General features: G+C 39.8%; 2 protein-coding genes across 3 annotated transcripts; one reads left to right on the top strand and one right to left on the bottom strand.

The window, feature by feature from the left end:
- Positions 1-15,687: 15,687 nt before the first annotated feature.
- vamp8 (vesicle-associated membrane protein 8 (endobrevin)) lies at positions 15,688-46,885 on the bottom strand. Of its 2 annotated transcripts, none has more exons than XM_039768413.1 (3): positions 46,725-46,885; positions 31,056-31,214; positions 15,688-16,896 (listed from the first exon to the last, which is right to left on the bottom strand). In XM_039768413.1, exons 1-3 carry the CDS (start codon positions 46,737-46,739, stop codon positions 16,753-16,755), a joined length of 318 nt encoding a protein of 105 aa, XP_039624347.1. In that variant the 5' UTR covers positions 46,740-46,885; the 3' UTR covers positions 15,688-16,752. The 2 variants fall into 2 exon arrangements, with proteins under 2 accessions (XP_039624347.1, XP_039624346.1); XM_039768412.1 differs by lacking the exon at positions 15,688-16,896 and adding an exon at positions 25,491-27,824 and having other exon boundaries at positions 46,725-46,853.
- A 21,629-nt stretch (positions 46,886-68,514) lies between these two features.
- On the top strand, positions 68,515-95,150 carry vamp5 (vesicle-associated membrane protein 5). Its single transcript, XM_039768411.1, has 3 exons — positions 68,515-68,816; positions 77,565-77,711; positions 94,145-95,150. Exons 1-3 carry the CDS (start codon positions 68,814-68,816, stop codon positions 94,340-94,342), a joined length of 348 nt encoding a protein of 115 aa, XP_039624345.1. The 5' UTR covers positions 68,515-68,813; the 3' UTR covers positions 94,343-95,150.
- Positions 95,151-120,700: the final 25,550 nt, after the last annotated feature.

Here is a 120,700-nt window from a genome sequence, read left to right as displayed (position 1 = left end):
ATGTCACCTGACAGCATAGCCATGCTAGCAGAATTTTGGCATGCAGGTGTAGAAATGCAGCCACTAGGGGGCAACAAATCCTCTCATTTGTGAAGCACCCTCCACAAAGTCTTCATGATAGTACCGGAATCCTTGGCAAGTGATGTTGTACCCCATCAAGGGTGTCTGATCTTATGGCTAAAGAAAGGGGGAGATGTACCCTGCAGACTACTTCAAGGTAGCAGCTAGAATTCATTTTATGAAAGGTGGGCAGGGTAAAACTTTGTTAATTACTAAATTTCCTTTTAAACGAGTAGTTCTCAAGTTCAGTCCTGACGCTGTTAGTTTTGAAATAATATTGCATTAGTGCAAATATGTTTTCTGATTGGTACTATTCAGGTCTTACAATGATTTCTTCAAAATGTCACAATTATTTGTCTCTTTCGTTTTTGCCCGGTGCTGCGTTGACACATTGCACCAGAAGGAGTGAGCTTACTCAGTGCGAGTAGGAGCACGTGGGTGGCCAGTTGCTGTGTGCTACATGCTTGGCCTGGCAGCAATCCACGCACATGTACTGTGCAAGGCATGCACGGGTCCACTCAAGAAAGAAGAGTGTTCTTTGCTCACCTTGCAGAGGAACTTCGTAGTCGTTTCTTACTAGAAAAGGTGATGGGAAAAAGAAAAGGAGGATGCAACATTGACAAGCTTCTATGCCAAGACAGCCAAGTTCCCAGGAAAGTAAATGGAGTCAGTGTCAGGTTCCCTTTCAATGTAATAGAAACCACAGCATAGAGAGAAGTGTGTGCATTGTAACAGGTACACACGTCGTAAATGTAGGAAGGACGGTCATTGGGTGTATGGGAACTGTTAATATTTGAATCTGATGATTGCATATAGTGCTGAACTGACCTCTCTGTACTATTCTTTCCTCTGCATGCCCTGGAGAACAAAAGAAACACCACCATGCACTAAAATGTGGAGACTGGGAAAGATCAGGGGGGGAAAAAAAAAAGCGGTTACTGATTACAACTGCAAGAAGGCATGTGAATGAATATAAATTTGAATACTGTAGCATCAGTGCCACAATGTTTTCCAAAATGTACTATACAGGTCATAAAATGAATAATTCCAAATATCATATATACCTACAGTATGTCTCTGTTCTTTGTCAGTGCAGCTTTGACATCATGGACCATAAGGTGCACACTAATTCAGCATGAACAGAAACACTCGATAAAACTGAATAAAAAAAAATAAAAAAAATGCCAAGTGACAATGTCAGCTTTAATTCCCCCAAATCAGAGAAGTAACAGTTCCATTGTCTCAAAACACCACTCCCATCTACAGTTATTCACAGTTTCAGATCATCAGTCATTATTGTAACCGAGAGAATAAAAGTAACAAAAAAAAAAAAAGCTAACTTTTACAAGTACTATAAATTTACACCGGCTGTTACAGACTCAAATCAAATGTATGTTTTTATTGTACAATATAATATTAACAATAAGAGCAGCTAACTACGGTAAACTTGTGAGGCACTCAAGATCAAACGTGTGGCCTCTCTTTTTGATTACAAGTCAGCAGTTCTTACCGCTGCACCATGGAAGCTATCGTATTGTATTTGCACCTTTTTATGAAAGTGTTTATTTGATATTTGGACTTCAGTCTTCACACATTATATAGTTCATGTCGACATTTTTTCATTTATTACCAAAACATCAAAAATGTTTCTGTATTAATGTATTTACATAGATTGTTGTAGACACTGAACACACATGAAATGTATGTATTCCAAATAACGATCTATTATTTCCCCTCTAAAACCCTAGCACTTCACTCCTAGATAATCAAGGCTTGAGCTGGGAGAACGTTTTTCGCTTACTGCAGCGGTGGGGGAGATGGTATAGCTGGCTGCTTGTGTTGATTGTCACATTTACAAGACAAAAGACGCTGAAGGAGAGGTGCGAATGGATTACGGTGGGCCAGATTTAGGACTTTTATCGTAGGCTTTGGTAATTCTAGTGTTAAAAGAAGTGGTGAGGTAGCCTTCTGCTGTTATGCACCTAAAATCTGGAATAGTTTACTGATAGGAATTTGCCAGGCTAATATGGTGGAGCGCTTTTAAAAAAAAACCTGCTAAAAACCCATTACTTTAACATGGCTTTCTCATAGCTTCATTTTAGTGTAACTGTGATATTCTGTATATGCATTTAATTACCATCTTTTTAATGGCTCCAAAATCCGTACTAACCCCTACTTTCGTTTTTTCTGGTTTTCTGTGCAGGTGATCTGTGCCACCACCACCTGATCAAAGCACCGTACAGTCCCTACATTGATGGATTGAAGGCCAAAATCCACATGACCATCATTGTCTGATTTTTCCATGTGAAACCTGAAAATCACAAGGACTGATTGAGATAATTTATGTTAGGTAGAATGCCCATTGTGGGCTGGGCAGGTTCATGCTCTTGGAACCCCTGCAGATTTTTTTTTCTCTCTCTAGCCCTCTGGAGTTTTTTTGTTTTTTCTGTCGTCCCTGGCCATCAGACCTTACTGTATTCTTTGTTAATTAGTATTGCCTAATTTTTTATTTATTCCTCTTATAAAGCACTTTGAGCTACATCATTTGTATGAAAACGTGCTATATAAATAAATGTCTCTTGTGGCAGAATGAGTTCACTGACAAGCTATAGAATTAAATAATGTGCTTCATTAACAGCAAGGATTGGCTTCTAAGTAAGAAATTGGCTGGAGCACAAATGGTAACCCTCCAGGAATGGAGTTTAAGTCCCCCAAGTTAGTTGGCTGCTAGTTAAAGAAAAAAAGTATTCTGAATCATATAGAGCACACTAATTTAATATTAAAGAAGTAGATTTCACTAACAGAAGTAATTATTTTATTAATTGAGAAAGTGGCTGGAATGAATACATGCAGTTACTGTGGCCTTCCATGATCAGAGTTTGACACCCCTGCTCTTGTGCTACCATAATGACTGCATTTAGCAAATCACAGAAAGTGATTAAATGGCAAAGAATAAGATGAGAAGATGCTGAACCACATTGACAAGCAGTAAGCAATCCTGAATGTAGAACAATTGAACAAAGATGATGAATTTTATAGGCATGCATGACAAACTCCAAGATACTGAATGGTAGAACAGCTCGGAGACAAAAATGCAAGAAGCTTCTCACATGAAAGCACTGCTTTTACACCAATGTATTGCCAAAGATCACTTCTTAGCAAAGTTACATCATCAGTGTGATCTCAGGTAGTATTTTTTATGTTGAAAACAAAAGACTCTGTTTCCAAAATACAAAAGTCCTGCTTGCTCTTGATGAGCCAGCAGAGGAGATAAACTACATTTTGACTTGTAGAGGAACTAAAAGAAGTAACTATTTAGAAAACATAAGAAGTATCAGCAGCTCCTTATCTTTAACTTGGTTTTTATTTGTATTTTATTGTATGAGCATAGGTCCATGTTTCTCTTTATTTAACTTTAATAGTGACAATTCTCAAATAACAGACTAGATATTATGGCAGTGCTGAAAAAAGGAAGCTCCTTCAATGTTCTCCACTAGTGGGCTCTGCTAGTAAAAGCAGAAACATTTGCAAAGATGGAATGAAAATTAATGATGAAGGTGATGAAAATCTTAAAAACATACATAGATATTTCCTATTGTTATATATTTACTCCCATTAAAATATAGAAATCTCAGTTGTGGGATGACACTATAATATAGAAACTGGGAAATAAGAGCTTGCTTAATGTAGGAGTTTAATAAAAAGCAGTAAGTGGTTTGGTATAAAAATATGCAGCCAGAACTAAAGGTGCATTACACAGCAAAGCGACCCTGAACGGTAGCAATAAAAAGGTGGTGCCACTTCAAAATGTGAGGCTCCCAGAAATCTTCCTGATTGCCTGTCTTAAAAAGCAAAGCAATGCCCGAGGACACTAGAGACCATTTATGTGAAATCCATTCTGTTGTCTGTGTAGTCAAGATGGACAGCTGCCACACCAGAAGTGACCCCAGGAAAGGACTTTCAATCATTTAACACTTTACTGAGATTGTAAAAGAGTTTGAGATAAAGGCCTGCCTAGAGGTGGCCATTGTCTATGCTCGCAGCACAGTAGGAGAGTCAGTGCACCAGACAGGCAGACACTCCACATCACCTAGTAAGGCCTAGCTGGAAAGCAACTTCTAATTTGGTCTTATTCCTTTTGGTAAAACACTTTGTTGTCTTTACCTTGTTCTGGGTGTGGAATGCCTCTAGGTGGAGGTTTTCTATATGTTCCAGTTTTACATTAATCTTTGTTTAAATTCTTGTCACCAGATACGTGTTTCTTTTACCCTGAGCTTAATTTTTATCCTTTTGAAAAGAAATACAAATGTTCTCCTGTTTCTTTTTAAATATGAATATAGGGTCAGCTCAAGTTGGACAGTTGGGAGACAAAGTCAGAGAGGCGAGATTGCGTTGGTTTGGACATGTGCAGAGGAGAGATGCTGAGTATACTGGGAGAAGGATGCTAAGGATAGAGCTGCCAGGCAAGAGAAAAAGAGGAAGGCCTAAGAGAAGGTTTGTGGATGTGATGAGAGAGGACATGCAGGTGATGGGTGTAACAGAACAAGATGGAGAGGACAGAAAGATATGGAAGAAGATGATCCGCTGTGGTGACCCCTAATGGGAGCAGCTGAAAGATAGATAGATAGATACTTTATTAATCCCAAGGGGAAATTCACATAATCCAGCAGCAGTATACTGATACAAAAAACAATATTAAATTAAATATTAATAAAAATGCATGTAAAAGCAGACAATAACTTTGAGTAATGTTAGCATTTACTCCCCCGGGTGGAATTGAAGAGTCGCATGGTGTGGGGGAGGAACGAACTCCTCAGTCTGTCAGTGGAGCAGGACAGTGATAGCAGTCTGTCGCTGAAGCTGCTCCTCTGTCTGGAGATGACACTGTTCAGTGGATGCAGTGGATTCTCCATGATTGACAGGAGTTTGCTTAGTGCCCGTCGCTCTGCCACAGATGTTAAACTGTCCAACTTTACTCCTACAATAGAGCCTGCCTTCTTAACAAGTTTGTCCAGGCGTGAGGCGTCTTTCATCTTTATGCTGCCTCCCCAGCACACCACCGCGTAGAAGAGGGCACTCGCCACAACTGTCTGGTAGAACATCTGCAACATCTTATTGCAGATGTTGAAGGATGCCGACCTTCTCAGAAAGTATAGTCTGCTCTGAGCTTTCTTACATAGAGCATCAGTATTGGCAGTCCAGTCCAATTTGTCATCCAGCTGCACTCCCAGATATTTATAGGTCTGCACCCTCTGCACACAGTCACCTCTGATGATCACGGGGTCCATGAGGGGCCTGGGCCTCCTAAAATCCACCACCAGCTCCTAGGTCTTGCTGGTGTTAAGGTGTAAGTGGTTTGAGTCTCACCATTTAACAAAGTCTTTGATTAGCTTCCTGTACTCCTCCTCCTGCCCACTCCTGATGCAGCCCACAATAGCAGTGTCATCAGCGAACTTTTGCACGTGGCAGGACTCCGAGTCATACTGGAAGTCTGATGTATATAGATTGAGCAGGACCGGAGAAAGTACAGTCCCCTGCAGAGCCCCTGTATTGCTGAACACAATGTCAGACCTGCAGTTCCCAAGATGCACATATTGAGGTCTGTCTGTAAGATAGTCCATGATCTATGCCACCAGGTATGAATCTACTCCCATCTCAGTCAGCTTGTCCCTAAGGAGCAGAGGTTGGATGGTGATGAAGGCACTAGAGAAGTCCAAAAACATAATTCTTACAGCACCACTGCCTCTGTCCAGGTGGGAGAGGGATCGGTGTAGCATATAGATGATGGCATCCTCCGCTCCCACCTTCTTCTGGTATGTGAACTGCAGAGGGTCGAGGGCGTGGCGGACCTGTGGCCTCAGTTGGTGAAGCAGCAGCCGCTCCATGGTCTTCATCACATGTGACGTCAAAGCAACAGGCCGGAAGTCATTCAGCTCACTAGGACGGGGGACAGGGGTGAAACAAGATGTTTTCCAAGAAAGAAGAAGAAGATATACACTCCACTCATATTCTTTTGAAGATCAAGTGACAAGCATACACCTGCCACTGGATGAGTACTTTCATCATTGGGAAATTTCTAAACATTAGCAGTGAAGGACAAGCAAGTTAATGAAGCATCATTAAGTAGGAAGGAAGGGCCACACGTCAACAGTTGTGGCACAAAAACATTTCTTAAGTTTACGAGAAATACAGGGTGGGCTGTAAGTTTCCATACATAGGAAAATAAACTTTTTTTATGAAAAAAACATTTTTATTTACATAATATAGCCAACCCGCGGCATACCATACGCCGCATAATCAGGCCGGTTTTTTAATGATTTTTAAGCACAGGGAGAAAATTAACATTTGAAAAATCGGTAATAAATCAGCAAGAAAAGCAACATTGTAACAATGCACGGAACAAACCAAAACACAATCGTCCGTGACTGAAAACTGGCGGACCGACATCATGCCTTCTCCTCCCAGATGGAGGGATGGGTGTGGACGGCGCTCAGGCACGGAGGGTGGAACGGGAGGAGAGGAGAAGGACGTCCATTCCGCTCCCTCCGTCATGCTAGTCTGCTGATTTCTCGCTCAGTATGCACTTGCCTGCTCATGTGCGCACCTCCACCTCGTCACTTGAGTCGTTGTCGTCTTTGCACAGTCCAGAAGCACCTGTGACTCACGTAGACCTTTCATTGCTCTGTGCGGTTTTGGCTGCTTTTCTATATATAATCCAATAAGACACCCGACCACGGTAGTAGCGAAGTGGGAGGGGGGTGTGCACAAAGGGTAGGAGCGTATGAGTCGCACTTAGCGGGAAATCCACGGTTTGCAGCCCGAATGGGGTTCAACGGCTTACCCACGCCTTTCTGCACCGGGTAGAAACACGTAACCAAAAACTCGGTTTTTAAAGACTGCTTACTTCATTGTATTTTAACCTCAGTTGTAAAGGATTGTTTTAAGGATTTCATGGGATATCCCTCGCAAACCGTTTAACACGCTGCATATGGCGATTCACCTCCGCGAGAAACATGCCTCTATGAACAGTCAACGTGGCTCAGAGGTGCATGTGGCCTCTACGACAGATGAATATAAATGACCCCATTTTTTCTGAGTCGTCGCATCCAAGTTGGTGGCCATGGCTCTGCGAGTTGTCGTCGTATCCAATGGTCTTGGAGTTGGTGGCCGTGGCTCCTTCCTGCATGCGCCATAGATGTCTTACTTGTTGGCGGCTTAGTGAATCCACGCCCATTCCGGCGGTTTTCTATGGGTGTCTTGCCTTAGTGAATTATATATATAGATGCTCTACATGACTGCCATTGTTTTGAAAACACATTTCAATACGTGTACGCCACAGCTGATGAACACGTATTAGCACAGCTAGAGTTATGCTTGTAATGGGGTTGGTGATACGTTCCCTAAGATGATTTATGTTTCGCATGTTTTCCTGATACACCATGGCCTTCAAATGCCCCCAAAGATAAAAATCAAGTGGGGTGAGATCTGGGGACCTGGAAGGCCACTGAGTATGATTTCAATTTGTTGCTCTTTATTCAAATGCATTTTTAAATATAAAAAATAAAATGTTAAAAACTATATGTATGAAAACTTATTGCAAACCCTGTACATGAATCTATGATATAAGCAGAACATACATACTGTATTTCACAGAGACAGCAATTAGGACTGTATCTGCAAGGCTGTGCAGTGCAGGCCGCTTACATTTTAAATCCTTAAAAGCTCTAAATGGCCAGATTCAGGGAACAAAAAATTAGTGCTTCTTAAGACTATGTCAAATTAAATGACATTTCCAGCAATTTCCAGTTGTAGCTGTTACAGCGGGGGTCTCCAGCCTTTTTTCCCCTGAGAGCTACTTTTACAAAATGAAAATGGCCGAGAGCTACTCATGTTTTCTAACGTTTATTCTCATAGCTTATTTCAACCCAAACAAACTCAATAAGCTTGTTTTGCCTGAACATTTACAAAATGTCGGTGTCCACAACTCATACTAAAACATGACAAAAAATATTTAGTTCATCTGCAAGTGCATTTTGTATGTCTGTATGCATTTTCTAGTGTATCTCACACTATTGAATTAAGACATGAATGCTGTCAAAAGAAAACAATGCAATTACAAATCCACAGATATTCCTTATTCATTTGTCATTTTGTCACATGTCACTGTGTCACTTTATTCACATGTCCAGTTGCATGTGTGTTGTGTTTTTTAGTTAGTCAGATGACTGGCACTGCACGGAGTCAACAAGAGAGGCAGGTGTGTGGTGGAGTGGAGCCACTCAGGTTCACTCTTATGGAGTCATTTAAATGTTCGTCTGTTAGTCTTGTTTTGAACTTTGATTTCATGACATTCATGTCAGACTCACAGAGGTAAGGAGACCCAAACAAAGCAGATATTTTCAGAGCTGCTTGGTGAAGATTCTTATAGTTATCTGGCTCTACTAAGCTCCAGAAATGCTGAGAATGCTGTTGAGACTTTAACTGCACATTATTTTGAAGGTTTACTAACATATAATATATAAAATCCAATGTCTGTATGTCTGTCCGCTTTTCACAAGAGAACTGCTTAACCGATTTAGATCGGCTTTTTTTCTATAATTTGCTTGAACATTCCAGTTGATTTTGCGACTTCTTCTCTCATTTCGCTATGTATCATAGTTCGCTTGCATTATCAATTTATTTGCGCGAATCCGAGATCCTCACAATGGGTCAGGGGCAGGGCCTTCCTCACTCACTCTCCAGCTTCGGGGCGTATTCCTTAACTCTGTTTAGCTAGCGAATGAGAGAACAATTGAATTCAACTTTGTTTGATATTTAAAATTAAGTATTACTTAGGTCTTGATGAGTTTGAGTCCAGATAGTCTCTTAAGTGTATGCCACATTGAAAATCAATTCAGATTATGGATCGTGATATCATTTTTTGGAAAGATCGCCCACACCCAATTTGACTAATCAAGTTTTCAAATTTATGTAGGATTCATTACCTCTTTGGTGAGCTACTGGTAGCTCGAGAGCGACGTGTTGGAGACCCCTGCTTTAAAGCCTTTATAGTCTTAAAGAGTCAGAGACAGTTGGTGGTGTTCTATCTTAAAGTCAGTCATGTAATGTGACATTCCCAGCGACAATCAGGTGTGATTTTTGTCTTTTGTTGTAGGGTCAGGCTCCATGCACAGCTTTGAGAGCTGACAGTCATTGAATACTCATCCAAAGGTACAATACATAGAATGTAGAGTAGACGAATAAGAAACAAGGGTGTTTGGGATCTTGCAAAAATAAAGAAGCTTATCTGTCTGATGCGTTGTGCTTCATTTACCACTGCAGCATGGAAAAAAGGCAGAGATTACAGCTGAACTCCCTGTACCTGTTAACCCTTCGTACAGCACCAGCTCTGCACTGGAAATTGTCACACATGCTTGGTGATTTTGTGTTTGTGTAAAATAACATGTTTTCGCTATAAGAGCAGCAACTGGAGTTGATAACTCTGACATAACCTGTAGCTGGAAGGCACATAATGTGACATCAGGTTTTCTGTTGTCCCTGAATAAAAGGATCTGGAAGACAAAGCCCAGTCTTTGTAGGACTCATCCATGACACGTTCCATGCTGCTGGTTTTTATACCTTCAAATTCCTGTCCAGTTTATTTAGTTTGTGATTTTATTAAAAGGCTTATTTCACTTCTGCCAAAATAAGCAAGAGGCATGTGTGTCTCATATCTATAGGGAGACATGCCCGAAAGCACAAGAAAAAAACATGTACTTTATTTTTCATTATTTTTTCTTCTTTTCCAGTATTGGTGTTTTCTCACTAACGGATGTACATGTGGATTTTCTGGCAGTGACAGAAGGAACTCTTTTGGGCCCTTGAGCAAGACTCTTAACCTACAGTTGCTCCAGAGGTGCTGTATAAATAGCTGACCCTGATACCCACTAATTCCATTCTACCTGTTAGCACTTAACTCTACGTCAGGGTTTCTTAAGCTGTGTGATTTTATATAAAATATGCGCCGTTCTCCAACAGGCCAGTCCTGCTAGTCGATTACAGTTAGAGATCTAACATGGATTGGCGGGTTCCAGTTCGTTCAACTGGAGCGGCACGTTGGCGCAGTGGGTAGTGCTGCTGCCTTGCAGTTCGCTTCCCGGGTCCTCCCTGCGTGGAGTTTGCATGTTCTCCCCGCGTATGCGTGGGTTTCCTTCCAGGGTCCAAAGATATGCAGGTTTGGTGAATTGGCGATTCTAAATTGTCCCTAGTGTGTTCTTGGTGTGTGTGTACACGCCCTGCCCGGGGTTGGCTGGGATTGGCTCCAGTAGACCCCCGTGATATAGCGGGTTGGATAATGGATGGATGGTTCGTTGAGCTCCCTTTAAGATATCTTGCTTGCAATCCACCTAGGAGGTCCAATACACTCTTGGGCCGGCCATGGCCAGTGATGTACAGTAGATTCAAGAGGTATTCAGATTCCTTCACTTTCAGCACACTTTATTGTGCTGTAGATTTAATTTTAAATGGATACATTTGGCATTTTTGTCTGTCTGTCTATACTAATATATATATATATTATTATTATTATTTTTTATATATATATACAGTGGTGTGAAAAACTATTTGCCCCCTTCCTGATTTCTTATTCTTTTGCATGTTTGTCACACAAAATGTTTCTGATCATCAAACACATTTAACCATTAGTCAAATATAACACAAATAAACACAAAATGCAGTTTTTAAATGATGGTTTTTATTATTTAGGGAGAAAAAAAATCCAAACCTACATGGCCCTGTGTGAAAAAGTGATTGCCCCCTGAACCTAATAACTGGTTGGGCCACCCTTAGCAGCAATAACTGCAATCAAGTGTTTGCGATAACTTGCAGTGAGTCTTTTACGGCGCTCTGGAGGAATTTTGGCCCACTCATCTTTGCTGAATTGTTGGAATTCAGCTTTATTTGAGGGTTTTCTAGCATGAACCTCCTTTTTAAGGTCATGCCATAGCATCTCAATTGGATTCAGGTCAGGACTTTGACTAGGCCACTCCAAAGTCTTCATTTTGTTTTTCTTCAGCCATTCAGAGGTGGATTTGCTGGTGTGTTTTGGGTCATTGTCCTGTTGCAGCACCCAAGATCGCTTCAGCTTCAGTTGACGAACAGATGGCGGACATTCTCCTTCAGGATTTTTTGGTAGGCAGTAGAATTCATGGTTCCATCTATCACAACAAGCCTTCCAGGTACTGAAGCAGCAAAACAACCCCAGACCATCACACTACCACCACCATATTTTACTGTTGGTATGATGTTCTTTTCTGAAATGCTGTGTTCCTTTTACGCCAGATGTAACGGACATTTGCCTTCCAAAAGTTCAACTTTTGTCTCATCAGTCCACAAGGTATTTTCCCAAAAGTCTTGGCAATCATTGAGATGTTTCTTAGCAAAATTGAGACGAGCCCTAATGTTCTTTTTGCTTAACAGTGGTTTGCGTCTTGGAAATCTGCCATGCAGGCCGTTTTTGCCCAGTCTCTTTCTTATGGTGGAGTCGTGAACACTGACCTTAATTGAGGCAAGTGAGGCCTGCAGTTCTTTAGACGTTGTCCTGGGGTCTTTGTGACCTCTCGATGAGTCGTCTCTCTGCTCTTGGGGTAATTTTGGGTCAGCCGGCCACTCCTGGGAAGGTTCACCACTGTTCCATGTTTTTGCCATTTGTGGATAATGGCTCTCACTGTGGTTCGCTGGAGTCCCAAAGCTTTAGAAATGGCTTTATAACCTTTACCAGACTGATAGATCTCAATTACTTCTGTTCTCATTTGTTCCTGAATTTCTTTGGATCTTGGCATGATGTCTAGCTTTTGAGGTGCTTTTGGTCTGCTTCTCTGTGTCAGGCAGCTCCTATTTAAGTGATTTCTTCATTGAAACAGGTGGGGCAGTAATCAGGCCTGGGGTGGCTACGGAAATTGAACTCAGGTGTGATACACCACAGTTAGGTTATTTTTAACAAGGGGCAATTACTTTTTCACACAGGGTCATGTAGGTTTGGATTTTTTCTCCCTAAATAATAAAACCATCATTTAAAAACTGCATTTTGTGTTTACTTGTGTTATATTTGACTAATGGTTAAATGTGTTTGATGATCAGAAACATTTTGTGTGACAAACATGCAAAAGAATAAGAAATCAGGAAGGGGGCAAATAGTTTTTCACACCACTGTATATGTATATATATATATATATATATATATATATATATATATATATATATATATATATATATATATATATATTATTATATATAAAGTCTTAGTTCTGAATTGCAATCAGATTAATCGGGTGGTTACCTATCAGGTAACAGTTGTGGTTGCCTCGTCCTCTCAGTTGCAAAAAGCAGCTCATAGATATGTTATACAGTATCTGCCTAATAATACAAAGAGTACACAACACGTGTTTCGCTCTTATTGGGGCTCATCAGGTGAACGCAGTTTTGGATCCCCTCACAGGGATTGAGCATCGGACGTCGGCACCGGAAGCTAAGACTCTGATGTTGCACCACAGCTGCTGGTTTGCTTATTTGATAGGGTGAAGATCGGAATATTACATTCTTAGTGGGTAGTTACCTACTAGGTAACACTTGTAGTTAGTCGGCCAGTTGTAAGGAGATGCAAAAAATGCGTACACCCGATGAGCGTCAAAAAGGGCAAAACATGTGTGGCCTGTCCCATTCTATGCTGTTTTTTTAGGGTTACTCCATATGATCCATCTGGAATACAAAAGCTAAGATTCAAAAAACAACTTCATACTCCCATCACCATAAATGCCACTTTTTGACTTTACACTCAGAAACATTTGTGCTCCTCAATTCAGTTTCTTAAAGGGAACAAAGAACATAATGCAAACTACAGATTCATTGTATTGGTCACAGTATCCACAAAATCCTATACACAAGCAACAGATAATAACTTGTATGCTCCCACTTATTTTCTTGTGTATAAACCAAATAAGAAATATTAATGCCTACCCACCACAAAACTGAATAGTTCTTCACATCTGTATTTGATTTGGCATTCCTGCTTCACTCCTAAACAGAACACCTCCTGATTCCACTTGTTCCTCTGCTCTCATTCTACCTTTCTACACTCTGCCCACATGGCTGTATACAGAATGTTTTCTTGTATTCTGTCTTAACAATATCCTTTGTCATTTTTATTTTGTGGAGAACACAATTACCAATAGAAATCCCAAAGTACTGAATGGCAGATCAACAGTTAGCACTACTGTCTTACAGTTTCCAGTACCCAGGGTCAATTCCTGGCCTGCTCACCATATACAGTATGTGGAATTTGTACATTTTACAAATGGCCTCCTGCAGACCTCTAAACTGGCCTGGTGTTCATACATACCCCATGATGTGATCGCACGCTTAGCATTTCCAGCCTGGAAGGGGTTCCATTCCCAATGACTTTATATTCGAAAATAGAAACTCAAAAAACAATGGATGACTAGGTGTGTCAATGTTTAGCATCAGGTAGTGCAAAATCTGAAAAATGAACAATAAAAATCAGAATGACCTGAGATGGTAGAACAAAGGAGTACAACATCATTAGTTGTTTGCAGTAGAAACCAGGGCACCATCAGCTGTAAAGAAAATATTACATGTCCTGAGTAAGGCGATTGTCAAAAGGCTGTCTGTCCACGTATGGAAGCAGCTCTTAGATAGATGTGACAAAGATTCTTGTCTTCTTACCAAACAGGAATCCAGTTCAAGTTCTTTCAGTGTTCTGCTTATGTCCAGTCTGCATTATGGGATGAACAGTAACAATTCCCCACCATCCCAAAAGATGTTGATGGATACTAGGTCAATAAGACAGCAGTGGTTCAATAATAACTCACACAATTTGATAATTCTGTTGTTTTATTTACTTTAAACAAACTACAGTAAAGTTTAAGTGAACCACATAATTTAATGCAGAAACAGTCCAGGAGGAGTAGGAAGAGGAAGTATACAAAATGTCACACTGTCAGGACATCAGCTTTGTAGTCCCATGACAGACTGGCCATCAAGATCTCAGCAACACAAAGTAAAGTTTGATCACAGCTGTGAGTGCTGCTTTGTATCATCCAAAACTGGACAAACAGTGGAGGAAGCAGTGGCTTAATAACACGATACAATACACAATAAACACTCCCATTATTTCCAAGAAAAAATCAACCAAAGCATAATGAAAAGTACCAGTTAGCTTCCAAACATTTACTGAACAGTCATTTAGGCCAATATAAACATCAATTAGGAAAAAAAAAAAAGCATTTAAGTGACACCCTGCTTTAACTGGGAGGCCACCAAATGGTTCAAATGAACACCAACTGTAATAAAGTGCACCAGTTGTGTTATTGTGATGAACACTTGCCACAATGACACCAGGCTGGTTTGTTTGCCTGTATTGTAATGGCTTATGCAGTTAGCACGTTGGAGACAAATATATTTTCTCCATCCATCCATCCATTATCCAACCAGCTATATCCTAACTACAGGGTCACGGGCGTCTGCTGGAGCCAATCGGGCCAACACAGGGCACAAAGCAGGAAACAAACTCTGGGCAGGGTGCCAGCCCACCGCAGGGCACACACACACACACACACACCAAGCACACACTAGGGACAATTTAGGATTGCCAATGCACCTAACCTGCATGTCTTTGGACTGTGGGAGGAAACCCACGCAGACACGGGGAGAAAGTGCAAACTCCATGCAGGGAGGACCTGGGAACTGTGCCACCGTGCTGCCCATATATTTTCTCATCTTACGTAATTTAAGCTAATGACATAATGTATAATCTATAACGTTTAAATGTATATTAATAAGTAACATTGGTAAAAATATACAACATTCCCAATACAAATAAAAAAGACAAAAGATGAATATTAGATGGGTGGAGTGGTGCAAGGCACTATAGTTTCAGTTGATTGACTTTACCCCATTTTGATCTTTAAATCAGTGATAATTAACAAAAGAATAATCCCAGATGCAGGGAGCACCCTTGTGCAAGCTCCCCTGAATCAGGTCAAAAACACAGAGCAGCACAGTAAACATTTTTTGAAAACGTTGACATAAAAACATACAGTGCATGTATGCAATAATAAATGTACATTTACAGCTGCCCTTCATTGGAGTTTTCACAAAAACTGTCCCACACAGATTTATGTGAAAGAAAAAACAGCTGCAAATCTGGCAAAAGCACAAGTGCGGTTATATCTTTTTTTCTCACACAAACTGATGGTTGCTCTTAATGCTCATGCTGGAGAATTTGTTTATGTTTCTTCATCTTCATTTTACATTTATATCATACAATATTAAGGTAGTGGTTCTCAAACTGTGAGGCAGACCCCCCTAGGGGGGCACGAAGTAACAAAAAGATGTGAAAAAAAGAAAACAAGAATCGAAAATATGAAAAATACATCTATTGAAACCAAAACAAATTAACTTAAACTACATTCTGATACTAGAAAAATAAATATAGAGTTAGATAAATGTCGCTAAAAGTTAAGTAGGTATAATAAAATACGCATCTACTGTATGATATATCATTAATTAAAAAAGAACAAATTGGTATTAGTGGGCTCCTTTCAAAAAAACGTTAGGGGGTCGCGATTAAAATTGTTATGAAAACTCGGGTCGCAAATAATTAAAGGTTGAGAAACGCTGTATTAAGGTATGATGTGTATTTATACATACATGTGGTTATGTTAACAAAAAAAGCCAATCAGAAAGAAATCTGACCACGTGTAAACCTGGAAAGTATTGGCGATTGCCCAGATTAAAAAAATAAGTCTAAAGATGTGCCAGAAAAGGGTGCTCTCTGAAAAACTGGAGAAGTGAAGCAAAAGTAAATTACTAAGCTCTACACTCCTGCTGAGCCAGCAGATTAAAAGGCTGTTAAGGCAAACATGCATGCTAAGACATAACTAAAGAAATGAAACCCACCGATGACAGTTCTCGTTTAACTTTCTTCTGAAAAAGAATACGATTAACATGGCCTAGAGCTGCACTGGCACATCTTTTGGCTAACATGGCTAAGTAAGCCAACTGGCTACTCAGTTAAAGCCTCTCCTATCAGACCAATAGGAAGTGAACACCATGGAATCACCCACGATAGTCATACGACTTCACTGTTGACGTGTGTCATTTTGAAAGTGTCGACTCTACTAGACTTAGGGCGTCTCAGTGTACTAACTGCAGTTTAATATTGGGGTACACACATTACAAATGGATGAGAGGGGAATAAGAAACAGAGCAACCTTTATTTAAATTAAAAATATTTAAAACAAGCGAAAATTAAGTTTGTGAAACCCTGCAGATGGAAATCTAACAATAGGAAGAAGAGCTGTTTAAATAAGGTAGCATTCATTTCAAGGCTGTTGAGCCCCATGTCCATGTAGTACACAACTCAAGCAAAAGCACCAAAATCGAATATCAATCAAGTGATGTACCTTAATGACGGAATAAAAGTCAAAGCCTCTAAATGTACAGCAGAGAGCAGCTAAGCATTTTGTGTGAAAGTGAGCCACCAACTTGGGACACATGGGGAAAACAGTAGATAGCCAGAGTTACAAATGGAGGAGAGCATAGTACAAGGAGATGGACCATCAGGTTCAAAGAGGTAGAAGTTCGCATACACAAGCCTCTGGAATGGAGTCCAGATCTGACCTGCTCTCTGGATTTCTAAGTGTGGATGACACCCGTTGCGAAGAGGATGATCAATATGAGGATGATGGCCACAATTACACAGATCAGCACAATCATCTTGACGTTCTTCCACCAGTATTTGCGTGATACTTTCTCAGCCGATTTTCTGAAGGTATTAGACTGCAGCAACAAAGAGAGATACATGAAAATAGGAGATGAGTTAGAGAAATGTTAAATATTTGAAATAGTACAGATACAGAAATGAAGAAGTAAACATTACCACCCTGGTAGAACTTGTGGAGCAATGCCTTATACTTGGAGAGTCATCTTTAAAGTGGGTTATGCTCACTAAAAGTATGTAAGTTACTAGACATTATTTGGTCAACCATGTTATTTTAATTGCCCTGTAGGAAGAAAAGATTGACGTGTTCAGCAACATTCACTAGGACAAGTCAGCCAGATTAAAGCACAAAAATCAGCACCTCACAATGCTGGGAAGAAACCCCAAAATTGGATAATTTTACAAATCCCACACTCATGGAGGCAGCAATTGAGGCTGGTATCACTTATCTCTACTAAACTGTTAAACACTTAGTGTAATAAACAATGAATGCCAGTGAAAGAGCTACAGCAGTCTACAACTCTGCATGTTACAAGTTAGCCAGCATTTCTCGTGCTGGTTGAAACAACTTGAGGAATTAGTAACTCACACTGACCATATTGAGCTATCAGCATTCAATTCTCACTCATTATTTGAATTAAGCACAATGTTGGAAAATGTTGAACTTACACAGCGGTGGCATTCGTGTGCATTGTACACACACATACACACAAGTATGTAAGTAAGGAAGATGGGGCTGCATTAGGCCTCCTGAACTTGTTTAACATTTTTTTCTCTCCTTTCTGTCAGTAGAGACAAATTCTAGAGATGAATTGAAGATGGGGTTGAAAATGTGGCTATTAGTATTTATTTTAGGAGTAGTGCGTTTGCATTTTTAAAAGTTGAACTCTCACACACACACAGGTATTGTGTGAAGATGGGGCTGCTTTAGGCCTCCTGAACTTAACTTTTTACTACAATTTACTACAAATAGTGTGACACTTACCAGAAATGAGCTGAAAATACATTTTTTCGAAGTTCATTTCTAGATATTATCCATAGGCAGCAAAATCAACAAAATTAAACATGAGTTCTCTCTATAAGAAGTTTACATCTGGGGTCACTCATTATCAATCAGCATTAAGAGGTGAGGCAGGAGGCGAGGTAGCAGTCTGCATCTGTGTGATCCATGAGCAGATAAATCAGCATGGTTGATAAACACTGAACTGAAATTTTAAAATATGTTCTGGAGTTTTATGTTTTTGTATTTAGAATCCAAGGTGGATGCCACATTTTTATCTATAATTTCTTCTGGTTCCCAATACATACACAACTATTTGAGCATACATCACCTTTGGCTCACTTTTGAGCACTTATATAGTTCTTAAAAAAGGGAAACAGTCAACTACAGTTTGCTACAACTAATCCCAGTTACTAACATTTCGGAAATTTGCTCAAATCATGCACTGATTAAAAAAAGTTCAAAGTTTTACATTGTACTGACATTTAATGACATTTTCACTTGTTAGTGACTGTGAACAATGTATACAACACCATAAAACAGACAGTATATCATTTACATTGCATCACAACAAAACACACATGGTGTCGACGGTGTGTACAGCTACCAAGAACCCTCATAACATGTGAATAAAAAATCTGCTGGGGTGAGTGCTAATCAACAGTCCTGAATGGAAAAGGGAAAAAAAATGTAAACATGTAGGGTGGCCAGTATGTGACTCCTTAGTGTTATGTTTACCCCAGAAAAATTTGTCAAAAACATTACTTTGTTTTTCAACAATAAAAAATGTTATGTGTGATAGAAACATAAATATCAAAATACCTGTACCAGCATAAATACTTAGGAAGGCTGAGTGTCCAGTGCAGTCCTGATGCAGATTTAGTAGCTGTCCTTCATGTGACATGTTTTATAACAGTCACCAACACACAGCCTGGTGTTGTATTTGGGATGATAGAAGTGTGTCTCCATAAGCCCATTTCTTATATACTCAGCAAAAAAAGAAACGTCCCTTTTTCAGGACTGTGTATTTCAACAATAATGTTTTAAAAATCCAAATAACTTTACAGATCTTCATTGTAAATTGTTTAAACAATGTTTTCCATGCATGTTCAATTAACCATAATCAATTAATTAACATGCACCTGTGGAATGGTCGTTAAGACCTTAACAGCTTACAGAAAGTAGGCATTTAAGGTCACAGTTATAAAAACGCAGGACACTAAAGAGACTTGTCTACCAACTGTGAAAAACACCCAAAGAAAGATGCCCAGGGTCCCTGCTCATCTGCGTGAACGTGCATTAGGCATGCTGCAGGGAGGCATGAGGACTGCTGATGTGGCTAGGGCAATAAATTGCCATGTCCGCACTGTGAGACGCCTAAGACAGCACTACAGGGAGACAGGAAGGACAGCTGATCATCCTCGCAGTGGAAGACCACGTGTAACAACACCTGCACAGGATCGGTACATCCGAATATCACACCTGCGTGACAGGTACAGGATGGCCACAACAACTGCCCGAGTCACACCAGGAACACACAATCCCTCCATCAGTGCTCAGACTGTCCGCAATAGGCTGAGAGAGGCTGGACTGAGGGCTTGTAGGCCTGTTGTAAGGCAGGTCCTTACCAGACATCACCAGCAACAACGCCGCCTATGGGCACAAACCCACCTTCACTGGACCAGACAGGAGTGGCAAAAAGTGCTCTTCACTGATGAGTCACGGTTTTGTCTCACCAGGGGTGATGGACGGATTTGTGTTTATCGTCGAAGGAATTGAGCACGTCTGGGACCTGTTGGATCACAGGGTGAGGGCTAGGGTCATTCCCCCCAGAAATGTCCAGGAACTTGCAGGTGCCTTGGTGGAAGAGTGGGGTAACATCTCACAGCAAGAACTGACAAATCTGGTCCAGTCCATGAGGAGGAGATGCACTGCAGTACTTCAAGCAGCTGGTGGCCACACCACATACTGACTGGTACTTTTGATTTTGAGCCTCCCTTCATTCAGGGACACATTGTGAATCATTTTTAGTTTATGTCTTATGGTGTTGACTCTTTTACTGTTCATACAAATATTTACACATTAAGTTTACTAAAAGTAAAAACAGTTGAAAGTCGGAGGACGTTTCTTTTTTTACTGAGTATATATTTTTTTTGTTGCTTGTGCTTAACAGGGTAGAAAGTCAGTGCCCGATCCACACTATTGATGGTCCCCTTGTGTTATTGTTGGCTACCGCCGCACAAGGCTTAGTGACCTCTACATTTTCCCTGACATGAATGACAGTTGCTACATTGTGAACAGTACTTACACGTTTCTTGTCCGTACATCCGATTGCATTTGTTTTGCGTTTTTGCCACGCGCTTGCTTGCACCACGGTGAACCTTCTGGCGACCAGAGTCAACAAGCATATCATGGCTGCTCAGCAATACAGTGCTGCATGCATCAGTTTTACTATCTGTGTTAACCTCTGATGACCGATTCACATTGTTATTACTATTGCTTGTGTCAGCTAATGGCATTACAGCTTCTTGTTTACAAGATATTGTGTTTTAGTTGAAGGTTCCACCCCACTCGTGAATGTTCATGAGTTACCTAAGTGTGGGAAAATACATAGAAGTGTTTCTGATTTTTTGCAGCATAATGTAATTTTATTCACTAGATAGCAGCAGAGTACGTTCATGAGAGTCACTCTGGTTTAACACTGTAAGGCGGATCACTGAACGTCACACTCAGTGTGACTCAGGCTTAACCATTATTACGTAGCATTCAGTCACATTAATAGTCTGCCTTTGTAAAGAGGTTTGTAGTGTGTGAACCTGTGGGAGATGTGTGTCAGTAATAGCCTGTGTGGACGTAAAAATAAAACTATGAACTCGATTTTAAAGTTGATTAAATGAATTATGTTGTATTAATTATATGTTAATTATAATTGGCCCAGGTGATAATAAAAAACTCAGTCTTTGATGGTCCAGCCTATCCTACACTGTTTTTCACCTTAATAAAAGGATAAGTGTCTGTGTATCCATCTGGTTGCTATGTCTCTGTCATTCCAAAAGATGGCATATCACAAACATTTTTAGTAATAAAATGCATTCATTTGTCATTCCAACAGATGGCACATCACAAACACTAACATTGTTTTTACAAATTCCATACCAAATGGCATATAACAGAGACATATGCACTGCACGGTGCTCTACTTAACCCTGTGGTCTATGTTGAACACAGATTTAAACCTGTCTTAGACAGATAGCACAGCTAGTTTTTATATAAAGCATTGCTCCATCTCTGCGGTGGGCTGGCGCCCTTTCCGAGGTTTGTTTCCTGCCTTGCGCCCTGTGTTGGCTGGGACTGGCTCCAGCAGGCCCCTGTGACCCTGTAGGTAGGATATAGCATGTTGGATAATGGATGGATGGCATTGCTCCATCTGTTCTTCCTGAAATACAAAAACTAAAATAAAAAAGCCTGCTTCCATTCATGTTACACCCATTGATACCTGAACTGCTAACCCTTAATTAAAATAAAGAACATAAAGCAAACCCCAATGGCTACAAGAAAATGATGGCCATTGTCCTGATCACTGGTATCAATAAAAGCCTAAAAAGCAAGTTTCTCACAACTTCAATGTTTCGATTTATTGAACTTGCCTACAAACCAAATAAGAAATGTTGAGGTTTTTAACCACTCGCCTCCCACACCTCCCAAACATGAACTGCCCTGTACATTTTTTTTTGTAGTTCAGTGTCATGAACAGCTACAGAATTGTAATTGTTGGACTGCTCTCTGTTTGTGTCCAGGCAGTCACAAATTATTTTTGCTCCACTACATACTGCCCATGTTCTGTAGTGGCAAGATAAAAGAATGTGAACCTCTAGGAATTATCTGTTTTTCTGTATTAATTAGTCATAAAATGTGATCTGATCTACATCTAAGTCACAAGTATTGACAAACACAATATGCTTATGCTAATAACACACAGTTGTAGTCTTTAATGTCTTTATTGAACACATCCATCAAATATTTAGTGTGTTGTGTAAAAAGTAAGTGAACCCTTGAATTTAATAACTGTTCGAACCTCTCAGCAAAAATAACCTCTAACAAGTGCTTCTCTTAGCTGTGGATCAGACCTGTGCAGTGTTTAGGAGGAATTTTGGACCATTCTTCCTTACAGAGCTGCTTTAGCTCAGTCATATTCTTAGGATGTCTGGTGTAAGTGACTCTCTTGAGGTCATTTCACAGCTTGTCTTTTAGGTTAAGGCCTGGGCTCTGACTCTGCCACTTCAAAAGGCAGACATTGTTTTTAAGTAATTGTAGATGTGCTTGTATGTTTAGGGCCATTATCATGCTACAGCACCCAACATCTACTGAGCTTCAGCTGGTGGACAGCCATTCTGACATTATCCTGTCAGATACCTTGATCAGTTTGCAAATTCACTTTCCTCTAGATGACGGCAAGGTGTCCAGGACTTCAGTCACCAAAGTAGCCCTCATGATGCTCCTTCCACTATACTTCAGCATTGGGATGATGTTTTCATATTGCCAGGCAGAGTCCTTTCTATGTTATATGTATAGCTAGCGCTACTGCTACTTCCCAAACGATTTAATATTAGTTTCATCAGTACACAAAACATTTTACCAATGTTATCCCAACTACATTATGAAGTATCAGGATAATCACTGTATAACGGCGTGCGTAGAACTCGCACTATAACATGGCATAAGCACAAAAGCCGAAATGTGCTTACGCACAGAAAAATCCAGATGCAGGAATCTGTGCGTACTCCAACTTCCACGTTCTTCCGCTACATAAATCCCGATCGGCAGGAAAACTAATGCTCGTGCACGCGCTTTATGTAATGCCCCAAATCCTCCCAGAATTACGCCTCTTTGAATATGCAAATGAATATAAATCATCCTGTAAGCTCAGCATTCTGTGAAAAGACAATGAGAAAAGCACGGGGGAAAATATAAGAATTTCAGTGAATACCAAGTGGAGGCAAAGGAAAAACATACTATTTGTTCAAATAAACCGTGGTATAATCAACAAAAGGAAGTTGATCGAGTGACATAGCGTGTTGGAGAAACTTGAAAGCTCACATTCACAAATCGCACAGTGCCGGAAATAAAAAAGAAGTCACATATCAAAGTCGCCGTGAAAAGCCGAGTTGTAGCCCACTGTCCGAGTGTCATATGAAAGCTTATTAGGGTACAGCGAAAAAAAAAAAGGCACACAGTGGGGAAAAAGCACGAAATGTAAACTTCAATCTCGACATTTCCACTTTAATCACGTAGTTTATTTTGTCATTAAAGTAGATCATCATAAACTTCATCTTAAAATCGTTTAATTAACCAGTTTCTCAAATCACATCGTAATTAAAGTAGTACGTTAAATGCTTTGTTTTGTATTTGATCTTCTACTCGTATGTGATCTATGTGTGTGAATCACTACTTGCTTCTTAAACTGGCTCTCTTGCTCCAACTGGACACAGAGTCCATTACATTCGTGATATTACAGCTCTCTGAATAACTAAAATACTGAGATGTATACGCGATTTTCATGATAGGAGTTAAAGCACGTTATTAAACATGGGAAAACGTTCATGGAACACTGAAATATCTTCGTAGTACATGTTTAATTATTCTATCCCTGATGACCCTCCCAGTAAAGAATATAGATTTAAATGAAGTTAAAGTTTTATCTGTATAATATTATAAACATATTTTGCTGTATTTCACCCTAAAAATGATATCGTCATCATATGTAAATACGCGTCCGTACAGGAAAGGCTTTGAAACGTTTTGCCGTGGCTGAGGCAGCGTGTGCTTGAAGCTGTATACCGATAATTCTCTTTCCGATCAGCTGCTGCTGTGATTCACACTCGGATACAATGATATAAATACTCCGAGTGGTGCAGTGAGAGTAATATGGAAAAAGATGATCCGCTGTGGCAACTCCTAACGGGAGCAGCTGAAAGAAGAAGGTGGTGCAGTGAGTAACAACGCTAAAGCAGTTATGGTATTTGGAATACTATGACTGTTCCCTCTACCATTATATTGTTACAAGTTAATTACAATCAGATGCATTACACTAATAAACAATATGCGGTTAGTTTTGGTGTATTTATAAAGCCGCGTCAGCAAAATAAGGTGTAACCACACAGGAACAGTAGCATTGCTTTGACGCTGGGTGCCGCCAGTCTGCAAAACCGATTGGAGAACTTGCGTACGACAAGGTATGAGGTACCGTGGAAACATGCATGGCTTTATGCCAAGTGTAGGTTTTATACATCGCGATTTGAACGTGGAAAAGTTCTTGCGCAAAATTTCTGTGCGTACGCACCGTTTATACATGAGGCCCCAGGCATGCAGAAAGGTTTTAGAACAGCAGTTTTCATTTTCGGATCCTGAACAATACCTGTTCAATGGTTTGTGTTTGGTTTACTCATGAACAGAGATGTTAATGCTTTAGCAGTTACTTGGGGTTCTTTTTACCTCATTGGACATTCTGCATTGTGCCTATCAAGTATTTTGACTGGGCACCCATTTCTAGGGAGAGCAGAAACAGACTAAATCATCCCCATTTATACACAGTTTGTCTAACTGTGGACTGATGAATATCAAAACTCTTTGAAATTACTTTGTAACTGTTTGCAACTTTATGTGAATCAACCATTCCTGATCATTGATCTTCTGAGATCTCTTTTGGTGTCAGACACAGATAGGACTTTGTCCCCAGGGCTACTTTTATTGGTCAAAGTATCTCTAGACCACATCTCTAATCTTATTTCATTGGTTGGACTCCACATTTGGCAACTCCAGACTTAAGATTTTACTGAAGTCATCAGCCTAGCGCTTTGGTTCCCAAACTTAGTCCTGGGAAGATCCTGGAGCTACAGATTTTTGTTCCGACCAATTTCTGTTTTTATTTGGACTTCTAGCCTACTTACGTGAGCTGTTATTTCCCAGTTTGTGTTTTAGGGTCAATGAAGAAATTCTAAAACTAAGTGGGCTAATATGTTTTGATAAACATTAAGCAGTTATATGTTGATGTTGTTTTTTTAAATTATGTATGTTCATCTCGATTTCCATCCTGTGTCTATGTGGAGCAGTTGTCCTGCATTTGTTGGGAAATTGTACTAGTATAATCTCCTTTATTTTCTGGAGAACAAATGGCTATAAGAATTCCAAAGTACTAAATGATGGGAACTCAGAAGTTAGCACGACTCCATCACCAGTCTCTGTTATCCAGGCTTGATCACCATATATGTGGATCTACAATTCTCCACAAGTTCCTTCTGGCCCCCAGAGATGTACACATTAGGTAATCCCTATCCTCTAAACAGGAATGGCATTCATAAATGCCCAGTGAAGGAACATTCAGACTCAGAAAATGGATGGATGGCAAGATGCAGAAAGATTTAATGAGCACCAGTAATTTAAAAAAAAAAAAAAAACCTTTGACTTCAACTGCAATGTTTGAAGGACCTAGACACCTCCAGTTTTAAAGAAAATGTGTCATATCAGGAGTTAGGCGATTGTCAACACGGTTGTCTGTCCACATGGAAGCAGCTTAATTAGATGTGACAAAAGATTGTCTGCTTACCACCTACCTTCCCAAAAGATGGATGCCAGTAGTTCAATAAAACCCTCACACAACATTATAACTTATTTTATTCACTTTTGTATTTTAAATGAGCTACAGTAAATAAGTGTACCAGTGTTAAATGCAGCAACAAACCATCAAAAACAGGAAGAGGAAACATACAAAACATCACAAGGATAGGATATCAGCTTCAAGGCAACTCACGGCTCCGCTGGCAAACCGGTCATCAAGATCTTAGCAACGAAAGTCATAAGTAGCATTTCCATGACACAAGGCCTGCACTTTACCCAAGTGTGATTACAATAGCGTGTGGTGCTTCGTCTAATCCACAACTGGACAAATAGTGGAGGAAGCGACAGCGTAATGACAATATCTGAAAAATTCCATATTAATTTTAAAGAAAAAAACAATTTTTCAGAAAAATGAAATTAGCTTCCAAACATTTACTGAACAGTCATTTTTAGACAAATAAGTGTATATTAGTATCTACATTTCAAAAAAAGAGTGCTAAAGCATACAAGTGAAAAATTCTGCTGCCAAATGTTTGTGCCACAGTTGCTATGATGACACCAGTCTTGTTTTGTCTGTATTATAATAGTTTATGCAGTTAGCGAACTGGAGACAAAATATATTTTCTCATCTTATATATATTTTTAGGTAGCGACTTATTTACATGTCTAAATAAAGATTGGTTAAAAATGCACAACATTCCCAACACATACAAAAGACAAACTTCAGATGGATGGAATGGTGCAGGGAGCTATAGTGTCATTTGATTGACTTACCCACTTTGATTTTTAAATCAGCGTTAACAAAAGATAAGAAATTAGCGGTGCAGGGAACATCCATGTGCAAGATCCCCCTGAATCAGGTACCAAACACAGAGTGCCACAGTAAACATCATTTGAAAATGGCCACAGGGTTGACATAAAAATACACATATATAAATATACATTTACAGATGACCTTCATTTAGAGTGTTTATAAAAACTGGCCCACACAGATTTGCTTGATATACCAAAAATGGAGTTTTAAAAAAAAAAAAAAAGCTGCAAATCTGGTTTAAACTTTTTTCACAAGGACTGGTGGTTGCTCTTAATGCTCATATGCTGGAAAAAAGTTTGTTCACTTTTATTCACATCATACAATATTTAGGCATGATGTGCATTTATACATACATGGTTATGAAAAGAATGGCGGTATCAAAAAAAAGGAATTTGACCATTTGTAAACCTGGATAATATTGGCAACTACTGCTCAAGCTGGAAAGGAAGAGAGAAGAAAAAAAAAAAAAACAACAAACCACCATCTAAGGATGTGCAAGAAAAAGGACCTCTCTGAAAACCTGGAAAAGTATAGCAAACAAATTATTAAACACTGCACACTCCAGCAGATCATAGCATTGTTAAGACAAATGTGCATACTCAAACAAGTAAAGAAAGGAAACACACCAATGACGGCTTTAGTTAAGTTTCTTCGAAAAAAAGAACAGTTAAAATGGCTATATCTAATTAAGCCAACTGACTATTTGGTGAAAGCCTCTCCTATCACACCAGTAGGAAATGAACACCATGGCAGCACCCCATATTAGTCATGCAACTTCCGTTTGCCGTTTATCATTTTGAAAGTGTTAACTACACTAGACGTAAAAGGGTCTCAGTGTACTGAATGCACTGGTTCATGGTTAAAAGAAACACTTAATAGGACAAAAATTTTTTAATATTAGGGGAACAATTTCAAATGGAAGAGGCACATACAGAGACATCGATAGAAAAAGAATAAAAAGTGCAAGCTTCATTTAAATTAAGAATCATTTAAAACTGAAAATGAAGTTTGTGCAAACCCTGCAGATGAAAAGCTAACACTATGAACAAGAGCCATTTAAATAAGGTGGCATTCATTTCAAGGCTTGTGAGCCCAACACCCATGTAATACACAGCTCAACCAAAACGAAAACGTTCCTGCCCACCAAAACCTATTGGAGCAGAATATCAAACAAGTATGCACCTTCATGACAGAATAAAAACAGGGCCTCTAAATGTACAGTAAAGAACAGCTAAGCATTTTGTGTGGAAGTGAAATGAGCCACCAACTTGGGACACATGGGAAAGCAGCAGGTAGCCAGGATTACAAATGGAGTGCACAGTACAGGAGATGGACCTTCTCCAGTTTCAGAGAGGTTAGAGTTCAGATATACAAATTGCTGGCATGGAGTCCAAAGCTGAACATTCTTTGGGCTTCTAGCTGTGGATGACACCGGTTGCTAAAAGGATGATCAGCGTGAGGATGATGGCCACAATCACACAGATCAGCACAATCATCTTGACATTCTTCCACCAGTATTTTCGTGATACTTTCTTAGCCGTTGTCTTGAAGTGCTCAGACTGTAGCAACAAAGACGCAAAAAAAAAAACAGGAGATGAGTTAGAGAAAATGTTAGCTGCTTGACAAAGCATAGACACAAATATAAGGAAGTGAAGGTTATCACCCTGGTAGAACTTGTAGAGCAATGCCTTAAATTTGGAGGGTCATTCTTATAGTGGGTTATGCAAGCTCAAATACTTGGGTTACTAGGAATTTGGTAAACCAGGTTAGTTTAAATGAGGCAACTATTCACTATTTAAATTAAGCACAATGGTAGATGGCTCTGAATTTACACAAATGAGAAGTGAGTGTGCATTTCACAAGGTTTAAATTTCACACATACAAAATCTAAAGATGGGAACTGCATTAGGAATCCAGAACTTGTTTAACATTTTTCTCTCCTTCAGTAGAAACACACCCCAGGGTTGAGCTGAAAATGGGTTTCTTGAAACTGATTTGTTGTCTGTATTTGTGCACACACAGGCTTTGATACACTGTGTGTACTTGTAGGTCGTTATCAGTATTGTTTGTGTCCCATTCTGTTGTGTAGTTTTTTTTGTTTTTTTTTAACTACATATAAAAAAAAACTTTCCTAGAGTGACAGAAGTACATTACAAATAATGTATACGTCATTCATTAAATAAAAACAATATTTCTCAAGAAACTCAGCTGTGAGCAGAAACCAAGTAGCCTTATGACTTGTAAATAAAAAAAAAAAAAAAAAAGTCCCACATTTACTGGTACGAGTACTAACAACCATTCTGAACGCAGAAGGAAAAAATGGTAATGTGCAGGATGACCATAGACTAAGAATACCGTCTACCTTTCTGAAGAGGTTTTAAGTATACGGATCAAACAGAGGTGTGCATGTGCCAGTAATATCCCGTGTAGACTCAAAAATATAAACTTGGATTTAAAAGTTGGAGTTCGATTAAACAAGAACATGGTTTAATATGCTTCAGCAGATTAACACAAAATGGCAAATCTTATTTACAGACTTCCACATTTGCCTAAATCATTCCTGCCATATACACTTCTAAGAGAGCAAGTTTTGGTTCAACAAAAGCTGGCATCAATCTGTGTAACTTACATTTTCTAAGTCACAGATAGTTGTGACTTGCACCTGTGACTGCCAGTGATATAGTGTGCCATCCTCAACGACTTAGTCATAGTGTTCTGCAATTTGTCACAAAAACCACAAGTTTAAATATTGTCTAGGGTCGTTCTGGTGGAGACATGCAACTTTGAAAATTTAAAAATTGTTATGAAAAGACAAGAGGGAGCTGCGTAATGCACGACTGAGATTCCTAGCCATGTAATCCAAAGACTGCTTTAAAATTTCAAAAGGTTTCTCATGGCAGTTAGAATTTAATGTTGCAAGGAGACTTACTATATATATATATATATATATATATATATATATATATATATATATATATATATATATATATATATATATATATATATATATATATATATATATATATATATATATATATATATATATATATATATATATATATATAAAAAAAAAAAAAAAAAAAAACCCACACTTCATTCTTTTAAAATAATTCACCTGTCTAATTTGGGGCCCTATTGTGCTTTTCTTTTGACATTGGTAGTTGTTTCTCAGACAAAATAAAAACACTGTTTAATAAACCTGGAATCAACATGTAGAACTAGAAATTTCCTTACATTATACAAATGGTGGTAAACAGGCAAGTTTCAATTAAGTTTTCAATCCTCAAGGAAGGGTGTTCAAGTCCCCGAGACTATGCATTTCTTTGTGGATCTCTAGAAATACCATCATCTTATCTGGTGACATTTGCTGCCATTTCTTCAGAATGTGAAAAATGTAAAGTTACCAGACCAACTAGTCTGTGTAGTTTGTTATACAATGATAACTTTAATACAAACTGTTTGACTAAAGTCATTTTGTTTTAAACTTTAAGTTGGTATTAAACAAAATCAGGGGCGAATACTCTGCATTATATATTATCTCTCAGACATTAAACAAGTGTTAAACATACAGACATCAGTACTTGTAACTGTACTCCCCATAAATTAGTGGTCTAAAAACTGGGGTTTAAAATTTGCATTCTAAATCCCTCATGGGAGGTTTGTCAACATTAAAAATTTGATCAAAGCTCACATTGTATAAAAGACTCAAACTGTGTAAACCTGGAAACATATACAAAGTTGGTGACGTGCACAGACTGTGACTTAGGGACAAATTGGGGAGAGAAATCCAATATTCTTAGGTCAATTCATAAACTATAAGCACACACACACAGCTTTTTGAATAACAGTAAAACTACTGAAATTCATATCTGCAGGACATTTTGATATTGCTGTCATATAACCAATATTCGTCTACACCAAAGTGGCACACACAACAATTCTTGATCATGTAAACTCAATCCCTTTTTGACCACCAGCACTGAATCATATATTACCTATTGACACTTTGAGACTAATCTTAACCAGGGAGTAGTCTTTAAATATTCTTTGGTTACTTTGAGTTGAGAGATGGTCAGTTCTTGGCAGACTAATGATTAAGTTTTAATTTGCGTCTACATAATCAGTTAAATGGATCTTTCAAATTTTGCATATGGGCATAGAATTTTCTTCCTGAGCACCTTGGATATTTTATTGCATTTTGTCCTGTTTAAATCATGTGACTGTATGGATAAGACCACACTAGATTGTTTTGTCACATTTATGTTAAGCTAGTTCCTACAAAAGGATTCTTTCATGATTTATACACACAGAGTTATGAAGTAGTATTGACCTTCTTCACAATTTCCTCTAATATTGCAAATGTAACAGGTTTTTCAGGTATTCGTCCACAAAGTCATATTTTTTCTCCCCAATGGCACTGTACTAGTTTTGGCACAGTGAATGCAAACTTGAATGTTTTGGAAATAAGGCTAGGGGTTCATTACTTTTGAGCATGCACCACTTACTCTACCCAGTTATCAAGGTCAGGACTTCAGAGAGCTGGAATTTTTTGCTGACAGTATCAAGATCAAGGCAGGGTTTTACCATGGAAAGGGCATTGGTACACTGCACATCAGATATGCTAATGCCAAAATGTATATGACTTTCAGGTGTGGAATACTACTGCAGACATGGGGAGAAAGTATAAACATCATGCAGGGACTGTGAGCAGCAGCAATACTTACATTGGGCCCTGTGACTTCCAAGACACCTTCCTAGGTACTGGCTGAAATTTCTAAAAAGGTACTCACACTAGATTGTAGGTCCTCTGTCTTGTTCATCAGATCATCCAGCTTCTCTCCTCGAGCCAAAATGCGATCTACATTCTGGGTCATGATGTTCTTGACCCCTTCAACCTGGCTCTGGAGGGCTTGGACCTTGTCTGGGCCTCCTGTTGAGATGCCTTCTTCCTGCATAGACATAAAATAGGATGCTTAATGGCTGCATACAAGAACTCTGCAGAGTTAACTGAAGGAAAAATGAAATTATCCCTTTTCTTACTGTATAGCAAAAGTATACTAACAATATTCTTTTACATTCTAACACTAAAGTCGGGAATGATGAGACAAAGGGTACTAAGCACACAGTTAAGATGCGACATGCTTCATATTGCAGATAATTTTAAAATTATTAAAAGGTACAGGTTGAAAACAGCAGTCAATGAATTGGTTCAGTAAACAATATAGTAGTCTAGTCTGTGCTATAGGATTGCCTGTTTTGAATGAAAACCCTGCGAGATTAGGCGCACTATAAAAAGGCACTGCATTAAATGAGGGGCCTTACTTTCTTTGTGGCTTTAAAGCTGAAGGCAAATGTATAATATTCTGTAATTTAAAATTATGCAAGTTTAAAAAGACATCTGTCAAGACAACAGAGGTACTTGCAACATAACCATTTTTGGCTCATCCTGTTCCTTTTCCCTTGAACGTTAAATTACTACAACATCCTGAAAACAACATTTGTAACTACCTTCTTCAGATCGGGGGGAAAAAAGCTCAATCTTTTCAGTGCATTACTTTATTGTTGCACTAAAACACCTCCAATGAAGCAGGCTTAACCCCACAAAAAAAACAGCAGTTGTGTCAAGTGCTGAAAGCCCAAATGCACCGAATAAATCTCCAAGCTAGCAGCCATGTATTTGAAGTCACACCATCTAGTCCAGTGTGTGTGTTTAACTACAAACCTTGGCCTTCACAAAATGAAAGCACAGAAACATCTGATCTGATATAACAGTACAAACTTGTTGTCAGACAAGAAAAACCACAGAGTATTGTGTGCTGTAAGGAAGCAAGCCTGCACCATCTTACCTCACCCCCAAGGGATGGGACTTTCACAACAGGATTCAGGAGGTATCAGACTACAAAAAAAGGGTTTCTTTCCAACAATTGCATACAAACCCTTCCTTCAGGCATTGCAATGCTAACCTGTTCAGAAAGAGAATAGCTTGAGCTGAAAAGTTTGCTACCTGTTTAAGTAACAAAACTTAAATCACCACAAGCTTGAATAGCACAATGAAACAATGACTCGGGTCACAGAATTAGAGGTTTACAATTGTGACCTGATGGTTTCTTCCTCACATCTTTAGTACTTGCAGAATTTCAGATGTTCCCAGACAAGTTGTGAAGGAGCTTTTTATAGGGTTAGCGGGAGTGTATCATAGAAGAAATAGGTAGAACACAGTCTCCATTCTAGAAAGAATTCCCCGCACACATATTTGCACTTTCATGCCTGTCCAAATTTGAATAGCCTTTGATGCCGGAAGATGCAGGAATATCCTGCGAAAGCATGCAAACTGCACAGAGAGAAGACCTAAAAACCTGTGGTAGTTCTCTGGAGCCACGATAGACCTGCTTTGAGCACTGCCACTCAAGAAGCTCCAGAAAACACATTTAGTAATGTTTGTTCTTAACATTACAAGAGTAAAAGGACTTCCTCCGACATTGGGGGGAGGTATTTAAGCATTTTCAACAAAACAGTCAGTGGCCATCTGTTAAGAGTCCACTACATTAAACAGAATTAACATTTTATTGCAAGAATTCTAGACATCCATCAAGAAATTCCCCTTCACAGTTTTATCGTCTACTCCAAGTTGAACTTTGTACTTAAAATGTATAAAATCTGCACACATTCAATAAAGCATAAGTCACTCTTCTGTCCATTTTCTGATTTTACTTTTCTCTAGACCAGGCTTGTAAGGAAAGGGACCTGAAGCCTCAATGCAAGAACCAATTACAGTATACTGTATTTCGTATGCGAGCATGTCACAGACACATTCATTTTTAAATTAGGACTGGTTCTCCTAAGAATGGTTTTCTACTAGAGGTCTAAACTGCCTGGATTTGCTGGTACCTCCCATCATGTGCACTGTGGGGCTGACATGTTCCCTGGCACACTTTCCACTTACTGTGGATGCCTTAATCCACTACACTGCCACCCTTTATTTTCTACATGTCTTTGAATTCCTCTAGATAAATTGCTTTATTATTAACTCTTATTTGTGAAGTTACCATATAAAACACTGTCTTTAGTAGTAGTGAGTTGCGTACCATGTTAGCCATTATGGATGCAGTGAGAAGTCAAGCAAAATGACAACTTATTAGCTAAATGAACAGATTACAATATGTACTGTATAGAATATTTAGCCAATAGTGTCATTTTGTTTGACATCTCTCTGCATATAGATTAAACATTAGTGAAGGATTGCCTCAAGTTGTTATAAACTCATGGGACTCTGCATGTACACCTCATTTTGACAGCTACACCACAAAAATAAAGCTGTTCATATACCATTCACTACAGAAAGGTTCACCATTTGTTTGGGGGTCAGCACAAATTTGTTCCATTCCCTGGAAACAGACATTTAGCATAAGGGGTCACAGAAAATTAATGTATAATTTTGGTTCCCTTTTAAAATTAAAAATAACAGAAGTCTGTATTACATGGAGTAGAACTTTTCTACAACCAATTCTAAAAAAAGTTGACACTGTAAAATGTATATAAAAACAATGCAATGATTTGCATCTCAAACCCATATATAAATTCACAATAGAACATAAAAAACATTTTAAAATGTTTTCTAACTAAGAAAATGTTAGAGTTTAAGAATAGAATATGGTCATTTTGATTTGGATGGCAGCAGCACGTCTTAAAGTTGGGACAAGCCCATGTTTACCACTGTGTAGTACCCCTTCTTAACAACAGGTTATAAATACCTGGGGCCCCATGTTATAGTGCGAGTTCTTCGCACAACGTTCTACGTGGCGTAAGCACAAAAGCGGGAATGTGCGTATGTACAAAAAAATCCAGATGCATAAATCTGTGCTTCCGCAAACTTCCACGTTCTTCCGCTACATAAATCCCAGTCAGCATAAAAAGTAACACGTGCCTAATGTCCCACCCAAACTCCTTCCAGAATTATGCCTCTTTGAATAAGTCAATATAAATACCCCTTAAGCTAAGCATTCTGTGAAAAGACAATGGCAAAACCAGGAGGAAAAATGGAGCAATTTCAGCGAATTGCAAGTGGAGGCAAAGAAAAACATACTATTTGTTGGTTTAAACAAGAAAAAGAAGTTGATCGAGTGACATACCGTGTCGGAGAATTTCGAAACCTCAAGTTCAAAGTCGCACAGTGGCCAAAATAAAAAAAAAAAAGAAGTTGTCACATATCAAAGTCGCCATAAAAAGGCAAGTTGTAGCCCATCGTCCGAGTGTCATATGAAAGCTTATTAGGGTGCCCGGGGGGGTTAGCGCACGCAGTTAGCACGAATTGTCAACTTTAATCTTGAAATTTTCACTTTAATCACGTAGTTTGTCATTAAAGTACATCATAAACTTCATCTTAAAATCATTTAATTAACCAGTTTCTCAAATCCCATCGTAACTAAAGTAGCACGTTAAATGCTTTGTTTTGTATTTGATCTTTTGCTCTGTGTGTGAATCACTACGTGCTTCCACTTTCTCTTTTCCGACAGGACACAGAACCCATTACATTTGTGATATTACAGCTCTCTAAATAACTAAAATACTGAGATGTATACACGATTTTCATGATGATAGGAGTTAAAGCACATTATTAAACATGGGAACACGGAGGCGCAGCGATTTAGGGCGACCTTCGATGAAATTTATTGCAGTAGTACTGTCTCTTTCAAAACGTAAAACCCCCCACCCCCCTAATTACTGTCCTTCCGTTTCTTTCTCCAAATACCCAATTGCCCAATGGATAAAGTTGAACATGATGACACAGAACTTTTGACGAAAAAAAAAAAAAAGTGCTGTGTGTTGTCTGAAGATACTTTGGTTTTAAAAGTTCGGATGTGGACCATTGTTTTTAATGTGTGAATACCATTTCTATACTACTGAATAATACTGCAAGCCAAGTTGTACTTTTTGTTTTAGCCCCATTCTTTCCAGTAAGGTGTAAATGTACCTGGTTACTGTGTAATAGTGTGACAATGCTGGTCCCCTACAGACTCCCTCTTCCCACATGGGAGTCTGTTGAACCAACACCGTCAATAGTTATGACCGAGATGAGCCGAGAAATCTCATTGAAGCCAGGGGATGGTGGAAAGTGCTAAAGTTCTTTTGTTAAAAACAGTCAAAAGTAAAACCAAAAAAAAAAAAAAGTGTCCATTGTGCAGTGTTCAGAAAAATACAGTACCCAAATAGAAAACCAGAAATCCATAAAACCAGTGAAACGTGGGGATAAAATCCATAATAAATAAATCCGTTAAAATAGAGGTTAAAATGCAGTCTCTCTCTCTCCTTGCCCGATTGCAGTACACCACCTTTTGTCTCCACGGCTCATCCTTTACAGGCGCTTCTGGCGGAGCCTTTGTAGCACTAACTGCTTTTTGCCAACTCCTGTCTTGGCTGCCACCACACTGCGCAGCCAGACTGTCAGAGGCCGACTGTCGGAGCCCCAGCTTGTGCTGCTTTCATCTTCCTGGTGTATGTATTGTCTCCCATGACTGCCTTTTCCCTTCTTTAACCTCCTTGTGTTCTTTTCTTTTTTGCTTCCCCCTATCCTGTCGGCCCATAAATATACATCTCTGTGGGCGCAGCACCTTATTCACACGCTGCAGTAAGCCGATGAAGCAATAGAGAACGATAGGGTGCGACTCGCCCCAGTCAACTCCCCGCGTTCGTGCAATTGCGTTTTGCTGTAATAGTATTACTGGAAGTTGCACTATTTTTTAGTTTAAATATTATGCAGTTTAAATGGTAAAGTTGTTTAAAAAAAGTCACTAACGTGTCAGTGGACAGAGATTGTTAACATTAACAGAAAAAGTGTAGTTGGTTTACAAAAAAATATTTCTCTCTTTTCCAAGACTTGTTCAGTGCAATACAACTTTTGACAAGCACTTCTGGATATCTGACTACGTACGTCTAAATGCCTGTTTGGACGGTTGACAACATGTTGTCAAAATTTTAGTTTAAAAGTTGTTTACAAAATTTGTTCAATAAAAAGGTTCTATAATTTGACTACAACTGTCATGCAACACGATTCTCTCTTCATTAGTACCCCACTCCTTGAAAGCTATCACTTTATGGGGCCATGCAAACCTGTATTAATACTTTTGTGCACATTAAAATGTTTTTTTTGTACAATGTACAATTCTCAGGACAGTGGAATAGGTTATTCTTTGCCAGTCTACTGCAGTAATTGCAGTGGAAAAATGTGGTTAACTCATGCATGGAAAAGAAATACTGTTGAATACTGTGAAACCGGTACAATTTTGAAAAATACTGCGATATACAAACCGGATTCCAAAAAAGTTGGGACACTATACAAATCGTGAATAAAAACTGAATGCAATGATGTGGAGGTGCCAACTTCTAATATTTTATTCATAATAGAACATAAATCACGGAACAAAAGTTTAAACTGAGAAAATCATTTTAAGGGAAAATATGTTGATTCAGAATTTCATGGTGTCAACAAATCCCAAAAAAGTTGGGACAAGGCCATTTTCACCACTGTGTGGCATCTCCCCTACTTCTTACAACACTCAACAGACGTCTGGGGACCGAGGAGACCAGTTTCTCAAGTTTAGAAATAGGAATGCTCTCCCATTCTTGTCTAATACAGGCCTCTAACTGTTCAATCGTCTTGGGCCTTCTTTGTCGCACCTTCCTCTTTATGATGCGCCAAATGTTCTCTATAGGTGAAAGATCTGGACTGCAGACTGGCCATTTCAGTACCGGATCCTTCTCCTACACAGCCATGATGTTGTGATTGATGCAGAATGTGGTCTGGCATTATCTTGTTGAAAAATGCAGGGTCTTCCCTGAAAGAGATGACGTCTGGATGGGAGCATATGTTGTTCTAGAACCTGAATATATTTTTCTGCATTGATGGTGCCTTTCCAGACATGCAAGCTGCCCATGCCACACGCACTCATGCAACCCCATACCATCAGAGATGCAGGCTTCTGAACTGAGCGTTGATAACAACTTGGGTCCTTGTCCTCTTTGGTCCGGATGACATGGCGTCCCAGATTTCCAAAAAGAACTTGAATCGTGACTCGTCTGACCACAGAACAGTCTTCCATTTTGCCACACTCCATTTTGAATTATCCCTGGCCCAGTGAAACGCCTGAGCTTGTGGATCTTGCTTAGAAATGGCTTCTTCTTTGCACTGTAGAGTTTCAGCTGGCAACGGCGGATGGCACGGTGGATTGTGTTCACTGACAATGGTTTCTGGAAGTATTCCTGAGCCCATTCTGTGATTTCCTTTACAGTAGCATTCCTGTTTGTGGTGCAGTGTCGTTTAAGGGCCCGGAGATCACGGGCATCCAGTATGGTTTTACGGCCTTGACCCTTACGCACAGAGATTGTTCCAGATTCTCTGAATCTTTGGATGTTATGCACAGTTGATGATGATAGATGCAAAGTCTTTGCAATTTTTCGCTGGGTAACACCTTTCTGATATTGCTCCACTATCTTTCTGCGCAACATTGTGGGAATTGGTGATCCTCTACCCATCTTGGCTTCTGAGAGACACTGCCACTCTGAGAAGCTCTTTTTATACCCAATCATGTTGCCAATTGACCTAATTAGTGTTTATTGGTCTTCCAGCTCTTCGTTATGCTCAAATTTACTTTTTCCAGCCTCTTATTGCTACTTGTCCCAACTTTTTTGGGATTTGTTGACACCGTGAAATTTTAAATCAACATATTTTTCCTTTAAAATGATACATTTACTCGGATTAAACGTTTGATCTGTCATCTACGTTCTATTACAAATAAAATATTGACATTTGCCATCTCCACATCATTGCATTCAGTTTTTATTCACAATTTGTTTAGTGTCCCAACTTTTTTGGAATCCGGTTTGTAGAATGTGTCATACCACCCAGCACCAATTTCAAAATTTCAATTTGTCGCACCACAGAACAGTTTTCCACTTTGCTGCAGTACATTTTAAATGAGCTTTGGCACAATGACAGCAGTGTTTCTGGATCATGTTCACATATGGCTTCTTTATATAATGCAGTACCTCCCCCTCCTAAGGCCCCAAAGATCACAGGCATCCCATATTGATTTTCAGCCTTGTTCCTTGTGCACAGAGATTTCTCTAGATTCTCTGAATATCACCTCTACAGTACATATCAAAAGTCTTCACAATTTTACACTGAGGAACATTCTGAAATTGTTCCACAAGTTGTAGGTGCAGTTATTTTGCAGACTGATGAACCACTGCCTCCGAGATGCTCTTTTTATATCCAATCATGTTACTGACTTTTTGCCAATTAACCACAAATTAGTTGCAAAATGTTCCACAAGTTGTTTTTTAGTACCACTTTTCCAGCCTTTTGGTGCCCAGGTCCCAACTTTGAGATATGTTGCTGCCATCAAATTCTGAATACGCAAATTTTTCTTCATGAAAATATCCAGCAAACCCAAAGTGACCCTTTGTTAGAAAATAGCAGGTTGGATAATGGATGGATGGTAAAATGACTAACTTTCAACATTTGATAGGTCTTCTAAATCTTATTGTGAATAAAAATATTGGTTTAAGTTTTTCAAATCCCTTTGTTTTTATTTTACACAATGTCCCAATATTTTTGATATTGAGGGTTGTATATTTCCACGATGTAATGACTGACAGGTGAAAACAGCTCATGTAAAAAGGTCCGACAATGTCAATAGAGGTTTGACTCAACAACCCTGCTTACGCTGCACACTGCTTGTGTAATTTAGGACATAAAACACAGGATTAGCACAACTGCTGTAAGGATATCAACCATCCAGTTACACACACACCCCTTTGAGCGAGTCTTCATGCATATACAAAATCAGTATAAAGCAAGTAAACCGGTTAAGTTAGAAGCCTGGTCTCTTAAAAACCTCAGTTTACATGCAAAAGTCCACTTATGGAATTCTCCTTTAATGCGTCAACATTATTAAACTGAAGAGGTGAAGGGGAGAAAAACACCCCAATCAACTGAATTCAGTTTCTCTACAGATTTCATAAAACAGGTTTCTGCGAATAACTGGGTTATTAACATGTATGTACTGTAAATTCAGTCATGATCTTTAAGTTAAGAATCAAAATTACCATACTTTTATACTTAAAATAGTTCAATAGTCAACTGATCAACTAATGCTTACATATTTACCCAACCCCCCCAAAATTTGACATAAATGTGCCCATTTGTTTTGAGCAAACATTTCCTCACCCCACACATATTCGTGCTTTATACGTAACCCACTACATGCATAAATACTGTGGTTCTGAATGATTCATTTTTGCTTGCACTTGATTACATAGACTACAGGGGGTTATTGCCTCCTTTGGGACCTACTGCATAAGCCGTTCAACTACCCTGAGCTTTACAGGGGTCACCAAAAAATCTGACACAAATGATAATCACAAATGCATGCAATGCATACATTATATTTCAGTATAATGAACTTCTGTAACCCCCACTTCAAATGTTTTCAGGATTACTACAGAAGCACTCAGATAGTGAAAACAGCATCAGAGGCCTAGCACTTCCAAGCATCCTTCTTCAATGGTTGTGCCCAGTGGGACCAAAGAAGCTTTCCACCACATCACATTATAAACCTCAAGAGACAACTCAAAAGGATGTTTAACCTATATACTAATGACTGCTGCAGTACTGTATAACCAAAAGGGAAGCCATAGCACTTTGGTCTCTAAGGTGACAAGATTAGTTTTTAAGACAAGCAGCAAAGGCCAAGTGACTAAAACACTGTACCCTACACTAGAAGGGTGCCAATTAAGTCCTTAACTGACAATGAGACACCAACCAGAGATACTTAATCAGGGCCACAGTTGTATATACTCTAGGTTGTTATAAGACTGTACTCATTTTGGAACAACTCCAGTAAAGACTCAAAGAAGTTCTGGAGCAAAAAAGTGCCAGACATGCTTAGTGGCCCAGCAGAACCCAGCTGCCTACATCTACAAACAAGTTAATCTCATTACACGATTCCATACCATACACAGGAAGATATAAAGTAATGACTTGTGATCTTAGTTTCTCCAAATACCACCCTCCATGCTAAAATGGTTTTTTGGCAAACAATCCTCCAAACATAGTCATAAATTCAGCAATTAAAGGCTACTTCCACTACCATATCCCGTATGCTTTCACAGGGAGCCCAACTGCCATTAGGAGCTTTTAAAAATGATGCCTGCATTTAATAATGACTGTGCAAGAACCAATTTATGAATGCATTTATATACAGCATGTATATATCAAACTCTCTGAAAGAACTAAACCTTGTGAACCAATTATACATTTTAATGAATTTGTATTTAACATTGTACCATAGGATGGGAATACATTCCATATTGGTCAGACAAGAAACATTTCCTGATCTCTGAATTGTCACTTTAACAAGTATTGTTAATTAATATAACAATTCAACTGAAATCTACATTTTTGGACTCTACTAAATCACAAACCCAGGGGCTAGGACTTCAACTTGGACCCAAACTCTTTGGTGTCTGTACAGTTTAAGAGACCCCTGTCTTACCCACTACACCATATAAAAATCGGCCTAATAAAAGGAGTCTAAAACTGCTGAAGTGACCCATCTGTTGCCCCAGGAGAGACAGTCTGTTTCCTCTAGTTTTGCAAAGCCTGTTCCCTTCAAAATTTCAATTATTGAATATTAGTTAAACATTGGTATATATAAACATACTTGTATACATAGACAATATTGACAGAACTGGATAAAACATTTAGTTTTGGGTGTCCGATATCTCTCACCTTGTGCAGAACTGGGGAGAAGGGAAAAAAAAAAAAAAAAGTAACTTTAAATACGATCCCTTTATGCTCAGAAATATTTTTTTTACCTAGTAATTAACTACAAATGAATGAAAACTAGAACAGAAACCTGAATGTTAATGACTGACGAACTGCATTCTTGAAATGCTTTAGCTGGGAGTACAACTGCCCAATCAGTTTTTCCAAAGGTGAGGTACAACCAACAGCAGACAGAACTACAGTAAATTAACCAACATTTAGGTCACATTACTTTGATTTATTGCAACCAGTTCCTGTACTATCAAGTTTATTTGAAAGATGCAGCCGATTACTGAAATGAAAGAGATTCATACCAGAAAGAGGCTAACTTCCTGGTTCCAGTGTTTTTTGTTGTATATTGATTGTATCAAAGTGCTACATACTGTACTTGCATATAATATGGTACAAAGCACTAAAAACATTTCCCTGTAGTGTTACTTGCACAAAACAGCAATCTTCAATGTCATTACACAGCAACATTTCCAAGTCATGTTTAACACCATCACCAGCCCAAATTACAATATAAACACAATTAAAGAAAAAAAGGCAATGCACAATACTAAACCAGTGTGAATGCTTAAAAATAGTACAACTGCTTGTCTTAAGGGCAAAAACTATTTCATTGGATTAGATAAACTATTGATCCCATAAGTGAATTCCAATGCACAGAGCAGCAGATGACCACCATTCTGCCACAGTCTCACTGAAGATATCCCCAGGTCATCAGAAACTAACATAATGAGCAGAATTTAAGCAAGCAAGCTATGAAAATGTCTCATATGGGTTCCAAGAGCTTTCCTGGGTGAAAAGGGTATTGAAATACAACAGGAGACACACAGTATGTAACCTGAAGCCAACAGAAAAGTGGCCTTAGTGTACCATGAACCACTCACAGCAACACCAAAATCTCGAGACTGAAAAAAATGTTTTCTATGGTTAACAAAAAAAAGTTCATCCTTATCTCTATTTGTGGACTTGCACGCCAACTATAAAATACAGAACAGGAAAGGACTTGAACTGGTTTTTGCATCTTGACAGCACCCTATTTTCCAAACCAACATAGCTCAAAATGAGATGTGGAAGCAACCGTTAAAATTAAGAGACACCAAACTTGCAGAAAAAGAAAACATGCCAGTACAGAGCAACATAGAATCAAGTCATCACCCATGTGTATATACTGCAATAAAACTCCCTTCTGGAAAATAATGCAATTATTTTTAATTAAATTTCTTGCCAACCAAAAAAAAAAAACTATGTGCAGTGTTCATTTTTGAACTACTGGAAAGCAATCTTCTGATACATTTTTATGGTGCTTGCTTTATATACCATTATTGTCTAGAAACCTAAACTATGCTTGAAAAATAAAATGCAATCAGAAACACTGTATTAATAATAAAGACAGCTGTACGTCAAAGTTTTATAAAATAAATCCACAAAGCTTTGCCTCCATGCTTTAATACATGGTCTCTTCCAATAAGAAGTCAGAATGAGATGATACAGTAGAATTCTTTGTTACAAAACAAGTTTCAAAATGGCACATTATGCAACAATATATTTCATTTTTTCATGATACATTTCCTACTACATTCAAGTGAATTACTATCTTGATTCACAAAAAAAACACAACATGTAATTGCTAAGCAGGTGTACGTTTTGTTAACCCACATTGTTAAATCTTCCTAAACACTTCTACAAACTCCATTAGCTGCCTTAATTCCAATTGTCGAGTCTCAGTGACGTTTTCCTCACTTAATTTGTTTTTTTAATGCATTGTAATTACAAACAGTGACAAAGCAAAATAGACAAATATGCAACTAGTGATTCCATGTGTTATAGCAGAACGTTTACCGTTTTCATTCTTTGTACACTTTGGCGCTTCCTTGTGCATCAATTTTATAACAAAACTATTTCAAAGTAAATGTTTAACTTTCACCATTATTCACATGAACATTAAGAGATGACAAGAAGTACTTTTCTCTATATAAGCACAAATGAGCCAATGACCCTGGATATTTTTAATGCATGTAATGAAATTACGCCCACCAACTAAATTCAAACCCTACACAAACACTGTATAGGTTATGAAAAGGAATTAAAAAAAATTAAAATAAAGAATGACCAATAGCATTTCTGAGATAGTAAGCCAACTGTCCCTTCAAACCTGCTTTAAAAAGAAAGGTCACAGGGCTAGCTGCTTTTGGCCATTTGAAAGAGTATAGCTTCATGAAAAGGCCAATGGCAGCTTAAACTGTGACACATAGGAACACTTGCTTGGCCTGAACATAAAGTATGTTTTCGCTTGTTCAATGTGCTTATTCGGTCTCAGGATGAGTAATGTCACTAGTGTGCACCAGGTTGGCTAGGAGACAGAGGCTTAAAAGGCAAATGCTTATCTACTCAATCATATGGTTAGTTTTATGGCAACACTTGGGCTGGCAACTAAATACCAGGGGGAAATGTGACCAACGTATGTGGTTATCAAAGCATGCAGGCGACCAATGCATTTTTCTTGACATTCTACAAGAAGCCAATGTCAGCTTTGATCAAACCTTGTAAAGTGATCTCTTGTTTACATCACGTGCCTCCACAGCTTTACATGGCAGCTCAACCAGATAACACTTGCAGGCTATTAAGCTGACAAATCGACAGCTAGGCTGATAGTGGAGCTACTAATTTACTGGAACACAAACAGAAGTATGGAATGAGGAAAAAACATTCTGAATAAAAATGTACAGATAGAACAAACTTCATTTGTCAATAGGATGAATCTGTCTTTTTACAGAAGCTAATTAGATAACTATACAGCCACATTGCACAATGACTAAAAATAAGGAAAGCTAATGAAAGAAAACTTCTGACTTCGCATTTAGTCACCGTGAAGCTTTATAAAGTCATACTGTCGAGAGCATAAAAGAACCCCAGTTTTTTCTTGAAACACTTCTACTGAATAATTTGCTTCCTGAAAGTGGTCAATGTTAATGTGTCAAGAGAGAAGGTGCAGCATTGATGTTAATGGCACTCCATAGAGGAGGAGAAAATGAAGACAAAAACTATCTCCACAGGGTTGTATGGACATTCAATAAATAAACCTGTCTTTGTAATTAGCAAGTTAATTCAGTGTTGCTGAATTAAGGGATGCTACTGCCCAGCTCAGCAGAGCACAGCACTGGGGAAAAGAAAAAAATAAAATAAATCATACTAGCCATTTTAGATATGTAAAGCCTGCTCTGCCCTGTTCCTGTGTGTAGATTCAAATGTATTTTTCAATATGCTACTTTCAACTGCGAGTTGGAATAATCTCAACCCCCTCACATACCCCACATCTACTGTATAAAAAAGCCTGCATCACAAATGATTCTCAATGTACAGACAGATGAGCTGAAATGAGGAAATAGACTTGTCATTGACACGTATTAATTGGATTAAAAATCACTTTCAAGACCCAATTTGTGTACATCTCTACCTGAAGTCTCAGAATACAGGTGAAGAATAAAAGTAGACCAATTCCCTAATTTTCAAGGCTTGCTTATTGTACTTGTTTTATTGCAATTAAGAAAACGAATACATACAAAAGTTTTTTTAAAAATGTGCTACTTCCTTGTGTATAGCACCTTCGCACACAAACCACACGGAGGTTCTTTTTAAATATACATTATATAACATTTTCTTAAAAAAAAAAAACCACACAACTGGAAAACTGACAGGTTTAGTGTGGCCTAGCGACTAGGCCATTACAATATAAACCATGAGGTTGCCAGGACAGTCTTCACTAATGACTCACTGAGTCACTCAACCTGCAGGAAGAAATATGCAAACAACTGTACCATATGCTTGTGGGTTTTAAATCATTTTGCCTGACGGCCAACTTAAAAAAAAAAAAAAAGAATGAATTGCCCTACTTCAGGTTGTTTTATATTTTAAATACTATTAGATCCAATAACAAGGAAACACAGGAGATAAACTAATTGTGTAATGCAGTTTCACTCTAAACAGCAATAAAGATTGGACAGTGCATAACGTTTACAAAACACAAGGCAGTTTGTGATTCTGAATAAAAGAGCATTCCAATTATTGCCAAGTTAAAAAAACACACAAAGGGAGGCAGCATTCTCTTCTCTGTCCTGCATTATACATATTTCAACATGCAAAAAAAAGAGGAAAAAAAAAAAAAACCAGCTGGGTTTTTAAACACATATGCAAGGCCCCATACAACATGCATATACACATCTACATATAAAATGTGCGCACACACACAGTTACATACTTAAAGTTTACACGTGTAAGCACCAAGGCTGGTGACATCACTGGGCAAGCAGTATTTCTCTTAACTTTTTTCTGAATGTAGACCAAGATCCAAAGTCCCCTCCCCTCTTCTGTACTTTCAAGAAAGTAGGCATAGGCTGGGGAATTAAAATGTTTAACAATTCCTAGTTGACTCGGTCTAAATGTGTCCTGCATTAGATTGCTGCTGTCCTGCACCTTATACTGCTGGGTTTGGAACTATTGCCCCACAATCCTAAAACAGGAATATGCCCTTTAACCGTAAAAGTTTAACTTCTCGCCTTTTTTAATTATTTGTTAAAAGTAGTTTAGCTGCACATTCCTGGGAGACAATCAGCCAAACCCAGAAAAAATGTAGGCAAAGAAATGTAACCCTGAACACTATGCCAGCCCATTACAGGGTGCCTACACTTATCAAATCATCATAACATTTCGTTGGACAGTAGCAGTAGTCATATTTTTGGAGTCCATCATTTGACATTCACACACTCACTCACCCACCCAGTTATACAACTATAGTTGACATCAAAAGTGCCTGGAGAAAAAGATGATATAAAAGGTGGGGGAGCTTCACACGTACCGCAACTGGACCCGACATCGATACCAAAGGCTACGAGACACTCTGTGCTCCTTATGGTTTAGTTTAGCGTTACATTAGCTTATATTAAAAATATCCCCACTTGTGGCCGATTGGGAAAGCACGGATAAACAAAATAGTTAGGAATCTTTTAAGTATGCTCGCCTGAAGTGCGTTGGTGCCTACATTAGCAAAACTGTTAAATAAACCTTGGCAGGGTACAAATGACAATAAAAATTATAGCATATGTCACGAATAAACACCTACAAGTAAACAAGTAAAAGAAAATACTGGCATGTGCGCTAAAGACAAGTAAATAGTTGGTTGGAACTATTTACTCATCGTTCTTGAACTGTTTTATCTATAAATAACGTAAACTTGTGTTTTTTTTTTTGTAACTTTGTCTTGGCACGGTCAGTTAAAGGAAGGTCTAGCAAAAACTTCACAGCCCGGACGCGAACACAGCAGCTTAGTCAGCAGCGAACTCTTCCGGTCTCACTATCATGATAATCGTTATAAAACTGCGATTTTTTTTTCTTCAAATCATCTGCCTTTTTGTCGAAGCAGACCGTTCCTTAGATACTTCCAAACAAAAAGCCAAACAAAGTAGGCCCTTCCATCTTGAATTTCCTTCACACCGCTCCCCTCCGTTCCTTCCTTGAGTTTTGCTTAAAGCGACAGGATAGCCTATCCCAACATGGGACCCAATTCTTAACTGTTCTCCGTGTCGCAATTCGACCACTGAGCCCATCTGCGCCCCAAGTCCTTGATACTTACAGCTCTTCGCTCCATATTAGAAGAGTCTTCCTCGCCAAACTGTTGCTTGCACGTTCGCCTTCTCTAACTTCTCGAACAGCAACAGCCTCACTCGCCGACGCCGTCTCTCTCACAGTCTCCTCACTTCCTGCTTTTATCGAAGTCGCATTCCTCCGCGCAGCTTGCTGCACAGCTTCCTCTTCCTCATTCGATCTTCTAAACGAAGAAGCTGATCTCAGCGCTAGAAGGCGTGGCTCACCTGCGTGCAGGTGAGGTGAGGGGTGGTGCACTATATCCGGGGGAGGCTGGGCAGCTGTTTCCAAGAATCCTGCCAATGATCCTCGCACCACCTACCCATTTGTTGTACTCTGTTCTGGGGGTGTATGGGGTGAGTGGCGACTGTATTATCATTATAACATGAAAACTACCCGTTTATTATTTAAACTCCTGTGTTTTTTTCCATTACAGGCTCGAACGGAACCCAAGATATCCTGGCTGAATCGATCGGAAAGAATAAAGTGGAATACGGATGCTCGTCCAACGGAGGAATTTCAAATCACACTTTTTTTTTTATTTTATTAATTTTATTACAATCAATACATAGCAATCACATTTTTACAAAAAAAAAAAAAAAAAAATTATGCTAAGAACAGATCGATCCCCACCCTTGAGAGAGAGAGCAAGCCAAACGGTGTAAAATTTAAGGCTTTTAAAAAATACCTAAATCAACAAATTCTCTGTGCTTTATAAACTTATTTCAAAATATTACTGATTAGATCCTGCCATGTTTTGAAAAAAGTCTGCACAGATCCTCTAACTGAGTATTTGATTTTTCCAATTTTAAATAATATAACACATCAGTTTCCCACTGACTTAAAAGAGGAGAGTTTGGGTTCTTCCAGTTTATCAGAATAAGTCTGCGTGCCAAAAGTGTAGTGAATGCAATCACAATTTGTTTGTCCTTCTCCACTTTAAGACCCTCTGGAAGAACCCCAAACACAGCTGTTAATGGGTTAGGAGGGATTGTGAGTCCAAGACTGTCTGAGAGGTAATTAAAATTTTTGTCCAGAATAATGTTAATTTGGTGCAGGCCCAGAACATGTGACCTAGTGAGGCTGGAGCTAATTTGCAGCGTTCACAGGTTGGATCATGTCCTGGAAACATTTTGGAGAGTTTTAGTCGAGACAGATGTGCTCGATATATAATTTTGAGCTGTATAATTGTATGCTTTGCACATATGGAGCTCGAGTGAATTCTCTGCATTGCTACTTTCCACTCCTTTTCTGATATATTAATTGAGAGATCATTTTCCCAGTGTCCTCTTGGATCTTTGAAAGGAAGGGATTGTAAAAGGATTTTATATATTGTAGAGATGGAGTCTAACTCCTTTAAATTGAGCAATAAATTTTCCAGCGTGGATGAGGGTGCCAGATGAGGAAAATCTGGAAGGTTCTGTTTAACAAAGTTCCTGATTTGAAGATAGTAAAAGAAATTTGTAGCTGGAATGTTAAATTTGGAATGTAATTGTTCATAGGATGCAAAGACGTTGTCTATATAAAGATCCTAAGCAAGTTAATTCCAAAATTTTTCCAGATATTAAAAACTGCACATGTTTGTGAGGGTTGAAAGAGGTGGTTCTTTTGCAGGGTGCCACAGAAAGAAGCTTCTCCGTCTTAAAATGCTTTCTACATTGGTTCCAGATTCTAAGTGAGTGGAGCACAATTGGGTTATTAGTGTATTGCCGATAACGTGTGTTTATTGGTGCACAAAGCAAGGAATACAAAGAAGTACTGCAGGATTTTACTTCTATTGTGGTCCATGCCTGTGTATGTTCTTCTATTTGTGTCCAGGTTCTTATCGACTGTATATTTGCCGCCCAGTAATAAAACTGGAAGTTAGGTAGAGCCATACCGCCTTCTACCTTTTGTCTTTGTAGAGTCGCTCTTTTGATGCGTGGATGTTTAGAATTCCAAATAAATGAGGTTATTGTTGAATCTAATTGCTTAAAAACGATTTATTAATGTATATTGGTATGTTTTGAAATAAAAAAAGGAGCTTAGGAAGAATATTCATCTTAACAGTGTTAATTCTTCCAGCTAGTGTGAGATGAAGGGTTGACCATCTATGCAAGTCTTGTTTAATTTTTTCCATGCAGACGACGAAATTTTGTTGATAAAGAGCTTTATGTTTACTTGTGATGTTTACCCCGAGGTATTTAAACTGTTCTGCAATGATAAAAGGAAGGGTGTCTAATCTAATATTATATGCTTGCGAATTCACCGGAAAGAGTACACTTTTATTCACAAATCACACTTTTTTTTAAGAATACCCCAAATAATAGACAAGCAAACGGGTAAGTGAAGAATGCTTCGTTTTACTTCTTTTTAATGTTTTTTTTCTGCGTTTCAAAGCTAATAGAGGTAGTGTCTTTTTAAAATTAACATTTATATTATTTATTTATTTGTAAATGTAATATGCAATTATTTAAGCAACTTTTGTGTGTCGTCTTCATGTTTTTACATATTCCTATGGATTGTTGTCCAGGTACTTCATTTTTCCAAACACACATTAAAACTGTGCATACTAATTTAATAGTGATTCTAAATTGGCCCTTTGTGTGTGAATGTACAATGTGATGGATCAATGCTCCATCCTCAATTGGTTTCCTTCTTGTGTCCAGTGCTGTCAGGATAGGCTCCAGCTCCCCTGAACTGGATATAAATAGACAAAGTTTGGAACTCTCCAAAGAAAAGAACATTACCCCCTTTGTCATGGTCGGCCAAAAGGTTCACCAAAAGCCTAGAACAAGGACAGGCCTCCTAAGCAGTGGACTTAGGCAAGCAGTTGAGGTTACAAGAGAACATCATGCTTACAAATCTCCATCCAAACATGATCATCTTCCCAAAGGCCATCAAGCAAATGGTCTTGGTGGAGCTCGCTGTGCCCTGGGAAGAGTGCTTGGAAAAAGCCAACAAGCAGAAATGTGCAAAGTACCAGGAGCTAGCAGAACAAGGCTGGTGAACCCAATGCAAGCCCATTGAGGTGGGCTGTTTGTTATGGATTTGCACGGCTCTCACTTTGCAGAGCCCTAATGATTCTGGCCATTGCATTGGAGGTAAAGAGGAACACCATCAGATTAACTACTGAAGCTGGAAAGAGAGCCAACAGGTGGCTGTGGATTAAGAGGACAAACTGTGGTCAAGTCAAGGTTAGATCAGTCCCGGCTGGGTAGCTTGGGTGAGGATTTCTGATGTTGAACGACACAAAACACCCTATGACCCCAGATTACATCACTGAAGATGCAAACCTTTCTGTAAATGTTTTCACTTTGTCATTATGGGTTGTTGAGTGTAGATTGATGGGCACAAATGGCAAATTTATTGATTTAAACACAATAAAATGTATAGAAAATGAAGAGGTCTAAATGCTTTCTGAATCCACCCTACATCTTTCTTTTTCCGTACAACATTTCACATTAGGTTCCAGCTTTGCCATCCTACATGGACAGCATGATTTCACAGTGATTAGTGATTAGACTTTTTGTTCTTGTTTTCTATTAACTTGTATTTCAATGCTGAATTGCTCATACATATACCATCATTGTCTACAGTCTGTTGTGCCTCTAAGACTAAAGAAGAACTGGAAAATTAAAAATTAATGTTTTCAGTTTGCACTTATCTTGTGAAAATCAAGATGTTTACTTTTTTGTTTTTAATTTAAAGATGCTACATAAATCTCTCAACATTAATATATTTTATTTTTTTCACAAAGCTTCAGACACCATTCACATTAAGAAACACTCCATTGCAGAATAAGAAATAAATCCACCTTAATATAAGGACAACTGTCTGTGTGTTTGTGCATCTGTGTGACCGTCTGGTTCCTTTGCATTTTCATTCTAGCAGACGGCACTTCACAAACATTAACACTGCCTTTACAAATCCTATTACATATAACATACAGCAGAGACATATGCATTACATTTGACATTGTAACAGATGGCACATCACAAGCATTTGTAGTAATGCCCAAATAACATATAACAGAGAGATTTGCATTGCGTTTGTCAGTCCAACAGATGACACATTGCAATCATTTGTAAATGCATTTTATTACAAAAAATGTTTGTGATGTGCCATCTGTTGGAGTGATAAATGCAGTACATTTTATTACTACATGTATTACAAAGTATTTTCCAGTAGATGGTGTACTGCAAATGTTTATCCCGAGGTCTATATTGATTATTTAGATTTTAGCCTATCTTAGATGGGTAGCACAGCTAGTACAATTATAAATCAATTTTCCTTTCTTGCTGGTACTCAAAATCAACACCTTTCACTTGAACCAAGGCCTTCAGCTATAATCATGTTGCCATTACTGTCTTCTAACATCCATATGCTTTTCTGTCATGTCTTTGTGCTGAAGTCCTCCTTTCATAGGATGGGTGTAGTCAGGGTAAAAACTGCACATAAAAGGTGGGTGAAAATGAGTGGAGCCATACGAGAAACTGTATATGTCTACGCCTGTCTTCTGTCCAAGCCAAGATCCAGGTCCTCTATCTGTCCCTACCCATACTGTCTTTTCCACAAGGCTGGACACAGTGGTTAGCTTGCTTCTGACCAGGTCTTTCTCCTGAACTTCAACATGTAGTGGATTCAGCCACTCAATGTGCCTGATGTTTTCAAGAAGGCTGAGAAGCAATTTTTAATTTTTTTTTTATTAAGAGAACAACACACAATCCAATAAAAAAAACACTAAATGATTTAATATGTTCCATACATCAAACACTCAGGCCGATCCAATTCACTAAAAGAGCCCCATCTAAATTGGATCTAAATAATGAAACAAATTAAATAAAAACTTCTTCATAGGCTTAGTGTGTTTATTTTACAATTACATTAATAAACTCATAACAAATTCTAATCAGATCTTTGCAAGGAGAATTTGACTTTTTACATTTTGAGATAATATGGAGCTTCACTTTCCCCCTCAGTTATGGAATGGGATTCTCCTAGGTGATTACAGTGAGTCTCTTATGGACGTTCACAACAGTTGATTCCACAGCACATTTTATTCCATCAGGTATTATTCCACATATTCCTGGTAAAATGTTAGGAGTGATTTTTAGATGCAAGGCCATTTATAAGATTTACACTACTAGTCAGAAGTTTGAAATCGCCCAGACATTTTCTTGTTTTTTGTTTGATAGAAGTTGAACTTTTTTAAGATACCATTACACAACCAAGACATTAGTTCTGCTTTTAATGCATAGTACTGCTTAAAACAGCTGATTTTTTCATTTCTTATTCATATTTGACTACAAACCCCCATTTTCAGTAGTTATGGCTTCAGTTTCTTAATGGTCATTTCCCTTAATTGTTAAAAAAATGTTAAAATAGTATATTTGGATATTAGAGAAACCAAACCTGTTATTCCATTCACTAGGGTTACAAGGTACTGGCATTCCTAAAATTCAGTTCTAGGTCTAAAAATGGCCAAAATAAAGCAGCTTTCTCAAGAGACATGTCAGTCTTTTGTTTTCTTGCAGAATGAAGGTTATTTCATCTGAAGGATTGGCAAGAAACTGAAGTTGTCTAATACTGTCTTTAAAGAAGGGAACAAACTGGATTTAACCAGGACAGAAAATGCAAGAGAAGGTCCGGATGCACAACTGCATAAGAGGATAAGGACATCAGAGTGTGTAGCTTGAAAAATAGATGCCTTACAGGTTCTTCGTTGGCTTCTTGATTTAATACATACAAAATACCAGTAATAATTTACTTGCTTTATTAAACATAACCAGTTTCATGGAGCTAATGCAAATACAAAGATGTTTCTGATAACCAATTAGCATTTAATTAGTCAACCAATTAGCATTAAATATGACTAATTAAAGTGACTAAGCTAAGGAAGGTGACCATTAGACATGAAACCAATGGCTGCTGACAATGCAGCTTTGCAGTTATATGGGAGTAATACATTAAAAAGCAGTAATTTCAAGCAGTAATAGCCATTAGCAGCACAGTAATTGTCTGATTATATATTTAAATTAATTTAATGGTATATCGATAAAATAAACTATCCATTTCCACAAAAAGCACAAAATTTAGTGTGATTTCGAATGTTTGAGCGGTAGTGTATATGAAAATATATAGCTAATTGTTTGAGTGTCGAACATTCCAAAAACATGTGACTTAGTGATGTAGACACTTGCTGACATCACTCACAAGTTGGAATTTGCCCTGGGATCATTTTACACAGTTTTAGATAAGATATATGTGAACAATGAGCAATTTGTGTTTAATTATGACATACTTGCTGTTTTGACCAGATCTTAAAACTCAGGTTGAGAATTTACCAGCAAAAGAACGGAACAGCTTAAAAAAGTGGGTTGGGGTGATTAAGAATAAGATTACAACTTGCCCTAAATAACAAAAACAGTTTTCCTTTACAGTATATTTAGAGATTTATTTAACTCATATGCAAAAGCAATAATAAAATAGGCAAAAAGGGCATGCCTACAAGGTAAACCCAAAGCAAACAAAGCCAGTCCATAATCCAACAATTTTAACTTGTAAACAACACAAAACCCATAATCCACAACAATTAATTCCATACCACACTGCATCAGTTACAGGTGTATAAAGGTTTGGGGACAGTCCCCTGATAAAGCATTGGGGTCCTTGGTTCAATATGTAAACCTCGGGGAACATAACATAAAAACCAATAAATACATTGATAATACAGCAATAAAACTAACCAGTAATATTCACTAGCAAATAAAGAAGAAATTACAAAGTCTTAACACTAAAGAAGATACCTTACAATTAATATAAAGGAAATATAAATGACCCGTGGTGCGATCCTGGTTGTTCCTTTATCAGCTTGGCACATATAGTTTTAACCTAGAACTTATTTTTTAAATAGATTAATTCCATTATGTTACTGAATTTTTAATTGGGAGATCCCTTTCTAATCTACTGTATATCAACAAAATCTGTATAAGCCATTTGGATGTTTTCTTGTTTGTCTGTTCGCGTGTTCACTAATCACACAAAAATGGCTAAACTTATTTTCATTAAGTTTTGTCATGTGCCTTGCCAAAATATCGGCTGTATGTTGTATCAGGAAGAGATATTATATGGGATGGGGCTACTCAAAAACTAGTGTGGTGCTCAGGTGTCACCCATTGCATGGCTACATTCGGGTCCCAATCTGGGATCCTGAGTTGGTTCGTCATGTGGTGTGTGCGGCAATGCGAAGTATCAGTGTGTGCTCCTAACCTAACTAACTTAACTCAAAAACTAGTGTTGATATGGAGATCAAGCAGCAGAAGTACATTATAGGTGATGGGAGACATCATCATCAGCACAAAAAGATTTCTAAATGTCATGGTACCTACTGGTTTCCAAAAATTAAATACTGTATAAGTCAAAGAATGTTGGAATAAATGATTATCATTTATAGGGATAGCAGATAAGATCTCCTCTGCTTTAAAATGTGTAATACAGACACATAGGACCTACACAGTTCCGTATCTTTTAAATGGTGAACCACTGGAATGCTGGTCAATTGATGGTAATTAATTGTATAATAAAAAAATGTCTGGAGCATGGTGGCACTTTTAACATGAAAGTTCTGGTAGAGCTACGCAAACCTATAAGAGAAAAGAGACACAGTCATCCTGTGAAGCTGTGCAAAGAATGTGAGTGTGTATGCGTGTGAATTTGTTTGTGTGTGTGAAAGAGAGGCGGCAACGAGAGAAAGAGAGAGTGAAAGAGAACAAAAGCTACTGAAGTACTAGAACAGAACTTACAAAACCCATTCCTCTGCTTAAAGCTGGCCTGAGTGTGTGTCCCCTAGCAATCTTAGGAAGAATCCTGACTTGGATCCACTCAGCTCAGTGAGTGGCGTGAGATATAGCTGGCAGCATGAAGGTGTTAGCAAGGGATACAGCAGAAAAACATCAATTGGAGCCACATGGAAATACAGTACCTGTGCAAAATCTTTCATGTTAGGGAGTGAGGAGGAGAGATAGGGTTTTACAATGTATTAGGCTTTCAGCACCAGTAATGACAAAATGTCAGTCAAATAATGCCATGGAAAATCACATGAAATGAAGATCTATCAATACTTTGTCATACAGCACAACTGCCAAAGGACAGTATTAAAAGATATCTCGATGTCAACATAAATACTCAACACAAAAAGCAAAAATGCAAATGAATATTCATAAACTTATAATTTGTGTTCAGTGGGCAAAGTGCAAAATTGCATTTTACATAAGTAACTGATGTGATTCCAGGTAATGATCTTCTACTGCAAAACAGTGAAATGTGTGAGTTCACACTCAGTTTAAATAACATTTATTATGGGATACTTTTCAATGTAAACAGGTGTCATTTGATGATTTTCATACTTTTAAGTATCTGTGTGTAGTAATAAAGGGCTGTCATCAGACCTTACTACTAACTGTTTATAGGCCTAAAAAATGTTCTGCTGATTTTATTGATGATTTCTCAGAACTTTTGTGCTACAGACTTTGACCACTTTGTTATCACAGGTGATTTCAACAACCATATAACATCAATATTGATGACCCAAATATTGTTTGACACATTTGATCTGGTACAGAATGTTAATGGTTCTACTCATGTATGAGGGCACATGTTGGATTTGGTCATTAGTTAAGGGTCTTTGTATTCTTACTATTAATATTAAGGACATGGCCCTATCTGACCATTACTGTATTTTCTTCGAGATATCATTTAGTCCTGATATTCAAAACAGATGTGGTTGTGTTAAAAAAAGATACATAATGGATAACACCCCCACTCTATTCACCAGTGCCTTACCTGAGATTGATAATTTAAGTGCTGAGTCAGTAGATGTCATGCTTGATCACTTTAGCATGAAAATTTTAAAGGCTATTGATACTGTAGCACCTGTTACAACCATTTCTAGCAAGCAGAAAGCACCTTGGAGTAACGCTTTACCAGTCTTCAATCAAAAAAGAGAATGCAGGAATGCGGAGTGTAAATGGAGAAAACATAAACAGCAGGTCTACTGCAACACCTATAAATAAAGCCTAGGTATTTTGTAACTCTGAAGTGGCCAAGGCTAGACAGTCATATTTCTCAAGGATTATTAATGGAAACAGCATTTTCTAAAATCATGTCAAAAACAGACTTGGAGAAACTTATCCATGCCTTTTAGGCCATGCCCGTGTTTCACATTATAGATAAGATAAACTTTGGGCCTAAATCAGCCTCTGATTTTTTAACATCTCAAAAATGTAATGAGTTTGGATTATTTTTCTGCCAGTACTAAGATCATTACGTTGGCTTCCAGTCAGGTATAGGAAGGATTTTAAGATACTGTTTTTAGTATATAAGTCACTAAACAGCTTAGTGTCATGTTGCAGCCAGCATTTTTCCCCTGGCTGGTGTTCACAGTTGTGTTTCTTGTTTGTTTTTTTAATTTTGTATTATTTATTTGAATTAATGTTTCTTTTGTACATTTTACTATGTGTGTGTGTGTGTTGGGAAAGGTGCAGGGCTAAGTTAGAACCCTTGTGCTTTGTGGATGGCTCTCCAAGGGGCGGGGTCACCTGCCAGTCACCACCAGGATCGGCCTTTCACCCTGTTTAAGGAAGGTCCTCCCATAGTTCCTTGCGGCTCATTGAACACACTAGGGAATGGAGAGTTTTGGTGAGTTTCCGTGCTATTGCTATTATAGGGCCCTATGGAATCCATTTTATTTTTTCACAAATTCCATTTTGTTTTTCCCGATTTTCAGTTTTCATCATTTTATTTTCCCTTGATTCAGATTTTTGGGTTTTTATCTTTTTTTTTTTTACTGTAAGAAAGCAGCAACAGTTAAAACAAAACAAACAATGGTGAAATGGCACTTTACTTTTACTTTATTGTACCTAAACATAATGGCTACAAGTTCATCTATTTATTTTAATACTCTTAATCAGTACAATTTGTTTTTACTTTGCGCTGTGCTCATTTGGTTTATTTCCATTTCTGGCTCACACCCCCAATGAAGTACATGATTGTGAGGCGCTTGGTGTTTAGTTCACTGAATGACTCTCTCCTGCCTGTGAGGAGAGTCTTATATTTACTAAAGCTCCTCTCACAGTCAACTAGGCTGCCTTGGAAGTATATGTAGGGCAATGCTATCTCTGTGACCCTTGGAAAATTCTGTCTTGCACCCTTCCAGTAATCAGCCAGCACCACAGAGGAAGAGAGACCCTCATTTGAAGCACAGTGTAAATACACTGTCCATTCTTCACTTAGCTCTGCTGATGGGTTCATCAGAAGTTTCAGTTTTGTGTGTCCTTCAGTGTGTTTTTCCATAGCAGGGGCCTGCTTATATACCTCCTTCGCAGGATGGACATCCCAATGTTTTGAAAACTGTCACACACCCATCGGATTCAACAGCTCATCGGTTTTGGCACCATAGCCATAGGTTTTTGCACTTCCATTCATCAGGTAGGAGCCCAGACCCTCCATGATGTTGTATGCCGAGACTGCAGTAGGACAGTGAGTACCCTCCAGAATTGTAAGAGTTGTTACTAGTTTGATGCCTCCTTCTAAGATGAAGGTTAACTTCACTTTTAAGGTCTCCAGTTTTTCCTCAATTTTAAACAGCATTATTTTTTGAACCTCTGCTCTGTTTTCCACCACAGATTTTGGATTCTCTTTTGGGACTTATTTGCTGTGTCTGCCTTGCCTTTTCAGGTATCTCCTTGTACTCTTTAGAGCTTTGGGGCTTGCACAGCCTTTTGTGAAAATAAACCACTTATTTTTATAAAGATTCGCCTCTGCCCTTTTTGTTTCTAGTCGGGGTATTTTGACAGTGTTCCCCCCCCTCTAGTGGACAACTTTGGAATTGGTTTAGGTACCTGTGCTTTCTGGACTCCCAGATCATGACACATGGTCCAGAATACATTACAGAGATGCTAACCTTTTACAGACCCAACAGACCTCTTAGATCCCCCCAGAGTAAGATAAAAACATTATGCAACAACAAATCAATAAGCAGGAAGTCCGTAATGCAATAACAGCAATTAACAACACAGACAGAGCTAAAATTTGTGACCATAAAAATATAACTGACACATTTAGAGTACTATAAGTCCCTCAGTTTCTGCTCAGTTTAAGACACAATCTAATGAGTTTCTTGATTCATTAGAGATACCACAGCTAGATACTCCTGGTTCTGTGGAGCTGGATAAACCTCTGACACTTTCAGAATTACTAGATGATATAAACTCACTGCAAAGTGGGACAGCAGCTGGCCCTGATGGCTACCCAGTGAAATTTTTTTAAAAAAAATTCTCAAATAAGTTAGCTCGACTTTTATTAGCAACGTTTATAGAAGCTAAAGACAAAAATAAATCTTCCTCAAACCTTTCACCAAGCATTAATTACCATTTTTCCTAAGGATAACAAAGACCTACTACAATGTGCATCATATAGACCAATCTCTCTTCTGAATAACATTGCTAAGATACTCTCCAAAGTTCGTGTCAGAAGGACTGAGAAAGTGATTCCATCTGTAATATCACAAGACCAAACAGGATTTATTAAAGGCAAACCCTTAACTTCTAACCTTGGGCTTTTGTTTAATATATTATATTCACCCATTACATCTAACACCCCAGAGATCCTATTATCTTTAGATGCAGAAAAAAGCATTTGATATGGTTGAAGAAGACTACCTACTATTCACCATATTCCACAAATTTTGTTTTTCCCAAACATATATATGTGCTTGGATCAAACTACTTTATAATAGTCCAGAAGCCACAATTCACATTAACAACATTATTTCAGATAACTTCAAACTAGAAAGTGGTAGTCAACAAGGATGCCCCTTATTACCTTTTCTCTTTGCAATCGCCATTGAACCATTGGCTGTATACTTTCGAAATGCATCAGAGATAAAGGGGATTTTCAGAGAAGGACATGAACAGAAAATATCACTATATGCAGATAGTATGGTACTGTATATATCAGACCAATAAAACTCTGTGCCAGCAGTCCTAAAAGCATTAGCAGATTTTCAAAAAATATCTTCACTCAATTTGAATAAAAGCCTGGTTCTTCAAGTGAATTCTCTAGCATGTAATATTGAACTGAACACTTTCCCATTTATCTTAGCAGATAATTTTAAATATCTAGGGGTAAATATTACAAGTAAACATAAAGCTCTTTCTCTACAAAATTTTGCTGTCTACATGGAAAACATTAAACAAGATAAGACTAGATGGTCTTCCTTCCACCTTACATTAGCAGGGAGAATCAACATTGTTAAGATGATCATCCTCCCCAAGTTGCTCTTCCTACTTCAAAGCACCCCCAGGTACATTAAATAATATTTTAAGAAATTAGACTCAACCGTAACTTCATTTATTTGGAATATGAAACATCCATGCATCCAAAGGGCAACTCTACAAAGGTGGCAAATATATAAGCAACAAAGACCTGGACATCAACATCAACAGCAAAACAAATACAATCTTGCAATATTTCTTTATATTCCCTGTTCTGTGCCCCAGTTAATAAAATCTACCATCATTAGGCTAAAAATCCAATTACCCATCATTCTCTCAGAATATGGAACTAATTTAAGAAGCACTTTAAGACAGATAAGCTTTTATCTGTTGTACCTCTACATAACAACCTCCTTTTTCCACCCTCTCAAACACTATTCAATGTCTGGAAAATGTCCAGGATTAATGCACTTAGAGACTTGTACATAGATAATGCATCCTACTACCAATTACACTTTAAATACAATTTTTCATCAACACAATTCCTCCAATACTTTCAAGCTAGAAACTTTGCTAAACAAAACCTGCCCAATTCTTCTCACTTTCCACCTTGTTCAATTCCAGAAGAAATATTGACCCGTCTTGACCTCTACAATTTATAAAAAATATTTTCACAACAAACACAAACAAGAATTAAAAAAGAAAGAAGGAAAGAAAGAAAAATAATGGACTTTGCTAAAGATAAGAAAGCAGTTGCAGTGAAGCATTGTAAAGGAGTTTTGCGTACAATGTCTCAGTAGTGTTTGTTCCCATTATGCTGCTGAGTAGTTAATTGTCCAAATACTGTATCCTCAAAGCTTCTGTGTCAGAGAGAGGATGTATAACATAGTTCTTAATGGTTATAAGTTTTGTCTTCGTCTTCTTCTAAGCTACCACCTCCAGCGGTGCAGATCAAAGACTATTCGGAGCCGTAAACGGGTGTGGAGTTGTGGTTTGGGGAGAAATTCCTCTCGGTTCCCGTAGCGAGTAGTCAGTATGTGTTCCTTTTTTTCCCTAGAAGTTTTTTTGGGGGAATTTTTTTTCTTGTCTTCTTACAAAGTCTAGACTGGATGGCTGTCATAAACCAGAGTCTGTTAAAGCCCATTGAGACATTCCTTGTGTGAATGTTTTGTTATACGAGAAAGACATTGTTGTTGTTGTTGTTGTTGTTGTTTTAGACTACGGCGACTGTAACCTTCGGTGTCCAAAGCGCATGCGCCGTCAGTTACATATTTGGCAACCCTTTGTGTGTACATACACCGCTTGGTCTCGCGCGCCCTTAAATTCCATGAACAGTGACCATAAAGAATTGACCGCTCAGGTTGTAATCGCAATTCGAATTTTTTGATGAGCGTGTTCCATGTCACCTCCAGAAAGATGAAGGCTTGGGAGGCTGCCCATGTCGACTAACCTAACTCCGCCACTGACCTCCAGCAAGGCGAGAGTGCATCCCAGATCCGAGCCTGCCTTCTTAATCAGCTGATTGATTCGGTGGACCTGTCTTCAAATGAATACAAAATCGCACTGGCCTGCGCAGATTATTAGTTATAAATCATTTGCAATGAAAGCGGACGACTTTGACAGCTGTAGAATTAAACAACATAAGCGCTGTGATTCTGTTTTAATTGCTAACCTTCACTCTTAATAATGAAGGTGATAAAGCGTTTCTTTTTTTAGAGCGATGCCATAGGAGAAAAATTTTTGGTTCCAAAAGAATCATTCATATGAAGGTTCCAGAAATAATATTTATTTATTTAGATTCCCAACAGGCTCCATAAATAACAACGAAGAGATGATAACAGATTTGTGTAGTCCTTCCTGATTTTAAAAGGATTCTTGCAACATGCAGTAGTACAGGCTACGTTCAGGTTTTCCTGATCTCTTCATATTCTGCAAGGTAGTCTACTATATATTAAACTTTTCTTTTTGCTCACATATTAAGAACCTTTGTTGTTGTTGTTACACGTAGAGAACCATTTTCTGAATGAAAGGGTTATTTATCTAGCAAAGTTCTGCTAGTAACCACACAGCTCAGTAAAGTGCTATTAAAGAACCATTAGTTTTATAGCATGATTTTTATGTGACTTTTGTGTTCTGTTTCTGTATACCTGTGTGTTTCCTGTCTGTATTTGTGACTTTTGTTTTGTTTTTCCGACCAATGCGTATTTGAGACAGGAACTTAACGTAGTCACCGGCTCTGTGCCTATTGTTATCCAGACAGACTTCTGTATCCAGCGAGCTTAAAATGGAAAAAGGATAGACAATCGACAGAACGTCACATTCTTCACAATACACTGACTATACACACGCACGAATGCGGTTATGTAAAATCCACAAGAAGACATAACTTTACGAAATAGCTCTGGTCAGTCATGAAAAAACCAATGCAAGTGTAGTGCCCTGCAATGAAAAAAAACAAGCAAGACAACGTTTTCTTAATGCAGTCACAACTACTGACTTTTTACTGAATGTGACTGACTATATACATCTGTTGCCTATTCACTCATCACCCCGCCTCCTCCCACACTGAAGTGCGTGTGGATTGTGTCTTTATAGCCAAAAATATCTGCAGCGTCTTCACAAGGTTCGGTCACAAGGGGGCGCAGGAATCCCACAAATCGTCTCTCTCTGTCTGGACACATTAATACGCGTTCCTTTTCATTACTATTCTTTTCTGGCAGTTTCAGTATTTATTAAAATGAAGAAGTCAACAAAGATATTTTCCACTAAGGGATTATAACATAGACGTTAATGCTACAGCCTCACAGCTTCAAGTTTGGGGTTCAGATTTCTGCTTGGGTGATGCATAGGCTCTGCATTTTGTCCAGAGTTTTTTTCTTTGCACATTCCAAATATATTTGGATTTGATTATTTGCCCAATTTAAACCAGCTCTGTATGAGTAAGCATACACCCGGAATAAACTGTCAATCTTTGTGCTTTTGAAAGTGCATTTTTGGGGTTTTAAACAATAGCGGGTAAACTATGTACAAACCTGTACTATGTTTAATTGAATAACCCATTCAGCATAACCCATTCATCAATGAAAATAATTGGGCCAGGTAGCTTACAAAGTGCTTAGTTAGAAAAAATAAGAAAAAGAAAAAAGAAACAGACTATAAACTGAACAGACTTTGGTTGGGATGGCTGAGGTATTGGACTTTACCATCACTGACTACTTTCTGCGACTAAAAGAAGTTGTTTCATCCATCCATTATCCAACACGCTATATCCTACCTACAGGGTCACAGGGATCTGCTGGAACCAATCCCAGCCAACACAGAGTGCAAGGCAGGAAACAAACCTTGGGCAGAGCGTCAGCCCACCGCAGGGCACGCACCACACACTAGGGACAATTCTGGAACGCCAATGCACCTAACCTGCATGTCTTTGGACTGTGGGAGGAAACCCACGCAGACACAGAGAGAACATGCTAACTCCATGCAGAGAGGACCCAGGAAGCGAACCCAGGTCTCCTAACTGCAAGGCAGCAGCACTACCCACTGTGCCACCATGCCACCCTTGTTTCATGAACTGGTATTCTTTTGTAGAGATGCTGAGATAATTATAGTACACAATTTTGATTTGCACATGTTATACCGTACTGAAAACTGAGTATCTCTGTGGCTACTCTTCATCTTCCTCCCCCTTTCCCTTTAATGTCAGGGCTTATTGCTTCTCTTGACATCTCTGTTTGCTTGCGCCATGCATGTCTGTCTTCCTTGATTTAATCCATCCATCTCTTCCTAGGTTTTCCTCTTGCTGTTTGTCCATCCACTTTCTGCTATATGGACAATTTCATAAAAAACTCCCTCTTATGTACTTTGCACATGGAAAAACCATCTCGGCTTTGATTGTTGAATTTTCTGTCTATTAGTCTTTACAGTCACCTCCTGTTGGATTCCTTTATTATATTCTGTCCGCAAGGTTTAGCCCAAAATATCCCCCCGATATTTCTCTTAGGCACTTCATCTCTATAACCTCGAAGTTTTCTTATCTGTTGTTCTTTCACAGCCCAAGTTTCTGCACCATGCATTAGAGTGTCTCTCACTGTTATTCTGCAGAGGAGTGTTTTCATCTTAAGTGAGAGATGTATTTGCTTCACACCACTCTGATCTTTTGCCATGCTTGGACTGCAGCCATGTCCATATTTCTGTAGTTCCTCATCTTATTCAATGCAAGTTCCAAGACATTTAAAGGATTTCAGCTGCTTTGATTCTGTCCCAGCTACTTTATCTTTCACTTTATTTGGCTTACCACGAAACACCTGTTTTGTCCACACTTAGGCACATTCTTTGGGTCTGTAGCACCTGACTCCATCCCTACACCTTCCTTTATAGATCCTCCTCTGAGTCCCCTGTTTAATGTGATGTCATGTGCATACAGTATCCTTGCTCCTCACTTCATCTTGACCCTTCTACTGATGTAACCCACAATAATGGTAAACTCACAAACAGCTCAGTGCTGACCCTTGGTGTAAACCAACCTTTATGCTGAAACTGTCATTTATCCTGAAACATGTTCAAATTTAATTTTCTGTCTCTCTAAAAAAATGCTCTTACCATTGTGATCAGTTCCCCTGGTACCTTGTGCTATCTGAGCAATGGAGTGCCCAACTCTCTTGGTATCTTATGGCTTCTCAAATTCACAAACATTTCTTTCTTTTGATCTGCTGTTTAATGATGAGCAAGGGTTCATCTGTTCTTCATCCTTTTCAAAGTCCAAATCGCTCCTCTCCTACAGTGTTCCACAATTACTCTTTTTCTTTCCTCTACAATTCTTTCTAGACTCTTCATGCTGTATGTTGTAATTTCTACATTCATGAGTATTTCCCTTCTTCTTGAAGACTGGTATTAATATGGACTAGCTCCATTCTTCTGCTATACTCTTTCCTTTCCCTACTGCTTGTAACATTCTTGTCACCATTCCACTTCACTGTCTACAAGTATTTTTTATCATTTTCATTGAAACATCATTTGGTCTAACTGTTATTCCTGCCCTCATCTCCCCTATCGTAATCTTCACTTCTTCTATAGAGATACCTGGTTCTAGTCCACTGATTGAATTTTAATCATTCTGCAATTTTCCAAATACATCTTCCAGTTTCTTTTCATGTCTTCTGTCAACACCTGTAGGTTTCTTTTCTCATTTATAAAAGGTGATATTATTTCATCTTCTTTTGCAGCACATCTGTCTACTGCCATCAGGTAGATTTTATTCTGTTCCACCTGTACATCTCTCTTTATTTCCTCATATATCCCTGGTAATACCTTCTCCCTGGCCTCTTTACAGTCTTTGCCATATTTTAGCCGCTTTATCCATTCCGCTATCCATTTTCTAAACCCGCTTAACTGGAATAGGGTCACAGGAAAGCTGGAACCTATCTCAGCAAGCATCATGTGCAAGGAAGGGACAATCGGTGGACAGGACATCTTTATATCCCACCTTATTCTCTGATGATGAGGTATGTGATTCTGCAGAGTGGTACATACGTGAGCACTTAATTGTTTTGTGTTTGGATCTAATATTGTATCAATGCTTGTTAGATATAACACCCCACACACACACCATGACATCAATCAGCTGCTGCGGACATCTTTCCATCCACTCCACGTTCAGTGCTTGACTACTGAAAAGAGCTCTATGTATAAAGATAAACTGATTGAACTGAATTGGATAGTATATGGGGTCTGAGTAGTTAGTGCTGATATCTCAGATTTCCTGACTTCTATGCCCAATCACTGTTCATGTGAAGTTTTCTAGGTACTCTGATTTCTTACTACATCCTAAAGACAACAATGTTAGGTGTTAGGTAGGTAGGTAGGATGCCTTCAGAATGTTTTGAGAACCCTTCTCTTTTTTCACATTTGTTTATGTTGCAGTCTTGTTCTAAAATGGTTTAAATTCATTTTCTTCACTTATCAACTAACACTAAATACATCAGAATGACAAATAAAAGCAGGATTATGGAAATTTTTGCAAACTTATTAAAAAACAGCAGAACTGTCACATTGACATAAGTATTCAGATCCTTTACTACGGCACTTCAGCTCAGCTGCTTCCCACTCTATGTTCATTGAGTTGTTTTTGCACCATATTCAGATTCTGCCTGTAGTCAATTCAATTAATTTCACATGATTAGAAAAGGCTGACACCGCTCTATAGAAGGTCCCACAACTGACAATGTGTATCAGAGCAAAAACCAAGTCATAAGGTTGAAGGAATTGCTTGCAGAGCTTAGAGGCAGGATTGTGTCGAGGCACAAATCTAGGGAAGGCTACAATAAATAGAAAAATAACTCTGCAGCATTGAAGGTTCCCAAGAGCAGAGTGGCCTCCATAATTCTTGAATAGAAGAAGATTCTTCCTAGAGATGGCTGACTAGCTAAATTGAGCAATTGAGGGAGAAGAGCCATGGAAACAGAGGTGACCAAGAACCTGATGGTGATTCTGGCTGAGCTCCAGAGAACCTGTGTATAGATGGAAGAAATGTCCAGGAGAACAACCACCGCTGCAACACTCCAACAGTCTGGGCTTTATGACAGAGTGGGAGATGACACATGAAAGTCCACTTGTAGTTTGCAAAAAAGGTATCTAACGGACTCTTTATCTATGAGAAACTAGATTCTCTGGTTTCATTAAACTAAAATTAAACTGTTTGGCATCAATTATATGCGTCATATGTGGAGGAAACTAAACACCACTCATCACCTGTGCAATACCATTCCAGGGGTGAAGCATGGTGGTGGCAGTGTCATGCTTTTGGGGTTGTTTTAAAGTGGCAGGTACTGCTAGACTAGACAGGGTTGCAGGAATGCTGAGTGGAGCGGAGCAATTACAAAGATATCCTTAATGAAAACCTGCTCCAGAACATACTGGATCTCAGACTGGGCTGAAGGTTCACCTCCCAACAGGACAATGACCCTAAACACAAAGAAAAGAAAACTAACGGTTGGCTTAGGATCCACTCTTTGAATGGTTTTGAGTGGCCCAGCCAGAGCCCTGACCCAATCAAACATCTCTGGACAGATCTGAAAATAATGGTCTCAGTCCAACCTGACAGCACTTGAAAGGATCTGCAGAGAAGAATGGCAGAAAATCCCAACACCCACATATATGGAGCTTGTCACATCAGACCCAAGAAGACTCCAGGCTGTAATGGTTGCCAAAGTATTGAGTAAATGGTCTGGATACTTGGGTCAATGAGACATTTTAGCTTTCTTTTGTTTTAATTAAATTAACGAAAATGTCAGAAATTGTGTTTTTGCTTTATCATTCTGGCGTATTAAGTGTTGCCTGATATAGGAAACAAATTAATTTAAAGAATAGGCTGCAACTTAACAAAATGTGTAAAAAAGTGAAGAGGTCTGAACCCTTTCTGTAGGCACTATATAGATAGATAGTAGGGTTGCCTCAGAGTCGTGAGGAAGTAATGCTTGTTATTGTAATTGAGAAAACAGACTGATTAATTTCTCTGCATTATTTTGAATTTGGTGTCCTCTAAATATGAGAAAATATACCACAAAAAGTGAACATTGCCTTGGAAAACCCCTCCCCATAGTGCAGGGGGGTTTTCACTTAAGAAACATAGCTAAAGTTAGACCTCTTACATCACTGAAAGATGCTGAGAAATTAGTTCACACGTTTGTTTTCAGTCGACTAGATTACTGTAACGCACTCCTCTCAGGACTATCCAAAAAAGATATAAATCGTTTGCAACGCGTGCAGAATGCAGCTGCTAGAATCCTAACTAGGAAAAGAAAATCCGAACACATTACTCCAGTTTTGATGTCACTACACTGGTTACCTGTGTCATTCAGGATTGACTTTTAAAATTCTGCTTATGGTTTATAAAGCCTTAAATAATCTCAACCCATCTTATATATTGGAATGTCTGACATCTTATATTCCAAATCGTAACCTCAGATCCTCAAATGAGTGTCTGCTTAGAATTCCAAGAACAAAACTTAAAAGTGGTGAGGCGGCCTTCTGCTGCTATGCACCTAAAATCTGGAATAGCCTGCCAATGGGAATTCGCCGGGCTGATACAGTTTAAAAAAGTTCTGAAAACACATTATTTTAACATGGCTTTCTCATAATTTCACTGTAATCAAAATCCTGATACTCTGTATATCCAACTCATTATAATAACTATTCACGGTGGCTCTAAAATCTGTACTAACCTCTACTCTCTCTTCTGTTTCCTTTTCTGGTATCCTTTTGGTGGTGGTGCAAACTCAAAGCACCGTGATGTTCCAACAATGATGGATAGATTAAAAGCCAGAAGTCTGTATGACCATCAACATCAAGTGACTCCGTGAGAACCCTAACTACAAAGAGGACTGTTTCATTTATGTTAGGTAGAATGCTCAGAGGGGACTGGGCGGTCCCGTGGCCTGGAACCCCTGCAGATTTTATTTTTTTTTCTCCAGCCGTCTGGAGTTTTTTTTTCTGTTTTTTCTGTCCACCCTGGCCATTGGACCTTACTCCTTTTCTATGTTAACTAATGTTGTCTTATTTTAATTTCTTATTTTGTCTAATATTTTTCTTTTCTTTATTATGTAAAGCACTTAGAGCTACTTTTTGGATGAAAATGTGCTATATAAATAAATGTTATTGTTGTTGTTCTGATTTTCTATCCAAATTGGAAACACTGCCAGCAGACTCACTTAACTTTTCCAGTGGGACCAGTCTGGGCCTGAATAACACTTTTTGCTTCAAGATAGATCCATGTTTCAGTAGCACCCAGAAAACATGAGTAGATTATACACCCAGCTCTCCATTCATTTATTAAACCTCCCATCCATTTTCTAACCTGCTTATCTAAATGAGGGTCTTGGGGAAGCAGAGTTTCAGCCCCGATCCAGAGCAAACTACAAAGGTGGCAACTGAATTCTTTGGGGTATGATTGCCAGGGGTCCTGATAAAGCCCCAAAAATTAATAATATACTGTACTTGAGAGTATGGGTGGGTGCACCTAACATCATATTTGGTGAGCTTACCTTGGCTAAATGACCTCCTTAAACACGGACTGCAGAGCTAACGCCAATAGAACTTGATTATTCAAGTTGTGGATGCGTTATTATTATTAAGAAATTTCTTTTTGATAGTTACTGTTTAACGCCTGAAAGACTGTATTTAGCGACTGGAAGAGTTAAATGTCCATATCTAAACATGACCGCATGTTATATTTATAAATGAACTACACTGTAGCACCATTCAAGAATCGAAACATGTAGCAAAAGTTTTCATACAAGTTTTGCTAATTTGCACAAAGGGTAATTGGAAGGTGTTGCAAAGCAGAAATTTAGAGGTTTTCAATTTTTACATAGAACAGTTTAAGGTCTAAATTTAATTATGATGAGACTTATTTGGTAACTTGATAAGGTGTTGACTCCTTTCTCGGAATACGGGGACGCCCCACAATTGACGTGCAGTAAAGACCTCTGCCCTGCGCCGCTCTGTGTGCCCAAAGCCTGTTCCATATATAAGCGCTTTGTGCGGGGGAGGAGTTACGCCTTTTTTTCCCCCTGCCGGAGTTGTCAAAACGTTGAAAAGTGACAGGGCTGCACGGCGGTCCCCTTTTCAAATACACTAGCGTCGTGCAAAGGGATCTGTTTGTGGTGACTGGACTTCCAGCTGCTTGTACCATTAGGAGTGACCGCCGGCTTTACATCGGATCATCGTGGGGCAGCGCTAGCTGCTGCGACGAGACAGAGACCCAGGAAAGAAAGACCAGTCGAAGAGCGCCCGAGTGGTCAACCGCCGGACACAGGGAAGAACGAAGCATGGTAAGTTTCATAAATGTGTATTTTGTTCTTATTAACACTATGATTAGTGTAGTTTGTGCGGGACTTTGCTCTGGAGTCTGTCCGCACCGTACCAGCGTTACTTTCACTTTCGATCAGGGCCATACAGTGTTAACCTGAGAACTCACCGTGACGGGTATTACGTGTTCTTCCTACTACCGTGGTTATCCATTTTTGTTCCACAATCCAAAAATGAGAGAGATTAATTTTGGTCATTAAAAATGAATTTCTGTGCGTTTGGGTGTGCGCGTGAGTGGTCTCAGTCTGGACAATTCTGGGCGGTTCCTGCTTTAATCACGATGCTGCTGGTATCGGCTTTGCCACCTTGCGACCTTTACCTGGGCGTGTTTGACAGTGTTTTATTATATGATTATGCATAATTCACTCAACAAAAATAAAACTTTAGAGTCACTTAATTTTTTTATGTCAAGTTTTTCCATCAAAAGAAATTAATTCAGTTCTACTTAAATGTAATATGTTGTGTTTACTTAATGTGCTTATTTTACATTACCTTAATGACATGAATTAATCCACACGTAGACAATTTTAGAAATTCATTGAGATTATTTTAAAGCTCTCCAGGTACATTAGGCATAATTAATCAAACTAACACTTTTCTCATTTATTGTGGTTGATCACCATCTTCCTGTAATCTTAATATTATTTTGCAAAGAAAATGATACTTTTCTATTGTATAGTAGGAAACAAACTTGCTAGTGTATCAAAGTATCATAATTCAGACTTCACAATCACACAAAATCCACCACACTCAGAAAAATCAATTAAAAAAATGAAGGTGAAAACTAAATATTTTCTGAAGGCACTATAGTTAGATACATGATCCATTTCAGGGTTGTGAGGAGCTACTGCCCATTAGATTATTGAGAAAATGAACAGATAGATTTTCTTTCATTATTATGAATTCAGTGTCCACTGAATGTGAGAAAAAAATACAGAAATATGAGTGTTGTCTTGGAAAACTGCTCCCCGTACTGCATATGGGTTTTCTCTGGGGAGTCTGGTTTCCTTCCACATTGGAAACACTGCCGGTAGATTCATTGACAAATCCTAACTTTTCCATTGAATGTCCTCTGAGATGGGCTGGAGTCCCGTCCAGTATTTAACCCTGAGGAACTCTATTTGCTTCTAGGTAGGTCCACGTTGCAGTACCCTCGGCCCAGAAAATATGAATAGATTATACACAAAGCCCTCCATTCATTCGTTAAACCCTCCATCCATTTTGTAACCTACTTGTCCAAACAAGTGTAACTGGGATTCACAGCTCCAGCCCCAGATCCAGACAAAAACAGTAAGGGGGTAACTGAAATGAAGTCCTAAACATCCAACAAGTTCTACTATATTCGACAGCATGGGTGAAGGGACATGACACAACATGTGTGGGACTTAGCCTGACTACATGACATCCCTGGAACCGGGCCTGCAGAACTCTCACTGGTAGAACTGGATTCAAGGTGTGGATATATCATTATAATCAAGATATATTTGCTTTTTATCATTTACCACCAGAAGACTTTCTTTTAGGGACTGGATCAGTTAGACTTGCTTGTCTGAACATGATCACATGTTGTGTTTATGACTGAACCACATTGTAGGACTGTGCCAGAATCAAACTTCACACAAGTTGTAAAAATAATATTAAAGGTATATTACTAATTTGTATAAAAATAATTCAGAAGTGTTATAAGGCAGTTTAAGGTCTGAATTCAATTAAGAGGAGACTGTCTTTCCAACTATATACAAAGGTGTGGGATTGCTGTGTGTTCCATGAGATCATGGTATCAAAAAAGGGGGCAATATATGCAAAATATCATAATCATATACATACAACTTGGTTTTTTGAGTTAAATTGAATTAAGTCAGTTGCTTATGGGGAAAAAGGAAATGCATGTTTTGAGTATGAAAAATATGTTAATGTTGAGTAAGATGAAGTGCTGCCTTTCTCATACCCAAATTTTCCTTTCCGTCCATCATATAGACATCACCAGAGATTATGTGTTCACTTAAGTTTAAGTTAAAGTGGACTTTATTGTCATATCATCTATGCACCGGAAGATTAGTGATATGAGATGTCATTCCCAGCATCATGGTGTTCTGTAAGGATATTGGTGTGTTCAGTGTACAGTAGACTGATAAACGTCTAGAAAGAATCTGTAATGAAACAACAGAAAATAATTTATGGGTATTCAGACGTAGAAAAAGCTATATAGTATGAAGAAATATTATTTTACAATAACTTGAATTAAATCTATAAAGAAAAAAAAATCCCTTTATTTCATAAAAATAAGAGGACTTGATTAGAACCTGGACTGGATTCTACCCATCAGCCCATTACCTTCTAGGTGCATTTATACTGTGCAATGAAGCACAAATGTATGGCCTTTGTTAGACTGGCATTCCCTCCTGCTGTCTGAAAAGGCTCCAGCACTCGTTGACCTTTTAATGGGGAGAAACAAAAGGTTACAATACAAAATGTTTATTTTAAATAGCGTCTTTCTCTTTCCAGCACAAAAAATATCCCATTATCTTTAGTGAGTAATTCTTAGTGTTACTGGTATCCTCGTGTATTTCTAGCAACAAATATTGTTTATTGGAATAAGGTATTTATTTTAAAAGTGCAGTTACAGTAGACTTACATTCAGAAACATATGCTTTGACATTTGTTTGTTTTCTCCTCCTTTTTAAAGCACACTGCGTATTTCATGAACAGCAAAATTTAAAAGAATGATTTACATATGACTGCGGTGGGTTGGCACCCTGCCCAGGATTGGTTCCTGCCTTGTGCCCTGTGTTGGCTGGGATTGGCTCCAGCAGACCCCCGTGACCCTGTGTTCGGATTCAGTGGGTTAGAAAATGGATGGATGGATTTACATATGAGGATTCCTCAGTCCAAAAACACAGTTCAAGGCCACGTACCCTTAGTTGTTCACAGGATGTCTGCCCTGCATAACACATACCAGTGGGCTGGTTGTTCTGTCCAGGAATCATATACTTCATCTTGATGGAGTGGTGACTTTTGGAGCGATTGCCAGAATAAATCTATCATTATTTTTCACGCTTGGCTGGCACCTTACAAGATGAGGTTAAGCTGCAACTGTTTACAGACACCTGTTTACATTTGTTACTCTGGCAGGTTAAGTGACCTACGTATGGTCACACCATCAATGGCAGGAATTGAACTGACCACCTGCTGATGTGAAGAGCAGTGCACCACGTGGCCAGTTTTTTTGCAGGGCTTTGGTGAACCCCACCTCTGCCCTGTGTATCCTTCTCCTTCCTATATTTCTCTTTCCTGTTAATCACCATAAAGACATGACCAAAGATTGTGGGTTCACTTATTTAGCCCTAACGCTGCTCATGCCCATTACTCTACATGAACTGCCAGAGTGAAATTAGTTATTGTCACCAGACAAGAAGGACCTTCACCAAAAAACAAGTTGGCTCTTCAAGTGTTCATCCTGATCTGATTTTCTTTTAGGTATCCAGCAATGAAGCAAAACATTTAATGGACCATAGCAAAAATATCAAAACATTAAAGTGTTTGTGTCTCTTCACGACTAAATGACTGACAAATCTTTTAAGCTCACCCATCCTCTTTTCAGATAATTACTGGTTTTCCTTGCTTTTGACACTTTTCATGGGCTTATTTCCTTCCATTTCTCTCCTATTGATGCTCCAAATTTTCTTGTGCCTTATTTTTGGTGATAGGTCAACACTTCACTATCAAGTTAAGTTCAGAGTCTGATTTTATGATGTTCAAAATGTGGAGAGACATTAATGTATGCATGATGTATGTATATATGTTTGTGTGGAAAACTGGAATTGAGTTTCACATCTTAAAATTAAAGGTTATGTTGGAAAACTGTTTTTTTGTATTGTGTAAAGAGCTCCCGGATGACTACATGCCAGCAAAGTGGTGTCAGAGATTTCTGCCCTGAACATAGAGACCTATCTATAATTAGAACTTCTAAAAAAATGTCAAATCTTCTTCCTACAGTGTAATTGTGTTTGTCTTGTTATGTTGTCTGGTTCAGTTTCATCCAGTACTTATCTCTAGAACATTCAAAACAATCACTGCTGTAGAAATTGTTTACTCCACCAGGGTTTTGGCAGTGTACTCCATTTAGTGATGGGTCCAGGCCTACTGATTTACAAAATGTTTGCATTAGTAGCTTTTGAGATATAATTTACTTAAATATATATGTACATAAACACATAATCACCTACAAGGACACGCATGGGCACATGCACTCACACACTCACACTCACACACACACACATAGAAATGTATAAGTGAAGATAGCCCTACCATAGCACATGCAGGATGATGAAGAGAAAGAACTGAACACACACAACACAAAAAATCTGTAAAGGTCGACCAGTCATCCCGTTTTGCTTGTTTACTTCATTTGACTCAATGGGTTTAGAGTCAAATGAAATATTATTAAAGTTGTTCAATTGATTCAGTTTCCTGTTCATCTTACTCTACATGTATTTGTGTACATAATAGATATTTTGCAAGTTAATGTACTTTGAGTTTATATTATTGTGTGCTACAATTGGTTGTATTATTTTTTAAAATGTAATTGAGTGATTTTGTGCAAAATCACTGAAGTGTAATTTAAATAGAACTACTGTATGGAGCATTCCATTTTGATTTTTTAACTTGTACATATCTTCTCAATAAAAATATTATGCGTATGTACATTTTTCTTTTTAAAATTCATTTAGTTTCAGAATATATGCGTTACGATAAAAGAGTTCTAACCAAGTACACTATAAAATAAAAATCCCATTTGTTAAGTAAAAAACAGTCAAAGCAAAAACGTAATCAGTGCAACATTTCAAGGAGAGATTTTATAGATATTACATCATAAAAAAATCAGGCAGCTATTTAAGAAAATGGCTGTTCCTCATAGACAGTAAAATAATAAGGTAAACAGAAACGAAGGCAGGGGCCCAGTTAGATTACTTCAGATTGTTTTTCTAGTTTTAAATAAAACAGGATGTTGCTGTCGCACACCAGAAAGAATAATACAGACTGTGAACCCCCAATGATACATAGTGTGAAAGCTGGCCCGGACACACACAAACGGACATCTTAAGTTCACCCAACACACCGTTTATTTATAATATTTACAAGTTTGTAGTGCATCAACCCCAGTGCCTCTTGCACCGATTCCCCCAAAGTCCAGGGCTCACAGTCTCTGTGCCTTCTCTTCCTGGCCGCCTCCAGTCCTCTCCCCAGCTCTGTCTTGCTACCTCCCGACATCCACCAATGACTGGAGGGAGGCGGCCCCTTTTATGGTAACCCGGATGGGCTCCAGGTGCTTCCCGGCAATTAGTCCTGGCCACACCCCAGTGTGGCGGAAGTGCCGGCTGCGCACCCGGAAGCTGTCTGGGTGTCCCTTGTCATCTTCCCCCCGGCACTTCCTGGTGTGGCAGAAGTGCCGGGCTCCCGGGATAATAAGGCACTGGGGCGCCGCCTGGCGGTGGCACTGGGTCCCTACAGGGCTGGGCTTCCAAGCCCTCTACCCGAGGCCTCCAGCATAACCAGGACGGACACCCTCTCTCGGTCTGGAGGAGGCACAAGCCCTCCTCTGGTCCTCCTGGGCGTCCCGGCCGGGGGACCAAACGGGATATAAACAGCATCGGGGCGCGGCCACGGGTCCCTATAGGGCTGGGCTTCCAAGCCCTTTACCCGAGGCCCCCAACATAACCAGGACGGACGCCCCCTCGCGGTCTGGAGGAGGCACAAGCCCTCCTCTCGTCCTCCTGGGCGTCCCGGCCGGGGAACACAATAGATACATACATCCATATATAAATAAATAAGTCCATGAATAAATGTATACATAAAAATGCACATAACTATTATTAATTAATTTGTAAAGCGATATCACTATTATATATTTGAAGAATGACATACTTATCTGTCTTACTGTATATTTTGGCTTTCCTGTCTCTGTTATATAATGGCCAATCTATCTATCTATCTATCTATCTATCTATCTATCTATCTATCTATCTATCTATCTATCTATCTATCTATCTATCTATCTATCTATCAGGGTGTCAGGGTTTTTAGAAGGTAGTGATTATTAATGTCATTGAGAATATGAACAGATTAACTTTTTGGATTATTTTGAATGTGGTATCATCTAAATATGAGAAAAGATACTATAAAAAGTGAACATTGCCTTTGACAACTGTCATCTGTGTCAACTGTTATCAAGACTTATACTTTCTGAAACTCATGTATTTTCCTAAACCACTTACTCAAGTACAGGTTCACTAGACCATGTTTTGCCTTGGAACCTTCCCTGGGTTGTTGCAGTCTGTTGCAGGGCCCTTTCACATATCAGACATGACAACAACAAGAACAACAACATTTATTTCTATAGCACATTTTCATACAAATAATGTTGCTCAAAGTGCTTTACATGATGAAGAAAGAGAAAAAAAAGACAAAGTAAGAATAAAAATCAGAGAACACTAATTAACATACAATAAAAGTAAGGTCCGATGGCCAGGGAGGACAGAAAAAACAAGAAAACTCCAGATGGATGGAGAAAAAATAAAATCTGCAAGGGTTCCAGGCCATGAGACCGCTCAGCACCCTCTAGGCATTCTACCTAACATAAATGATCTGTCCTCATTGTATTCAGGGTTCTCATGGAAGGACTTGATGATGATGGTCACGTGGACTTCACGTTGACTGAGACTATGCTGCACAGTTTTAGGATGTGGGATGAAAGTAGCTGGAGACAAAGCTGACAAGTCCATAACGAGAGTGTGCACAGTTCACACAGATAATGACCGAGGTTGGATTCAGACCTGTGCTGCAGTGTCTCACCCAGATGAATATTTAAGATTTTATAATTGTTTTACGCATTAGTCACTCTATTTTCTATATAATTAGTAATATTATTTAGATGCATAGTGTGAAACAACTTGTCATTAAACAAGAAGTGACACAGTGTTTTGGATGCAAAATAGGATGCATATGTTATGATGCAACAATTGTAGTGGTTAATTACTACATCCAATAAAAAATCTTGTCTTTAGAAAAGGGAAATCAACAAGGAAATGAGCCATGTCGAAAGCAGTCAGTCCGTCATGTTAATTTTGTTTACGTCAATTTCCAAGGTGAGAAGCTGAGAAAACAACCTAAGATGTAGAATATTACCTGACATGTCACTAGCTATTAAAATGTGCTTGGTAATTGCTATTAGAATCATCACAAATAAAAATTACAGAAATAAAACAATTGGAAGCTGTTATTATTCTTGATGGTACTTGTCACAAAGGGGTAAAGAATCAATGTCCTTTTATTATTATACCCATCTATCCTTCTTGAATCTGCTTAATTCAGTTTAAAGTCATGGACAACCAGAAAACAAGCATTGTGTGTAGCGTAAGAATCAACCCTGGTTGGATCACCAGGGCCTGGAAGGTAACACTCACTCATATGGAGCCAGTTTAAAGCCACCAATTCACCTAAATCACTTCTCTTTGGTTTTTGGATGGAAAAACCCCTGAAAAAAATGGAGAACTTGCAACCTACATGTAGACCAAGACTGGACAAGGATTCAGACTCAGTGTCCTGGAGTTGTGTGTCACCATGCTGCAGATGAAGATGATTGAATAGTAAAGTTTTTAATGCTGCTTCCTTGTGGATTCAGTGTCCGGGTTCAAATCTCACACCCAGTTGATGTCTGTTTGAAGTTTGCATAGCTCCCCATATTTTCCTGGGCTTTCCTTTGAGCACTGCAGTTCTCTTTTTACATTCTGAATAACAGGTGTTGAGTTAATTACGGATTCCAAGCTGGTCTTGTGTGAGTAGGTCCTGATGAACTGGTACCTGGTTGATGGCAGATTCTTGTCTTGCATCCTGTGCTTCCAGAACAGGCTGCAGTCCCCTTAACCTTAACTTAATTAAGCAGATTTGAGAATTACATCTAATGTATTTTATCATAGACACCAATCCTCATGACTCTGAACTGGGTTAAGTGGGTCTTAAATAGATTTAATATTATTATTATTATTATTGATTGAGACACTTCATGCACAATGCAGGGATACCTCTAATAGTTTAGGGGGCTTGCGTGTGGACTGCAGATCCTTCTGCCATAAACTCTACTTTTAGGACGGATGAAGGCCTGACTGGCAGGCAAGCAGGAAGGAAGAGGGAGCAAAAATCAACAAAGAAAAAATACAGCCAGATTTCCTCTGCATCAGACAACACACCCACCAATTTTGAATTTCAGTGGTTGTGCCATATGAACAGTAAACCCGGTCGTTGCTGAGCCATAGTGACTGAGAGCAGGGGCCAATGCCCAGAGAATGATACTAGAGGCAGTTAGTGAAACCTGATGCACCAGAAAGGTGTCCCACAGTAGTTTTCCATGAGGGTATCAAATCTGCTTTCACTTTTGGGTTATGCATGTCTTGTCTTGAGGATGACAAACAAGACGGTTAAAATGCTGGCTTTGTGTCAATTAATGTGTGTATTAAATATTTAATGGTATAACATACATTCTCAGACTTGCTAACTCCAATTCTCAGAGCCTATCCTGTGTGAATGACGGCTGCATTAAACTGGCACATTTTACAATTCAAGCAAAAGCTCCAAAGTCCAGCCTGATGCACATTTCTTGAGAATCCTCTTTTATTAAGTGACTAAAGCCCTTATCATTTGTTTTCTGTGTACAGGAAGACCAGAAAGATGACAAGGTGAAGAAGTTGCAGAATGATGTAGATGAGGTGCAGAACCTCATGCGGGATAATATAGAAAAGACCTACCAACGAGAAGAGAAGCTTGCAGAGCTCGAAGTCCGCTCTGATGCCCTCCTGGAGCAGGTGAGTGTAAGCTTTCTGCTACTGAGCTTTGGCTTATTCTTTACTTTTATTAGGGGGACACCTGAAAGAAATTATGCTGCTTTGTGTGTAGAACATTCAGTCAGTCATGATTATTTTATATGAATCCATTAACATCATGCAGATCACAAGAGACTTTACAGGGTTAAAAAATAAATCAGCCAATCTTTTTATTTAATATACCTTTGCTAGCATGCTTCATTATAGAACACTTTATAGGCTTACTTGTAAATAATCAAATAGTCATAATTTTATATATTACTGTACTAGTATATGCCTTTACTTTATGGGATTAATAATAAATAAATTAATAATAAATAAATGAAGCAATCAAGCAATACCATGCATATTGTTCTACACAGAGGAGGTAAACAGAGGAGCGCATTCAGTAACAGACTAAGGTAACTGTGTTGCTCCGCCATGTCAGGTCCTTTCTACCCTCAGCCATCAGGCTTTATCAAGTTGAGGTGGTCTTGTTGCTGACCTCCTGTACTGTGAAATTGTAACTGACAAGAATATGCACTTCCAATTACTGTACTCTTAGTAAATACTATTTACTAGGAGGAGTACAGAAAGTTAATCAAAGACTTTGTTAAATGGTGCGACTCAAACCACTTACACCTTAACACCAACAAGACCAAGGAGCTGGTGGTGGATTTTAGGAGGCCCAGGCCCCTCATGGACCCTGTGATCATCAGAGGTGACTGTGTGCAGAGGGTGCAGACCTTGAAATATCTGGGAGTGCAGCTGGATGACAAATTGGACTGGACTGCCAATACTGATGCTCTATGTAAGAAAGGTCAGAGCAGACTATACTTTCTGAGAAGGTTGGCATCCTTCAACATCTGCAATAAGATGCTGCAGATGTTCTACCAGACGGTTGTGGCGAGTGCCCTCTTCTACGCGGTGGTGTGCTGGGGTGGCAGCATAAAGATGAAAGACGCCTCACGCCTGGACAAACTTGTTAAGAAGGCAGGCTCTATTGTAGGAGTAAAGTTGGACAGTTTAACATCTGTGACAGAGCGACGGGCATTAAGCAAACTCCTGTCAATCATGAAGAATCCACTGCATCCACTGAACAGGATCATCTCCAGGCAGAGGAGTAGCTTCAGTGACAGACTTTTGTCACTGTCCTGTTCCACTGACAGACTGAGGAGATCGTTCCTCCCCCACACTATGCGACTCTTCAATTCCACCCGGGGGAGTAAATGCGAACATTCATTTTATTTTAATTTTTTTCATTTTTATTACTATTTAATTTAATATTGTTTCTTTGTATCAGTATACTGCTGCTGGATTATGTGAATTTCCCCTTGGGATTAATAAAGTATATCTATCTATCTATCTACTACACTTTGTTAAACAATCTCCTTATAGATAAATCCTGTTATATGTTGTGGTCATACAAGGTATGACACGGGAACCAAAATAAATGTTCCAGCACCAGCCAGTTTGCCCCGTTTAATTAACAGAATAAACTTCAACAAACATAATGTGCAATTGCACATATTAAGCAAAGCTGAGCATGGCAATCCCTTCTCGTGGTTCTCAGGTCGGGAGTAGACTTCCATCTCATTTCAGCTTCTCTAAATAATGCTCTTGGTTCTCTGGTATCATACGAGAGGCTTGTTACTAAGAACTTTGAGAGAAACCTTTTAAATTCGATAAAAAAGATCAATGCTGTAGTTAGACGTGTTTTTATCGGTTGAGACTTTTATCAAAGGTCAAGGTCTTTTTATTTCAAAATGATCTCGAAAAAGCAGTTTACACATTTATAACCTCGAGGTTAAATTATTGTAATAGTCTGCCTACAGATGGTGCAGAATGCTGCGGCCCACAAACGTGACCATATTTCTCCAGTATTCGTCTCTCTTTAATGGCTTCCAGTTCATTTTTGAATTGATTTTAAAATTTTGTTATTGGTTTTTAAATGCCTAAATGGACAGGGGCCTTTTTACCTCTCAGATCTTTTAAAAATTTACACCCCAAAGATGGCACTTAGGTCGTCTAGCCAGTTGCTCCTAGTGGTCTCTAGATCAAGGTATAAACGGAGAGGTGACTGGGCTTTTTCGGTAGCTGCTCCCCCTCTATAGAACAGATTACCAGAGTATATAAGAATGGCCTCCTCTTTTGTCACATTTAAGTCATTACTGAGGACTTACTCCTTCACGCTGGCTTTTGAATTAATGGTGTAAGTGAATAATTTTTTTTTCTCTTCTCTTATTGTTATCTTGCTGCTACTGTTTTAATTTATTCTGTTTTCCTTTATTTTCATTTATTTTTAATTCTGTGTGACTGATTTTTATGTGATTAATTTTATTTTTGATTATACAGCACTTTGGTCAGTGTTGGCTGTTTTTTAAATGTGTTTTAGAAATAAATTTTTGTTGTTGTATCTCTGCCAAGTGTCAGTCCACAATGTGTCTCAAATATATAGTCCTCCCGCCATAAAGGGTGGAGTCATTTGCCCTCACTGAGCATCTATCTATCTATCTATCTATCTATCTATCTATCTATCTATCTATCTATCTATCTATCTATCTATCTATCTGTCTGTCTGTCTGTCTGTCTGTCTGTCTGTCTGTCTGTCTGTCTGTCTATCTATCTATCTATCTATCTATCGTGCCTTTTACTTGTATTGAAGGGTAGAACAGACTTCTTGTCAGCCTTATACTCTTATTCAATGCTTTGTGAGAACTAATTTCCTCAGAGTAGACATTTAGCTTTTGTTGCTGTCCATATGTATTCTGCCTGTGTTTCATTTAGCCTAATAAACAGTGGATCACTCTGCTGATCCTCTCACGCTTTATTCCACTTCTCTGCGCAGAATCACGAGGAGCTGGTGCCCATCCTGGGTGCTTTGATCACAAAGCAAAAACCATGTCTTTGCCCCACTCTATGTCTTTATCTCACATATTCATTCACACTTTGCTCTTATCAGTATTCTTCTTTAACTGTCTTTCTCTTTATCTCCCTTCTCCCCACCCTGTTTTTGTCTGCTTATTGCCTTTTATTTGATCTCACTCTTCTGTTTCTGTTTCTCTATTTAGTAAATTCTCTGTCCGGCTTTCCCTGTTGTTTCTCACCATTTACTCTCTTTTTAAATTAATAACATGTTAAATAAAGAGTGTTTTCAAAACATTAAGGTATATTAATGGTAAAGATTAGACATGCAGAAAGAATGGAGTAAAGAAAAAGAACATGACACATAAAACAATTTGGGGAACTAAAAGGTATGACTGTTACATTTTTGTTAACAATGTAACATGGACTGATGGAAAAGAGAGCCAAGGGTTTAGACTGCAGCCACACTGGCCTGCTCAGGAGATGTGTGCTAGTTTAGATATTGCATTATAGTTGGGTTTACTTCAGGGCATTATTGAGGCCAACTTTATCTTTTTTAAGTTGGTAAGCAAATATTTAGAAATTTACTTTGGAAGTTAACAGCTTTTCAACACAATGAAAGAATATCTTAAACAGAGAGGATTACATTCTAGTTTAAGTAAGACAGAGCAAAGAGATCTTTGTGGTGTGTGTCCAGGAACCTTAAAGTTAATAGTTACACTAACATTTGTGTTCCTTGTGATGTACAACCTCTTGAATAAAGAGCTCCTATGGAATTAGATTTACAGAAGCAAAAAAAACGCTTTGATATCTAATCAAATGAAAACACTTTGGGCATCATGTGTCATAAAATATTTAGTCTTGCACAGTGTAGATCAGGCTGTGCTATCAACTGTCATTATTCTCTCTGTATCATCTGAGAGAATCTGTTGCCATTTTGATTAATTTATTCAGCCAGTCATTGTCTGCTTTACACTTCACATGCATAAGGCAACTTAAGGCCATGCCACATTATGCAGCTTTCCCAGCGATTTTCAGTTGTAGCCTTTATTTACATAATCTTAGCAAGTCAGAGGCAGTCGGCAGCACACTCTGGTGAAGTCAGTCACATAATGTGAAATGCCCAGCGATTCGCTCCGACAAAATCAAACCTTAAACCCAGTCATAGGTGCAGGCTGTGTATGCATGACAACTGACAACCAATGACTGCTCACCCTGAAGTTTAATGCACAGAATGCATTGACAAGGAGTAAGGAACATGGGTGTTTGGACCTTGCAAACAGAAGAGAAGCTCGTCTGTCTGATGTATTGTGTTTTACATGCCCCAACAGAATGGAAAAAAGAGACTGCAGCTGAACTCGCAGTACTTGTTAACCCTGGAAAGTCGGCATACGGTTGGTAAATGTGACATCTTCAGTGATTTTCATGACATAGTCCAACGACGAGATCAGCAGCTTCAGTCGGCAAGTCTGACATACACCATGACTAGAGTGGCTTATTGTGACGTCAGTTTTAGTCTGTTTCTTCTCAGCACACTAACTCTTTCTCTTAACTCAGTAGTAGTCTTCCCCTCACTTTGTGATATTCCACACATCCATCTGATCATTCTCATCTCTACTCTTTCCAACTTACTTTATGTTCTGCCTTAATCAGCCATGTGTCACTTACTGTACATACGACTCCTCAAACAGATTTCATAAGCCTTTCCCCTTCAGTGCTAGAGCGATCTCTTTAAATGTCAGCGCAAGTCTTGTAGGGGATGCAGATTAGGTTTTCTAAAAGGTAAATGGTGTCTCACATTCAAACCCTACCCCTGTGCATCTTTAAAGCCAGACACATTATACTCGTGTCTGATATGGGACAGTGAATTGAGACATTGAACTTTATGCCAGAAATGCTAACATTTCACTTTTCAGAGTCCAGTTTTTAAATTAACCTGCATATGCAAACAAATATAATGGATCCCATTCTTTTGAGTCAACCAGGCGGAAGGCAGCTGCCAATTATATAATAAAAAATAAAATTCAATAAAATAACAACCACATGGCCCTCTTGACAGCCCTGATCAACATTGGACATTTGCCATCTTTGCAGTGAAGAATGTGTTTCCACCATCCTTCACTCGGTTAGATTATATTCTACTAATTTTGTTTTCAGACTGTATGTGTGTCTTTTAAACAAAATGAATGTGATGTAGCAGTAAATTCATTTGAGCAAAATGAAAATTGTGTAGCAGTATGCTGCTGTTAAATTTCAGCAGTTTCCTGAATTTGTACACGTTAACTGTAATAGATACAGTAATTCAGTAGACATTAATTTGCTGTAAATTTACTAGAACAATTTGATTGTAAAGACATTGTGAAAAAGCACCTTTGTCTGTAACCTAACAATTAAATGACTAGCAATACAAGTGCTGTGCAACGGCCGACCCTCTGCCCTGACCCCCAAAGTTCACGCGAAAAGGCAATTTCCCCTCAGGGATTAGCAAAGTATATCAAATCAAATACAACTATCAATCATTTTGTAGTCAGACATACACACTATCACTTTAACCCATTGATAAAATATCAAAGTTTAGTAAAATTGTTTCACGTTGTCCGGTGGAAAAGGAATGGTTGCCTTTGTGATGTAAAGCGTGCTACAGGTTTACCAGTTTATAAAAATAAATACCACTATAAATCAGCTTCCATATCCACAAAAACCCTTCAATACACATAAATAAGAGTTTGCTAGCCATCTTTAAGTTTTTGTTTCACACAGTATAAAGTTGAGGGAGTCATCGGGAACAATTTACAGTGTTGCTGCAAAGGTAGTGTTCCTTATGCAAATATACTAACTTTATGCAAATTTAGCTTTTTGTGAAATTAATAATAATACCTCTCTACATTTACATAGTGTTTTACTCACTACTCAAAGCGCTACACATACAGTAGTGAGTGGGAAGGCACTTCTGCTACCATTAATTTCTGAATTTACAGCAATACAATTACTCACAAAAATGGTCTTGCATATTGAAATAATTAATTGATATTGACAGCTAAACCATTGCTTAAATGTTAGGTTTACTTACATTTATCTCTTTGAAATCATGGTGTTAACCATTTACTATAGAGTATAATGGATTATTTACTGTGAAAATACACAATTAATGTAATGTATTGTTACAAGATTTTTTTTACACTGTATTCACCTATTTTTCCCCAAACTTTACATCAAGTTGAGTTTTGAAGGTCCATAAAGTCCTTTTCCTGCCTACTACATGGTCACCCATTTCTCCGTGTGAATGAAGGATTTCTAATGTTTGTCCAATATCAATCATGTTTTCATCAGTGTCCCTTTAGCCAGGATTTTACTTTTAACTGCCATCTTACCACACCTGTAAATGAAACAATGAAAATGCACAAACTGAGAATGTTCCAAAATGTAGCACTGATCAGTCCAAATACAATTTTACAGTACTTTGCTGTGTTATGGCAGAAGATGGCTTAGCCTGCTATGATTACACGGTAGACGTTTCATTACAGTATTTTATTCAATTCAGTAAAACCAAGGAACTGATCATTGACTTTTGCCACAACAAAGAGCCCCTATGTCTGGTCACTATTCAGGAAGTCAATGCTGAGGTAGTGTGCTCCTACAAGTATTTGGGGGTCCACTTCAATGACAAGTTGGACTGGTCCCTTAACACAGAGGAGCTACATATAAAAAGGGAGAGCAGGCTCTTTTTTCCTTAGGAGACTGCATTCCTTTAATATGGAAAGCAAAATCCTCCACATCTTGTACAACTCTGTGATGGCCAGCGCAGTTTTCTAACCTGTGGTGTGCTAGGCTGGTAACATCACTTCAAGAGAGGCCCATAAAATTAGCAAGCTAATTAAAAGGACAAACTTGGTTATGTGACACACTATGGATTCCCTGGTGGTTGTAGTAAAGCGAAGATAAAAAAAAATAAAACAAACCCTTATGAATAATTTTGTACATCCTGACTGAGGACTTTCAGGCAATGAATCATTCAGCAGAAGCGTGTGAAGAAACATTACTGGGACTCCTTTATAGCAAAAGCAGTGCTCTGTATAATGCATCCCTGTGAGCTGGACTGCCAAGTCAGTAGTTTTCTTTACTGTCTTTCTAAATTTCTCTTCCTTTTCAGTCAGTCTGGTGTTTATTCAGACCATGTATAGTGTGTGTGTGTGTGTGCATATTAGTCAGTCAATCAGTCATTGTCCAACCCTCTATATCCTAACACAAGGTCACAGGGGTCTGCTGGAGCCAATCCCAGCCAACACAGGGCACAAGACAGGAACAAATCCCCCGGCAGGGCGCCAGCCCACCGCAGTATACATATTTATTTATCAATCAATGTATGCATTTATTTTTTTTAAATACCTTCAGTAAAGAGCCAAGTTTCCCCCAGGGACAAATAAAGTTCTATCTATCTATCTATCTTTACAGTAAGGCCTTGTTCACACGGGCGTTAAAATCGAGCGTTTTTTTTGCGTTCGCAGCGTCCGGTGAGTGCGGATCAAGCGCCGAGTGTTTTTTACACGTAGGAGTCAATGAGAGTGTTCACACGGGCTTTGGTGACGTGCGTTTGTCTGGCTGCGCGTTTATATGGCATCAAAAAAACGTTGCATGCAGCTTTTTCTTGGCGTTCAAAACCCAACGAACGCAAGTAAACCGCTTCTAGTTCGTTTTCTGCGCTATCATTTCAGTGCATAACACCGGTGTAAGCGCACACTCGACTACTGTTTCCTTACCTCAAAGTGACAAGTAGTCTCTCTTCGGGGCTAACACCAAGTCGCATATTGGTTGATCGGGGTGCAATGTGGCATTGCACCAGCTGCAGCAGACAATCAAAAGTGGAAACCGACATCCGACAGTAATTAAAAAACTTGCGCGGAAATTTTCGCATTTCATCATAAAGCACAAAAAAACTTCCTTTAACCCGACGTTGTGCAGTCAGAGGATGAACCCAGTAGCGGCGGCGATTTTTTCTCTCCCTACGTCACCGTATTACGAGTATTTTTAAAACAAGAAGATTAATATCTAACATAGCAAAATGGTCCATATTGAAAGGAGGCACCTCAAATAAAACGACAAGGGCTTTCATATCCAGTTCCCGACACTGCCTCCACAGGTTAACACACAAACTACAATTTGGGCTGCAGGCTGGCGTTAGACAGAGACAAACGAACGCCGGTGTAGAAGTCAATCGATCGCCACCACAAAATGCAACGTAAACGTCTAGAACGTTCAAAGCAAGTTCGTTTATCCAAAAACTTAACGCCCGTGTGAACAAGGCCTTACAGTTTACAAATTTACAGTTAGCCCCTGTGAAATGCTCCAAATGTCTTACAGTGTGGAGTACATCCATTTAACTTAATTTTTGTTGCTTTTATTATTTCTCATCTGCTGATTTGGCTCATAAGGCTGAACCTCTGGACTGGGAATTTAATGGGAGTCACAAGAGGTTACAGCATGAAGCTCTTCAGATGACGTCTGTAACGATCAAACTTTGGTTACACCCTGATAGTGGGTTTGGTATTTCAGTGCTGTCCTTTTTATAGAGTGAAGGAAGGCAAGTTAGCCAAGAGCATTTATTAACTTGCTTTTGATTTACATAGGGAAATCCCACTGACCCTAGTAACTCCTTTTCAAGAAAAGCCAATATTATGTAATGCAGCTAACCTTCCATCTTCAAGCCTGGTTATCCCAGTTCAGGATTATGAGAGGTCAAAGCCAATTCTGCAATGTAAAATAAAAGAGACGAATCAGCCATGGACTGATATGTTGGTTCATGACAGAGCACACTTGTGCACACATCCACATTCACACATATTTGGGAGGAAACTACAAAAAAACATGAAGTGGGCTGGGATTCATACCCTGGACCTCGGAGCTATGAGGCAGCAGTACTACCCACTGTGCCAAAGTAGAATAATAGAAATACTGTAGAGGCAGCACTGTGTGCCTGTCAGTTTCCATTCACTTCAAATTAACTTCATTTGCATGAGTTAAAATAAATGCAAACCGCCAGTACCATAATTGACAAAAGCAAACAGTAGACTAGAACAGCAGAAGCATCTGCCTGTCTCTCTGTCTTTGTCTCATGGGACCAATCTGCCTCCAGCTGCAGCAAGAAGTATGGCCCCCTAGTAAATGGAGTAAACAACAGGAAGTTATCGTCCTCCTGATTGTATGTTGCAGTAGCTGGCGGATGGTGTATCACCACACAATGCTTATTACAGAGTCTGAAATGTCAGTCTTCAAAAAGTAGAGGTTAGCCTTAACAGGGCCTCGATGGAATTTGCAAGCAGCCACACCTGTGTGTGTAACACAATTGGTTGCTTAACTTTATTGTTTTGTGATTGTTAATCACTTGCAGCTAATGCAAAAATCTTGGTGGTGTAGAGGAAACATAACTCCAAGTCTTGTCTACTGTGTCACGAGGGCTAACTCGAGTCATGACACCCCCGGCCTCCTTTTCTCATCAGACGTCAATGCCATCCACTGTTCTTCACATTCTTTATGGAGGGAATTTGGGCCTTGGGCCACCATTGTACTGTAAATGCCTGCCAAAGCAGAGAGGGCTGCCAAATTTTCCTAAGGGCAGCCCCAGGTCTGCAGAGGGTTGGAACTTTTTCCACTTATAGCATTGTACTTCTGCTAACAGGAGATCTCCAATATCCTTAAGGTAGAGTATGGCATCCCATTACACCAACCTGCTAGTAACAGGACTTAGTGGACAGTTATAGCACATCTAGGGAGATCACATGTTTAAGATGCCAAATTGGCAATGGCTTAGGAAATGGGACCACTTACAATGAGTTGTGATAAGAGTGGGTATTGAGCAAGAAGCGATGATTATATTAGATTAGATATAGTTTATTAATCCCTAGGGGGAAATTCAAATACATACCGCAGCAAAACAATAAAACATCAAAACATAGAATACACAGATGTCAACTTAAAAGATAATATAAGTGAACAGAGTAAAAACATATAATACAATAAATAATATTCTAAAAATGACTGTGGTATTATTTTCCTTTGGCTTCTGACTGGAGTAAAGGACAGATGTCAGGATGAAGCAATAAAGTGCCTAATGGCAGTAGAAAAAAAGGATCCCCAGAGGAGGTACTTCTTTTTACACCATGGAGGAATGAGCCTGTGACTGAATGTACTACAAGAAAGTATCCTCTGGAAGAGATGGGCAGAGTTGTTCACGATGGTAGTCCAATTTTGCCACCATCAAATTTTTCCACATCAGCCTCCACAAAATCCAGGGTCAGTCCTGTGATAAAGCTGGCCCGATATGTTTGTTAAGGCATTTTGCATCACCTAAACTCAAGTTACTTTCCCAGGAGACCACAGCATAGAATAATATATATAATATATATAGAATAATATGCTGATGCAATGGAGTAGTTTGCTGTGCATGTCAAAAGACCCAAGTCCTAGGAGGTACAGTCTACTCTTGCTCTTCTTATACAGTGGCATTGTGTTGCCAGTCCATTTTGCTGTTCATATGGAAATCCAGGTACTTGAAGCTCTGCATCACCACCATTTCCTCCCTCTGGTTGGTGACAGATCTTAGTGGCTCCTTAACACACTGGAAGTCATCCACCACTCTTTTTTCTTGTTAATGTTGATCTGCAGTCTCCACCACAAGACAAAGTCATCCACCAGCCTCCTGTAATCTAACTGGTCTCTGTTCTCAATACAATCTATGATGGAGGAGTCATGTGGAAACTTTGTGAAGGCAGGAGCTGATACTGTACTGGAAGTATGTTGTGTGGAGAGTAAATAAGAAGGCAGACAGGATGGTTTCCCCTGTGCCCCTGTGTTACACACCACCATGTCTGTCACATATCCCTTAAACCTCATAAATATCTGTCTGTTGGTCAGGTTGTCCATGATCCAGGAGCCTGTGAGGCAGAATGGTGTTAAAGTCATCTGAAAAAATCAAAGAGCATGATCCTGATTGTGTTGCTGGCTTAGTGCAGATGGGAGTAAGCTCTGTGGAGCATATAGATCATAGTATCCTCCATACCTTTATGAGCCTGGTAAGCAGGTCGTACAGGATCAAGATGGTCTGTAACCATGAGCTGTTTCAAGACCAGTCTCTCAAAGGTCTCCATAATGTATCAAGTGATAACAACTACTCTAAAGTCCATGGGGGTGCTGGAGTGTCCAATATTTGGCACTGAGACCACACAAAATGTTTTTACAGCAGGAGAAAACTTCTGTAGATAAAGGGAACAGGTACTGAAAAAGTTCAGAAAGCTGACTAGCACATGTTTTCAATACCCTGGAGTTGAAGGCCCCACATCCTTATTCATGCTGAGGTTGCCCAACATTTTCCTCATCTGTAGCCTCATGTATAACAATGTGTATAGAATTCACACTAAAATATTGACTTATGGGCAAAAGTAGAAATGTGCGTACGCCCAAAAAAAAATCAGATGCACAAAACCGTGCCTAAGCCAACATCCATGCACTTCTGCTTCATAAATCTGTGTGAAATGTAACGTGCGTGCACGCACCTGCCACCCCACCCTGACTCCTGCCGTAATTTCACATGCTGTATTTTAATATGTGAATCAATATAAATAGCCCTTTCAGATGAGTCTTTTGTTAAAAGACAATGGTAAATGCACGTATAAAAAAGAAGAATTTCACCAAATGCGAAGTAGAGTCAATGAAAAACATACTTTTTAGTGGCATAGGCAGTGGTATGAGCAACAGAAGGAACTTGATGGAACGACACTCAAAAGTTCAAGTTCAGAATGAAATAAAAAAGAAGTGGTCGACATGAAAATGCAAGTCATAGCCCACTGTCTGAGTGTAATACGGAGGTTTTAGAGCACAGACAAAAGAAAAAAAAAATAGGGACACTGTGAAGAAAAAAGTTTGAAATGTCGACATTAATCTCAAACTTTCCATATTTTATTTTGTCATTAAAGTAGAATGTTGTAAAGTTCATCTTAAAATAGATATTTAATTTACTAGAATTTCTCAAATCCCATCGTAACTAAAGTAGCACGTTAAATGCTTCGTATTCTATGTGTGTGAATCACTATGTGCTTCATAAAGAGCTTTCTCTTTCGCTAACAGGAGCACGCAGGCACTGATTACCACACAGAATAATTATATTCATGATATTACAGCTCTCTGAACATTTCAGAATAACAAGATGTATACTTGATATAATTTTCATGATGAAGTGCATTAAAACGTATTAAACATGTGGGTGTATGGTGACGCAGCTGTAGCGATGAGCTGGCCCCCCATCCAGAGATTGTTTTTGCTTCCCCTGTCCAGGGATTGTTCCCGATTGTTCCCATAAGATGCTTGCCAAGATCTGCATGACTCTCAATGAAATAATTTATTGCAGCAGTACTGTGTCTGTCAAATATACCAACCCCCAATTCCTGTCCTTCCGTTTTCTTTCTCCATGTAATCAAACACCACACAATGAGCTCTGTAATAAATGTAAAACCAGCTGTAAGCTTAGAACCCCAATTCCTCAAAAAAGTTTATGGAACACTTCATTTTACATGTTGTGGTGGATTGCCGGCATTTTACTCCGGCCCTCACCCCCAGGCCACCAGGAGGAGCTCTCCCGACAGCATGATCATGCCCAGAGTTCCAGCAGGGCATCATGGACTATGTAGTGTTTGTACACAGCCCTGCTGGATACCTTGGGGGCCACCAGGCATCGCTGTAGGGGGACTCGAAGGCTCTTATGTGCCCTATGACCCGGGAGTGCGTCACGGTCACGTGACAGGAAAAAATGACGTGCTCCCGGGTTGAAGAAAAGGACTATTTACCCTGACCCGGAAGGAATAAGGACTTGTGGACTGTTGGGCAGGAACACCTCCGGGTCAGGGAGTATAAAAGGATCATGGGAACTTCCAGACAATGAGCTGAGTTGGGAGGCAGGGTGGCTAAGCGTCTGGGAGTTAGGAGGATTGTTATTGGTTTATTGTTTATTGAGTATTGTGGAGAAAAGCGTGCTTTGTGCACATTATTATTATAATAAATAATAATTGGACTTTTTATCTGGTGTCTGACAAGTGGTCTGAGGGTACAAGGGTGCGTGAAAACCCTGTTAAGCCTGTTAAAGATCTGGTCCAGTTCATTCACTCTGTCCTTGTTCACTTCCTTCATAGATTTTAAACCCTGCTTGTATCCAGTGACAGTTCTCATCCCATTCCACACTTACCTTATGCTGTTCTGCTGTAGCTAGCGCTCCAGCTTATTCCTGTGGTGAAAATTCACTTCTCAAAGCTGCTTCCTTAGTTATGACTGCACCTGTCATTTTTGTGATTCTGCAATTAACTTCATGTTCAGCAGGTGTTTTCTTTCTTCCTTGTCATCTTCTTGATCAGTTTTCCTACGCAGTTTGTTGAAGAAAGACACAGACCCTGAAAACTTTGAACAGTTTGGCAGTTTCCACATTTTTTGTTTCACCAGCACATACATCATAAGCTTTTGATTAAGACCAAGATCAAGGTTCTAGCTGCAGTGGTTTGCAGGTAACCATGTGACAGACAGACACAACCCTTAGCATTTTATGTATGTATGATTTGTGTATGTATGATTTTTCACACATACAACTATACTTTTGTCTACCTTGATGTTTGAAAAAATAATTTTATTATACTGTATTTCTACAGTAACTATCCAAACACACTGAAAAACATTTACTAGAAATATTAAATGAAAAATGGCGGTGAGGTATCTCTTTCTGGAGCATACCCAAAGTAGCAAAGGAAACATAAGTCTTCCACACCTTAGCTATTCTGGCCAACTCAGTCTGGAGGAAAGCCCTATTATTATACTGCATATTTGACTGAGGCCTTTACCTGATATCAAGACACATTAAAATAATTTACATATACAGTATGTTTGACAACTGACACCTGGGCAGATTTGGTGACTTGGTAAAGGTCACATGTAAGGACACAGTGGCAGAAATTGAGCTGTTAACCTTGTGGATTAAAGTCCAACAAAAGACTACATGTTCTAGTAATGTTAGAAGGCTTTGCACGGTACTCATCAGTCTTAGGCTTGGGGCCAAGCAACTGCCAATCTTCGAAAGCTGTACAAAATTTCAGGATGCAGCAGAGCTAAAAGACAGAAAAGATGACATTTACATTATACCTTATCTACCTTGACTTATCCCCATTACATGTCTCCGAGCCAAACTCTCACCATATGTATTGGAGCACAGTTGAACACGTCTCACATGTACATGTAAATGTATCCAGCTGTTTGGAGGAAATACCTTCAGTTTCAGGGGTTCCCACCCTCGGATGCCTGCACTTCCAGGGCTTGTGAGATGGCATTTCAGGAGGTACGACAAAGAGGAATTTGCCAAAATAGAGGGAGGTGCATTGTCTGACTTTATCATGGTGCAATCGGTTCCTTGACTACGGTGGGATGGCGCCCTGCCCGGGGTTTGTTTCCTGCCTTGCGCCCTGTGTTGGCTGGGATTGGCTCCAGCAGACCCCCATGACCCTGTAGTTAGGATATAGCAGGTTGGATAATGGTTGGATGGATGGATGGAATCGGTTCCTTGCAGTATGCCGTCATTTTTAGGTCATTTATTAGTTTGTGCTGCTGTGCTATAATATGAAATTAATCAAGAATTGCATGCACAATTGTCACCTGTGAATGAGCCGCAGAAATGCACGTTCTTAAGGGTTCCTTGCTATGGGTGGAACATTCATTCAAGTGAATAACGTTTTTTTAAAAAGAGTGGAATTCAAATTTAACTGTATGCAGAGCTGGTGTTATCAGGGGACAAAGCTCACTGACTATGTTTCCTTGCTTAGCAGCACGCTAGCACCCTTTTCTTTACTGGGGACTCCAAACCCATAAATCCCCAATCATTGTTTGTGTGTCATTTCCTTGCGGCGCTTGATACTTTGTGGGATACCCCAACCCCTGGGTCATCAGTCTTGTGTCTAAATTTCACAGGGAGACACATTTGTAAGATTATTGAGATTTATAAAGGAAAATTGCTCAATTTATATTTAAATGTTATGCACAGAGTTAAAAGCTTATTATTTTTTTTGTTTTCATTTTGTATGTATGTGGTTCAACTTATGGTTAAAAAGTTGAAATTTGACTTCTTCATCTTGAAATGTGATATTACTTTTGTAGGAGGCACAGTAGGGAGCTCCACTGAGCTCCTAAATGCCAGATACAGAAGACCCAACACAACTCTGGGTTCAAATAATGGATTTTTAGTCATCACAGCTGCAGTCGTACAACAAACACGGCCAATACACAAACTTAAACGCGCTCTCTTTCTCTTCACCCTCTCCTTCTCTCCTCCAGTGAGCGTCGTCTGCTGAGTCCTGACTCTGACTTGTCTACATGTGGCAGCAGGCTCCTTTTTAAGCCGGGCCCCAGAATACTTCCAGTGTCATGCTGTATCTTCTGGGAATCCCCAAAGAAAGTAGGGAGGTCCTTCCTGACAGCATCATCTGTCAGCCAATAGGGTGCTGCATTTTTTGACTCCATCTCCCAAACACCCTTGCAGTTGTCTCGGGTGAGCTGCCGTATGAGCACCATTGCCACCTCATGTATGGGGGATGGAACTGCTCTCTACTCTCGGCTTCTATATGTCCATTTATTAATTCATACCGGCTGGGTACAAAGTATTTTCTTGTCCCTTTGGCCACTTCATCTAGATTGTTATACTGGCCTCCCGTCCGGGTTATGTGTTTTTCTGAGTCTCATCCAGGTTACCCGTTCTCCTCCTACAGAACATAAATTAAACATTTTCTAGGGGTGTAAGGCATAGAAACCGTTGAGTATCGATGTTTTATTTGTACCAATGCCCACTCTGGACTTTTCAATTCAAGGTATAAGGACAGAGAAAAGAATTTTACTTTGTATACTTTCTGGTCAACTTATAGAGGACAAGAAAGGTAACACTTTCCATGTTCATTTTGATCATAAGAGAAAGTGACAAAGGAAGGTCCTTCATAGGTTTAGCTTGTGCAGTTTATATGCAATTGCAGTACTGAGGAAGCACTCTTTCTATCTACGCTTTACCTTCTCTAGTTTGGGTATGACAGTATGTACACAAATAAAAAAAAAACACAAAAAATAACCAAAAGAATAATAAAACAAAAAATACTTACAGGACAAGGAAAATACCCAGGCTGTAACGTAACACTTGGCCAGTTTTGACAATATGTTCCCTTTGTTCATTGCAGTTTTCCAGGGAATGGCGTTGGAAGTGTTGCCCTATCTATATATTAGCTTGAACATTTTGAGCAGCCAAGTTATTCCTTATGTGTATGAAGCTGTGAATGTTAGTCTGCTCAATCTTAAAGCACAGTTGGTGTGTAGGTTTTGAACTTTTGTCACATTCAGTCTTGGCTCCTGCCCTAAGGATCTCTCTACAGACTAGGAATGGAAAGACGTTATCTGATAATGGATGGAAATGTCTATGTTTTGTATGCAACATGATTTTATTTCTCTAAACAGTATCCTGTTCAAACACACAAATCAGTTAACAGCATTTCTATTTTTTTTTTTTGTTACAGAGCAGGAAGTTCTCCAAGACGGCTGGAACAGTTGCTCGCCAGACTTGGTTGGAAAACGTAAAGATTAAGTTGATATTGGCAGCGGTGGCTGCTGTGGTGATTCTAGTTGTCATCATTATCTTGGCTTGTTATTTCAGCACCCCAAGTTCAGTTCCAAAGATGTTAGATACCAATAACACACGAACAGGTGGCAAATAAGACAAGGGGAGAGCCGAGGAAGAGAACAGCAATCCGGACAGACAGGGCACAAAGCTGGTTGCAGTCCTTCCTTAGGTGACATAAGCAGAGTGCTGCAGAATCACACATCTAAGGTCCTGTTTCGCTGCTTCTTAACCTGTGTGGATTATTTCAGAATTTTAAATGCCAGTGATGCTGTGTTCCTTTATAATTTGAAACCTACACTGTCTACTCCAGCAGATTTTAGGTGGTCACAACAGAGGTTCATACAACTCCAAGCATCGACCACTTATTCTACAAACCGTCAATACCCAAAAAAGCTGAATATGCTGCTGAGAGGTTGGCTGCTTATATGTTTTTAATTATTTCCTGAAGACTCATAAAGGTACAAGAACCACAGGATTGAAATATATTATACAAGGCATACATAAAAGTGGTCCATACCATAATGTGTATGGACACCTGCACCCTGCCAGCTATTTTCATGACAGGAGATTCCTTTAAACTTCCTCAAGTGATGTTTCTTTAAGAATGAAAAGATTGCAGCCAAATCCTTTTTCTGCTGTTTTCCGCAACTCTTTTGCCACGACTTGCCATTTTCAGCTGCGCATTTTCTGCGACAAAAGTGGAAAGTCAGTTAGACTTGTCTTGCTTCCAGGTTTCTGCCTTTCTGTGAACAAGGTATTACAGTATATTAAAGGACTGTCTGGATTATTTGGATGTTTGCTAATTAGTAAACCATTTCAGTGGACAGGTAAAATTGCATCTTCTTGTCTTTGCATAATATGCTTAAAGTGTTGCACAATAAAACCCCGCATTTCTTGTTCCAGCCATTGTGTGCTGTTTCACAATCTACCAAATGTGCCTTGTCAAGGCTTGGGGTCAGCAAGCAATATCACAAAAAATAATATTATAGCTCAGTAGCAATCTACTGACAACCTATTATAGTGTCTCTTTATCACAAAAATCATTATTATTATTTCAGCTCTGTAGCAATGTATTATAGTGTCTCTTTACTCTTCTCTTCACTACCATTGTCTTTACCCATCCCATCATGCAAAGTCTTTTTCTAGAATGTGCCGGAGCCATTTTTGTTTTCTGATCTTCTCAGTTGTTTTATATCGATCCAGTTTCAGGTCTTTTCATCTTTCATCCTTTCCATCTATTCCCCATCCATCAGCCCCTGTAGTAGTTTGAACAAGGCAGGAAACTAGCATGGGTGTTGGACAGAATCCCAGTCCACTGCAGGGCAGCCTTTACAAATGCACAACCCAGTGCCTCCAGCACCAACTCCCCAAACGTCCTTGCCTCTCACAGTCTCTTGCCCTTCTTCTAGCCCCCTCCAATCCTCTCTCCAGCTCCGTCCTCTTCCACCCAACTTCAGCTCTCGACTGTTGGGAGGCGGCCCCTTTTATCACACCCCGGATGGGCTCCAGCTACTTCCCGGCATTCCTCTGCAGACACCCCCCAGTGTGGCGTAAGTGCCGGCTGCGCACCCGGAAGCCCTCCGGGTGTCCCCCATCTTCCCCACAGGCCCCCACAGCGTTGGGCTTCCAAGCCCCCTACCCGAAGCCACCAACAAAACCAGGGCGGTCAACCCCTTGTGGTCGGGAGGAGGCACCAGCCCTCCTCCAGTCCCCTCGGGCGTCCCAGCTGGGCTCCACCCCATGCCGCCTGTGACAGCAGATAAAAAAGTATTGATTGACCCCCCTCTGGAGGTCCTCACAAGTTATTGTTATACAGTATTATATCGAAGTGGATTTATTTTGGCTTTTTTGAAACTTGTCAACAGAAGAAGTGAAAACAGATCTCTGCAAAGTGGTTTAAGTTAATACAAAGATACATCATAAAGTAAAGGCAATTTGAAAATTATTCTGTAAGTGCAAAGGACAGAAGCTGATCCAATACAGCATGTTTGCTTGCAATGGCTTATGGGTAGTTCAAACAGATACAGTGCAGCGCTCTGCTGTTACTCTAGTTGAAACCAAGACCAGATGAACATGGATGCACTGCTGCGGGGTTGCACAATTGTTGAACAATGTGCCATAGTGAGATTTCTTTGGTCAGAGGGAGTAAAACCTGCTGCAATTCACCAAAGGATGTTGGCTTGCACAGATCAGTAAGCTGTTTGGGTACCCATCTTGAGCAAACTTTATGGTACCCCCACGTCATCATGCAGTGTGGCATGTGTAGATCCATAGCTGATATCCAAATGTGCAGCAATAGCGGACAACATAGTCCATCTGCACACTCTGATGAAGGCATCTACCATGTCAACGTGGGCTTGTGTTCATGACACTGATGGTCGACCAAACTGAGCTTCATTGGTCACACTTGTTCTTCCCATTTTAAACCTGTCTACCAATTCAGAAACTCTTCATTGAGTTTCAATACAGTTTTCAGTTCCCTACTGAGCCAAAATCCTGGGTTCAAATCCTGCTACTGACACTGCATGAGCAGGGCTACTTTTAGGCCAACATTGTAGCCATCTTCTGTAGCTTGCAACTGTTAGATTTGTCTATCAACCTGAGTTGTACACAACGTAAATTCAAAAATATTTAGATAGCTAAGATGCTTGGATGCTTAAACCTAATTGATATCAGAGTTAAGATTGCTTTTACTCATTACAGTAAGTCATTAGTTCTTGCCAGGGTGGTGAGCTCACGCTCGTGTGGCATGCAGAAATGTTTAACATTTAGAGAAATCCTAAAATTAATTTCAGATATCTTAAAATGCAGCTTACTCTTTTAAATATCTGAAACTTCTTTTGAGATATCTCAAAATATATTCCTTTGCATTTTAAGATATCGGCAATACATTTTGGGATATCGGAATTGCACTTCAAAAGATCTTGAAATTGCTTGCTGTAAAATTTCTGTGTTTTTAATGGAACTTCCTGTCTATTTTAAGACACTTTTAAATGTATCTGTGATGTCTCAAAAAAGAACAGGAAGTTACTCTGAGATATCTTGATATGTATTTCAGATAACTGAAATTAGACTGGAAGCTATTTTGAGATTTCTGGAAATGAATGTGAGATATTTTAAATTGTGATTTAGATATCTGAAAATTCTATTTAGATACCTTGAAATAATTTAATGTCTTTTTGAATATATCCTAAAATGTATCTGAGATATCATGAAATACATTTTAAATGAATTTGAGGTACTGTATTTAAATGTCAAACGATAGTGACTTTCAAGGTATCATAAATGTTTTTTAAAGTATCGTAATTATATTTTGAGATAGCTTATAGCTATTGTAAATTTATTTTGAGATATCTGAAATGCATTTCATAATAACTTCCATTTCAAAATATCTAACATAAATTTCTAGATATCTTAAAATAGATTCCTGTCCATTTTTAGGCATCTGAAATGCATTTCAAGATATCTCCAAATAGACATGAAGTTCTATTCAAAGAATATAAGATTTGACAGTAAGCGATTTCAACTGCATATGTACTGCAGATGTACTTCAAGAAATCTCAAAATATTGTTGAGATATCTCAAAATGCACCGGAACTTATTTCAAGAGACCACAAACTGCATTTGAGATGTTTCAAAATGTATAGTTTATCATTTCAAGATATCAGGAAACTTTTCTATTTTAGATTTCAGAAAATGCATTTCAAATTTCTTGAAATAGACGTATTTTCTGTTATCTGTAATTCTTTTTGAGACTTCTTAAATCATTTCCAAAATATCTTAAAATGCATTTTAACATATCTCTAAATGTCAGTTTTCTTGCCATGCAGTCACAAACCTTGTGCTGCTTCATTGTAACTTTGCTTTCTTTCTTGGGAGATTAGAAAACACTGTCTTCTACGAACAAACATTACAGAAGCTCCAACTAACCAACTTTCAAGGTGTACAGTAAAGTCTACAGTTAGCTTATCATTTCATTGTTATGTGTCCCAAGATAGAAGTTAAGTGTTAGAAGCTGAGTTGCGTTAGACACAGTTCGCTTATGACGAAACTGTGGAAAATTGATAAAATTATATTTACTGCATATGCTGTTACTTCTTATTATGAATTATTTCCTCTGGGAAAGTCTATTTTCAGTTTAGATGTTAACATGCATCAGACATTATTGTAATTAGATTAACAGCAGATGATGGTGAAAATGCAGTCACTCTTTCACTGTACATGTCTTCTCAACTATGACTTGACTTGACTCGACTTGTTGTAATTCTTAGGGCTAAAAGTTTGGCTTGAACCTTGAAAATCATTGCTTGAAGCTTACTTGAGACTTGCATATGTAGAGCTTTTGTCCCATCTCTGTTGTCCTTTGCTACTGAGCATATTCAGCAGGACAATGCTTCTCAAAGATGATGAAAGTCCTGGTATGACTCAAAGAATGTGGTAATGTGTTCAATTAAATCAAATGGCCTCCTTATTTACCAGGTGTCAGCCCAGTCTATTGGATGACACAGAATGAGCTGTTCAGCTGTGAAGAGGTGAGAAGTGATGCCTTGAAAACAAGTCAAGTTGGGGAGCATGCACTGGTATAGCTCATTGCCATACCCACTACACGACGACACAACTTGGGATCCCGGTTGGCAACCCCCCAGGCAGACACGCGGTCCAGTCCCACCCTCTGGAAATGACCCTCTATCTGCCGTAGCCAGGTGTTATGTGGGCGACCCCTTGGCCTGGTCCCCAACAAGAGGATCTTATGAGCTGGATCACCCTCGGGGAAATGCACCACATGGCTGTAGTGCCGTAACTGACGCTCCCTCACAATGCAGGTAATGTGCCTCATTCGGGACTCCGGAGAGACACAGTACTGAAAGAGTCCAGCCTTCATATCAGATCACTGGATAGCGTTCATGTCTCACAACCATATAGCAAGACAGGAAGCACCAGGACTCTAAAGACTTGGACTTTCATCCTTTTGCATAGATATAGGGAGTGCCACACACCCCTTTCCAGCAACCTCATGACCCCCATGCTCTCCCAATCCATCTACCGACTTCATAGGAAGAGTCACCAGAGACATGAATGTCACTACCGAGGTAAGTAAACCTCTTGACCCGATCAACACTCTCTCCACAAACAGATACACTGCTGATGGCTGTGCCCAAGAGGTCATTAAAGGCCTAACCCTAACCCTAACCCTTGAAAACAATGTCACAAAATGTTTGGCACAGCTTTAATAAGGAGCACAGCAAAAAGTGTGCAGGGTGGAAGGAGAAGGTACTCTGAAAAGAAAAAAGCTGCCAACTTGAAAGGAATCTTCAACTGCAAAATGACAGGTACAGTCTGAAAACTTTATGTAGCCACTTTGTAGATCTTTTATGATTAAAAGCAGAAAGAAAACAAACAGTTATTAAGGTACTTCTGAACAATGACAGATTTTTATATCAAAGTATGAAAAGAATAAACCATACATAAAAGTACAGCATTTAAAGGAAAGCAGGCAGTCGATGAAAGTGCCAAACAGCCAGAGGGCGTATTAACAATTAACAAAGCACTTATGGATGAAAGCCACCTTGTGCTTTTAGGAGAAGGTCAGTACCATTTCCCAGAGAGAAACTCAAATTGGCAACGTGATCGCTGTCTTCATTCTGCAAAAGCACGGCACATTAGGCTTGGATTGAATTTGCTTGCAGATAAGTGAATAGAGGCCATTGTAACAGAGACAAAACAGAACAAAAAAGCAGAGTCACAGGCCACAGATAACTACACTAATTCTGCTGCGACAGCAAAACTGAACATGGCTCCTGTGAGCTTGATCACCCGCCAACTCCAAGGGACAATGACTCTGCTTCTGTCACTACAGCAGCCCACGTTCATCGAGAGGTCATAGACCTTTATAGACGTGTGTGTGTGTGTATCTATAACACACAGGAAAGCAGCAGTGGTTTGTGATGTGTGATGGAACCAAATCATACAGATGGGAAGACAAAAAGAGGAAATTTGCTTTGCTGAAATACAAACTTGAGGTAAAACTGAAAGAACTTTATGAAAATTAACAAACTGGCATGCAGTGTGGTGTGGTGTGGTGTCGTGGCAAGAACATTGGGCTTTCAAACACAAGGGTGCTGGTAATTCCTGGCTCAGTATCCGAGCCTGCACATGTCACTTCACTAGGCAGTGTTTTCATTGTAAAAATAATATAAAAGGGAATGCCGTATATTCTGGAATGGTTTCTCTAGCTTTGGTTTGTGCACTTTACAAAAATGTAATAATTTGTTTAATTTCCTCCAACAGCAATCCAGTATGTGTAGTGAGGCATTGCAGCTTGAGAGGTGCACTTTTAAACAACAAGGTCACTGTTGAACAACGCCCCTCTGAATCACCTTTCCAAAGACTTCAATGTTAAGGTCACAGTAAGACAAAGGCCACACATGGTCAGTTTGCTGTGCATCCCACAAAATCACCATAAGCAAGGGAAAGAGCCATTGGCGTCCTGCAGGCAGAGGTGTCATGTGCCATTGCTGCCAGCCACTATGGATCAAGCTGCTTCACTGTGTCTGACTGCAGACAAGGCTTCAGCAGACCAACAGGACAGATGATCTGGCCTTGCTTAGGAGAGATCATTTCAGATCTGCACCCCCATACTCCTGATAGACACAATGCCTTCATCAGTGGCTGGGAATTGAGCTCCATGCTCCATGGTGACCTTTCAGAGGCCCTCTGCTCACATCCCTGCCTCTGGACAATATCAGGCTACACACAGCAACTGTAGTCACAGCTGTCCTAAAGAATGAATGCAGGGGGACGCAGGTGCACTACTTTGTGTGTGTGTGTGTGTGTGTGTGTGTGTGAGTGTGTGTGTGTTCGGTCCTTCCAAGCAATCTGATTGGTCAGCTTAGCTTTGATAAATCAGTTCCACTTTGTTTGCTCAGTCAAATGGGATTGAGATTGGAGTCACCAGGCAAGAGAGGTTGAGACACATGAAGATGCCAAGGAAATAAGTAGAAGGAACACTGAGAGTCACCTTCAAAGACGAGAAGTATTCACAGGAGTGCTAACAATGTTTTCACAGTTGGTAAGGGGCTCATCGAGCATTGGTCATAGTCAAAAAGCGGACAGGAGGTGAGCAGAGTACCTTGAAATGATTGAATCTGAGAAAGCAGGCTTTATGGGATTGTGATTAAGAGGTGGAAACACTGGGTAAGAGGAGTTCAGACACTGAAGAAAAGTGTAGGAGGAACACTGAAGGTACATGTAAGGCAAGTGATATCGAATATTTTTATATTTATTCTATTAGCAAGTGATATCGAATATTTTTATATTTATTCTATTACCTGTCAATGAGTAATATATCTAGTATACTGTATAATAACAGTAATATTAATGGTGAGCGTTATGATATGGTGCCCCAAACCTGGAAAATAGGTTGAAAGGCATTTTAAAGGAGTCACAAAACTGGCTAGGGCCTTCCTTAACCTGCCCAGAAAAGGTCTCACCAAGGCAGCCTAACCCCAATCCTCTACTGGCCAGCTTTGACCTTCATGGGCCTAAAATGGGCTTCAAATTTTCAAAAATACTACAAATGTCCCAAAATATATCAAGAATGTCTTAAAAGGGAGAAAAACATTTTTGTATAGATATACTTTGTTAATCTCTGAGGGGAAATTGTCTTTTCGGGGTCAGGGGGCAGGGTCAGCCATTGTGACTTTGGCTTTTAGAGACAAGTATTACACAAAAATCTTTATCAAATAGACTGTCTTTTTTAAATAAGCAAAAGGAAGCACACAATTAGAAAGACAGGGAAAAAAGGTTTGCCCAAACAGGAAATATATGGCCAGAGGGAGCTCTCAAAAGTGGTGACTTCACGGTCGCCCCCACCTCTAAGGGTACCACACACAGAAGACAAGGATTACATGCAAATTTAAAGTGACAGTACTATATGGTAAAAGTTTCTGGATACCTGACCATCACTCCCATATGTGCTTTTTGGACATCCCATTCTAAAAACATGGGGATTAATAATGAGTTATCCCACCCTTCCCTTTTTTGTATCAGCCTCCACTCTTCTAGGATGGCTTTCCATAAAGTTTGGAGTGAATCTGTGCAGACTTTTCGGCCAAAAGAGCATTTGAGAAGTCACGCATTGGTATAAAACAAGAAGACTTGGCTCATAATTGGTATTTCAGTTTATCCCAAAGATGTTAGTAGGGTTGAGATCAAATTCCTCCATGTTTTTATGGATCTGGCACTGTGCACAAGGGCACAGTCATGATGAAATAGAAAAGGGCCTTCCCCATAAAGTTGGAAGCACAGATATGTCTAAAATGTCTTTATATGCTGTACCATGGACAGTACCCTTCAGCTGAACCAATGGGCCTAGCCCAAACCCTGAAAAACAGCCCCAGACCATTAGCCCTGCTCTACCAACCTTTATAGTAGACACTATGTAGTCCATAAGGTGGTGTTCTCCTGGTATCTGCCAAACCCAGATTGGTTTATCAGACTACCAGATAGTGAAGTGTGATCTGATTCGTAATACCAGAAATTAAGCTTCCACTGCTCCAAAGTCCAATGGAAGTATGCTTTACACCACTCCAGTCAATGTTTGGTATTGTGTATAGTGTGCATTGTGTGTTTCTGCTTGGCCATTTCATGAACCTCCCAATGCACAGTTCTTTTGCCGGTGTTGTTTCCAGTGGCAGTTTGCAAGTTGTGAGTGATGCAACAGAGGACAAGAGATTTTTACCTTGTTAGAAATGCACATTGGAGGATCACCTTTCAGGCTCATAGGTAATATATACTTCCACTCTTGGACAGGAGTGAGTGCTTTCACTAAACAGTATCGCCTCTTTTCTCATTCTCAGCACCAAGAAGATGCCCCATAAGCGTAACTGACTCCTGCCTCTTCTGGCAGGAGTCATATAAATGCCAGCCATGCCAGGAAGGAGGCGTTTCACCAGAGCTGACAGTCCAACACACCAGGCCTGCTCTACTGAGCAGTATTTCTTATTCTGAGGCAACTATCACTTATTGGTTCAATTGTTTTGCATCATCAGGCAATTGTTCTCTTTTGTGCTTAACAGCATCGTATTAAATGAGGTGAGCTAGCTGGCTGGCATCACAACATTTTTTGGATTTCCCTGTGTCTTCCATCAACCACAATGTGCTATGAGCTTCAACACATGACTGCCCTGCTGTGTGAGTTTGTGTGGTCTACCACTTTATGACTGAGCTGTTGTTGCTCATGACGCTTCCACTTCACAATAATAGCACTCACAAATGACCAGGGCAGATCTGCCAGAGCAGAACTTTCACATCCTGACTTGTGGCAAAGATGGCATCTAATGGCAATGCCATGTCACCGAGGTCTTTAGTACGAGCCATTCTACTGCCAGTGTCAAGAAGATTGCAGGGCTATGTGCTGTTTTATGTACAGGTTAATAATGAGAACCCCAGACTGAATAATTTAGAGGGGTGTCCACATACATTTGGCCATATAGTGTCATTACTAAATCATAGACAAACATAAAAGAAATTACATAAAAGTGTGAAAAATAATTTAAAAATGACAATAAAACAAAAAATAAAAATAAACAAGGGAAACAATCCTGGCTATAATGTAAGAGGTGAGTATGGGATGAACAGATGTGAACTGTAGACAGCAGATGTGTGGAAATGTCTACTGAGAAGAAACACGGAAGGAGCAGAGCTGTAAAAGCTTGAAAGTGAGAGAGTGCAGGGTGCTTGGAGCATGGCGGCTGGTCGCAGATGTGCAGAACTTTACAATTAAAGTGACTGAAAGAACAATGAGGCATTGTGGGTAAGGGGGCCTCAAGCAGGAAAACTACAAGGGAAGTGTTGTGTAAATCTCATTCATTTAAATGTATGCTACATACTAGGCTCAGGACAATGCACAGAGAGTCAGACACAAAGCAGCAATGAGATTACACTGTGTATCCAGCAGGGGGCACCACTAAGCCCCAAACCCCGGACACATTGCAACTGTACACATTCACAGGTTTAAATAATGTTTTGTTTTATTACTCTCACGCTTCAATCCACAGCTAAGCATGGACACGGAGTCAGAGACACAGTTTTTCAGAATTCTGCCTCTCTCCTTCCACTCCTTCCAAGAGCTTAGCCGTCTGCCACCTGACAATGACTCCTTGGGCCAAGGTCAAGTGGCTCCTTTTATCTGTGGTCCGGGAGAAATTCTGCAGCTAGCACATGATCCGTCAGAAGCACTTCCAGGTCAGATGGGAGTTTCACAAAGTAGAGACCATACCTCCCAACAGCACCCCCTGGTGGAATTCACGGAACCCAACAGGGATGTACTCCAGGACTCCAACTCCCATGATGCCCTGTGGTTATCCCAGAGACACTGTCACCTAGCATACAGTGCCCACATGCTGTTGAGTCGCCTGGTCCTTCCAAAGTACAGGCCTCCCTGCTGAGTAAGAATTCTTGTTTCCATCCAGTTGGAAGACCTGTCCTTCCATTCTCCTTTACTGTGGTGTCCTGTCCAAGCATTGAATCACCACATGGGACACCCATCCATCCCCTGTGGCATTCACAACTGTAACTGACCAAAAGGGCACACGAAAATACCATCAGCTGAGCTTCTACTCAAACTGACCACTTGGGCATTAGCAATTGATGGTAAACAGCACAATCTGACTGCAGCTCACTTTAGATGGATCCAGAAGAAGAGCCTGACACTATAGAGGGATAATGAATGGCAAATAAGGTTGTCACAGAGCAAACCCAACCCATAAATAGGAAGAAGTTTAAAAAATCGGGAAAACAAGAAGTCCAGGTGTTTAGCCCTTACTGCATTCTTGTGGAATTTCAGCTAAGAACTTGCCTAATAATTCAAGCATTTTTGTCAGATTAACTCAGCTCATTTTTTGTGATACTTGATTTAAAATATTGTGCCCTGCTCATGAAGGGTGACTATGACTTAAAAATGACATTTGTGAGTAGAGGCAAGAAACTAAATTTGCATAAGGCTTGTCCCACAGGAAATTGATGGAACCACTTTTGGAAAAGCACGGGGGTTGCTCACCTGTGGACTCTGAGGAAAGCTGGACAGAAAATCATGGCTGAAGGCGAGGTGGGCTGGAGGAATGGGTAAGACAAGCAGTCTCTTTTGGTAAGCACAGTGGCTTCAGACTTCTCTAGGTATATTTCAATTCTGCTTATTATTTTTCTGATGCACCTTCATCCATCCATTTTCCAACCTGTTGAATCCGAACACAGTGTCACGGGGGTCTGCTAGAGCCAATCCCAGCCAACACAGGGTGCAAGGCAGGAACCAATCCCGGGCAAGGCGCCAACCCACCGCAGGACACACACACTCACACCCACACACCAAGCACACACTAGGGACAATTTAGGATTGCCAATCCACCTAACCTGCATGTCTTTGGACTGTGGGAGGAAACCCACGCAGACACGGGGAGAACATGCAAACTCCACACAGGGAGGACCCGGGAAGTGAAACTGGGTCTCCTAACTGCAACTTCAAGGTTCGTAATTAACGTTTTGGGTAGTGTTTTGTGGTGTAAAAGTGTCCAGGTAAGGCACTTTAACCTCAAAGGTTCTTTTTGTATTGGTGGACAAGTTAATGCTGGAAATGCCTAAACTGTTAACTTCGATTCACACAAGCGTCCTGCATAACTCACCTATTCAACATTCACTCAGCACAGATAAACTCGAATACAAAGCAAGAGTATCTCAACACTGGCTGAGGTTAGTTAGCCTTCTCAACTCTGATACCTTACCAGGGGCTAGAAGCCATTCCGCTCACGAGGTGTCCCTGCCAGGATTCACTCACATGTCGATCCGTCTTCAGATTGCTTTCACTGAAGGGCTACACTTCAGAATTGTCCCAGCAAAAAGCCAGGAATGGCTTACACATTCTAAGAGAAGCCAAGAGCTGATCACTACTCCTGACAGTACGCAATGTATAAATGGACACAGTTTGTTTCATTAATAATCATCGGTCATTGCTAAATATAGTAAACAACAGGACACTTCCTGGACAAAGCAATACTCAAACTGTTACAACAATTATGCTTATCTGAAGGAGAAACCAGGTGTAAATATTAGATATGAAAACTTACAACAAGTCAGGCTCACACAGCAAGCTTCATTTCAGGTGGCTATGGCTTTGATTGTTGCAGTCTTTGGATTCTTAAACAAGGTGTGATGCTTGGGAGCAAAGAGGCAGTCTGTAGGTGGCAAAGTCACACCGAGTGGTCTTCTCTTTGGCAGCTGTTTCTCTCACTCCTCCTAGCCTTGACAGTTATGATGTCTCTCTGGCTGTGCCTTTTAAAATTTTTATGAATGTATAGGGTCTTGCTGACTGCCTTATGCAAGATATGACATCAGTCAAAAATATGAGACAATTGATAAGCTCCAATGGTCTGGCTGATTGTTGATTAAGTTACTTTTGGCTAAACAGGAAACATGTTAATCGTACTGTCTCAAGCCTCCATTTCACATATCCCTACATACTGATTGCTTTATCTAAACTTAAACATATACATTCTAGTAAACAATGACAGCCTTTAACAATTTATACTTATTTTTACATAATTCTTATCTATGCCTGTTATGCATATACCCCAGAATTTAATGTACTTCCAAAATTTGACAGTCTTTGAAAACAACCTCATGAATATTAATGAGCTAATAAGGTTATTTTTTACCTGATTACTCTTTCAGTCACAGAACATTTCCCAAATAACCCATAAGCCCACAACTTAAGAGTCATTATCTAAATAACTGTAAAATAAAAAAAAACACTAAAATAAAGCACACAAATGATATATTTCAAGTTGCATTTAACATAATACAGAAACACAATTCATCATAGGTGGCATGATGGCATGATGTTTCAGATGTTATAATCGCTGCCTTACATCTCCAGGGGTCTGCGTTCTTTTTCTAGCATAGTCATAGTAATGGGTCAGTAGTTGGGAAAGTTTGGTTTTATGCCAAGGAAAGGAATAAATGACGCAGTCCTTGCAATGAGACAGCTCATAGAAAAGCATAGAGAAAAACAGAAAAGTTTCCATATGTTTATTGATTTTGAGAAGGCTTATGATAGAGACTAGGATGTTAGACATCTCTGGGTCAACAGTTCTTGAGGCTGATCCTCCAATTAGCTGTGAACCACCCAGTCTCGTTGAGATTGCACAGGAGGTGAACCAGCTGAGGGTAGGGAAGGTTGCAGGGATCTGTGGTATCCGGGGTGAACTTCTCCAGGCTGGTGGTAAGGCTGTCCTCCTGGCATTGCAAGCAATCTTTGCTTCCATTTGGGAAACGGGCATCATCCCAACTGACTGGAAAATGGGACTTGTCGTCCCTATCTGCAAAGGGAATGGTGATCACCTGGATTGGGGCAACTACAGGGGGATAACAGTGCTCTTGATGTGGGGTACGGTACTTACTTGTTAGGGTCATCCTCAATAGGATCCGTGATCACCTGTTCACCTACCAGCGACCTGACCAGTCTGGTTTTACGCCTAAGAAGTCTACCAACGACAGCATCCCAGTAATGAGGGTTCTCATGGAGCTCAAACATGAATATCAGTAGAGCTTCTTTGCAGCCTTTGTCGATTTTTGTAAAGCGTTCATCTCAGTTGACTGAGCTGCCCTGTGGGACATCCTGAAACTTCACAGGATGCCCTCAAAGTTGCTGGACATCATGGCCGGCCTGTACACTGGTAATGTGAGTGCTGTGCAGAGTGGAGGCAGGACCTCTGTGTTTTTCCCAGTCGATTCTGGGGTTCATCAGGGGTGTGTTCTTGCTCCTACTCTGTTCAGTGCTTGTATGGACTGTTGGTGAAGAAATATTCACTGATCTGGACTTTGCTGACGATGCTGTGATCTTCGCAGAGTCAATGGAGGCTCTGATTGAGGCTCCCGGGAGACTGAGCGAGGAGTCTGAGTGTCTGGGCTTGGAAGTGTCCTAAATAAAAATCCAAAATCCAGGCCTGTAATGACCTCTTGAGCACAGCCATTAGCAGTGTGTCTGTTTGTGGAGAGAGTGTTGACCTTGTCAAGAGGCCTACTTACCTTGGCAGTGACATTCATGTCTCTGGTGACTCTTCTTGTGAAGTCAGTAGGCAGATTGGGAGAGTATGGGGGGGTTCATAAGGTTGCTGGAAAGGTGTGTGTGGCGCTCCCATATCTATGCAAAAGGATGAAGGTCCAAGTCTTTAGAGTTCTGACACTGCCTGTTCTGCTATATGGTTGTGAGACATGGACGCTATCCAGTGACCTGAGAAGGAGACTGGACTCTTTCAGTACTGTGTCTCTTTGGAGAATCCTAGGGTACCACTGGTTTGACTTTGTGGTGAATAAGCAGTTGCTCATGGAGTCCCGAATGAGGCACATTACCTTCATTGTGAGGGAGCGTCAGTTATGGCACTACGGCCATATGGCACAATTCCCAGAGGGTAAACGCAGGACCCAAGCGGCTGGACCAGGACAAGTGGACTCCCACGTAACACACGGCAGATAGATGGTCATTTCTTGAGGGTGGGACTGGACCGTGCGTCTACATTGATGGGTTGCCAACCAGGACCCCGAGCTGTTTAGTCGTGTGGTGGGCATGGCAACCTGCTGTACCAGTGCATGCTCCCCAGCCTGGCCTAACCTGATCTTCTCTCCCATAAAGCTGTGACTGGTGAAGCACCTGGACAACAATTGTTGTCCGCACAGTCTCTCCAATCTCAGCCACTATAACTTGTAACTCCTTCAGAGTTCTCAGCGGTGACTTGGCAGGCCTGTTCTAGCAGATTTCCGGCTGTTCCTTACTATCTCCATTTCTTAATGATTAGCTGAAGTGGATATTCAGTGGCTTGGATATTTTCTTGTCTTCGCCCCCTGATGTCTGCTTTTCAATCCCCTCTCCATGGAGTTGCTTAGAGTGCTCTTTTATCGTCATTGTGTAGGTTAGTCCACCATACTGACTCAACACAAGTTGGATGTTTCATATTTAAGTAGATTCATAGTACAATAAACTGAAACTCCAGACAGGTGACCGCCATTGAACTAATTCTGCGATCTCTAAAGCCAATTTGCTGAACCGGTGATTATTTACGGGTGCCATTCATTATTTTATGTTGTGTATACCTTATTAATTTAGATCACTTTACAGAGATCTGCTTTAACTTTGATATTAAAGAGCCTTGTTGAACTGTGTCAAAAAAAGTCAAACTAAATCCATTGTGATTTAATGTTGTATGACAATAAAAAGTGAAACCTTCCAATAGGGTGATGCCATGTGGCACGATTCCCCGAGGGTGATCCATCTCACTGGATCCTCATTGTTGAGCGGCTGGACCAGACCAAGGGGACACCCACGTAACACCTGGCTGCGGCTATTGTTGTATAACAATAAAATATGAAACCTTCCAGGAGGGTGAATACTTTCATAGGCACCGTAGCTCACCGGTTAAGCTTGTCTTAAGAGCACATTCTTCTTTTACTGCTGAAATGCCCTCCACTGTGTGATTGGCAGTGTTTGTGAGCTACAGGCAAAAGTAAAAGACGCACCTGTCAGGGAGCGCGTGCTCAAGAACACCGTAACAGCGATTTGGACAAGCAGGGCACACGTCTGTTTTGATGGACAGAAGGCAGACATGATTAGCCAAATGCTCATAGTTGCTTCTTCTTCTTCAATGCGTTAAAATGGAATGCAAGATTACAGGCTTTCTGCATATGTGCCATGATGCTTTGCTCCTTGTAGGGCGGCGTCACACACTGTCACTTTAAAAAGTTGTACTCTACGTGAATGGAGCAAGATAAGCTTAGGAAAGCTGTCAACTAACAGTGATGGCGTGCAAGTGGGCCAGGGTGTTGATACAGATGTGAATTTATTATTCCCACTTTTTGTTGCTATTCATTTTTGACAAAATCCTCTAAAATAAATTCTATCAAATGGCACAGTTGACTTAAATGCAAAGAGTCAGATCTAGAGCAGCTGTGAGAGCAGATGTCTCGGATTCAGAAATGTCTTGCAGATGGTTGCTTAATTCCAGTTCACAAGGGCAGCAGTGCATACTTGTCTTTACTCCAAAAAATCATCAATTTCCTTCAAATATAAAACATGCAATAATATGGGAATCTAAAATGATTTTGAATGCATCATGGTATGTACGAGTTTTCCCTGCTTCAGTTTACAGCTGGGACACCAGAACTATGAGGAGATCTGCACAATTTATGAACAAAGTTGGCAAAAGGCCACAGGAATCAACTTCTGCATTTCTCTGTTTGTGGTTTGCCCCGAGTGATTGACTGTTTTTTCAGCAAATACCCCTAGAATAATATAAATAACACTAGAGGGTGCTATACCAGCGCTTAACCAACACACAGACACTGACAACACATTTTAAAAGCACCAAGAAGTTGTTTAGTTTCTTTTCTTTAAATAAATAGTGCCCAAAGCCCCTCCACCACAATAAACAAGTAAACCCAATAATATTTAGTTCTCAAAATCTCTCCTCCACACCTCCCAGCAAGCTCTGTCCTCTACCTCTTTACTCCGGCTCGCTTGCTGGGTCTTCAGTAGTCCTTGACCCAGAAGTGGGGTTTTCTTCAGAAAATGAAAATCCCCAGATCTTTCTGCAGCGTCTCCTTGCGGCACCCATGGTACCCAGATGGGCTGTGATGCCAAACTACAGATCCCATGATGCCCTGCGGGAATCCGGGGCACTGCTATGCTGCAGGGAACTCGCCATCTAGCGTCTTGGGGGAGGCAGTGCCCCTCAGTAGCTGCCTTCCCTCATCCTTCTCTTCTCTGGACGTCCCGGCCAGCCGTCTGCCACACCCTGGACACGCATGCCATAGTAAACAAAACATAATAATGATTGTTAAAATAATGCTGAATTATGCAACTATATAAACATGAAGGACAATAACAAGCAACACAAAACATAAATCTACGCTAGTTTAATTTGATCTTTTTCTCTCCCATAGAAAAAATCCATAATAACTTGTGAATTTAGATATACTTTGTTAATCCCTAAGGGGAAATTGTCTTTATGCTTACTTGAGACGCGTCTATGCAGTTGCCCGAGTCACACTCAGGGCTAATGCTTTTAACATTGTTTTCACTGCCCGAGTGATGCTCAGGACTAACGCTAAGGAGGTTAAGAGGGTTTGGCAGTTGCTTCTTTGTATCCAGCAGGGGGCGCACTCTCCCTGGGAAGAGTTTCGTTAGAGATTGCAGCCTTTACTAAACCAATATATATCTTATAAAAGGTATGGGAAGGAAGAATCAGTAACACTAAAGGAAGATTATACTTTAGCTTCTATTTAATATCAGTTTAACACTCATAATAACATAATAGTCGAAGGAGAGCTATACTTGGCCAAAGCATGATGCAGTTGGAGTTTCTAGCAGACGGCACTTGTCCAGCTTCAAGAGACAGGGTGCGGGAAAGCATTTTATCCTATCCTATGTACCTGCTGATGCGATGTCTTCCCTCTGTTCTTAGGTGAGCTCAGGGTTTCCGTGCAGTTGTCCAAATTTTGATGCTTTCTCTACAGATCAAAGGTCCCAAAAGATGAGCATGTCACAACCATGCAGTCTTTTTCTGGTCTAACGTGAATAACACACAAGCCACCTAACTCTCCTTTAATGGCCTGCTTGCATGGCAGGATCCTTTTCTCTCTCTCTGTCAGCTGACTTTTTTTACTCTAAATAGCTGATGGTAGCCCCCCTAGCTATGGATCAGCACTTCAGTTCTGTGTAACACCTGAATCATCTCGTCTCCCTGCCAGTTGGATTCCCATCTTATATATAAATGTCTATATGTGTGTGTGTGTCTGTCCAGCCCGGAAGTGAGAGGTGGAGTCGGGGTAAAGGCTCCGCCTCCGAGGAACACAACACAAGCGGGGCGACCACATCAGCAAAATGAAACCTCAAAAGAAAGACAAACTTGCTTAGCCGCTAACATCGGCAAAACGGAATCCCTTTTACTTTTCCTGCTGCCGCTAATGCACAAGCGATGCGAGGACGTTGGCAAAAGAAATCCTCCTAGGAGAGAGAGAGATGCCCAGAGTAGTTCCTTTCAATTACCGGACATCTCTACATTTCTTTTTTTTCTGATGATTTCAATAGTTTGTAGGACCCCAGGCGTTTTACAGCTTGGGCTTACTGTACACGGCTAGTTGTAAATAAAATTATGTGTATGAATAACCCTCACAGATCACAGTGGCACGCGTAAAACCTTTGAATACACTCTTTAAGGAAAAGCAAAGTGGGTAATGCCAGTCTGTCCTACATCTTCATCAATTCGAGTTCTGTAACTGCAATTAGTGATGTTTGCTGGATAATAGACAAATGTCATGAGTTTCTGTTATTATACTGTATTATGATGAACTGTGGACCCAGCATCTCTGTCTTACATTGCTGACACTTGTGGTGTGCTCACCAAATAAGTTCTAATGTAGCAAATGACTTGTATGCAAGAACACCACTACAGTCCTGGAAGTGAGAACACATGGGCCCACAACGTGTATGTCGAGCTCCAAATGGACAGGACATTCTTACATCATGAAGTCGGTGCTCATGAGGTGAGGGTGAAGGAAGGCAACGTGGTGCTGCTGTCTCTGTTAGTCTTGTCACTTCTGTTTGTAAATGTAGTGCACTGTTTAACTGGTATCTGTGATGATTTGTTGCAAATAAGATATTTGATGCTGAACAAGATTCTTGATATTGTAGTAATAATAATTCTTTGCATTTATATAGCGCTTTTCTCACTACTCAAAGCGCTCAGCAATTGCAGGTTAAGGGCCTTGCTGAAGGGCCCAAAGGAGCAGAGTCCCTTTTGGCATTTATGGGATTCTAACTGGCAACCTTCCGCTTGCCAGTGCAGATCCCTGGCCTCAGAGCCACCCCAAAACACAAGGCTTAGTCTCAGTACTTTAGCGACACCAGCTTTATTCAGCTTGAAACAGGAACAGCACGGTTATTTATTGTAGTGGCATCTACCACTATACTATACGCAGACACAGCAAACGGGCAGGGTCTTTGCCAGGTCAGTGGCCAATATATATAATGTTCCCTGCATTAATAACGTTGCATCACCCATCGGTGACAAGTGCTTATAGCACAACCGCAACCAGCTCATAGTTGTTTCTGTTATATCTGTACACAATAATATTGTACTCATAAAAAGGAAGAAGACGGAGACAGGTTCAAAGTGATAAACTTTAACAGGTCCTTTTACTAAGATTGTTTCTGATTACATGTTGCACCATATTATTATTATCTAATTCCTAACAGCTCCCCAAAACCCATCCATCCATCCAATATCCAACGCGCTATATCCTGACTACAGGGTCATGGGGGTCTGCTGGAGCCAATCCCAGCCAACACAGGACACAAGGCAGGAAACAAACCCTGGGCAGGGCGCCAGCCCACCGCAGGGCAGACACACATACACACACACACCAAGCACAATTTAGGATTGCCAATGCACCTAACCTGCATGTCTTTGGCCTGTGGGAGGAAACCGGAGCACCCAGAGGAAACCCACGCAGACACAGGGAGAACATGCAGACTCCACACAGGGAGGACCTGGGAAGCAAACCTGGGTCTCCTAACTGCGAGGCAGCAGCGCTACCCACTGTGCCACTGTGCCGCCCCCAATAATAATTCCTTATTACTATGGAATCCCCAAAAGTTCAGACTTGCAATATACTACAGTTTCCGCTGTGCTATGTTGCGGCGCTGCGAACCTGCGGTTGGCTCGGTGATGGACACACAGCCCTCCATAGACGCGGCAATTGAGCTTTGGCGTGTTGTTCAGTTTCTAGTGGTAGTTGGGGGAGGGGGGTGGGGGCCAAAAGATATATTTGTGTTTTGTGCAATATATTTTTTATAACTACTGAATGTAACATTAATATGATGTCATGTTCTACACTGATGATGATGATGATATTACACTTGTTGAATGTTACTCGATTGTTTACCTCTTTTGTAAGTCGCTTTGAATAAAAGTGTCTGCTAAACAAGTAAATGTAAATGTAGATGTCATGTATTGAATACAGTGTTGTTTAAATTTATGTTATGTGTATGGATGGTAACAACAAAAGAAACTCTTAGTAACTGTGTTGACTGGCACTATGTCGTGAACTGCTTGAGTCCTGAATGCACAGCTTCAAAAATTCTTCAAATGTTGCCCACTTGAGGGGGAAAACACCATCAAAATACCCAGACCAGAGGTTTATTTTCACAAAAGCCTGTGCAGGCATAAAGCTCAGAAGAACACAAAGAGTTGCCTGAAAAGAAAGGGTAAACACAGAAAACAGAGTCCTAATACAGGATCCAAAAATATCGAAGTCAAAATGGAGCAGAGATTGAAAAAAAAAATCCCAATAAAGAAATCCAAAAACAAAGTCAAGAAACACAGCACAGATTTGATATCTGGGAAATAAAAAGGCAATAGCAAAGACACAGATACTCACAAGAACTCTCCACTTCAGCATGTTCAGTGAACCGCCAGGAACTATGGGAGGTCCTCCCTTAAATAGGGTGGAGAGCTGCTCCTGGCCGTGATGGGCAGGTGGCCCCGCCCCTTGTGGGACCACCCACAAAGTACAAGGGACATAACTAAGGCCGATCCATCCATTATCCAACCCGCTATATCCCAACCACAGGGTCACGGGGGTCTGCTGGAGCCAATCTCAGCCAACACACGGCGCAAGGCAGGAAACAAATCCCGGGCAGGGCTCCACACACACACACACACACGCACACCAAGCACACACTAGGGACAATTTAGGATCACCAATTCACCTAACCTGCATGTCTTTGGACTGTGGGAGGAAACCCACGCAGACACGGGGAGAACATGCAAACTCCACACAGGGAGGACCCGGGAAGTAAACCCGGGTCTCCTAAATGCAAGGCAGCAGCGCTACCCATTGCGCCACCGTGCCGCCTAAGGCCCTTCCCATTTTACAAAATACAAACAGAAAAACGTACATAAAACGTAAAAGAAACTTTAATACAAATAACTGAAATAAAGTTAAGACAAAACAGACCCACAAAGTGACTGAACCCCAGCCAGGGGGAACATGCTGACTGAAGTATGACACATTAGAACACTCTAGACGAGAACAGGCCATTCAGCCCAACAAAGCTCGTCAGTCCCATCCACTTATTTCTTCCAAAAAAACATCAAGTCGACAAACTAGACTTCAACTTGTGATGCTCGGTCACAATCAGTTGGTTTAATCAAATCCAGGCTGCTTTGGCCACAAGACAAGAACCAATCATACAGCACATGGTATACCGGTTCACAGCAGGGCACCCTCACTCCTAGTGGGCCAGTTTGGAGCCACCAATTAACCAATAATGTCTGTCTTCCAGATGTGGAAGGAGAACAGTACCTGGAGAAGAATATTAACAGACAGAGAGAGAAAGAAACGTATGAAGTTAAAGATGGCCTGGAGCTGAGGACCCCAGAGATGTGAAGCAGCAGCACTCATCACTGCACTGCTGAGCCCCCCAACCCGTAAGGACTCTGTGGTTTGGAGAGTGTTACAGAAATGAAGAGGGAGGGCATTATAGATAGTGGTGGCAAAAAAGGAAAAAAATATTTCCAGGAATCTGAGCAAGTAAACAAAGCAGAGGTCAAAAACAACTGAGCAAAAAGTAGCCTGAATGGGAGGAACAAATATCAAGTGCCGGGAATTCGGAAACACAATCAGAATCCTCTGGAAAAGACACAAAAACAAAAAGGTCATACAGGATTAGTCAAAACATTTTCCTGATACACTTCATATTATGGGGGTAGTGCTGCCAGTTGATGGGAAGGTCTTAATATTGGCCATATGGAGTTAGTGCCATTTGGTAACAGACAATGATTGAGTGGCATGAATTCAGAGACTGAAGAACTGGCTTGCAGAGGAAGATGTAAAATCACCCACTGATATGAAGGATTTGAAGGAGTCCTGTTAAATATTTCACTGCCATAAAGGGGGTAGCCACCAGTAACGACAATGGGCTTTGGGCAGCCCTAATTTATAGGGTCATTTGTGCCAAGTGTACAGAGTACAGTGAGCTTCTTACTTGAATGTAACATGTCACCAGTCTCTGTCACCATAATTAGTAAGTATGACAGCCTTGCCTAAAAATCATCTCCCTTCCTTACCTGAAACATTTCAGAACACAGTTTTGACTACATATTAAAGGAGGAGAAGTAGCCTAACTGTTACGATTTGTGTTCATTTTAAATGAATTAGTCATGTACTGGAACTCTGCTTATGTCACTTCATATCTGAAAAAAAGGTTTTCAGGGGTCACAGAACCCAATTTTGGTATCATTTCTTTTTTTTATTAAAAATTAGGGGACTCTGCCCTCTGCTTGCCAACCCCTGGGCGGGCGCTATGCATTAGCCACTTTGCAGATCTGCCACTCGCGTATGGGGAATGTGCTCCTTGTGCTCCTTGATGATCTTCCTGGTGGCGGAAATGCTTCATGGGGAGCCGGAAACACTCCAGATGCGCTTTTCCAGCAGCACTTCTGCCACACCAGTCAATGGCTCCGGAATTGTCCAAGTGCCCTCTCGTGTCCTGGGGGAGAAAAGAAATTTGGAGCCCTACTTCCAAAACGTTTACATGGTTGTAGAAATATACAATTGTGAACCACAGCTGCTGTTATGATGTGTGTCCACACTAAAAAGTGTGTGAGGCCTGTAAAACAACACCAACCAGGCCTCACCCAAGGTAGGCAGTCCCCAAACTCCACAGGCAGAATTCAGTCTAAAAGGAGGCCCTGAGTTTAAAAGTTTAAAAATGTCTCCTAAGGGAGAGAAACCATCAAAAAACAGAATTTTTAAAAGAAAATGTGTATTTGTAGAAGAATAAGAACAGCAAAAAAAAATGTAATATAAGCACTGAAAAGTCAACCCAGAACAAACTGGTCCCAATATGTATATCAACAATCAAAAACCAATAAAAATGAAAATAAATCCAAGAAACTAAAAAAACTCAATCCTTACAAAGGCACTCTGTGAACATCAATGAGGCACTGAGTGATGTGCCCCTCAGCTCCTGTATATAAAGGCTGAGGGCGGTCCTTCAGTAGTGACATCACTGTGGCCCCGCCTCTTAAGGTATCACCCACAAAACACAAGGTATACAAGCAAAAGATATAAAAGTATAGAAACTCATTAAATAGTTTAAATAAATTAAAAAAAACATACTTAGTAATAAAATATGGAAACTTGTAAAACAACAAAAGTGTTAAATATACAAAGACTAAACTTAACAACCATGGCTGATGCTTGTTTGTCAGACTGAAGTGCTTTACTCGGTCTCATTTGTTTCCAACAGAATCCGATGTGCCAAGTCAGAAACAAAGTGCATTTTTTATAAACTACTTAGCATGCTTGCATTTCCAAATAGCTCTGTTTTTAAATGTTTTGTTATTGTCTAAATAGAGCGGGTGGTTTTACTTTCGGCGCTTTTCTTTTAAGTATTGTTCTCCTAATGCATCCAAGGGTTTAACACTGCTGCCTAAAGACCCCATGCCTGGCCGTTGTTTGGGTGGTGTTGCACATTCTCCCTGTGTCTCTCCCTTCCCAATGATGTATGTTTATAGTGAACTGGAAACTCCAAATTGTCTCCAGTGTGAGTGTGAGTGTGTTAGCGAGTGAGTCCTGCCTTGTGCCCACTGCTGCCAGAACAGACTCTGAATCAGATTAAGCATCCTTGAGAATGTTATGTGATATATAAAAAAAAAAATATTACTTTTCTAAGATTAATTGTAATTTAATTGAGACTATGTTTAGTATTTGGAGTAGTCCTAAATGATGATACAGTCACACTTACTGTCAACTGTGACCACGAGGGGACTCCAGATGCCACAAACACCCAAACACACCACAAGCACAAGTGTTGCACGGCACACGTTTTACTTGCAGTGTGAACTCTTTGATAGATAGATAGATAGATAGATAGATAGATAGATAGATAGATAGATAGATAGATAGATATCTCACTTCCCCAACCCATTCCCATAAGCAGCACTGTATAATATACTGTAGAGCAGGGGTCACCAACTCTGCTGCTGGAGGACCACCGTGGCTGCAGGTTTTCATTCTAACCCTTTTCTTCTCAGTGACCTGTTTTTGCTGCTAATTAAAGTCTTTTGAATTCATTTTAATTGATTTGTTCTTGAAGACTCAGGTCCCTTAATTGTTTCTTTTCCCTTAATTAGCAGCAAAACAATAATGAAATACAAAATGAGCCTAAACAACTGGTGTCCATCATACAATATCTGAAAATAAAAAAAGATGAAGGCCTCAGGAATGTTGATCTGTGCAGGTCCCCAGAACATTTTAATGGTGTTCTCAGAAAAGATAAAAATCTACAATTTTGGAAATGTCTGCTATTGCACAATGAGAGCAACAACAAGCCATAGAATTAAAGAATGGGTTTAATTAACGACAAGACTCAGTGCCTCATTAAGGAGCTGGTTGGAGTGAAATTGGTTGGTGCTCGAGGCCCTGACTTAGTTGGTCTTCTGTTGGCTCACTCACTTTACATTTCATGTGTCTTTGGGTGCCATTTACGGAAAGAAATGAAACAATTCTTTAAAAAGTGATTCAATTAAAATAAATTCACAAGAAGTTAATTAGCAGCACAAACAGGGCACTCATTAAAAAAAAGGGTTAGAATGAAAACCTGCAGCCATGGTGGTCCTCCAGGACCGGAGTTGGTGACCCCTGCTATAGATCACACAGGACTTTCTTTTCCTTTCTCTTCACACTCACACTCACACTCACACTCACACTCACACTCACACTCACACTCACACTCACACTCTTCCTCCTGCCTCTGCCCTCCAAGTGAAGTGAGGCAGAACATTTTATGCTGCTCCTGGGAGTGCTCAAGGTGGTCTCGTTAGCCGGATCTGGAATCACTCCCAGGTGTAGCAGGGCTCTGCAACCTCCACAGCTCCCCCTGGTGGCATCCATAGTACCCAACAGGGCTGCCATCTAGCACTCTGGGGAAGGCAGTGACCTGTGCACATCTGCTCTCCCAGTCCTTCCAATGTATTGTCCTGCTAGCTGGGCAAGGGAAGTGACCGTCCATTACACCTATTTATATGGAACTTTTTCTAAGCGCAGATAAGCAGTTTCACATGTAAAGAATCCTTCCTAGAAGAGAATGGTACTTTCAAGCATTGGAACTGCACAACCCAGTAAAATGCCATCCTAGAACTAATATGTGTTAGAGTGTATCTGAACAGGAGGGTGGGAAACAACCCTAGAGAGGCTACCAGTCCAGCACTGGACACACTCATTCCTGAGGCTGATTTTGAGTTATCAGTGAAACTAACCTGCACGACCAATGGGCCTGTGATGGACGGTCCAAAGCTGATTTTTGCCTTGAACCCAATGCTGTCAGAGTAGCTGGCCTTTCATAACCCTGAATTTGATCTAGGAGGTTTGAAGATTTTATGTTATATTGTGCACATTTTTCAGATGTATACAAGTACAAAATTTGCCAAATGTACAGAGCTCAGTTTCGTATGATTGAACTTTATGGCTGCCTATAATTTTGTACATCTACATGGGTCTCCATCTACATGATAAACACACAGTATACACATCAGGTTGATTGTCAATTCTAAACTGGTGCCATGAGAGTGAGAGTGTACGTGAGTATCTGTTCCAGAATTGCTGGATCATTTAGAATTTTTTCTATCCATCCATCCTCTTCCACTTATCCGGGGTCGGGTCACGGGGGCAGCAGCTTGATCAGAGAGGCCCAGACTTCCCTCTTCCTGGGAGAATCCCAAGGCGTTCCCAGGCCAGCCAGGAGACGTAGTCCCTCCGGCGTGTCCTGGGTGTTCCCCGGGTCCTCCTCCCGGTTGGACGTGCCCGGAACACCTCACCAGGGAGGCGTCCAGGAGGCATCCTGATCAGATGCCCGAGCCACCTTATCTGACTCCTCTTGATGCGGAGGAGCAGCGGCTCTACTCTGAGCCCCACCCGGATGACTGAGCTTCTCACCCTATCTTTAAGGGAAAGCACAGACACCCTGCGGAGGAAACTCATTTCAGCCACTTGTATTCGCGATCTCGTTCTTCCGGTCACTACCCACAGCTCATGACCATAGATGAGGGTAGGAACGTAGATCGACTGGTAAATTAAGAGCTTTGCCTTACGGCTCAGCTCCTTTTTCACCACGACAGACTAATGCAGAGCCCGCATCACTGCAGACGCCGCACCGATCCACCTGTCGATCTCACGCTCCATTCTCCCCTCACTCCTGAACAAGACCCCAAGATACTTGAACTCCTCCACTTGGGGCAGGATCTCTCCCCGAACCCTGAGAGAGCACTCCACCCTTTTCCAGCTGAGGACCATAGTCTCGGATTTGGAGGTGCTGATTCTCATCCCAGTCGCTTCACACTCA

This window comes from Polypterus senegalus, chromosome 11, assembly GCF_016835505.1.
Source record: "Polypterus senegalus isolate Bchr_013 chromosome 11, ASM1683550v1, whole genome shotgun sequence".
NCBI classification, from domain to species: Eukaryota; Metazoa; Chordata; class Cladistia; order Polypteriformes; family Polypteridae; genus Polypterus; species Polypterus senegalus.
This window is presented reverse-complemented; position numbering and strand designations above follow the sequence as displayed.

Excerpts from the sequence above, each read along its gene's own strand:
- vamp5 (XM_039768411.1), top strand. Across the intron at positions 77,712-94,144 it reads CTGATGCCCTCCTGGAGCAG|AGCAGGAAGTTCTCCAAGAC; the intron begins GTGAGTGTAAGC and ends TTTTTGTTACAG.
- vamp8 (XM_039768413.1), bottom strand. Across the intron at positions 16,897-31,055 it reads CAGAGGACCTACAATCTAGT|TCTAATACCTTCAGAAAATC; the intron begins GTGAGTACCTTT and ends TTGTTGCTGCAG.